The 144,179-nt window shown below is 38.0% G+C and overlaps 2 protein-coding genes across 16 annotated transcripts; one reads left to right on the plus strand and one right to left on the minus strand.

Moving 5' to 3' along the window:
• Positions 1-13,254: 13,254 nt before the first annotated feature.
• On the minus strand, positions 13,255-52,732 carry FBXO8 (F-box protein 8). Its single transcript, XM_027548969.1, has 6 exons — positions 52,487-52,732; positions 36,242-36,578; positions 34,578-34,704; positions 17,377-17,495; positions 15,150-15,346; positions 13,255-13,888 (listed from the first exon to the last, which is right to left on the minus strand). Exons 2-6 carry the CDS (start codon positions 36,568-36,570, stop codon positions 13,701-13,703), a joined length of 960 nt encoding a protein of 319 aa, XP_027404770.1. The 5' UTR covers positions 36,571-36,578; positions 52,487-52,732; the 3' UTR covers positions 13,255-13,700.
• A 4-nt stretch (positions 52,733-52,736) lies between these two features.
• On the plus strand, positions 52,737-90,359 carry CEP44 (centrosomal protein 44). Of its 15 annotated transcripts, none has more exons than XM_027548959.1 (15): positions 52,737-53,191; positions 54,387-54,495; positions 55,930-55,977; positions 59,625-59,681; positions 60,189-60,302; positions 61,200-61,338; positions 64,398-64,545; positions 67,555-67,701; positions 68,301-68,423; positions 71,538-71,699; positions 72,381-72,587; positions 73,038-73,113; positions 75,651-75,775; positions 76,028-76,065; positions 89,918-90,359. In XM_027548959.1, the coding sequence occupies exons 6-15, from the start codon at positions 61,250-61,252 to the stop codon at positions 90,126-90,128; spliced, it is 1,326 nt and encodes a 441-aa protein (XP_027404760.1). In that variant the 5' UTR covers positions 52,737-53,191; positions 54,387-54,495; positions 55,930-55,977; positions 59,625-59,681; positions 60,189-60,302; positions 61,200-61,249; the 3' UTR covers positions 90,129-90,359. The 15 variants fall into 15 exon arrangements, with proteins under 15 accessions (XP_027404760.1, XP_027404755.1, XP_027404756.1 ...); XM_027548954.1 differs by having other exon boundaries at positions 60,189-60,269; XM_027548955.1 differs by lacking the exon at positions 59,625-59,681 and having other exon boundaries at positions 60,189-60,269.
• Positions 90,360-144,179: the final 53,820 nt, after the last annotated feature.

Here is a 144,179-nt window from a genome sequence, read left to right on the forward strand (position 1 = left end):
GTGTGTGGGGTATAGACATCTGTCTAAGGATATGAATATCTGGCTTTGCATAGGTCCTCAGGAAGGCTTGGGTCGATTTTATTCAAATGTACATAGAGAAATTCAGTCATTAGACTTCAATTTGCTAATTTGAGGAGATATTGTCCAAAAACACTAAGATCTTAGAGTAACATTCATGCTGTGGAGTAGCCAAACACATTTGCTAATATATACATTCGTACAATCATGCATACATTTTGTATTCAGAGGTCCCTTGCTGCTGCTGCTGCTGCTGCTAAGTCGCTTCAGTCATGTCCGACTCTGTGCGACCCCATAGAGGGCAGCTCACCAGGCTCCCCCGACCCTGGGATTCTCCAGGCAAGAACACTGGAGTGGGCTGCCATTTCCTTCTCCAACACATGAAAGTGAAAAGTGAAAGTGAAGTCGCTCAGTCGTGTCCGACTCTTAGCAACCCCATGGACTGCAGCCCACCAGGCTCCTCCGTCCATGGGATTTTCCAGGCAAGAGTACTGGAGTCGGGTGCCATTGCCTTCTCCACAGAGGTCCCTTAAATAAGATCTTATACTTACATCGAACAAAGTGAAAAAGTGTTAGTTGCTCAGTTCTGTCTAACTCTGTGCCACCTCATTGACTATAGTCCACCACGTTCCTCTGTCCACGGAATTCAACAGGCAAGAATACTGGAGTGGGTAGCCATTCCCTTCTCCAGGGGATCTTCTCAATCCAGAAATCAAACCCTGGTCTCCCACATTGCAGACAGATTCTTTACTGTCTGAGCCACCAGGGAAACATCAAAGAAACAAAATTACTTAATTTAATCAGATCTCTCTGGGACAGAATGAAGATATCAGTCCCAAATAAAATTGGGATCTGCATTTGTTTTTAGATCTAGTAAAGACATTTTAAAAGAATCTTCCTTTCCCAGGAAAAAATGGTTTACACATGATGTAAGAATACTTGTGGAGGGGTTTAAATGAAGCATTTGAGATTTTTCTCTGCTTGGGTACTGTGTGAATCTTTGTTTCTGGAGGAGTGTTCTTTCAACCTAAAAATGAAATGTTACAGAGAAACATTTCTATATGGAAAGATGCTCTCGTCAACCAATTTGTGTATTCTTTTCCCAAGGACAGAATTAGTAGAACACTCACGTTTTAGTAAGTGTTGTTGAAAATTTTTCTCCTTGCATTTTCACTTTGGCTTTGGTCGTTCATATATTTGAAAAGCATGGATCACAGTAGAGTTTATCAGTTTGGTCATAGGATTAGATAATAGCTGTGAATAAGAAAGGAAGGATGATTTTATACAGAAACTGGAAATGTGGGTAAGTTTTCTTGCAAATGTGGCTCTTCTTGAGTTTGTGGAGTTTTAGGGCCACTGTTGTTTGGTAGAAAGTGAAAATATGTATATGAAGAAGGCACTGATTTATACCTGCCCTGTTTTGCTGGGGGCCCCACAGTAAGCTGAATTGTAACAACTTCATTACTGATAATGAGGATGATTTCATGCAGAAATCATTTGTATAAAATCCATTTGTAGGGGCTTCCCTCCGGAGAAGGCAATGGCACCCCACTCCAGTACTCTTGCCTGGAAAATCCCATGGATGTAGGAGCCTGGTAGGCTGCAGTCCATGGGGTCGCTAAGAGTCAGACACGACTGAAAGACTTTCCTTTCACTTTTCACTTTCATGCATTGGAGAAGGAAATGGCAACCCACTCCAGTGGTCTTGCCTGGAGAACCCCAAGGATGGAGGAGCCTGGTAGGCTGGCGTCTACAGGGTCGCACAGAGTCGGACACAACTGAAGCAACTTAGCAGCAGCAGCAGCAGGGGCTTCCCTCATGGTCCTGTGGTGGAAGAAGTTCTCATGTGCGGTATGGCCAAAAAAAAAAGTCCATTTGTAACTCTCAGTGTAGCAAAGCTAAAGGTGTGGTGTGAGTAATCTATTCTTAACATGCTTCTAAGAGTAACAGGATTTACCTCTGAAGAAAAGAGAGCTAAAGTGAAAATTGCTCAGTTGTGTCTGACTCTTTGCAACCCCATGAACTGTACAGTCCATGGAATTCCTCCAGGCCAGAATACTGGAGTGGGTAGCCTTTTCCTTCTTCAGGGGGTCTTCCCAATCCAGGAATCAAACCCAGGTCTCTCGCATTGCAGGCAGATTCTTTACCAGCTGAGCCACTAGGGAAGCCCAGAAGAAAAGAAGGGATCATTAAAAGGTGCTCAAGTATATGAAGTGCTTCTCTCTGAAGCTGGCAGTGCATTGTACTCCATTCCCACCAACACCAAAACAAGAAAAAGTGAAATATAGGGAAACTGGGGACTTAATGTTAGAAAACCATCATCAGGGGTTCTTCCATCCATCCATTCATTCGTTCACACATTCCTTAAATATTTACTGACTTTTTCTTATGTTTCAGTGACATTTTTAGGTGCTTGGAATAGAAGAGTGAATAAAGCAGTGTCTTCCTGAGATTTCCCTGGTGGTTCAGAGGTTAAGACTCTGCTGTTTCAATGCAGGGGGCACAGGTTCTAACCCTGGTCAGGGAACTAAGATCCACATCCTGCATGGCTAAATTAAAAAACAAAACAAAATAAAAGTGTTTCCTTCCTGAGGCTTTCATTCTATGGTACATGAACCAGCCCATGCACCATTGACTGTTTTTGCCTCAGAGTCTTTGTATTTGCTGTTTTCTCTGCTCTGGCATGGGCTTCCCAAGTGGTGCTAAAGAACCCATCTGCCAATGCAGGAGACATAAGAGACATGGGTTTGATCCCTGGGTTGAGGAGATCCCCTGGAGAAGGACATGGCAACTCACTTCAGTATTCTTGCCTGGAGAATCCCATGGACAGAGGAGCCAGGCAGGCTACAGTCCATGGGGCCACAAAGAGTTGGACACTATCGAAGTGACTTAGCATGCACGCATGGTGCTTTGGCAGACTCTTCTCCAGATCTGCTCAAGGGTGGATGGAATATTTAGACAGATACGGATACACAAATATGTCCGTGTATACAGGACTCACAAGCCTATGACCTGTAAGTTAAGTTACATTTATGTTCTCTGTGTGCACTTGTGAATATTAAATAAGAGAAACATTATCTGTAATTTTTATTTTATTATCATCATTCCCAATTAAATACCCCCATAATCTTTCCAGAGGTTTCTGAGACTCAATTCCTTAGGATATTGACCAAACTACAAAACAAGCTCCTCTCCAGAGATTCTAAATTACCAAATGTGTTTCCAACAAGCTGAAACATTACTTCCTTCTGGAGCTCGAGCTCTGCTGTGCTGCCTGGTGCAAATAACCCTGGCTTAACGGCGTGGTTTTTTATCATGGATGCTGATTGAAAAATAATTTAGAGATGTTTCTGATTGGAAACAAATTTGGACCCATCGGTGTGTTACATTCAAAATGTTCCCCCTGCAAAGTGTTTAAACTTTTATTATCATGTTTATCACATTGTATTATAGTCACAGGTAGGGCGACCACACTTCCTAGTTGACGCACGTTGGCTTGAAGTACCATCTGGTTTAGCATTTTAGCACTCTCAGAAGTATCCTGGTGTGGACAATAAAGTCTATAGACCCCCAGGTTATGAGGCAGGTGCCTGGCTGGAGAGGCTGAGGAGCACTGGGGTGGTCCTCAGCCGTGGGTGGGTCTGTTGGAGAAATTGGTAAGGCTGGTGACCCAGGGATGTCTGGCCGATTTGCACATAGAGCAGGGCTTTGAGGGGAAAATGAAACTCTGGAGGCTAAAGGCAGTCAGTGGAGGAGAGTCAAGAGGGCCTCAGAGATTGTGCTATAAGCCCTGTGAGGAGTTTGCCTTCCATTTCTGCTAGGAACACACCATATCCTACGACAAGGAGACTGCAGAGAAGAGCATCATTTTGGCTCTTTTAGAGCTTAGTTACCCGTGGATCAGGAACAGCGTCCTGGTGAAGGAAGTGAGGGCAATAAGACATAACCCAAAGATACTTTGAACCTCAGCATGCCATGAAGGCAACTCAACTTGAGTTTCCAAGGACTCAGAAATAGTCAGGTTGGGTGTCTTGGGTGTGGGGATGGGAGTAGTGGGTTGCATGGATCTTAATCATCAGTGCAAGATTTTATTTGGATTATTATCATTTTTAGCTTTGAGTATTCCAACGGTAGGGTCAATTGGAGTTTCTCCATTTATTTAAAAAAAAAAAAAGGCTATTTGATAAATAGAGCCCTTGGGCTTCGCTGGTGGTTCAGATGGTAAAGAATCTGCCTGCAATGCAGGAGACCTGGCCTTGATCCCTAGGTTGGAAAGATCCCCTGGAGGAGGGCATGGCAACCCACTCCAGCATTCTTGCTTGGGAAATCCCATGGAGAGAGGAGCCTGGTGGGCTAAAGTCCATGAGCTACAGTACATTCATATCCTGGCAAAGACATGGATGGTCAAGAGGAAACACTTTTCTGAACAGATCAACCTCAGTTATTTAGTTTTTAAATTGGGTTGTGAAAGGTTCTTTCAAATGTAACAGGGTGCTTTTTTCCCTCTCTAAGGCATGTTATTAAAATACTTTGAGATTTTTGAATATTTGAGAACACTCATCAATATCAACTTGCTCATTTAACCCCCATTACTGTACAAAATGATCTTGACAACCTTAACATATGTATCTATTCTTTTCTATCATATTTGTGCAGAGGACTCTCTTAAAATGTAATCTTAGCTTTTATCTCCAATCCTTGCATTAGATTACATTTCAAACTAACTGCTGAATTCTTTCACATAAGTGTCCTCTTTGCACTTAAGGAAATGGCAACCCACTCCAGTATTCTGCCTGGGAGATCCCATGGAGAGAGAAGTCTGGTGGACTACAGTACATGGGGTTGCAAAGCATGTGACACAACTGAGTAGCTAACATACACACACACAAAGAGAACTCATCCTCTCTCTCTCCTCACTGCCTTACTTCCAGCCCAAATAAACTTGTTGGTCACCTGGGTTTTCTCTGTTTATAGCAGCAACACCTTCTTCAGATCATGCAGAATCATTTTTAACTCTTTCATCTTTATGGCCAACGTTCAGTCTTGTGCCAGGAGGATTTACTTCTGAAATATCTCTCAAATCTTTCCTCTGTCATTTCCATTCCAATAGCCATGCCAAAGTTCAGATTTGCACCAAATTTCACTGCCAGAATTCCAGAAGCATTTTCACTAGTTTCCTTATAAAACATTCTAGTGTGTTTTTGTTTAACATTTTAGATTGGCTTTAAAGAGCTTCGTAAATCATAGATCAGAAATGACATCTGTGTTCATGAATATCTCCAATTGCCTAGAAAAAGTCCCAACTCTCCCTTGTAGCATTCTCTTCATCCAATCTGTATTTTCCAGCCTTTTCTTTCACTAAATCATTGCCGAGAACTTGCCCTCCAATTCCAGCAAATTGTTCACTGTTCCATGACCTCAGACACTTGTATGTTTCCAAGCTTTTGGTCTGGCTGTTGCCCATCCAGCAGTATACCTGCTGATATCACAGTTCAGTCCAGTTCAGTCACTCAGTCATGTCCGACTCTTTGCGACCCCATAAATCGCAGCACGCCAGGCCTCCCTGTCCATCACCAACTCCCAGAGTTCACTCAGACTCACGTCCATTGAGTGAGAGATGCCATCCAGCCATCTTGTCCTCTGTCGTCCCCTTCTCCTCCTGTCCCCAATCCCTCCCAGCATCAGAGTCTTTTCCAATGAGTCAGCTCTTCACATGAGGTGGCCAAAGTACTGGAGTTTCAGCTTTAGCATCATTCCTTCCAATGAACACTCAGGACTGATCTCCTTCAGAATGGACTGGTTGGATCTCCTTGCAGTCCAAGGGTCTCTCAAGAGTCTTCTCCAACACCACAGTTCAAAAGCATCAATTCTTCAGCACTCAGCTTTCTTCACAGTCCAACTCTCACATCCATACATGACCACTGGAAAAACCATAGCCTTGACTAGATGGACCTTTCCGGCACACATAGCGCGGCCGAGAGGAGCTACTCCATGTCCGAGGTCAGGGGCAGAAGCCGGGAGGACCAGATGCCTGAGGGGCAGTGGCCAAGAGGAGTTATCCCACGTTTGAGGTCAGGGGCAGTGCCCAGGAGGAGCAACCCCACGTCCAAGGAGCGGTGGCTGCGCAGGTGCAGGAGGGCCTAGAGGAGCTATTCCATGTTCAAGGTCAGGAGGGGCGGCTGCGCTTTGCTGGAGCAGCCGTAAAGAGATACCCCACATCCAAGGTAAGAGAAACCCAAGTAAGACCATAGGTGTTGCAAGAGGGCATCAGAGGGCAGACACAATGAAACCATACTCACAGAAAACTAGTCAATCTAATCACACTAGGACCACAACCTTGTCTAATTCAGTGAAACTAAGCCATGCCCATGGGGCCACCCAAGACAGGCAGGTCATGGTGGAGAGGTCTGACAGAATGTGGTCCACTGGAGAAGGGAATGGCAAACCACTTCAGTATTCTTGCCTTGAGAACCCCATGAACAGTATGAAAAGGCTGATATCACATTCCTTCCTTAATACTTGTCTGTACATTTAGTCTGATTTCTGACTCCTGCGATCCCATAGACTGTAGACTGCCAGGCTCCTCTGTCCCTGGGATTCTCCAGGCAAGAATAGTAGAGTGGGTTGCCATTTCCTTCTCCAGGGGATCTTCCCAACCCAGGAAACGAACCCGGGTCTCCTGCATTGCAGGCAAATTCTTTACTCACTGAGCTATGAGGTGAGCCAATACTAATCGCTCACTCTTCTTTTTATAAAATCATAGGGCCTTTTCTCCCCCCATAAAATTGAGGGGGGAAAAAAAGACATAGTGTTTTTATTAACTAACTCCATAACAAACTTCTGTTACTTTTTCCCCCTATATTTAAAAAAAATTTTTATTGTTGGATAATTATTACTGTATGATGTTGTTACTTTCTGCTGTAAAACAACTTGAATCAGGTATAAGTATACATATATCCCCTCCTTCTTCAGCCTCCCTCATACCCCCATCATCTCACCCCTCTAGATCATCACAGAGCACCAAGCTGAGCTTCCTGTGCTATACAGTATGTCCCCACCAGCTATCTATTTTACACATAGTAAGGATGGCACCCTACTCCAGTACTCTTGCTTGGAAAATACCATGGGCGGAGGAGCCTGGTGGGCTGCAGTCCAAGGGGTCGCGAAGAGTCAGACACGACCGAGCGACTTCACTTTCACTTTTCACTTTCATGCATTGGAGAAGGAGATGGCAACCCACTCCAGTGTTCTTGCCTGGAGAATCCCAGGGACGGGGGAGCCTGGTGGGCTGCCGTCTATGGGGTCGCAGAGTTGGACATGATTGAAGAGATTTAGCAGCAGCAGCAGCAGCAGCAGCAGCAGCAGTGTGTATATTCAATCCTAATCTCACCCCACCCTTCCCTCCCTGTGTCTACGTCTGTTCTCTGTGTCTGGGTCTCTGTTCCCACCCTGCAGATAGATTCATCTGAAGCCTTTTTCTAGAGCCCACATATATGCAATAACATTTGTTTTTTTCCCTTCCTGACTTACTTCACACTGTGTGACAGACTCTAGGTTCATCCACATCACTACAAATATCCAATTTGTTTCTTTTTATGGCCGACTGATACTCCATTGTATATATGTACCACATCTTCTTTATCCATTTGTCTATTGATGGGCATTTATGTTGCTTCCATTGTCCTGGCTATGGTAAATGGTGCTACTATGAACGCTGGGGTGTATGTGTTTTTCTGAATTATGATTTTCTCAGGGTATATGCTCAGGAGTGGGATTGCTGGGTCATATTGTTGTTTTATCTTTTTAAGGGGGGCTTTTTTTTTTTTTTAAAGAAAGCTTTTTTAACACATCTTCCAAAGTTTTTATGGTTAGTAAAATACCAAATGTACTCGGGGTCTGTCTCTCCTGATCCCTATAAATGGTCACATTAACCTCCAAAACTCACATAACATCTCCAGACCCCTGCAAAGTTGCAGTGGTAAATATAAAGTATTGTAGAATTGTATGTGATAATGGTTATCCTCCTCCCAGCAAAGCTCTCGAGGGCAGGGCATAGTTTTTTTTTGATTTTGCTTTTGCTTTCTTTTACAGCACCTGGTTAAATCCTTCCTTGCACAAAATGAGCCATATTTAAATGCTTACTTAAATATTTAAATGAAAATTTCACTGTCATGTAAAATGTACTGCTGTAAACTCATGTCATATTATACATACTGGGGAACTATAGTGATCCTGAATATGTGAGAAATGAAATTCTCCTTGAATAGAAAAACAAAAAAATGCATCAGAATAACTTTAGAAGAGCAAACCATGCCCAAGTGATTAGCTATAGTAAAGTTTTAAATAACTTGATGTAATAATCATGAAAGTATTAGAAACATTCTGAGTCAATAAAAAGAGAAACTGCTGAGAAGGGAAAATTATTGTTCCACTTAGCATAACAGAAAGAAAACAAGCAGCAAATACTGAAAATATCTGGTAGAAAGTGACTTCAGTTAACAAAACTTATTTATGTATTAATATTTATGGGATATCCCTGGTGGTCCAGTGGCTAAGATCCCATGCTCCCAAATAGGGGGCCTGGGTTTGATCCCTGGTCAGGGAACTAAGATCACACATACTGCTTTTTACTGTTCTCTTTGTAAGAACAGCAGTCTTGATCAACTGCTCAAGGCATTTCCACTTCTCTGTACTTTCCTCAGCTTTCCTACCATGGGAATGAAGCCGACAGTCACGGGAAGCCTGGCTCTGGTTGAGAATTTTTTCCCTCAGATTGTCTACAGGCACACAGTTCAGAAGAGATCACCATCTTGATATTGTGAATAGGAAAGCACTCTTTGCTAATTTTTTGCTCTGATAAAAATTGGCAAGTAGACATTATGTTATTTCTAAAGAAGAGAGACCAACATTAGCATTGTTTCCTTATGTGGTTAATTAAACAACAAAGCAAAAACACATATTGCATTTACCCCCAATAACTAGCCACATTCAGCAACTCTGTTTTAGCAAGTCATATCCCTGACTATTTAAAAATAAAAGTACTCAAGTAAAAGAGGAGTGTACTATGTCAGATCATAAATTTATAGCTTATTGCAAAAACTTGATGCTAAAATTTGGTCATGCTAATGGTTAAAAAGCATTTTCAAAAGTGAAAAATCATTTCACTTTTTTTTTTTTTAAAGCTCCACCTTAATTCTTTAAGTTAAAAAAAAAAAAAAAATGATCCCAAGATCGTAGGATTCCTTGTTTGTTGAATTTTTAAAATGATTTAGGGAAAAGGGATATATTAGTAAAGATTTTGTCTTTAAATAGTTTCCTTTGGAAAACATCAACACTTAAATATTTAAAAAGCGATTAACCACTTGCAAGAGACTGAAAACATCCCAGGTATGTGTGTTCCTAAAACATACATTTTCCAATTGAGACTTTTAAACTGTCAATGCCCGAGAGACGATGCCATTGATGTGTGCCTGGCACTAGTTCTGCCAGTTAATTTTCTCCCCAGAGAGTGGTTTTGGGCGACAGAGTGGCGTCCTGCTTCCCAGGTTGTTGCATTGACAAACTGCAGTGGGGTAAAGTCAAGAAGCCTGACAAAATCTCATTAATCATTTTAAATTAAATCCAACCCTCCTGTCCGACCAGGCCAAGAAGAAAGTCATTTTTTTTTTTTTTAAACAAATGAAAATTTCCTCTGTAAAGATTTGGTATCTTTCTCTTGTTGGTCTTTAATTTGATGAGACAAAAATAAAACAAAACAATCCACTTTTCTAAGCTTGAAAACAAAACATTTATCCAGATATGATTTAACAGATCAACCAAGTGTCTTTTAAAAATAAAACAAGCTTTGAATAAAAATGCATGGAAACATTATGAAGGGAAACTCTACCAGCTAAATTAGGAACACTCTATCATTTTCTGAATACTTCAAAGAATTTATTTTGTTCTGTCTAAAATACATGACCCTTGAGAATATTTGAAAGAAGAAATTTTAAAAATTTCATTATCCATACTATTTTGGTATATTGTGTGCCAATCTGTTCTTTCCAGTCATAGGCTTTTGCTTTGTATTACATAGTGATTGTAATGTGTGTGTATATATGTAATTCAATATCCTTTTAAATATTTACCATAATTTACAACTGCTAACACATTATTAACATCATGGCATCATAGTCATGAGGATGTGTTCTGGTCTACTTGATCAGTCCTTAGTTTCTGGTGTCAAGTATAAACTCAAATATTTATTATTTGTTAGAACAGCCCAAGTTTGGGGCATTCCAATTGTTTCTTTTTCTTTTTTATTAAAACAATGATGTGACGAAGACTGTACCTACTGCCCTTCCTCTGTTTTGGTTTATTTCCTTAGGATGGTTTCCTAAAGTAGACATATTCGCTTACAATTCTTGGAAAGAAACCATAGTCAGTTAGTTGCATTATTAATACTAACATTTAAGAAAATGTTCACTAGAATAATATATAGGTTGAATCTGCATTATTTTGAGTTAACTCTAATACATCCTGATTTGTAAAATGGGTACACCTGAAAGGTCTGGATGTATTTTTCTGAAATGCAAATAGTAAAGCCATCTTTCTGTATACTTAGAAACTAAACCAGGGCTAGAATAATACAATTGTGGGTTTATTGAGAAACTACTTCTGGGCCAAGGTCTATGTTAGTTAGGTATTGAGGGAGATCTAAGAATACAGTTCCCACCTGCAAGAATTGAGAAAGCTGCCCTGGAGGCAAAAGAGTCTGAGGGGACTTTGAAGGGCAAATAACATCTCAACAGGTAAATAGGGATTATAAGCTTTCCAGAGAGAAAGTAGAACAGATGAGATTAGAGAGTGTTAGTTTGGACAGAATAATAATGTTAGAAAAAAACCCCATTGATGATAAATTTGGAGGCTCTAAAAGTTTTCAAGCACATTCTCCCTTTGCTTTTCTTAATAGAACTTGTACTGTATGTTAAAGTATAAGTGGTGATGGTGTATAGGAAGGAGGACTAGCAGCACGCAGTTGGTATGGTGTATTCTGGGCTTGAAACAGCAGAGCCCTTACTGGGAAGGAAAGTGTAGACGGGTCTGAGTTGCAGAGGACCATAAGCACTCTTAGGGGTTTCAGCAGAGTTCGGATTTACACACTGAACAAGGAGGTGTTTGGCCAGAGACAATACAAAAGGCATTAGCACTACCATTGTTTTCTAGCCTCAAAGAACTCAAAAAAGGCCTGAGTGTAAATGGAAAAACAAATCTACTGGGCTGCAACACATGCAAAGCTCAGCATCCTTCTTGAATCCCTAGCTCTTGGGATTCCATTATTCCCTGGTCCTTCTACAGTTTTTACAAACCTTTGTTTTCGGACTTCATGCTTCATCTCGTATAGCATACTCCAAATTCTAATCACCCTCAAACTTACGTATCTAGTCTTATTCTTTAGCTTCAATGTTCTATTGATACTTTCAAATTCAAGACATCCCCAAATTAGAATCATTATCTTTTCCACTTCATTCCACTGGTTGGTTTTCCTACTAGTTACCTTTGATAATAGAATAAGCAGATCCTCATATTAGAAACTTTTCTTCCAAATCACTAAATCCTATCAATTTTCAGTTGTGTGTTTTTAAAAACTTTTTCTTTCTCACTAACTCCTCCACCACTTGCCTAGTTCAAGCCTTAGAATAGAATCTAATAGAATAGACAGACTAACAGTAATCCTTGACCTTAGTAAGACTACAGTTTGATAAAGAAGTTGGACATGTAGAAAATTAATTAACACCAGTGGTATATACTGTATAATAGAGACAGTCTTTGATAGCTGTGACCAAGAAATTATATTTGAAGTGGATCTTATGATAGTAGGGGGACCTTAGATACAAAAAAGAGTTAAGGATATCAGAAAGAATAGCTTGTAAAAAGAAATATGGGTTTGGTTTACATAGGTGAGGCATTTATAAAGACATTTATTAGAATTATTTTGTCGTGGAATTCAAACTTATGTACGTGTGAAACATAATTAGATATTTGCTTTGGAATCTTAGAAATTGTGTGTGTGTGCTGTGTGCTCAGTTGTGCTCGACTCTTGTGATTCCATGGACTGTAACCCCCCTGGCTCCTCTGTCCATGGGATTTTCCAGGCAAGACTACTGGAGTGGGCTGCCATTCCCTTCCCCATGGGATCAAACCCAAGTCTCCTGCACTGGCAGGTTCTTAACCATCGTGCTACCTGGGAAGACCCTAGAAAGTGTTTACTACCAGCCTAAAAGTCCCTTTGACTCTCAAAAAAGCTGTTTTGATTATCTTGTTTTTGAAAATTCTGTAGTCCATTGTTCAGTTGTAATAATAGGGCAAGATCTGTAAGCCAGGATCCTACACTTCCAGCAAGGGGCTCCCCCTCCCCCATTTCACTCCCCCTAAACATAGCAGCTGTATCATGCCAAAGCTGATACTTTTCATCTAGAGACATTTCCAGGGCATTTGTGACTTACCATATACATGCATTGTTCTTTATCACTCCAATGCTAAGTGTTTTAATGATTAAATAACTGTTAATTAAGATGTTAATTAAGATCTACTTCATACATTTGCTTTCCATTAAGCAGTAGTTCTACAGGAGGAAATGGCAACCCACTCCGGTATTTTTGCCTGGAGAATCCCATGGACAGAGGAGCATGGTGGGCTACAGTCTGTGGGGTCATAGAGAGTCAGACACGACTGAAGTGACTTAGCACCAATCAGTAGTTTTTCTCTCATGACCCAATCTCATAACATCTGTGAAGGCAGAGTCCCTTCCAGGTACCAAGAATACTTGGCACAATATTAGCACATGGAAGGCCCTTGATAAATATTTACTGAATAAGTGAATAAAGACAGTTCACTATCATTCACAAGATTTCTTTCCCAGCTGATTCAGAGCTGAAATCATCACAATTAAAATAGTAAGGTCTGACTAATTACTTTGGATATAAGTTCTAATAGCATTTTGTTCTTATGTGTGGAAACCTTAGATTTTAATGTGTTTTGCTATGGTTTCAAGGACTTCAGACTTAACTAAGGCAGAAATTTTAAAAATCAAGTCAGGTGATGAATTTATGTTTTAAAAATAAGTGCCTGTTTTGCATAGAGACAAATATACTCTTCAAAGATTGGAAAGAGAAGCTGGTATGGTTTCTATCCAGGTTAGATGCAACTTTTATGAAGACAGTTGTAATTTCTTATCAAATAAATCTCAGAACTCAGTTTGAGAGAAAAAGGAAAGGCTTTAGTCAAAATCTTTACAATAAAATAATTATGATTATAAATTTTTAGTTAAATATGTACATATTACATGGTATTTTAAAAAAGAATGGAAATGAATAAAGTTTTCAGGCAAAATCTAATGCACAAATATACCATCTTTTTTAGAATATAACGTCAGTTTAACATTCTTAAACAGCTGTGTCAGACAATGGCTCTGCTTTGTGCAAAACATGATAAGCAAAATTAAGAAAAATTCTGCAAAATTCTTTAGTTCCCCAAAGAAGTCACTAAAAAAGAAAAGAGTAAAAGAAAAAAAGTTGTACACTCAAGCTTGATTGTATACAGAGGCTAGAATGACCAGCACTAATGTCACCCCATATCTGCTAAATAGGTCCTTGGGTAGCTTCAGTTTGCAGTTAAAAGCTGAAGTCCCAGCAGTTGTGCTTTTATGCAGCCACATGGCCAATAAGGTAGATGTTGTCATAAAGGTGCCCCACGAAATCTTCACTAATGTTTTGAGCAGCACGCCGGGTATTTCGAATAAATTCCCTTTTTGACATTTTATTCTTCACATGAGGGCTAGTGAGGTCAATGGAAAGTAGAATCAAAGAGTAGCACAGTACATAGACAGCATCTGGAAGGAAAAAGAAACACCTCCAATTATTAGCTGGTTATTAAACAGTGGTCCCAAAAGAAAAGTGTTCGTAATTCCAAAAGATTAGATTAAAATTAAAGAGAACTGCCTGGGCCTTTTCCAATTTGGTGATGAAAGTCTTGTGTCCTAGAAAACTCATCTCCTGGGCAAACAGGGATGTCAATTATCCAAACACCAATTCATTGAGCATTTTCTTCAAGTAATTTAGGAGTTTTTAGTGAAAAGTCATTCTAAATTTAAAAATTTCAGAATTGGTTTTATTTTCCTCTTGCTCTCGAATGTGATATTCCCATTCAACTATCCATAAAATATATTTGTACTCTCAGTATATCCTATTAAAACAAAGTAAGATATTTATTTACATACGCTTTTACAGAAGCCTAATTTAATTTGGAAGCATTTTACACAACAAGAAAATGTATTAACTTGGTACTAGAAAATAAAATGTAAACATCTCATAAAATTATTCTTCTTATTTAAGATATGTATAAAAGGTCTACAAAAATTCTATTGAATTTACATATTAATCTCAAAAGTACATCTTTAGATTGCTATACATGAGCCCATGCAGCAAAATATTTTCTTCTCTATATATTTTCAGGGCAATAGTTGATGCTTATTGTTATCCTCATGATACTTGCTACAACTGCTTACTACTACTACTATGGTGTTTATTTTTCAGAATCTTGCAGTCTTAATAAAGACTGTCTTACACAAGCATGTTCAACAAATTTCGTATGCTAGGAAAAGGTTTGGTAATCTCTGTAATAAGATAAGAACAACATTCTTGACAGGAAGAAAGAAATAAAGCTGCATTACATGAAAAAATACATAGATGACTCAGGCTACATCATGCACACATATATATACACACAAAGAGTGAAAACTAGTTATACCAAAAATACACTTTAGTAGAAAAATTCTAGCTGTTACCTATGTAATATGTGTATTACTAAAAGCTTTAAAAATAATTTCTCAAGATTTTGATTAGACTAGTAAAAAATTTCCAATGTTTAAGTAAGAATTTACATATCTAAGTGTAACTTTCCTCCTAAAACAGTATATTTACTACATGTAAATAATAGCTCTGACAAACTAGTCACTGCTAGAAGCAATGAAACAAGTATTTCTAATTATGGGAAGCATTTTTCCCCAGAGTGAGGAAAATGTCTCATTTACTACTATTTTTACCCAGAGATGGGAATGGGAGAAGGAAAGAATTCACTATATATATTCTTACCAGGACTAAGGCCAAGTTCTCTCATTAAATCAGGGTTACAAGCACAGAATCTATGTGAGAACTTTGTTATAAGTGTTTCAAGATACTCCCCACGCTCTTCAGGGGCATGGATGTGACGAAAAAATTCTCTCAGTGCATTGGGTAAGAATTGATTTCTAAAGTTATGCAGTGTTACAAGGTCATCCAAGACATCTCTCCTAGTAGAAAAAGAAAAAGGTACAGCTTTAGTTAACTTTTCTCTATTAAAAAGAGATGGGAAAAATCATAGATTATTTACTTTTTGGATAAAAATACTTTACTATTTATTACCAGTCTTATAAAGCATATATGTCTTAAAAGTTTAAAAAAAATCAAAGTATGATTATCAAGTTAAACAATTTTAAAAAATCTTTCATGAATAGAACAAAAAACAAGGTGAACTAGAAATTTTAATTCTGAAATGAAAAAATGAATTTTTCAGAAAAATGTTAACTTATTTTCAAGAATCTTCTTGGCTAAATCCATATGATCAACAGAATTATTTACCTTTTTAATTCTGAAAATAAGGAGAATCTACATTTTCCATACCAATCCACATTGCCAGAGGTAACAACTGCTGATGTGAAGCTTTTTAAAGTGTCTATCTATACCCTATATTGTTCTAGAATCTGCTTTTGCTTATTTCCTAGTATAATATGAACAGCTTTCTGTGTTTTTATACATGGATCTAACTCATTCATTCTAATGGCTCCACAGTATCCCACCTTAAGGACATAATTCTAATGAAATACATTTAGGTTGTTTACAATTTGTGTACATATGTACATATATACTTATTATCAATAGCATTCCAATAATCATGCTTTGGGGTTCCCTGGTGGCTCAGATGATAAAGAATCTGCCTGCAATGCAGGAAACCTGGGTTCAATACCTGGATTGGGAAGATTCGTGCCTGGAGAATCCCCATGGACAGAGGAGCCTGGTGGGCTACAGTCCATGGGGTCACAAAGAGTCAGACATGACTGACTAAGCACAGCACAATCATGCTTTGTTACAGTATGCTTCAATCCTCACTAAACTCAACAATGTTTGTATGATCATAATCTTAATTTCTACCAGTTGCTTATGGCAGAGACAGGCAAACTACAGCTAGTGGGCCAAATACTACAGAGGCCCATGGGCTGTTGTTATAAATAAAGCTTTATTAGAACACAGCTTTTCTCATTTGTTTACTTATTGTCCATGTCTGCTTTGATGAGACAATGGCATAGTTATAAGTAGCTGCAACAGAGATCATATGTCCTTCAAAGTCTAAAATATTTACAGAAAAATCAGGTTTTTCCACAAAAAAACCCTGCCAATCCATAGGTACCTAGCATTTCAGAACAAAAAGAGTTAATGATACCATCTTTATGTAAGAAATTTTTTTCAGTGACCAATATGCTGAACTGTGCACCCCTCAAAGGTAGGGATTATGTTTTAATCAACTGCATACTACAAATTCTAGCAAAGTTCCTGGCATATAATAAATACAAATTGTTGGAAAATCATGAGAAATTTAAAAAAAAAAGAGAATCAAAATGAAAAGGTAAACCTATTTTTGAGACATTCTTTAGATTACTATGAGATCTATAATTTTTAAAACCATAGTTTATGGTGATGTCATATCAAAATATTTCCACAATATTTTTATGTCCTTGATACCCAGAATTCAAGAGTACAAATGAATAACTATCAAGTCAGGACAGCACATCAGACACTGTCTCTGGAGAGCACACTATTAAATCATACTTTTCGAATTTTCACACTTTTACATGACACTTTTTGTGTACTGTATCACAGATATACACATCTTATACCTCTAGGATTGTGTTTACGGGTACAATTTGTCTATTTGATTTTTATATGGGCAATTTCAAAATTCAGAACTTTTAGCTACCAAACCCTTAGATCTTAGGGCTAGTTATAAGGAAAAAAGGCTTCGACTTTCTCAAAAATGTTTGGTTTTGTGATCTTTGCTATCACAAAGATGTTGGACTTCCTGGGCTTTTTTTTTTTTTTAATGTTTACAACAGTAAACTCACACACAAGTTCAAGTTCACAAGAGTAATGATTTGCAAGGTACAGGAATCTTTTCCCTGTCTTCACTCAATTTTACAACTAGATGACTGTGATTTTTAAAGTAAAACTTAACTAATTAAAAGCATTCCTCAACTCTTTTCTCATGAAAAATTAAATTTTTTTTTACCTTTCATCAAGATAAATTCTCAGTTTTTTCCAATTTAGTGTCCTTGTACAGAAGATAAACTTTGCTATTTCCTTTGGTGAATCATCAAGGATGCCCTTGGACATAAAGTAGTTCACTCCCTAAGACAGAAAGACAAGTCTACATAAATAAAATCAGTCTTCATTTATAAATTTAACAATTAGGCAATAGCAAAACAATAGCTATAGAGTCTTTTCAGCATCAACAGACTGTTTATAGCTTTCACATGCAAAATACAAGCTAGAACTTGAACTGACACTATTATTTATGGTTGATAGTTTACATGCAATGAAAAGTAGGAAATTCAAAGTTTAGACTTCTAAAGAAAGTCTGATTCAATTTTCTGACTCATGTCAATTAAAAAAAAGTATCCAGAAATATCACCTAAACTGGGTTATGCGTAGGGGTAACAAATAACTATTCCTTAGATCTTAAAAGTAAGCCTTATCACGAAAACTTCAACTGCCCAATGGAAAACATGAAAGTTCAGATACACATTCTAACACACTTTTCAAGGAAACAGATTCTTGAGAAAAAAGGATTCTGCAAATCACAGACTAGCATTTTTTTGGGGGGGGGTGGGGAAGAATAATAATTAAGTTATTTAACTTAATGTAAAATGGGCAGAATTCTAGACTGGTTTATGGGTTGTATACAGTTTGGTGTTAAGTATTGCTACGTTTTATAAGAATCTGGCTCCAATACATACTGAGGCAAAACATAGTAAGACAAAACAATTTCAATGTTTTTCATAGGGTTTATCTTTGAATTTCCTTTTCTCTGCATGCAAAGTCTTCCAGAGAAGCATTATCCATAAGGCTGTGCCCTACTTTAGATTTAAACCAACAACAACAAAACAGCAACAACAAAAAAACCAAACACTGAAACCAATGTTTTCTCATGTATGTGAAGGTCACATTCAAATAAATGTCTTATGTGCATTTGAATGTGCAGCTATTGAAATAAAAGGCAGATGTGTTTATTTCAACTCACAGTTATCCAGATACATGCATTCCCATGAATGCCCATGTCTGGATAATAGCACAATGTGTGCAGTTAATTGGTAGAGAAAATGACATATTATATACATGTAACATACTGTTTTCACACATAAATTCCTTCAGCATTTCTTCCCTTTACAAACAATGACACAGTACTCAGAAACACTGCATACATTGGGAATTCAAAGAGTTGGAAAAATTTTTATAAAATCTCCCATAAAAATTTTATATTACATTTTTAGAGCAGTTTGGTACCATGAGGTTATGCTTTTGAAAGGTTATAATTATCTATAGAATGTAATTCAAAAAGATAAGATTTTTATACAAAATTAATTTTATGAGCCATCAAGATAATAGGATATTAGCAATGTTATCAAATTTTCATGAGAATTTTAAAAGTGTAAAAGCAATCCTAAAAGCATTGATTTTAAAAAGCACCGACTTTAAAAAGAACAAAATGTGAGAATATGTGACTCTGTCAACTCAGTGCGAAGCCATCTTTCAGACTGCACTGCACCCGGATAGGAGGCTAGAGCATGTAATATGGTCAAGATGGAAAGGAAAGCCAAGGAACTTGTTTGCAGTAAGGCTCTCAGAAAGAGCCTGAGGGGGTAGGAACCAGGGAAATAGGAATGAGTTTTCCATCCTTCCCTCCATTAGTTTGAACAATCGAGAGTTGACTGTATAATTTATCTACTTAGCAAGATTAAGTCAGGTTTGATTTCTTTTCCAAAATTCATCCATTTAAAAAGTGTAACAAAATATTAGAAGTATTTCCAGTGCTTAATTTTAATCCAAGTGATTCAAAGACAAAGGAATGTCAGTTAAGCAGTAATGAACAGGTTCTTTATTCACGCTTACTTGTAAATCAGTATTTAAGAGATACAAAACTAACTCTAATTTACTTTCTAAAAATTTACAAAATATAAAAAAAAAACTAATGTGGTCTATTAAATAGTACATAATTCTCTAATTATATGATATACGCCATTTTTAATATTGCTTGATGCTCCTCACTTATAAATGAACACTGGCATTTGCCTTATGCAAGCATCATAAAATTGTTGGTCATTTCCTTTTTTCTATGTTTGAAAATTTAACATATAATCTCACTTAAGTTCTCCGAAATCAATTAAATGCAGAGGAGGAAACAGATGGTTTTAAACACAATCTTGAAAACCAGCAACACAAACTTGAAATCAGCTAGCACTGTTGGTTTTGAGGAAAGACGGCCTCAGTTTCAATCCTGGGATTCCTCTGGAAAGGAAGATTACTTCAGAAGGGCTATTGGAGTGAAGGGTTAAGAGACGACACAACATAAAGAGGCATAGGACCAGATTGCAATCGTCTTCAATAAGCAAGCTGGCAACCATCCAAAACTATCTTGTTTTGTAAGCAATAAATATAAAAGAAACTATAGCATGAACTCTGTTGAATAACTATATATTTGTTTAATACATGTATAAGTATTGTTGATTTTTAAATAAAGTTTTAGAAGAATGTTACAGAGGAATCCCTAGACCCTATTGGAGGTGTTGTTTAGTCACTAAGTTGTGACCCCATGAACTGCAGCACGCCAGGCTTCCCTGTCCTTCACTATCTCCCAGAGTTTGCTCAGACTCATGTCTATTGAGTTGTTGATTGCTATCCAATCATCTCACTGTCGCCCCCTTTTCCTCTTGCTCTCAATCTTTTCCAGCACCAGAATCTTTTCCAGTGAGTCAGCTCTTTGCATCAGGTGGCCAAAGAATTGGAGCTTCAGCTTCAGAATAGTGCCGAAATCAATCAAAAGGGTTGATTTCCTTTAGGATTGACCGGTTTGATCTCTCTGCTGTCCAAAGGACTCTACCACCAAGAGTCTTCTCCAGCACCACAGTTCAAAAGCATTAATTCTTTGGTACTCAGCTGTCTTTATAGTCCACCTCCCACAACCGTACATGACTACTGCAAAAACCATAGCTTTGACTAGACAGACCTTTATCGGCAAAGTGATGTCTCTGCTTTTCAATACCCTGTCTAGGTTTGTCATAGCTCTTCTTCCAAGGAGCAAGAGTCTTTTAATTTTGTGGCTGCAGTCACCATCCACAGAGATTTTGGAGCCCAAGAAAATGAAATCTGACACTGTTTCCACATTTTCCCCATCTATTTGCCATGAAGTTATGGGACTGGATACCATGATCTTCATTTTTTGAATGCTGAGTTCTAAGCCAGCTTTTTCATTCTTCTCTTTCACCTTCATCAAGAGGCTCTTTAGTTCCTCTTAGCTTTCTGCCATAAGAGTGGTGTCATCTGTGTATCTGAGGTTATTGATATTTCTCCTGGCACTCTTGATTCCAGCTTGTGCTTCATCCAGCCTGGCATTTAACATGATGTAATCTGCATATAAGTTAAATAAGCAGGGTGACAATATACAGCCTTGACGTACTCCTTTCCCAATTTTGAACCAGTCTGTTTTTCCATGTCAGCAACCAATCTGTTGCTTCCTGAACACAGGTTTCTCAGATGGCAGGTAATGTGGAGAATTCCATGGACAGAGGAATATGCTAGACCCTATAGCATTAATAATAGTTATTAATCAGGACTGGAACTCTCAGCAGTACAGATATGTGCTTCTGTGAGTCTGTATCTTATAGGTAGCAAGGAAATCATGACTAGTCTAAATTAACATAGTTTCCAGAAAAAGGAAGGGTGTAGCTCATTATCATCTACATGGTATAGTAAAATGAGTGTCCAGTTCTGGATGTTGCATTTTATGGGACATATTGACAAACTAGAACCATCTGAATAAAGGAAACCAGGGTCTGAATGAGTTGTTGCAAGGTCAGACTTTATGTTATATAAGGAAGAACCAAGGGAGATAGAGATATTAGGTCTAAAGATGAAGCTATTTAGGAAAGAAGAAAAGATTAAGACATTGAGACATCTGAAGAGGTTAAGACTTGTGACATCTGTGTCACAAAGAAACACTGTATGTGGTTTGAGTGAAGACTTTAAACTGATGAAACTTAGAACTTCTTGCTCCCCAAAATACATACTGCTGGGTTTTCAGTGATAGAGAGTAACAAGTATCAGAGTTTTGCTCTAAGCATATATAAAAATAGTGACTTTCAAGGGGTCCCTTTTCACATAGTAATGCGAAAAGTAGAAAACTAAGGCACGAGCAAGGTGAGAAAATTGAATAAAAATCTATTGACTTAATGTATTAGTACGTGTGTGTGTGTGTGTGTGTGTGTATGTGTGTTAGTCGCTCAGTCATATCCAATCCTTTGTGACCCCATGGATTGTAGGCCATCAGCTCCTCTGTCCATGGAATTCTTCAGATAAAAATATTGGAATGGGTTGCCATAGGAGAAAAAAAAATGGCAAAATTAATGGCAAAAAAGTAAGAGGACATAATTGGAGCTGCAAGTAGAGGAGAAAGGTGGAAAGGATCGAAAATACAGGTGGGGTCTAAGACACTTTCTCAGCCTGGAGGACAGGATGGCTCTACTGGTTCAGAAACAGGTGTTTGGAGAAAGCATTAAAAGACAAAAACAGAGTGCATGTTGGTTTTCTTTTTAGGGAAGATAAGCCATCCAGAAGGAGTTGGACAAGAGCAAACTCTTAGCTCCTTGAGCAAAATGGTAAAGATTTCTATCAACAGTGGTGGAGGGTATAACAGGAAATCCATTAGGAATAAACAAAAGGAATGGTAAGCAGCGATGAAAACCCAAGAGAAGTTAAGGTGAATTCATCTTATCTCATGTTAAAGCTTTAAATAGAATACATGCTTTCAGTGATTCAAAGATAAAAAAATATATATATATCAAGAAATTCTGTAAAGCATCCTCCATGGAGTACATCACTAAAATTTATTATGCAAATGACAACACCAAGACTTAAACAATATAATTAGAGTGGTAAGTTGTTTAGACAAAAGGTTTATTTAGGTGGCAAAAACAAATAAGTTAAGAAAACATATGCAAATAGCTAAAACCAATATTAAGAAGGAATTCAGATTGAAGAACGATGTGTTGAATGAAGCTCAGTCCTCTACACAATGCATCTTCCCATTTTCTTATTACTATAAGAATGGCTCTTTCACACAGCAATTTGTTTTAAGATATACATCCTTTGTTTTTCTTCTATTGTATTAAACTCATGTTTTTCTCTCCTATTTTTAAAAATCAAATCATTATTACCCATAGTATACTTCAAAGGCAAAAATCTACTATATATATATGTTCAGAACCAAAAAATATATATTTGGGGACAAAGTGAATTCTAGGAAACAAGGCATGTAAAATATTGACTTTTGCTGTGAACCTAAAACTGCTTTAAATGATAAAGTCTTAATATTTTTTTTTTAAGTGCTGAATACTAGTACTGAAAGTACTGGCAATTGGCCCAGACACTTGGCAGAAACTTTGTGTAACAGTTGGTATCAACAGAAAAAATTACTAATAAAACAAAACTGACATACTAGGGAGTATCTTTAATGTGTTTTCCTAAAGAACAACTTAGGAAAGAAATTTAGTGAAAAAATTTGCTTTAACTAGTTTTGTTTAAACTTGCTGTTGTATAAAATGTAAAAACCAAGTATTACAGCTACTACTTTTCAGGTAATAAATCTGTCCTCTGAGCATTACACAACAGAAAGCAAGCTGGACACTGCATTTAATTTCCTTTTTAAAAGGACATTTGAAAACTTTTAGAATAACGATCCTTAAATTTTAACAATAAATATTTATAAAATGAAATACTTCAATCTAGATTTCTAATTTTTGTTTCAATATGGAACTGATCTATTAATAGTCAAGTGTACATTTTAACCACAGGGAAATGAGCAATTGAAATGTAACATTTTCATACTAAAAAAACATAAAAATAAGATATTATATTGTAAAAGCTTTAATTTTAAAATTTTAATTATTTTTTCAAAGGGGAAGTCCTTCGCCCGGTCAGAGTATTCCCACTGTCTTATTTGAAAATAGCAGCAGCAGTGGCTAAGATGACAGCTCTGATACTATTTCTCCTTTTTCTAGTGCTATCATAATTGCTAATAAAAATGTAAAATCTATTAATATTAGCCAGCCCAGAATTTCTCGTTCTTCCTATTTATTTAGAGAACATGGGCACTATAGTTAACGGAAAAAACACATCTAGAAATTCTTCTAGGGATATAATACTCTGCAAATTAAAATATCAACACTTTGTTTTTTAGCTAAAGTAAAGATTATTTTACTTAAAGGGCAAGTTTTAAAACTAGGTATCCTTGTTTTTATGCTGTCATTTCATTTCATTCTACCCACTACGTTTAGCTATGCCACTCTCTGGTGTATAAAACTGTCCTTCAGCATGTAACTTCAGAAATGTCACACTTTTACTCATGGCAATTTTATTCATGGTAATTTAATGATGGTTAATCTAATCAATAGACTGAAAAGACTAAAGGAAAAGCTCTGACCAAATTTTTAAAGTTCTCTAACTGGAATTGGTCAGAACCCCATATTCTGTCTGGAGGATGATGAAAAGTCATGAGTATGGAATATGGACTGAAGTCAGCTTACTCATGGACCTGTTTGAGTTGGCAAGGATTTCAGTCTCCAAAAACAATTTATGGACGGCTTTTGGTACATGAAAGTACACAATGCTGAGGAACTGCTAAGAACAGTCACACTTACACCCTAAATTATTTGTAGCTATTAGAAAATGTCAACACGAAACTCAAAAAAAGCAGGGATAGTTCAAAGAAAATAAAAAGAAAAATGGAAAATCATCTCTAATGGAGTCCAGGAAAAATGGAGGCGAGGTGGAGGACAGATCTTTCTGTTTCTTTTTCATAGGAGAGAAAGCAATGCCATCAGACAAAAATAACATGAACTTCATTGTTTAAGGTTTCAAATAACACTGCTGCTGCTGCTAAGTCGCTTCAGTCGTGTCCGACTCTGTGCGACCCCATGGACTGCAGCCTACCAGGCTTCTCCATCCATGGGATTCTCCAGGCAAGAACACTGGAGTGGGTTGCCATTTCCTTCTCCAGTGCATGAAAGTGGAAAGTGAAAGTGAAGTCGCTCAGTTGTGTCTGACTCTTAGTGACCCCACGGACTGCAACATACCAGGCTCCTCCATCCATGGGATTTTCCGGGCAAGAGTACTGGAGTGGGGTGCCATTGCCTTCTCCCTCAAATAACACTACAAAGTTCCTATTCATTTATTCTAACAGCCTCAAACAGAAAGCAAGCTGTATCTGTGAGTTCTAAGAGTCACCAGGAGTCACACCCATCACTGGGACAGACCACTGCATGCAAATGACGTTACTTCCAAAGTGATAAACTACTCAGTTCACTTTAGTTCAGTTGCTCAGTCATGTCCAATTCTTTGTGACCCCATGGACTGCAGCATGCCAGGCCTCCCTGTCCATCACCAACTCCCGGAGTTTACTCAAACTGATGTCCATTGAGTCGGTGATGCCATCCAACCATCTCATCCTCTGTTGTCCCCGTCTCCTCCTGCCTTTAATCTTTCCCAGCATCAGGGTCTTTTCAAATGAGTCAGTTCTTCACATCAGATGGCCAAAGTATTAGAGTTTCAGCTTCAACATCAGTCCTTCCAATGAATATTCAGGACTGATTTCCTTTAGGGTGGACTGGCTGGATCCCCTAGCTGTCCAAGGGACTCTCAAGAGTCTTCTCCAACACCACAATTCAAAAGCATCAATTCTTTGGCGCTCAGCTTTCTTTATAGTCCAACTCTCACATCCATACATGACTACTCGAAAAACCATAGCCTTGACTAGCCAGGCTTTTGTTGGCAAAGTCATGTCTCTGCTTTTTAATATGCTGTCTAGGTTGGTCATAACTTTTCTTCCAAGGACTGTCTTTTAATTTCATGGCTGCAGTCACCATCCGCAGTGATTTTGGAGCCCCCAAAAATAAAGTCTGTCACTGTTTTCCACTGTTTCCCCATCTATTTCCCATGAAGTAATGGGACCAGATGTCATGATCTTAGTTTTTTGAATGTTGAGCTTTAAGCCAACTTTTTCACTCTCCTCTTTTATTTTCATCTAGAGGCTCTTTAGTTCTTCTTCACTTTCTGCCATAAGAGGAGACAAATTACTACTAAAAGTTAAATACAGCAATCATTATTGTAATTATATTGACAAAATTGCTGGTAGGCTATGTAAGCTTCTAGAAAAAGTACTATCTCTAATCTGTCTGTAAATTAGAAAAAAATAGCATTAATCAAAATATGGAGATAAATCTCTATTAGGTTAAGGTATGGGTACTAACACTTCAAACTAATGACAAAGTGACACATTTAAGCACTAATATTATGTCTAGAATTCCTGCTTTATAAAAATCACACACAAACATTTTACTTGCAATATGTGCAATTATAGAAATACACATACACACATACATATGTAGCTATTTAAATGACAGACTTTGATAAATAAAACTTACAATTTTATATTATCTGGAATATACATTTATAAATATATTTTAACAGCTCTGAAGCAATTTTCAAATAAACAAGACCTTTTAAATGTTTTCCTGACTGAGAATACTTTTAAAAGGACGTTAAAATAACAAAAAAAAAGATTTTTCAAAAACCCAAATCTTATTAATAGAGAAGCTGGGGTTTAAATGGTAGTTTTGCTGTCATCACATGTGCATACTTTTTCATGTAATTGAAGTCTCTGTTCATCCTACCACTATTTCAGTCCAAACATGTTTAAATTTGAGCATAATGTTGTATGTACCTCGATTTATTGCTTAAAATGTCTTTTAAAAGATTAAACTAAGCACTACCACTGAACCAAAAAGTTACTGGTTAATAACATTAACTATTATTAAAATATGCAAAAACTGCTCATCACATGTCAGAAAACAAAATAAAAGGCAAAGTTTATCACTATCTAAAGCTAGAAGATGCTGGTGTTTCTGGTACATACTTGATGAAGGACCATTGCTCAGGTGTCAAATATTTATCTACTACAATCCAAAAGTTCCAGGAGACAAAGAACCCCTAACCTAGAGCAGTGTCTGCTGCTGATACTATGGTGTGCGCAGTTGTGCTTCTAGTATAAAATAAAGCTACAGTTTGGTGAGCACTAAGCATTTAACACATACTATTTCATTAAATCTTCATGACACCACCATGATATACATACTATTATTATCTCCATTTTGGAGTTGGGGAAATTGAAGCATAGAAGGTGTAAATAATTTGCACAAGGCCAAAGTCATATGCCTAGGAAGTGGAGAGATACTTAATAAATATTTGTTGAATGAATGCTCAACTCTTTCTGTATAAAGCTTCCAGATGACTTTCAAGAGAAGCTGTAAACTTGTAAGGATTATATAATTCAAACGGGGGGGGGGGGGGGGGAAGACAATCGTAACATAAAAAAGAAAAAAAAAGTATCTAAAACCTATGAATTAGATAGGTGCACCATAAACACCTCAAATTATAAACTCATAAAGGTTGAAATCACTATTCCAAAAATAAAAAGTGACATGTCATTCTAATGATATATTTAACTGCTAATAAGTGGTTCAGAAAGATCTTAAGACTTTTATTATATAGAAGGTATCTTTAAAAATCTTATGAAAGGGAAAAATGTTACATAATCTTATGGCTAAATGTACACCACAACTAGCTGGTTGAAAATGCATAGTGTTTCTTTAATACTTCCATATTTCAAAGCTGCAATTAAATTGATAGATGGTGTGCAACTGATGACATCCAATAATTGAGGAAATACTATCTTTTCAATTTCTGATAAAGCAGTCATATTTGAGTGACATCTACTGTGACATTGGTAGCAACAATTTCAAATTCAGGAAAGACATTCAGGGGAGACAACTACTTCTGATGGTAAAGCTGAGAACTTAAATCTAGAAAGCGATGTCAAGTTTCAGTGAAACTGGTTACATCAGATAAAGAACACTGGAGAGGTGTCAAGGTGGTCGGATAGGGTATAATAAGGAAATAAAAGGCAAACAGAATTTTCTTGGAAATGTATTTAAAATATAAATACAATACTGCAAAGTTTCTAGGAACATTTATCTAAATTGGTAACAAAATTCATACAAAGAAAAAATCTCCCTCATTTTTAGCATTTCCTATTTTAAAATATGAAGTATTAGTGCTGTGGTGTCAAAAATATTATAATTAAAATATACTAATTTTATTCTTTCCTCTAGTTCTTAGTTCTCAGTACACTGTGCATTAATTTCAGTATGCTTTTACTCCAGTAGCAAATTAGTGTTTCCTATAACATACAGAGGAAAACAAAAGCAAAGCCCATCAGGTGGTTTGGGTGATGAATAAACTGTGGAATACTCTAGTCCTGAATCTTTTTCAATTAGATACAGACTAGAAAGGGTCCTGGAAAACTAATTTTCTCTGAAGCTTCTGAAAGGTTTATGCCAAGTCTATAAGTGTCCTTCTACAGACTGATTCTAAACCACGTGAGGGAATGACCTGGAGACAGGGGAGGGTATGGGAGGATGGTCAAAGATACAGTATGGTCAGGGCGAAGTGTAAAATAAAGTTGATCTAGTAGACACCAGACAAAACCAACACATAATAGATCAGATTGAAACAGAAACATACATACATATGCACATACTGACATATACATCATGTTGACCTTAAGAGAGTTTTAATGTTTAGTATGACTAAATGTTTAGTTATGTGTGAATAAGTTTAGTATGACTTGACTAGCTGTACCAGGTAGAAGGTTATTAAGTTATCCAGACAGAGGTTAATTAATATTCAGTGTCTGAGAGGCAGAGTTTTTTTGTACTTTGACTCTAACAATGATCAAGGTAAAGGGATTTTGCTAATGAATGAGAGAATTTTAGGTCTTTTGAGTATACATATTTTATAGAGAAGGTATATTTGGTAAGGGATTCCTCTCATTGTCAACAAGTTCTTTTTGCTCTAAATAAATTCTCATCAGCAAACTGGAGATAAAATTAATTTGCTAATGAGAACCAGCAATGTCTATTTTTATGAAAAACTTGGTTCAGAATTACATGTCAAACTCCTATGAGTTTGGGTGATAATGATTATGTAGCATTAGTATGTTTTAACTACAAAGAGCAGGAACCTCAATTAAAAAAATGTCCAGTGATTTATTGCCTTGTATAAGAAGTCCCAAATTACTAAGGCTCTAGGATTTTTAGGCTCACACACGGAACACAGACCCAATTCTTTCTTTCCAGTGTGTCTGTCTGGGTGTGTTAACAACTTACATGGCTGCAAGGAGGTCAGAGGTATTTCTATCACTACATTGCTACACACCCATGCCCAGAAGTACATACGTGCACATACAGCACACAGTATTCTTTCTTCCAGTCTCATAGATTGGCACTGGACTACATGGATGTCATGGAAGCCAAAGGGAATGAAAGCAACATGATTAGCTTGGGATAATCTATACTCAACTCCTGAGGAATGGAGCTGGGCTCTCGGCTGTTGAGGGTCTTTATCTAGTGAGGTATCTAAGTGATGGGATTTAAATCCTACCCATATAGGACTACAGGGATTTTTAAAAAAATAACTTTCACAATAGAATACAGTGGAACTGGAAGGAACTCTAGACATCTCCTGAGTTCCGCTTATATTCTTTTGTTTTTCCACACTGTGTAGCAGTAACTACTGCCTTCTGGTAATTAAGTATAGTCACTTCAACCGCAGAATAATTACCTACGCTTGTACCTTTTCTTCCTCCCTTTAGGTCTATTTGTTCAGTGGCAGGAGGACCTAAAACAGCGAGAGGGTGGTCTCTGCCAGCAATCTGCATTGTTGTGCCTCTGGTGTCAATACTCTTGCCTTGACTATTAATGTCTCTAAACCAGCAGAGCCCCAGGAACAAGAGAAGTAGAATCACACATTTTTCGAGTGGCTCACTAGTGAAAACAGTGCTGCAGACTCTTGGAAGCCTGCTCAAAGGCCGTTTTGCTCTTTCACTGCTTCTAGCATGTCAGCCACAGTTGCTAAGTCATGTTAAGTCTAAGCCAATAGCATAACCCTTTCTCTTCTGTTCTCCACTGGTCTAGAGGCGTTCATGTGATTCAGTTTGGGTCATAAGAAATGAGCAGAAGCATACTGAAGGCTCCAGAAAAGAATTTTTTCTCCTTAATCAGCATAAGGAATATGAGGAGTTTGCCGCTGATCTTTGTGCTGAGGGTACTTTCATATGAGAATGTGATGCCTTGAGTAGTGGTAACCAGTCAACACATTGAGCTCCCACTGTATCACTGAAACAACTTTGGGATACCCATTCTGGGTGTCTTCTGAAGCAAATAAATTTATCCGGCTTAAACCATTATTAGGTTCTTTGTTCTTTCAAGCCAAAAACACCTAGATGAACCATACAGGGAAAGTGGGTACTACAGGTACATTATAAAATGTGGTACTGAGTAGAGCAGGACAGTGAAGGGGAGTGAGGACCCAATCATTCCTAGACATATTTTAGTTTGTGACATTAGCTAAGAGCTTAAGCATTCTCTCTCTGTGCTATGAGGCACTGTTTAAAGTACACCCATCTGACTGTCAAACTGGCTCAGGTTCTACTATATGGCTTAAGTTTATTCCTGAGAGACTGATCTAACTTCAGTGGAAAGATAAAGTCAAACTTCAAGGCCTGCAGAGCTGGGATAAAACCCCCCAAAGCGGTACATTTGCCAAACTAAAAAGCATCTTTTGTGGCCTGTCAATCTTCCCTGGGAATACCCCTGGTGCAGGAGATTTAATAGAGTTAGTGTAGAGAATGAGACACCAAGGATATGTTGATGAATGATCTGTTCCAAGTTAGTGATACAAATACTTAATCAGTGTCTACAGGTTGTTATTTGAATACAATATTGCTATCAGGTTTGATGTCCTACCCTTATTTTCCAAACTTAACATGTTTGACTACAATCAAAATATAGAACATGAATAAAGCTCTTGGTTGTCTAGACTCAACTCTGTTTTATTATTTTTTTTTTTGTAATTAATGCTATCAGACCAAAGGAAAGAGAACAAAAAATTATAGATCCATAGACTTTTAAATAGGAAAGGAGATTATAGGTAAAATAAACATCATATAGCTGTCAGTGAATAAGGGTATTTCCACTATTTAATCCAGCTTTATTTAATTCATTTAGAAACACATTCACACAGAGTAAGACTACAGATAATCTACCCTAGCATACCTCAGAATGTGTTCCCCAGAATGTTACTTTATAGCCCTCCACCCCACCTCGCCAAAAAGAGACTATGACAAATAAACTCACTCACAACACTTTCTTCTTAGATATTCACAATGGGAATCAATATATTATAAAGGCTTTGAAAAGTTATTCTTTAAATAAGCCAACTAACTGTAACTTATCATGATCAAATTTATTAGACTTGGGAAATCTTTTGACTATGTCCATTATCTTATGGAATAATTATTCCAAAAAATACATTTGGGAAATGTGCACTTTCTGATGATATCAGAGTTTTCTACCTCCAGGAAAATAGTTACTGTTCATCATTGCTTCTATGGTATGAAGTCATGGCAGTGAACATTTTGGTGCTGAATATTGGACCAAAAAAGTAAGATTTTATATATGAGACAATGTAAAAATTGAATACAAACACCCAAGTCCTTTTCTATAATGGAGAACTCCTCCAAATTTCCTGTTTGTATTTTAGCTGGTCCAACAACAAAAAGATGATCCCTTGAAAATAATTTGCTTTACACATTTACATCTAAATATATGCTTAGGTAAAATTTAAAATGTTTCTCATAATAGATTTTATCCCAGATCTGTCTTATAAAATACACACAATTGTATGCATGTGGCTCTTTCTACATGAACACAGGAAAAATGTGTTTATACAGTGTTTAAAAAATCTTCTTTACCTGACCCCAGTGAGGATACTGGTGCTTCCCTGATGGCTCAGACGGTAAAGCGTCTGCCTGCAACTGTTGGGCTGCCATCTACGGGGTCGCACAGAGTCGGACACGACTGACGCGACTTAGCAGCAGCAGCAACGCAGGAGACCCGGGTTTGATCCCTGGGTCAGGAAGGTCCCCTGGAGAAGGAAATGGCAATCCACTCCAGTACTCTTGCCTGGAAAATTCCATGGACAGAGAAGCCTGGTGGGCTACAGTCCATGGGGTCGCAAAGAGTTGGACACAACTGAGCGACTTCACTTTACTGAGGGTATTATTTTAAAAATTTATAAACATATATAGAAACAAAAATAAGCCTATAAAGTTAAACCATGTTCACTACCAATTTCATCCTTTAAATTTACAAATAACTGTCAAGAAAACATTTATTACTCAATGGAATAAGTTACTGGTTGATACGTAAAATTACTTTATTATAATAATGCTGGGGAATAAAATCACACACATAACTTGTACATGCAGGGGAAATATGGCCTAATGTAAACAGATGGTTTTTAGCACATTCCTTTACTAGAATGTGGTCACCTGCCACAAGGTACACAAGCTCATGCACAAGATCAAGACTTTCAAACAGCTGAGATCACAACATCATGCATATAACAGCAGCGTGCTAGACAATCGTACCACAGACTGTGCAGAAGTTCTCCCCCACCCCATGAGCCACTGCCAGCAGCTGCTGTGGAGTTTGGTTACCCATATCCGTGACATGAACGATGTCCTTTGGAGAATCTTGCTCCCTGTGGCTGTAAGTATTCTTATTTTTATAATATTTTAATGATGCTTGCTATCAAAATGTTAAGTACAGAACTAGAAATTATGGAAAAGTAGATTTATTACAATATTGAACAATTATATACATCTTATCTCAGGTACTTAAAATAAACACCGCTTACATTTAAACATAACATCAAACGTAATTAGTTTACTTCTCAGGCTTAAATAAACCCAAATAACACATCTGATGACAGTGCTCCAGTGAGGGGGAAAAATAATCAACCTCCATAGGTACTTTCTGATTGCTAGCACTAAAAAATCATGGCAAGAGTCATTCTAAGACCTGGATGAAATATGACTCATGTAGGTGAGTTCTGTATAAAAACATCTACTAGGATGATCTTTTGATTATATTTTGGTTGGTTAAGCAACCAAACTGACATTGATTATTTATCAGTCAATGAAAGCAAGTGTGGAATATTAATTAAAATACTTCTCTTCATTTCCCTGCACCTACAAGTGTACTTCAGTGTCCTTCCATGCCTACTTATGTCCTAAGGGTACTCTGGTAAAGAGAGAATTCTATTTTGTTATTAGGCCACAGCTGCTTGCTGAGAGCCTGGGTGATGTTCATAAAAGCACAGAAGCAGAATTCTGGAACCAAAGTCACTTTGAATGGTTTAGTTCCACGCTGCCTGACAACAGTAAGTGCCCCTTTCAGAACAGTGAATTCAATACTTCTGGAATGCTCCAGGATATCTTTGAATCAGGCCAGGGAGTAAAAGAAAGAAAATACAGCCAACTCTCAATAACAATGGGAGGTAGGATGGATAAGTAAAAATCTGAAGATCTAAAAATCTTATTTTTAATTAGTAACTTGAATCCCCTCTTTAGGCAAACATTTGACTTTTATAGTTTATTGTCAGATAAAGAGGACTTTAATCTTACCTCTTTTCTCTGCCCCCCTCCCCCCGCCCCCGCAAATATTCTAGAGGAGGTACAAAAGAACTCTATAGTCTGATATATGTAGCTGCAAAGATGGAAACATATTTTGACATCTAACTTTTCCAATTCAGATATTTAAAACTACCCATATAATATTCTAGTATATAAGGGCCTATCTATATTTTCATTTTTGCATAAAAAGGATGCTTTATAATTTATTTTAAAAATGGTACTCTTTTAGCAGGGAATGACTACTTACCATAATCAATATGAGCAGTTATATCCAACTTTTCTGACTTTGCAAAGGTACAACTCAGTACTTACCGAGTTACACTTTCCTTATAATGTAATATTCGCAACTGATATGAATTGGGGATGACAGTTTTGCTCAATATTGGCATAATTCATGACTGGAGCCAGTATGACTTGATAAATTAGTCCTAATAAGACAGGCCTGTAATAGCTAGCTGCCTTTCCTGATTCCCACGTATCTAGAGTAAAACACCATACCCCTCTGCCTCAATTTTCTAGTAATCATCATTCAATTAACTCAAGATACTAATGCAAAATATTTCTTATTGTAACACTAGTCATATGACCTGTTTAAACTGGCAACATCAATATTATACTGGTTTTAAATGTATACTTTGAACTTTAACTTCTAATAAATCATTCTACTTTCATTAAAAGTATGTCTTCTATTCATTGAAAATAAAAGTGGTGAAAGAAGAGAACAAATATAACATATCTGTTCTTTATAACGTATTTGCTTTATAACATATATACTTTACTGTATTTGTGGGGCTAAGACTTAAATGATCCACCCAAAAGTCATAGTTCTGAGTGTTATGTAATTTCTATTAGATTTATAAGAATAAGAAACATTTCTAAAAATCTGAACCTTTCCAGAATATATTGAAATAAGAATAGGTGAGAAGGGGAGCCAGTGACAGAACTATCTTCACATTTTGATCACTCATATGTTAAGAAAGGATTAAATAATTAATTCATTTCAAGCAGTGCTTTTTGATTCTCCCACTCTCCCTCTTCTTTATTTGTGTTTGCTTACTGTCTTAAGAAAAAAAAGAATCAGATAATTAATGCAAAATTATGCAATTTTATAACAATCTATAAGTTGTTTCTATGTTATCATGGGATTAAGATTTTTAAAGGCATTATTTAAAGACATTTTGATGTGTCACGAACTAGAAAAATATCCTTTGTATCCTCTGATAATCATAACTAAGTGGAAGTAAGGAAATGAAGAAAATGCTGCAGGTAAAGTCTGATGAATATATTTTGTGCTCTCAACTGATAATGTAGTGGTATCTCAACCAAATGTAGGTGATGGCTGCATGCGCATCATGGAAGCTGCCATACAAAGTGAACAGATTGCAAGATTAGTACTTGACATAGTAAGGAAGAAAGAAATGACTAAGTCATATAGCAATAACTCCAAACACTGGGCTTCACAGTGATTCAAAAGTCATGTTAAGAGACTTATAATTTTACTTGCAAATTTATTATGTTGGAGCAATTAAGTTCAACAGTTACAAATGTTCAAATTCTTCACTTACCTCATCTGGGTTGGCATTAAAGGTGAGACTGCCTTCATCCAGCTGCATGTACAATTTTCTGAAAGAAAATCCTAGAGGTGGGTTCTTGTTGTAAATGGAACAGTGACCCCAAGTGGATTTACACAGCCTGTAAGTATGATAAAAATCAGATGAGAAAACATGACCAGATTGAATCTTCTAAGTTAAAGATGTATGTACATGATAAAATAGTGATATGAAATGATATAAAATTGGATTTTACAGCTCTGAAGTATAAACTGCTTAATTTTATGCTTGCTTTATTTATTTACTAGAGTAAAACAGACAAACGCCTTCAATTTAGCAATTCTGACAACACTTAATAAATGTGAATTACAAAGATTGGTAATATTCGAGTCCCACTGAAGTTAAACATAAATGATGACAATGATAACAGCTAACATTTACCAAGTGCTTAACAGATGCCAGGCACTATTTAAAGCATTTTAATAGTATTAATTTGCTTAATCTTTACAACCATCCTATGATTTGGCACTACAGATAAAGAAACACAGACACCATAAAAAAGCTGCCCATGGTCACACAGCTAATTTGTGTAGAGGCAGGATCTGAATCAAAGGAACTTACTCTCGAGCTTGCAGTACTAACCAAGAGTCTAAACAGAATTAAACAACTATGTGCTCCATTGTGAAATATAATTGAGTGGGGGGTGGGGGAACTGCTGGGCAGAGGGAGAAACTGTAATGCTGTAACTTTAATACTTCAATGAAAAGCTGCAACACTAAGATTAGTATATGTTAGGATATTGCTTTAAAACACTGGTTCTTTACTATCAGAGCTAAACATGACTTTTTACAAAATCTGTAATACTTAAAATACCTCAAAACACACTGTTTCTATTAATACACATTGGGACACTTGTTTCCAATTTTGTTCAGAGGCATTAGCTACTGGTTATTATTTGAAAGCTAACCTTTCATCTTGTTACAATTCCGAAAAAATTCTGGATGGATACCATAGTTTCACTTTCTGGTATTATTAATTTTTGACTCAAACTTCCAAATTTCCTTCTTTTCTCTCTCTTTTACACGCACACGCACAGAGAGAGAGCGAGCTTGCAGGAAAACAAGAAAGTTACTGTCTCAGCCTATAACATCAAAATTTCTGAGGAAAGTGGGTAGAATATTCACTTTTACATGGGAATATCTTCTTCATAGTTAATTTATATCATTGCATTTTTTTTTCCCAGCCAAATGAGATGATTCTGTAACAGGGAGTTTAGTAACTTGTTTAGAAAATTATCATTTTAGCAGCCTCTTTACTCTAGTCCCATAGCTTTTGACTTTTATTACTAAGCTATGTAAAAGCAACAGAACCTCCCCTAAATTAAAATACAAAAACTAATCCAGTCTTTAATTTATCAAGGAAAAAAAAATCCAAGAGTCAGAGATATAGGCATAAAGGAAGCATTTTTCTTAGAAATGAACAATCCAGATTTAAATCCTGTTCTAATAAGCATAGAAATAAACTTTTTTTTACAAAGTTTAAATATAGGACCATAAATTAAGTTTGATGGGAATATTAAAATGGAAAAAAGCAGCACTCCACCCTCCAAAAAAAAAAAAAGCATTTAGGCAAGGTTATACTTGGTGATATCTGGGTCAAATATGGTAAGTTGAACTTACCCTTGCCAGAGAAGTTCATCATTGGCCAGGTCCTGCCAAACGCAGGAAGCTAAGCAGAGGTCAGTGGCATTCAGGTAGGACAAGATGGTAAAGCTTAGTTCGGGAGGCAGCATTTCCAAATTAATGAATCCTTCCTGTTCTTTAGACTTTCTTGTCTTCAGAAGATGATATATGTCGATGCCCCCCTGGACGTGTTTGCGATGACTGGTGTGAGACATGTTGCTGGCAGCCACCCTCCTGCTCTGCTCTCTGCTGAGGTAGCCTTGCTCACCGTAGCCTTCCTGCTGTAGCTGCTGGTTTCTGGCCACTCTCCACAGCCCCTGACCCATCTGCAAGCCTGGGAGAAAAGCCAGAATGGAGTAAGGCTCTATTAAGAAAGTAATCCACCTTTCCCTGCAGTACTACAGGTCTACATGAAGCATTCATTTATCAGAATTAACATGTTTTAACATTAAAAACATATTAAATAGAATAGCAAATTACAAAGAACAGTCAGAACATTGTAAGTATGAAACTTGGATTTGGAGAACTATTTGGTTTGATTATCACCTTTATCTCAGTTTGCTAACTGCTTTTAAAATCCACAGGTGACATAATCATTTTTCACAAGGTAAGATTTAAAAGTTACTGACGTCCTAAAGACTCTTACAAAATTATAATTATGTGGACTTATGGGCCAGTATTAAATACAACTCTGATCAGAGCACAGGACTTCATTTAAAAGGTCCCTACACACTGCTTTTTATCACAACCCAGGCTAAGCTAAGCTAGCCCCTTTTAACCAAATTCCCAGATGCATAACAGCTGTGAAACAGGCTTTTCGTTTAATTCTTGCCAGTCTGCTCTTAAGTTGTAGGCTGTAATAAAATGTAACATAGGCCCTGAAGTCTAATTCAGAAATCTTATAAATTAGACACCTAGAACTCCACGATAAAGAGCTCAGTGATGACTATTTGGTTCTGTTGCTGCTTTAAATACAAATCTTGAAATCAATTTTCCAGTTCTTCTCCATATGGTCCTATGGACTCCTCAGAGGTCCCTGGGAAAAGGCAGGAGAAAGGGAGGGGTGGTCCAGTCTCTCTTGCCTCCACTCCACCTCCCACCAGAGCAGTTCTACCTTTATCTGTTACAAATACCAGACTTCCTTATATGCAAATATTTAGAAGGCTACTGGTCTAGCATTTCCATTTCATTTGGTTTTGCAAATAAGTAACTTTCCCAGGGCAAATAAATTCATTGAGAAAAATGAAACCAGGAAGTGTTTTTAACTAACATAAATTATTTCCAAGATCTCTTTTACAAATAAAATATTCCTGTTTTAAAAACCCAATTTTTCTACTAATGTGTATGAGTTTTAAAAATTTGGAGGAAGAAACCGGTTTTTGTTCAAAATCATTAAATTTCATTGCATGACCTAACCTTAAAATATGGCTTTGTTTTAATTGGCTGTTTACAATAAAGAGTAGTAATCAAAATAAAAAAAGCAACCCCTCCGCCAGACTATTGGTGACCAGAAATTCTGAAAATTATCAGGAATAATTTTTGAAAATTGAAATATTTCAAATAAATTTGAAAACTGAATGGAATTTGAAAGAATATCAAAGGCTATTTTTTCAATATTTAAAAAAGCATGTATATTTACTGAATTGTTGGTTATTTTTTGGATAATGACTACTTGTTGATTAAAACAGGAAAAACAGTCCAGGATAATTTTTCACTCTTCGTCCTTGGAAATCCAAAAGCTTAAGCTATAAAGAGATTGGGTGAGGTGGGGGGTGGGGGGGGAAGGGGGAGGTATAGAGAGAAGGAACATATTAATAATTTTTAAATGTAGGAAAATTTGTTTTTTCAAAGAAACCACAAAAGGTAGTAACTTTTCCTCTTTATAACACATATTACCATTATGGTAGCAGTTCCTAAAGTAGTACTTAAGCTATAATAATTAAATTCTTATTTTCTATTAGAATGATTGAGATACCAAACTGATAACACCAAATATTGGAAAGATGTGGAAACTCAAAACAATACAGTCACTTTGGAAGACAGTTTGACAGTTTCTTACAAAAATAAACATGCTTTTACCATATGCTTCAGCATTCATGCTCCTTGGTATCTACCCAAATAAGTGGAGAACTCATGTCCATACAAAAACCTGCACGTGGACCTGTAGCTTTAGTCATAATTACCGAAACTTGTAAGCAACCAAATTGTCCTTGAATAGGTGAATGGATAAATTTACTGTGATATATCCAGACAAAGGAATGTTTAGTGCTAGAAAGAAATGAGGTATGAGAAGACACAGAAGAAACTTAAATATATATTACTAAGTAAGAGCAGCTGATCTGAAAAGGCTACATCGTGTGTGTGATTTCAATTATAAGACATTCTGAAGAAGCAAAACCACAGACAATAAATTAACAATGAAAAAAGCACAGAATATCAACAAAAAATTTGGAAGGAACTTTAAGTTTCCTTAAGGTTTAAATATGCTATCATATTACAACATAAGTACAGCTTAATTTTGACATGACTCATAAACATTTAAAAAATTTTATCATAGCCATTTCTCTGCTGATCTTAGCAAGAACATATCTAGAAATTGAACTGACTGCTAAGCTCATCACAGTATATCTGTTGTCATTTTAGATAATTATATTTATTCTTCTCTTTTGCACTTGTACTACCAAAGGTAAATAATCAAATATGATGACTATGATGTCTGAAGTCTCAAGATTTAAGGCATCTAATGTCAATTTGTATGTACTTCCCTACCTCTTTATGGTGGCATATGGTTAGGCAGCTGTTATTCTTCTCAGGGATGTTGCTAGGGAACGCAGAATCAGGGTGATTTCCCTAGGCTCTGGACTTAAATGGGATCATTTAAATAGAGCACTGGATAAAGGAACTCAGAAAGCATCCAGCAGGTAGAAAAGAGGGAAAGCCAGCAGATGGTTCTTAGGATTAAAAAAAAAAAAAGTTAATGGGGAGGGTGGAGGTTTGAGGCACATATACACATGATTCAGACAAAGAAAACTGCATTTTCTATCCTTCTACTGCTAAATAATATTGCAAATTACCATTGTGGGATGTCTTTTTCCCTTTAAAGCAGTTCTGGATTCTGGGGAAGAACGCAGCATGATAAATCACTTGAGAAGGATCAATATCATAAATTTCTCCTTTGGAGAAAGGAAAGGGTGTCCACAGTGCTCCATCCTACTCACAGTCTTCCTTAGGGTAACAGGTGTGTGGCATGTGGATGGAACTGTCAGAAAAGTGATTAAACTAAAAAAGACATGAGATCCATTGCAGAAGTTGTGAAGCAAGTCACAGAGGGAGCATGGTATTGAGGACTCTGATGCTGAACAGACACTTGAGTTCAAGTCCTGACTCCACTGGTCAGCACTTACAGGACTCTGGGGAATTTACTTCCCCTATGGCTCAGACAGTAAAGAGCCTGCCCACAATGCAGGAGACTTGGGTTTGATCCCTGGGTTGGGAAGATCCCCTGGAGAAGGAAATGGTAACCCACTCCACTTCAATCCACTCCAGAAGGAAATTCCATGGGGTCGCAAAGAGTCGGACATGACTGAGCGACTAACACACACATGCAGTCTAAGCTCTGGTTCTGTCATATTAAAGGTGATAATGTACATATAATATAATAGTAATACACACAGTTCAAAGGGCTGGTGTATTAAATATTACATACAGAGTTCACTTCACAGATAATTTTAAAATGTTAGCTCATTTGTTTAGACAAAATCATATTTTTACAGAGCGAAAATGATGAGCCTTTTGGTAATACATAGCTCTCTATATAATAAACAATAATAAATAGCTCCCTGATAGCTCAGTTGGTAAAGAATCTGCATGCAGTGCAGGAGACCCTGGTTCAATTCCTGGGTCAGGAAGATCTGCTGGAGAAGGGACAGGCTACCCACTCCAGTATTCTTGGACTTCCCTTGTGGCTCAGCTGGTAAAGAATCCGCCTACAATATGGGAGACCTGAGACTTGGGTTCAATCCCTGGGTTGGGAAGATCCCTTGGAGAAGTGGCTACCCACTCCAGTATTTTGGCCTGTAGAATTCCATGGACTGCATAGTCCATGGGATCGCAAAGAGTCTGAAACTACTGAACGACTTTCACTTTAGTAATAAAACTTATAGAATGATACTCCAATTATCACATAAAGAAGAATCCATGAGTGAGTCTGCATTGATGATCAATAAACACATAAAGAAGAGAGGAAAGCTCTTCCTTATAGTAAAATTCTGAATAACAAGGAGTTAGAAAAATTATCATTTTACTATAATCATAGAAAAAATAATTCAGGCAAGAATTATCAATGAGTGCTGAATCTGGAGTTTGATAAAGAATGGAAAGTTTACAGAGTCTCAAAGTATCTGCCCCTACAAATTACTCATTAATTACAAAAAGAAATTAAGAAATCAGATAGTATTTAACCAAGTGTTCAAACTTAACTTTTATCAATAAGAGACAAACAGACATATTGCCTCTGAACATATGTGCCTCTGGACCCTGAGAAGGACATAACAATTATACAGTATTTTGGCCAAAAATGTATAACCTTTATCTAATCATGAGGAATATCAGAGAAACCCGAGTCTACAATCTTTTTTTTTCTTTCTTTCAAAATTGCCAATGCCATGAAGCTGAAGAAAGGAATAATTCCAGACTAAAGGAGACTGAAAAACATGACATCTAAATTCAATGTGTGGACTGGATCATATACGGGAAAAAAGTGCTATAAAGGACATTATTGGAATAACTAAAAAACTAGATATACAGCCTAAGATTGGGTAAAAATACTTACATCAATGTTAACTTTAATGAATTTGATAACTGTGTAGTGGCTTTGCCAGAATATTGGGTTGGCCAAAAAGCTTGTAATGTTAGATGTTAAAGAAAAACCCAAATGAATTTTTAATATATTCTTGTTCTTAGGAAAAATACTGAATTGTTAAGGCATAACATATACAACCTAGTCTCAAATGGTTCAGAAAAACAGGAATGTCAATCTCCACACAGAGAGAATGTTAAAGCATGTTGCAAAATGTTTAAAATTTGTGAATCTGAGTAAAAGGTGAAAAGTGTTAGTCTGGCAGTCCTGTCTGACTCTTTGTGACCACATGGTCTGTAGCCCGCCATGCTCCTCTGTTCATGGAATTCTCCAGGCAAGAATACTGGAGTTGGTTGCCATTCCTTCTCCAGGTGACCTTTCTGACCCAGGGATCGAACTCAGGTCTCCTGCATTGCAGGCAGGTTCTTTACTGTCTGAGCTACCAGGATAAAAGGTATGCACCAATTATTTTTATTAATCTCACAACCTTTCTGTAAACAGAAATCTTCTGATTAAGGAATCCAAGCATGTGAAATTGGAAAATAACCGAGTTTGATATGCACTAAGTTTAAGCCTCTTGAGAAACCTATATGCAGGTCAGGAAGCAACAGTTAGAACTGGACATGGAACAACAGACTGGTTCCAAAAAGGAAAAGGAGTATGTTAAGGCTGTATATTGTCACCCTGCTTATTTAATTTCTATGCAGAGTACATCATGAGAAACGCTGGGCTGGAATCAACATTGCCGGGAGAAATATCAATAACTTCAGATGTGCAGATGACACCATCCTTATGGCAGAAAGTGAAGAGGAACTAAAAAGCCTCTTGATGGAAGTGAAAGAGGAGAGTGAAAAAGTTGGTTTAAAGCTCAACATTCAGAAAACGAAAATCATGACATCTGGTCCCATCACTTCATGGCAAATAGATGGGGAAACAGTGGAAACAGTGTCAGACTTTATTTATTTTGGGGGGTTCCAAAATCACTGCAGATGGTGACTGCAGCCATGAAATTAAAAGACCTTTACTCCTTGGAAGGAAAGTTATGACCGACCTAGATAGTATATTGAAAAACAGAGATATTACTTTGCAACAAAGGTTCGTCTAGTCAAGGCTATGGTTTTTTCAGTGGTCATGTATGGATGTGAGAGTTGGACTGTGAAGAAAGCTGAGCACCGAAGAATTGATGCTTTTTGAACTGTGGTGTTGGAGAAGACTTGTGAGAGTCCCTTGGACTGCAAGGAGATCCAACCAGTCCATCCTAAAGGAGATCAGTTCTGGGTGTTCATTGGAAGGACTGATGCTGAAGCTGAGACTCCAGTACTTTGGCCACCTCATGCAAAGAGTTGACTCATTGGAAAAGACCCTGATGCTGGGAGGGATTGGGGGCAGGAGGAGAAGGGGACGACACAGGATGAGATGGCTGGATGGCATCACCGACTCGATGGACATGAGTTTGAGTGAACTCCGGGAGTTGGTGATGGACAGGCAGGCCTGGCATGCTGCGATTCATAAGGTCTCAAAGAGTCGGACACGACTGAGAGACTGAACTGAACTGAAGTTTATGAAGTACTGTTCTTTGAGCTTAGTGTCATACAGACTGAAAACCATCACTAAGGAGATAAAAGTTCAGCATCACGGTTTAAGAGTAGTAAGTGACCCTTGTCAAGGCAAACATTAAAACAGTAAGAATTATTTTTGCCATTTGTGATAAAAATTTTTTATTTAAAGGGAGAAGAAATGTTTCTTAATGAAAGTAGAAGGGAAAACCCTTTAATTTTGTGTGAGCAGATTTAAGGCTTGGGATTACTGGCTGTGTTCCCTCCTTTTGTGTGTAATACTATGTACACAATATTTTAAATATATTTAAATACAAATATTAAACAATAATATTGTTTTTGTACTATAAACCACAATTTTTAATACTTACTCTGTGCCAAGCACTGTGGAAGCTTTAATTGCATTATGCCATTTCTGTCCTCAAAACAACCTTAACAGGTAGATATTAGATATTATTCTACCTATTTTACAGCTGAGGAAATAGTGACTCAGAGATGTTAAGCAACTTTGACCAAAATCTCAGAGCTGACAAGTGGTAAACTAAAGATTCAAACTCAGGTCTGAGTCCAAAGCTTTTATTCCTAACCGCTGAGCCCTATGTGCAGAACTGGCAAAGACAATTTACCGTGTTTCTTCATCACTAACTCTCATCTCTTTTACCTCTGCAGCTGCTTATTACCTCCACCGTTGCTTCCAGCTGCAGTTTCTCTTTCAAGCTACTGTTCTTGTGGAAAGCACATAGGCTTTGATGTGAAAAAAGATCTACTTCAAACGCCTACACAGAATCTGATTAGACTATAGTCTGTGGTCCTTATTTTCCTCATCAGGAAAACAGTGAATAACTCTTACTCCAAAGAACTTAGAGGGGTTAAGAGAACCTAATATATAGGTAATTTACCATCACAGGTAGTTTTGTAGTCACCATTCAACCCCCTTTAAAAGAAACTCTTATTTTGGTTCTTCCATTTCAGAGTATACCTGATTATTCTAGACATAATGATCTGAACAGTTACAATCCTGGTTCTAAATTTCATGAACTTAGGATCTGTGAATTTGGAGATGCCATTTACTTTTGCTAGGAGAAAGAAAACTAACATCTAGTAAATATATAAAGTTAGAAGAAACTAACTTTGCTTAGATTGACACAGTTTGACAAATAAAGTCAAGTATATAGTCATCAGTCAGTGATAAGAGAGAGACCATTTTGGCAGTTCAGTATCAGTACTATCATCATCTTTAATCACTACAGATATATTTCTAGAAATGGAAACTTTATGACTTCATGGGAAGATTCAATATATCAAAAGTCCTTTTTGCAGTATCACAAACTAAATTAATTAACAGGAAATTTCTACTATAGATCTTTATGACATTTTCACATTCCTAGGAACCTGAATTATAAACAGCTTTATGTATAGAATGCTAATTTCTTAGATCTCTGAAATCAATTTACAACTGTTGAGATCTGTATTTTTAAGCATATTTCTTGATTATAAAATATGAATTACTCAAACATATGTTCCTTAAGACAACAATAATTTTGGAACTCACCTATCATATTGTGCTTTATTACTGTAAGAAATAAAAATTAAAATATATATACAGGTAGTTCTTATACAGGACCATGCTAACTACTGAATAACAGTTCTATGGGACTTTGCATAGCAAGGCCATGGTTCTAAAAAGCACACATTTCAGTTTACATGGTACCATGTAGAGTAAGAACTGCCTGTAAGTACTAAGACGGGGGAATGATTCAACCCAATAGGCTACGAGGAAAAATCCAGTACCAAACACAGTGCCTCAGACCTACAAAGCACTCAGCAATATTTGTTGACTGAATGAATCTTTAAATGGTAAACAACAAGCAAAACTGAATTAGATCAACCTTATCTAAATTTCACATCTTTCAAAAAATCATCAGACTAGATCATAGACTTAAAATGCAAAACATGAAAGAATACAACTTTTAATGACTGTGGCTTCGTAGTAGAGCCTGAAGTCAGGCAGGTTGATTCCTCCAGTTCCATCCTTCTTTCTCAAGATTGCTCTGGCTATTCGAGGTTTTTTGTATTTCCATACAAATTGTGAAATTATTTGTTCTAGCTCTGTGAAGAATACCATTGGTAGCTTGATAGGGATTGCATTGAATCTATAAATTGCTTTGGGTAGTATACTCATTTTCACTATATTGATTCTTCCAATCCATGAACATGGTATATTTCTCCATCTATTAGTGTCCTCTTTGATTTCTTTCACCAGTGTTTTACAGTTTTCTATATACAGATCTTTAGTTTCTTTAGGTAGATATATTCCTAAGTATTTTATTCTTTTCATTGCAATGGTGAATGGAATTGTTTCCTTAATATCTCTTTCTGTTTTCTCATTATTAGTGTATAGGAATGCAAGGGATTTCTGTGTGTCGATTTTATATCCTGCAACTTTACTATATTCATTGATTAGTTCTAGTAATTTTCTGGTGGAGTCTTTAGGGTTTTCTATGTAGAGGATCATGTTATCTGCAAACAGTGAGTTTTACTTCTTCTTTTCCAATTTGGATTCCTTTTATTTCTTTTTCTGCTCTGATTGCTGTGAAACATGTATAATATCATATATGAAATGAGTCGCCAATCCAGGTTCGATGCACAATACTGGATGCTTGGGACTGGTGCACTGGGATGACCCAGAGGGATGGTATGGGGAGGGAGGAGGGAGGAGGGTTCAGGATGGGGAACATGTGTATACCTGTGGCGGATTCACGTTGATATATAGCAAAACTAATACAATATTGTAAAGTTAAAAAATAAAATAAAAGAATACAACTTTTAGAAAAACATAGAGAAGGAGATCTTAGGGGTCTACATCTAGGCAAAGAGTTCATCAAAAGTACAAACTATAAAAGTAAAAGTTGGTAAAGTCAACCTCATCGATATTAAAAACATTTGCTCTTTGAAAAGTCCATATGAAGAAAACAAAAACACAAGCTACAGATGGAGAGAAAATATCTCAAACACAACAGCAAAAAAAAAAATCAAACAATTCAATTAAAAAAGGACATAAGACATGAACAGATACTTTGCCAAAGAGGATATACAAATTGTACATAATTACATGATAGACATTCAGCATCACTATCCAGAAGGGAAGTGGCTGTAGTTTTAAATGGCAGCACCAGGGATCCGTCCCAGTGGTGTTTGAACTGTTCAGTGTCTTGACTGTGGTACTGGATATGTGAATCTGCTCAGAATCTCATACATGCACATACACATGTGAGCAAAAATAAACTGCAGAATTCTGAATAAGATAGGTGAGATATGTTGATTTCAATATCCTGGTTATGACAGTATATTATGATTTTATAATATGTCACACTACCCAGGGAAACTAAGCAAAGTGTACAAGAGATCTCTTGCTATATTTCTCACAACTGCATGTGTATCTACAATTCACTAAAAAAGGTGGGAGGCAGAGTACTGTACACTTAAAACAAGTGAATTTTATAATATCTAAATGATGCCACAATAAAGTTCTTTAAATAACTAGACACTCTAATAAACACTCTAAAGAGGGTGACCAAGGACACAGCAAGTCTAGTGACATTTGACAAATAGTAACTATTTTAGATTTAAGGAAATCCAACTAATTATTAAAACTCTATGACCTCTGAATCACCTCTGACTTTGTGGAACACACTATACAGATCAAAAGAAGAGAGAATCAAGGAATACAAATCTTTAAGCATACAAATTATATTAATGTGTAGGCTATTTACTTAGGATACATCAATAATCGAGTGGAGGTATAAATACAAAAGAATTGATGTGTGCCTCTTCCTGGGTCTAATAAACAGCATAAATGCAAACTACATTAAAAGTGGTTTACTCATTAAAAATCAAAGTACAGGAAATAATGTGATTTAATTTTGATTGCTGGAGATAATTTTATAATATTAATAATGTTAAAAGTTACAATATAATAATTTTATAATATTTCAAATTTGTGAGAATAATGATATAATTTCTTTAAAATATTTTAAAAATATTTTTAAAAACCATCAGTTGTTTAATCTCCTAACTACTATCCTTATTTCTATTAAAATAACAGTGACAATAACAATAGTACTTTTTTTTTACACATTGACCAAATAATTTAGAAGAGCTCTTTCTTTTTTTAATCTAATTATTTAGGCCTTCTGGTTTTTAAAATTAATGTCTAGTTTTATTATGCTGAGACTAGAGAATGTGGCCTATATGAGGTCTGCATGAGAGAACTGTGCAGGTTTTCTTGACACAGCTATTTTGGAGAGTGAATTTAAAGTTGGAGTTCCAATTACACAATATGCTGTGTGACCTCAGATATTTCAAACAAGGTTTCTGATCTTTGGTTTCCTATAAAATGCAGGAAATCACTCCTATCTGTATTACAGGATTGCTATCAGTCTTAACTGAGATAATATATTGAATATATAAAGGCATCTTTTAATTGTCAAGCAGTATGTATATCCTGACTCATTCCCTTTTCTCTAATGCAAAAATCTGAGAAACTTTTCTGACATATTTTAGATATAATTTTCATTTTTAAAAAAAAAGAGATACAGTGGCAGTCTAAACGTAACTGTTGTAACAGCACAAAGGCACTTCCACTTAGAAGGCAGCATAGATTATATTAATTACCAAAAGCTCTATCAAGTTAATTATTAACATTTCTGAGAACAATACTTTTCTGTTATTGTAATATCTTGTTCTCTTTTCAAAAAAGTAGAACTTTTCCACAAAAGAATGCTAAAGATTGCTTTTAATACCTACTGGTACATCTAATATAAAATTATCTATAAAGTATATTAATCATCTTTAATCAAAACATCCCTATGTAACAAGTTAAACATCAAATAAAGTATTATTCTAAAGGAACACACTGCTCTACTGCTTTCAGTAATTCTATGGCACTAAGGATTCAAACAGCACATGCTGTGGAAACAATATATGTGATAAAGAATGGTTCATACACCATTTAGATGGATGGATGACACGCAGGGGAAGATGGGAAGAACACAAAGGAGTCTGGAGGTCTCAAAAAAGCATTCTGCTTTAAACATTTTCATTTGAAGCAAAGGAGATTCTATAAAGTGTCTTCCTGAGTAAGCAGTGTTAAATCACCAGTCTGTGTTGAGCGACATGAATGAGCTACTTTAAATACTCATTATAAATCATTACTTTTCAATATTTCTTAAATGTCTAAATAGTTGGATTTACAAATAAGAAATTTCCTATTTCACATAAAGATCTAAAACTCTGTGTACCAAATGAGGAAATTCACTCCTTTATATTGCCTTGGAAATTTTCAAAATTTTTTTCCAACTAGGAAGTAACCAGATTTTTAGTTACTTTCTAAGTGTTATCATGTGATTGCATAAGAACATGGGAGATTCTGTGAGAAAATATTTTCCACATTTATAACCAAATTGGCAGCCCCAGCATTTATTTCTCTTTTTCCAAAAGAACAGACCACCAAGGTAGTTTAAAACAGACTGAGGAGAGGGGGGAAAAAGAAAAGAAAAAAAAAAACCTGATAACCAAGCACACTTCTAAATTTGAAAGGCAACAACTGTAGAGAAATGAAGGAGGGTAAGTCCACAAGGAGGTCCTTCTAAGGAGAAAAGGGAAATAGCTAAGTACTAAGAGGTCACAGGGTACATTAAACACATAAAAAAAAAAAAAAAAACCCACTCATTAAATTTAAAGATCTGGTCCTGCAAGAGCAGTTTTTTGTTAGTAAAAGGCATACCATTTGTAGTTTTTTTTAAATCAAAAAAGATTTACAATATCACTGTTTTCTGAAGGTTTTTTATCCTGTTGTTTAATTTGATTCTATAATGAATGTTACCAAATGGTATCTAAACAAGTGTAAAAATTAAGATATGTCACTTAAAATGTAACCAAAAAGCAGAGAATTGGGGGCTTATTCAATTTCACTTATTTCTTCAGCTTCTTTTGCAGAGAGATGTTCCACTGTCTGTTTTAATTTTTGAGTAAAATAAATTTATTGAATTTCTCACCAGCATTATTTTTTAGTTGCACTGGCTGCACTCTTTACTCGACCCAATTGTATCAGCAGTGGTCATGGCAGCACATTCCCAACCCTCAGGGCACAGCACACTCCATGCCCACTGACCACAAGGCCACTCTTATCAGAGTTGTGGAATTAAAAAGACAAAACAAAAACTGTCATTGTTACTGACATACTTTTAAAGAAATAAAGACAAAGTATCAAACAAAATAAATATATTTTTAATTTTATTTTTGGCCATGCCCTGCAGCATGTGGGATCTTAGTTCCCCAACCAGGGATCCAACCTGTGACCCCTGCATTGGGTGCATAAAGTCTTAACCACTGGAGGGCCAGGGAAGTCCCTAAAATAAAATAAATACTGACAGCAGCCAATAGAAAAGTCAGAAGTGAGATGAGAAAACATCTAACAGTGAAAACAGACTAACACAAAATGTGTGCATTATTCAGGCTCCTTCAACTTGTGACTACAAGGCACAATACTCGAAGTTTCACTTTCCTCACCTATAAAGAGAGTTTTGAACTTGATGATCTCTAAGTTCTCTTTTAGCTATAAAATTCTGTGATCCTCTAAAGATGAGAATATCCGAAAAATTAAAACAAAATGAAGAGGTGATAGAGATGGACGTGTGTGTGCATGTACGTGTGTATTTAGCATCTATCCTTTCTGTGTCTTTTCCCTATGTTCGTGACTCCTACAAATTACTGCTCAGCATAAGCAAACAGGGGTTCTTCAAGCATGGCTCACCTGCTGAAATCATGTTCCTTCTTTCAAATAGCTTATGAAATCCTCTGCAACCTGTTCTTGCAGAATACACAAATTGCTGATCATAGACCTAAACCAAACCTGCTGCCTAAACTTGAAACCAAATGTCTTTTCTCATCTCTCCATCATAAAAACATTTACCCTAAATAGAATATAAACTCATTCAAGTTTTACCATAGAATCTATGTCAATAAATATCAGAAAAACAAAACCATGAGGAAAAAAAAATAAATTGGGAACATAAATTTCTAGAAGTGGATGTATTCACTAAAGTTGTTTTAAAATATTAAGTAAAATAATCAATGAAAATGCAACATGAGGTAGACAAATAATCCACAGACTTCATATTAATGATTTTGACACATTATTATATCAGCCAATGGATTACCCTCAATTTTCAAATCTGAATCAAAATGTAGGGGGAAAAAACAGACTTGTATATAGCCATTGGTTAAGTAATGAACGATAAATTTGTGAATTTGAATGACTAACTTCAATGCTCTGTGATCAAAGTAAAGATAATTTCTTGGTAATTCATTGCTTGGACACGACTGAGCGACTTCACTTTCACTTTTCACTTTCGTGCATTGGAGAAGGAAATGGCAACCCACTCCAGTGTTCTTGCCTGGAGAATCCCAGGGACGGGGGTGCCTAGTGGGCTGCCGTCTATGGGGTCGCACAGAGTCGGACACGACTGAAGTGACTTAGCAGCATACTTGAAGTAAGGAAAATAATTATTTTTAACCTATTCAAAAGCACAAAACATTCCCTATTAAACTGATCAGAGGTATAATAAATTATGATGCATGGCTTAGCTTATCTAGTTATTACCATAAAATATTTTTTATGAATGAAGTATTTCAACTGTGTTATTTTTGCAAGCACCTGTTTAAAATTTGGCAGACATCTAAGGGCCTACAAGTACATTAGTTAATTGGCTATATTCTACTACAAACGAAGTATGTTAACCTGATAGGGAGCAACATTTTAAAAGCCAAATCTACAATTTGAAAATTTACACTGGCTAGTGTTAAGCACCTGAAGTTTAAAAGATAAACTTGAACAATGCTTTACTAAGGATTGACAACATCTTTCAAAATTGGAAGAAGCATAGGCAATTTTACAGTGGGTCAAAGCCAAAATAATAAACCCTGAAGCCTATACCTTTCACGTCTAATAAGCTTATTTGGTTCACTGACAAAATCTGTTCTGGTGATATGCATCCAGTAGTGCTGAAAGAATGTAACCTGACATCTAATAATGCTTAAAAACAAACACACAAACGTGGGTCTGTTCTCAGACACACCTCTCCTATCCCTATTTGCTCTCATACCAACATAGACATGCCACATTCTTTCTACACTAGAAAGGCTCACCTCTAGCTTTTCCTAACTTCTTTCCACCTTAAAAACTATCTTTGCCCATGTTTATTTTGAAATCATTTCAACCATGAAAAATAGCAATCGGTAAGGAATACATAATCTCCAGTTATGAGGTACTCTGCTCATGTATATCCTTAAAAGACAAACCTTCCTCTCACACATGCCATTTCTCAGGCAGTTTTCCAAGAAAAACAATAAGCCTTTCTTTATGTAATCAGTAGGAAAAAAGACCCCCTACACAACTCTCCCCACCTCCAAAAAAAAAAAAAAAACCCTTTTCAAGAAGGAAAATTCTTGTCTAAGTTGGCCTGTTTCATTATAACCAGGCATTTCTCTTGGATATAATTTTGCTCAGTTATTCCTATTAACTCCTAAAAGTTATCAGCCAGGGTAACTGTGTTAAGCTGCCTCTAAGATGGCTCCTAAAGACCCTTGCTCCCTGGGATTTATGCCCTTGTGTAATTCTTTCCACAATGACTGAGTTGGATTTACTGACTCACTTCTAACAAAAGAATATGGCAGTTGGCAGCAGTGATGAAAGGAGGCAACTTCCGATACTAGGTTATAAAAAACTAGAGAGAGTTTTGGGTGCTCACTCTCTTAGACTGCTCACTTGAGGGAAAGCCCAGTGCCACAGTGTGTACAATACCTCAGACAAACTGTCAAGTTATTTGGATAAAAATTGCAAGCTTCCTACTCAACCTGAAAATAGAATAAAACTTATTTCTCATTCTGATATCTTCTCAATTTTGGAAACCATTTTCTTAGGTGGTAAAAATCCCCTCTATCCCAGAAATATGGTCACCAACTCCAAACTTAAAAAAAAACAAGGAAAGCTGAAATGGAAAACTAAATTAGCTTCACTTTACAGTAATAAAGTTCATGATCTATTGATATGGAGAGAAACATCTGGGATCCCTGAAAATAAAAACTCCAGTTGTTAGAAGAAGTAGATTCAAAGATTAAATTGTTAAATATACACAAAACCTAAAGTAAAACCCTTAATTGACTGAGGATTGGGATCCATTTGTGATTTCATCCACTTTTAATAATATTTAATTGAGCAGCCATGTAAGAAACTAGAGCCCAGTCACAGAGAAAAACGAGACGACAAATTAAGAATTTGCCAAGTTTATAACCAAAGTTTAACAGCTAAAGCAGCTAGCAATCCATCGTGACATTAACTGTATGTTAGTGTTTTCCATTCATGTTACTAGAAAGTATGTAAGAAATCGAAAACTGTGCTTATGAACCCCCCCAAACCCACTCTACTTAAAAGCTACATCTGGGCTAGAAGAGTAACCTCTGCTTTTTCCCGGCTTTATTTCAGAGTGAAGCCGGACCCTACCTGGGGTCCCAAGTTGACCTACACCCCAGTGACCTAGGAACACAAGAACACACCTACTCCCGCCTCCTGACACGGATTCCTTATTTTAATTAGCCAGCACCGCTGTCACTCAAGATGTTTTGCTCTGTCATTGGCCCCAAAGTCTTACAGGTTGGCAAGTTTCTGCCAACTGGTAAGCATCGGTTGTCATTATTTCCGAGGAGAAAAGTAGGGGTGTACAGGGAAGAGACTCAAGAGCTATGAAATACGTAGGGTAACGCCCTTACCTGGGCGACCTGCGATACCACCGCCGCCGCGACGAATCGGCCTCCGGGCGGGGGCTTTCAGCCAAAAAGAAAACGATTCAGCCGGGAACGGGCGCCCAGGCCATGGAGAAGCCGGTTCAAACTTCACTCGTTCACGCCGGTGGAAGTGAGGTAGGGGAGAATCCCAGAAACAGGACCGGATCCTTCCGAACTCAGAGAGCTTCAAGCTGCAGCCCCCTCAGCGGCCGAGTTTTGACGTTTCCTATTGTTGCCGGAAGTGACGTCAGGGTTCAGAGGCTTCAGAAAGTATTTTCATCTCCATGGTCTACGATTCGCCACCGCGTCTCGGCTTCTCACTTTCCAGTTCGAGGCCCTCTGAGCCTCAGAACTGGGCAGACTTCCAATCTGCACCTTGGGATCTGACTGAATGTAGAAAAACCTCTCGGCAGGACTAGTCTTCCAAGGGCTCTAGATAGACATCCTGTGGAATCTGCGGCGGAGAATCCAGGGACGTGGAGGAACCGAGAGCTTTGAAGATCCTGCAGCGGTGCTCGGAATACAAACGGTCGGCGCGAGAAGCGCGCCCCGGCAGCGGCGTCGGGCCGCAGGGACTCGTTGCTGGAGGCTGGGCTCCCGGGGTTCTTGGGTTGCATATGCTACCACCTCCTTTGCCCGTTGTGCGGGGCCAGAGGCCTTCGGAGCCCTTTCTTTGCTGGGCCGTTCTGGGTGAGCGCGGGGGAGCCGACGGGGCTGCGCCCGGGATTTGGCGGGGGTCGCCTCTCTTCGCTGCCCTAACCGAAGGCCTGGGAGAGGTGGAAGTAAACAGCTCTGTCTTATCCTTTTAAATTAAGTGGGAGGAGGAGAGCCCTAGATGTGCCTTGCCCATGAACCCGACTCGGGTATCCTTTTGATAACGTCCAAGTGGGAAGAGCTCATCCTCTCAGATAGGTTATGACTTAGGGTCCTGGACGGACCGATTCCTCTTTTTGGAGCCTCTGAGCTGAGCAATCCGGCTCCTCGGAAATACTGATGAGAGGGAAGAGCTGAGGATAGTTGATGTTTTCCTTGTTTTACCTTTCCCGAGTATTTCAGGGGGAAAGAAAAAGTACTTCACTTTCATACAGGACTGGATTTTTTCGTTACTAGGAGAAAAAACTGAAATTCGGATTCTGGAATCAGGGCTGTAGTAGACTTTTTCTAAAATTATCCACAGACCTTTACACGGTTTTATATATGAACACAGCTATCCCGCAGTTATATACTTGACCCTTACTCCCCCTTTCTCCCAATTTTCTCCTCTATTACTTTTAATAGATAATATCAATAGCTGTCACAAACCCTTAGTCATCAACCATAGTCCTTACAACAATGGTTTAATTGCTTCATTCTGAACAAAAATCACTGAGTTCATTGGCATTCCATTGGGAGGTATCATTTAATGACCTTTAGTGGCAGTGAGACTGAATTAGATTAATTGTCTTAAACTGCTGTTTTATACCATTTCCACGATGCCTCCTGTAATACAGTGGGGCAGATCTAACTTGTAGCAGAGAATTCTGGAGGAAGCTAGGAAGCAATATTGAGACCATTTTAGTGGTTGAATCTGCTACAAGCTGAGTGGTATATGCCTTTGTCTTTTAATTTCTTTTTATAAGTGTTATAAAGTGAAAATGTTAAGTGACTTCCTAAAAAGTTATTTTTCATGTCTGAAACTACTGTGTTAAAATGTGCACAATTCCTAGATTGGCTTTTTGTTAATGTCTTAATTTTTAGTGTTTTTCAGTTTTATAATAAACTTTCCATGTAGAGCTTTCCATGTAAATGTAGAGCAGTGGCTGTAATTTTTTTCTGTAATACTCAATTTTCTTAATCCTTTAATTTTTTTCTTTCCTATTTTATCACTTATCTTCCTCACCTACAGATCCCAGCTGTACTTTTATCATACTCTTCTTCAGAATATTTATTCTGCTGATGCAGAAGAGGATGTGTTCCAGGGACATACTTTGTTGTCAGAAATTCCATTACCAGAGGTAGAAATAATGAGACATTAATATATGTTACAGGACTTAAGAGAAAGGAAAGATACCATAAAGTGTTAAATAAAACAAAATTTCATGTATCACAGAGACAGAATATACCTCAAAAAGGGTTAAAAGAAGTCTGTGGAAAGAGATAAAATTTATACTAAAGTTAATAGAAATGTCTTAGGAGAAAAGGTGCCCCTAGAAGAATTGATTAAGGTACATGGGTCTGGAGGCTTCCCAGGTGGCATGAGCAGTAAAGAACCCACCTGCCAGTAAAGGAGAAGGTAAGAGACTCAGATTCTATTCCTGGGTGGGGAGGATTCCCTGGAGGAAGGCATGGCAACTCACTCCAGTATTCTTGCCTGGAGAATCCCAGGGATAGAGGAGCCTGGCAGACTACACCCCATGGAGTTGCAAAGAGTCGGAGGCGACTGAAGCAACTTAGCACATGCACCTGGGTCTGGAACTTACCAAACTTAGACTTACTATATTGGCCAGTGACAACACCCAAAACTATATATATTTTTTGCAGTCAACAGCCAGATTAATTCCCACTTCATCTTTTCCAAGAAAATTAAGGCTGGTCTTGGGAAGTCATCCTTAACTGCTTCCCTATATACATATATTCCGCCAGTTATCCTGAAAGATGTTAAATAAGGTTGATCTTTCTTGGCCAATATATTGTTGAAAGTGATTTTTAGAATGACTTCCTTTTTTTTCTAGTTTTTTTTGCATTTGACACACTTGAAATTTCCTCTGCTTAAAAATGTAAATACTTAGTTGAAGTGGTTGATTGGCTGGAAAATATTGACTAAAACTCACATATGGGCATTTAAAAGTATGTTCAATAATGTGTTCTTTACCGTGTGGATAAAGGAGGGGAGACTTGGAACAGGAAGTGAGAGTTGCACTGGACTCTTTGTGACCCCATGGACTTATACAGTCAATGGAATTCTCCAGGCCAGAATACTGGAGTGGGTAGCCTTTCTCTTCTCCAGGGGATCTTCCCAACCCAGGGATCAATCCCAGGTTTCCTGCATTACAGGCAGCTTATTTACCAACTGAGTCACAAGGGAAGCCCAAGAATACTTCAGTGGGTAACCTATCCCTTCTCCAGGGGATCTTCCCAATCCAGGAATCTAACCTGGGTATTCTGCATTAGAGACGATTCTTTACCAGCTGAGCTATAAGGAAAAAGATACTGTGTTTAAGAGAAGGAAAGGGTACAGAATTACAGTAGTGGCTTAATATAGAAAGTTTACTAAATTTAGGATTTTGCACATTTGTACCCCATCTCAGGTTATATATAGATACAGAAAAGGTGTGTGAGAAGGTGATTTGTGCCCTAGGCAACTGCTGAGATGTTGACCAGGGGGACATGATCATGCTGACTCTAGTTCCCCTGATTTATGGATTGTTGTGTTTTGTTTTTAATGTCAGTGACTTCATTTGAGAGGAGCAGCATTCCCAGAGGATTCAGTACTCAAGGTATTGTTATATATTTGGACAGTTATAAATACTAGATATTTTGAAGTGTGTTACTGAGCTTTGCCTCATTGGTTACAGTTTAGAAGCCCTTTGTCTTTTTCTTGCAAAAGTTTTTAACCATTTGTTTACCTGTTTAGTTTAGGTACCTCCCTTGGGAATAACCTCCTTTAGTCTAGAGAAAGCCCTGCCCCATGCCATAAAATGAGTCATTTAAAAATGTAATTCCATGGTATTATTTTCTTTGAGATTAAAAAAAATGAACCATTTAAAATCTCAAATATTGTTCTTATCTTTTTGTGCACATAAAAGTACACACATATTCTGTTATTTGTATCCATTGGCCTCATACTCCTGTTTCATGGACCCTGAGTATGTTACTAGATATCACTAATAAGTTTCCCACCCCACTCCAGTACTTTTGCCTGGAGAATCCCATGGACGGAGGAGCCTGGTGGGCTGCAGTCCATGGGATTGCTGAGTTGGACACGACTGAGCAACTTCCCTTTCACTTTTCACTTTCATGCATTGGAGAAGGAAATGGCACCCCACTCCAGTGTTTTTGCCTGGAGCATCCTGGGGACGGGGAAGCCTGGTGGGCTGCCGTCTATGGGGTTGCACAGAGTCGGACATGACTGAAGCGACTTAACAGCAGCAGCAGCAGCAATAAGTTTCCCAAATCATTGTACAAATTTATACTTTGACAGCATTGTGCTCTGTTTCAGATGCTTTGCAACCTTGCCTTTGGGTTTACTTTGTAATTTCCTAATGATTATTAAGGTTGCATATCTTTTCACATTTTTGTTGTTTTCACGTTTACGTTACTGTTCAGATCTCTTTCCTGTTTTTCTATTGAGTTGTCTGTCTTATTACTTTGTAGGATTTTTTTTAAAATCTTTTTGTTGGTTATGTATATTGACAGTATCAACTTCCCCTCAATGACTTATCTTTCCATTCTTCTAATGGTATCTTTCAATGAACAGAAGATAGAAAGTTTATTGTGACTCATTTTATCAGTCTTAAGACCGGAAATCTTTTTCTACCTGAAGAATCATGTATTCTATAATCTCCAAGAAACCTATCTGTCTTATATTTCACATTTAGATCTTTGACAAACCTGTAATTGATTGTAAAGGATATAAAGTTCCCTTTACATCAAGGAGGTCAAGATTTATTTATCCCATCTGGGTATTCAGTTGACACAGTACAATTTATTGAAAAAGACTATCCATTTTCCAGGGCTATTCTCCATCAACTTTCTTGCCTGGAAAATCCCATGGACGGAGGAGCCTGGCAGGCTGCAGTCCATGGGATTTTCCAGGCAAGAAGTCCATGGGGTCGCTAAGAGTCAGACACGACTGAGCGACTTCACTTTCCCTTTTCACCTTCATGCATCAGAGAAGGAAATGGCAACCCACTCCAGTGTTCTTGCTGGAGAATACCAGGGATGGGGGAGCCTGGTGGGCTGCCGTCTCTGGGGTCGCACAGAGTCGGACATGGCTGAAGTGACTTAGTAGCAGCAGCAGCAGTGTTGATATATGCATGGTCTATTTCTGTGCATTATTCCATTCCATTGTTGTGTTGGTAGATATTTTCAATAATTCTAAATTTAACTTTATAATGACTCTCTATATCCAATGGTTGAATTTTCCAATTTTGATCATTTTCACCATGGTGTTATTTTCTGTTTATCTTTTGCATATCTATGCAAATTTTAGAATCAGCTTGTGAATTTCCACCTTTAAAAAACTACAGTGTGTTTTGGTGGGGCATGGGATGGAGGGAATACATTGAATTATGGGATCAACTTATTGAGTCTTTAAATCCTTGATCTGAATGTAGACCTCTTATTTAGGGCTTTGTATCAATAAAGTTTTCTGTTTTTTTGTTTTGTTTTGTTTGAGGTCTTACAGATCTGTTTTGAATTTATTCACACATTTACGATATTTGAGGCTAGTGAATTATTTATATGTATATTTTTAAACATATTTTCTAAATTATTTGAGAAATACAGAGAAATACAATCAATATTTGTATATTAACCTTCAGTCCAGCAACCTTGCTAAATTCATTTTATTTCTTTTGAATTTTTTCAAATACAGTCTGTGAGTAGTAACATTTTTATTTTCTTCCTTTTTAGTTTTTTTTTTTTTCTTGTATTTTTGTACTAAGACCCGTAGTACAATATTGAATAGAAGTGGTAAGAGTGAATAAACTTGCCTTTTCCCCATCTCAGGAAGAAAGCTTTCAATATTTCACCTTTACATATGATGTTTACAGTAATTTTTTGGTAAATATCCTGTAGATGATGGGAAGCAGTTCCCTTCTGTTCCTAATATTGTAAATGTTGAATTCTATCACATGCTTATTTTACATATGTTGAAATCATTATAAGACTTTTTTTCTTTATTTGTTCACATTGAGTTATACTGATTTTTGTTGTTGTTGTTCAGATAGTTTCAGCTTTGATCTCTGGAAGCTGTTTCATTCCTTATGCCATACTCCTATCAAGTATGGGATTGGTTTCTTTGTTTTGTGTGTACTTTTTTACTTTCTAGAATGATATAATGATAAAATGAGCCTCAGGCTCATCTTGTATATTTCCTCCCTCAGTCTGAGAATTGGCCATTTCTCCAGGGAGCCAGCATTGCACGTATTTCTGTATCTATACTAAGGTAAACATGAGTTCATACTGATATGTTGAACTAATCCACAAGGCAGGGCTGATTCCAGTCGCCTTCCTTTGCTTCTCTGTAAACTCCCATCCAGCAGTGAGAATCATACCTTCTACTATTCAGCCATCTGTTTACCGAGTTGTTCAATTGCAGCGTATATGTGTGGAAGCATCATAACTCACATGTACATGGGAAATGACTCTATAACTGGAGTACAGTGTTTATGTGCAGTTCATTCTTCCTTTAGTCTTACAGGTGCCTCTCATTTCCAGAGTCAACTTAGCTTTTGGCTTTTTCACCCTCCCCTTCTGTGAGGTTGCTTTGCACATTAACTCTTTGTGATCTTTCTTCTTACTTCTGAATCCTTGCAGCCATGATCTCTAGTTTTATTGTCTTTACAGTTTTGCCTTTTCCAGAATGTCATAAAATGGAAAACAAACAATACGTAGTCTTTTCAAACTTGTTTCTTTTACTTAGCAAGATGCATTAAGGTTCATTTCTGTCTTGGTTGCCTTTCTTTGTTGTTGAATAATACACTGTTGTATAGATGTATTAGTTTTTTTTTTTTTAATTCATTTGCCTATTGAAGGACATCCTAATATCTTTTGGTTTTGGATGATTAAGAGGAAAGCTACTATAAACATTTCCATGCAGAATCTTGTATGTACATTTAAAATTTTAAATCAGTTGGGTAAATACTTACTAGCACAACTGCTGATTGTGTGACATTTAGCTTTGTAAGAGTCTGCCAGACCATCTTCCAAAATGACTATGCAGTTGGCATTCCCACCGACCAAAAATGAGAGTTCCTGTTGCTGTTCTCAGAGGCATTTGGTACTGTCAGTTTTTTGGATTCTAACCATTATAATAAGATATGCGGTGGTGTCATTTTTTAATTTATAATTGCATAATGACATTTGATGTTGAGCATCCTACATGCTTATTTGCATCTATATCTTCTTTGGGGCTTTCCAGGTGACTCAGTGGTAAAAAATCTGCCTGCCAAGTAGGAAACGGGAGTTCGATACCTAGGTAAGGAAGATCCACTGCAGGAGGAAATGGCAACCTACTCCAGTATTCTTGCCTGGGAAATCCCGTGGACAGAGGAGCTTGGCAGGCTACAGACCATGAGTTTGCAAAGAGTCAGACACACTTAAACCACCACCACCACATCTTTAATGAGACTTTCAGATACTAGGCCCATTTTTAAATAGGGTTGTTTTCTTACTCTAGAGTTCTTTGTGTACTTTGGAAATAAGTCTTTTATCCAGTAGTATTTTATAAATATTCTGTCTGTGACCTATCTGTTCATTCTCTAACAGTTTATTTTGTAGAAGTTTTAAATTTTAATGAATTCCAACTCAGTTTTGTGGGTTGTGCTGATTATTCTAAAAACTCATTGATAAACCTGGGGATCAGAGGTAGTTGCCTATCAGAGCAGGTTATATATGGAGGGAGGGAGTGGAAGCAGAGAAACAGTAAGTCTCTAGGGTTTAGTCGCTTCTTATGTCAACCTTCAAATAATCATTCTTATTTCAGGCCCCTGGCTGTACCCCTCAGGATAATCAAGGACCCTCATTTCTGAACCTGTCTTGGTGTTGTCGGTTTCCTGCTAAATAGGTGAATGGGATTGATCTAACTTTGCTCTGCTAGGTTGGTTGTTAACTCATCCATCTGTTTTCCATCTTCCAAAATTTTGTCATGCGGAGTCCCCTCTGGTTTTCTTTTTCCTGATGAATATATATGGTTTCTAGTCATTTACTTTCATTTTACTGGAGTTTAGAAAAGGGAATAAAGGTAACATACATTTTAATCTGCCATATGTAATTAGCCGAATCCTGAATTTTTTTAAACTCATCTATTTTTATTTTTTAAGCAAGCCATCTGATTTACAGCTATGTAAGTTCAGAGCCCTGGGAATACTGACTAAACCTGTGCTTAATTTCTTTGTCTCCATTTCCTACTGATTTTATTGTGTACCCTTTATAAGTAGCCAAAATAGTCATTGATGGAGATTATTTTAGGGGGATATGTCTTCCCAAATGGTACTTTGGTGTACCATAATTTAAATATTTGCGAGAGTGTCGTGTAATATCAGTGGTAAAGAATCTGCGTGCCAGTGCAGGAGGCACAAGAGATGTGGGTTCAGTCCCTGAGTTGGGAAGCTCCCCTGGAGGAGGAAATGGCAACATACTCCAGTATTCTTGCCTGGAAAATGCTATGGACAGAGGAGCCTCGAGGGCTACAGTCCATGGGATCATAAAGAGTCAGACATGACTGAGAACGCACACAGGTAATATCAGACTCATTGTAAGAAGGTGAACATCTGGCAAACTTACTTTTTTTTTTTAATGAAAAAATATTGAAGGGAAAAGTGCACCTGACATTCAGGAATATATAGAGGATACCAGACCAATAGGGAAGACAAATTGGGGAGAAATAGCTAAAATGAATACAATAAGTGTGTGTGAGCTATGAACAAAAGAGATTAAATAAGCTTCAGAAATACAAAGAGTTAAACAATGTCTCATGGATTTCTTTTCTTTTTAGGTGAAAAATTAGATAATTTTCAAAGCTGGAGTTGAATCAAACGTTAAATAATGGCAACAGGTGACTTAAAAAGAAGCTTACGGAACTTAGAACAAGTGCTTCGCTCGCTAAATTATCCTAGAGAGGTGGATTGTGTAGGGTAAGCTGCAATATTGAACTTCTTTGTATTATTTTCACTAATGATGTGAGGTAACATTTGACATGGGAGGAGTATCTAAATAAAAATACAGATTTTATATAGGTCCTTTAATTTTTTTCATCCAAGTGACTGAGATATTTTAGAACACAGTTAGGAGTTTGTTTCTCAGTAGGAATTAATGAAAAATTCCAACTCAGGAGATTTGAAACAGCTTTTAGAAGTAGAAGCACGACATTGTAAGTATAAGGTATGGTCTCTGTACAACTTTTAATCTCATGCAAGTATAATGGATTTCATTAATTCTGTAGTTTACTAGCCTCCCACATTTAGTTGGGTGGTATTCCTTTTTGATTTGGAGGATTCTAGTTAACAGATTTCTTATGACAACTTATATCATACTTGAAGATTGTTATTAAGCTGTCTCACTTAATAGCCCTGCTTTGAACCATTTGCTTTAGTTTCCACTGTCCAAATATGACTGACTTGCCTTTGTAAAATATAGCAACATACATTTCTTCTCTAATTCTGCTAGTCTAATATACACTCCTATTATTCTTTAGCCTTTGATACCTCTTTTCCTTCCTATGTGGGATTGCTGAGTGATTAAATATTTCTCCCAGTAGAATGCAGCTTAACATCTGGTGCTTTTATTCAATTCACTGCAGTCTCCCCCTTTCTAGAACTGCATGGAACATCTTAGAAGCTAATTAGACGTTTATTCTATGTATGCATTGAGGGACAAGTTCATATTAGGTATGTGTTCAAGTAGTGAGTGAATCTGAGTTAAACCAACTACTCAATAGCATCCTAGATATTCTATTTTTTAAATATTTTTTTTATTATCTTTAAATTTATTTATTTTAATTGGAGGCTAATTACAATATTGTATTGGTTTTGCCATACATCAACATGAATCCGCCACAGGTGCATACGTGTTCCCCATCCTGAACCCCACCTCCCACCTCCCTCCCATACCATCCCTCTGGGTCATCCCAGTGCACCAGCCCCAAGCTTCCTGTGTCATGCATCGAACCTGGACTGGCGATTCACATATGATATACGTGTTTCAGTGCCATTCTCCCAAATCATCTCACCCTCGCCCTCTCCCACAGAGTCCAAAAAACTGTTCTAGACATCTGTGTCTCTTTTGCTGTCTCGCATACAGGGTTATCGTTACCATCTTTCTAAATTCCATATATATGTGTTAGTATACTGTATTGGTGTTTTTCTTTCTGGCTTACTTCAGTCTGTATAATCAGCTCCAGTTTCATCCACCTCATTAGAACTGATTGTGAACCAGGGAAAACTAAGAGAAGGCTGCCGTCGAAAGGGTAGTGAAGAGACTAGGGAAAGTTTAGCTCAGATGACTGTTATGACCATCATTTGTGAGAAGCAGGTTATTCCCTAATCTGCTCCCATACTATGTACTGGTCATATATTGGTTTCTCAAAACAGGGACATCTCTATTGTCCAGACTTGCAGGGACTAATCAGTTTGAGTAACCACATTTTCTTCTTCCCACTTTTAAGCATTAACATATTAAAAGGCATTTTGGATAGAAATAATTCTGAAATATACTGATTATTCTCCTGTATTCTGAATATAGCATTCAAACATTTGATTTTTCTTATTGACCTATGCTTATCATTAAGAACAAGTTTAGATTATTTTATAATGTAGTAATGTCTGCAGGGTTTATTGACATGGGGTTGGGGGAGGTAACACTATCTTGCTGCTTCAGATTGCTTTCCTTGGCCTCACACACACGCACACACACGCACCCTCCCTCCACGTATTTTGGGTTCTTTATACTTTTTTCCCTTTTTAAAGTTTTATCCTGACATCTGTTGTTTTTTGTGTTGGCTTGCCAATTTATAGTATCTGTTTTTCTGTTTTTCTTACTATTTCTAGTCTTAAGTCCATGGAAACTGGATAACCAAGATTTTTGAGATTGTTTAGCAAAAGAGGTATTCATTATAGACTGGCTGTTTTCTATTATAATGTTCATAAAATAGACAGATTTTTCTGTAAAAAAAGTACCTTTTCATGTTCTGTTTTGAACTGTCTTACAGAGAGACAGAGTTGCCAGAGCAGTTTTCTCATTGAATAAATTATAATTGTAGCCATAAAGATAAAAGAGAAACAATTTATATTTGTCCTGAAAAAACAAAATGTAATGTTATCATATTTGTTCTCTTCCTTATTTTAAAATTTGGGGCAGGATGGGGAGATTTATGTACATGTTTGAATTTTGTGGAAAACAATCATTTGAAGTAAGTACATTGTTACATCAGTTGAACAAATACGTGCTGTGCTTTGTTGAGAGAGAATCAGTGAAGGCACTTCTTGGTGAGAAAGATTCATGTGTGGAGACAGTTAGACAACAGTACCAGACAAGGGCATGAGGCATCTAATCCTGAACACCTGGGGAGTTGTTCTAGAGAGATCCTTGTGGGTCAGAAAGATGGCTTCATGGAAGGCTTGAGATTGGATGGATTATTCATATAGAATGAATGACACATAACTGAAGAGAAAGACATACTATTCTAGGCTAGAAGAATTAGCATAATCTAACAAGGTAGATTCCAAATGAGCCTGCTGTCAGGGGAAGATCGTAAACTGGTCAACCTTGTTAGCAGTGGTGCCTTTTCCAGCCCTGATATCTTCATCTGTAACTTAGAATTCATAGTATTTTTCTCTTGGAGGTTTATGATAGAGAGTAAGTGAGCTAATATGAGAATGTTTGCAAAACCGTAAAGCCTACTTGTGTACTGTAAGGAGGTACATTTGCTGTATTGGTAGGAGAAAATAGACTGATCAAGTAAGGCTAGTCTTTGGAAAATCAATAAGTATTGTGATAAACAGACTGTTGGTATTGATGCTGAAGAGTTTTTGTTTCATAGTAATTTGGCTGCACTGGTTTAGAGTAGGGGGTAGAATCTGAAGGGTCTCGTGCATCCCCTAATTATTATGGCTGTTATGTTAAATTATGAGTTTTTAACAGCTTTTCATTGTGGAATTAAGCATATTAAAAATCTTTCTTCTTTTTTTCCATACAGTTTGGTAAAGGGAGATACAGCAGCCTCTCTGCCCATCATCAGCTATTCCCTTACCTCATACTCACCCTATGTAGCAGAACTTCTGGTCGACTCCAACATTGAGCTCCTAGCAAAGAATGACTTGCGCTTCATAGATACTGTCTATAAGGTATTTTGAGTTTATGAAATAATAATTCTTTTAGAAGTCATCAAATGGTTTTTTTAGATCCATATTTTTATAACTCCTTACATATATAGTTTCTTTTTTTTTCCTTTTTTTTAAAAAATTTTATTTTATTTTTAAACTTTACAATATTGTATTAGTTTTGCCAAATATCGAAATGAACCCGCTACAGGTATACATGTGTTCCCCATCCCGAACCCTCCTCCCTCCTCCCTCCCCATACCACCCCTCTGGGTCGTCCCAGCGCACCAGCCCCAAGCATCCAGTATCGTGCATCGAACCTGGACTGGCGACTCGTTTCTTACATGATATTATACATGTTTCAATGCCATACTCCCAAATCTTCCCACCCTCTCCCTCTCCCACAGAGTCCGTAAGACTGTTCTATACCTCAGTGTCTCTTTTGCTGTCTCGTACACAGGGTTATTGTTAGCATCTTTCTAAATTCCATATATATGCGTTAGTATACTATATTGGTGTTTTTCTTTCTGGCTTACTTCACTCTTTATAATAGGCTCCAGTTTCATCCACCTCATTAGAACTGATTCAAATGTATTCTTTTTAATGGCTGAGTAATACTCCATTGTGTATATGTACCACAGCTTTCTTATCCATTCATCTGCTGATGGACATCTAGGTTGCTTCCATGTCCTGGCTATTATAAACAGTGCTGCGATGAACATTGGGGTACACGTGTCTCTTTCCCTTCTGGTTTCCTCAGTGTGTATGCCCAGCAGTGGGATTGCTGGATCATAAGGCAGTTCTATTTCCAGTTTTTTAAGGAATCTCCACACTGTTCTCCATAGTGGCTGTACTAGTTTGCATTCCACCAACAGTGTAAGAGGGTTCCCTTTTCTCCACACCCTCTCCAGCATTTATTGCTTATAGACTTTTGGATCGCAGCCATTCTGACTGGTGTGAAATGGTACCTCATAGTGGTTTTGATTTGCATTTCTCTGATAATGAGTGATGTTGAGCATCTTTTCATGTGTTTGTTAGCCATCTGTATGTCTTCTTTGGAGAAATGTCTATTTAGTTCTTTGGCCTATTTTTTGATTGGGTCATTTATTTTTCTGGATATATCTACCTAAAGAAACTAAGGACCTATATATAGAAAACTATAAAGCACTGGTGAAAGAAATCAAAGAGGACACTAATAGATGGAGAAATATACCATGTCCATGGATTGGAAGAATCAATATAGTGAAAATGAGTATACTACCCAAAGCAATTTATAGATTCAATGTAATCCCTATCAAGCTACCAACGGTATTCTTCACAGAGCTAGAACAAATAATTTCACAATTTGTATGGAAATACAAAAAACCTCGAATAGCCAAAGCTATCTTGAGAAAGAAGAATGGAACTGGAGGAATCAACCTGCCTGACTTCAGGCTCTACTACAAAGCCACAGTTATCAAGACAGTATGGTACTGGCACAAAGACAGAAATATTGATCAATGGAACAAAATAGAAAGCCCAGAGATAAATCCACGCACATATGGACACCTTATCTTTGACAAAGGAGGCAAGAATATACAATGGATTAAAGACAATCTCTTTAACAAGTGGTGCTGGGAAAACTGGTCAACCACTTGTAAAAGAATGAAACTAGAACACTTTCTAACACCATACACAAAAATAAACTCAAAATGAATTAAAGATCTCAACGTAAGACCAGAAACTATAAAACTCCTAGAGGAGAACATAGGCAAAACACTCCCCGACATACATCACAGCAGGATCCTCTATGACCCACCTCCCAGAATATTGGAAATAAAAGCAAAAATAAACAAATGGGACCTAATTAAACTTAAAAGCTTCCGCACAACAAAGGAAACTATTAGCAAGGTGAAAAGGCAGCCTTCAGAATGGGAGAAAATAATAGCAAATGAAGCAATTGACAAACAACTAATCTCAAAAATATACATATATAGTTGACAGTATTTTCATATGTATTTATCTTATGTAAATGCAGTCTCTGTTACAATCAAGATGCAATTTGTTTGCTTCTATGTTTCATACTCTAATAAATATGACTGGTAAACATTTATCATTGATTATCATTTGTCTATTTTATATCTGTTTTTAGTAAAATTTGGTATATTGGCAGAAGTTAGAGTGAATGTAGTTTTATTAAGTAAAATTTGTGGTTCATAGAATTGTGCGTTAATTCATTAATTTAGTTGTTTGTAAGAAGGAACTGCAACTTATGTTAGAACAACTTGTGTTCCTTGAGATCTGAAACTATGTCTTATTATCTACTTTGGCATCTACACTTGTACTACATGTATCCTGAACTTAATCTGTTTGATTTTTCAAAGCCCTACTTTGTATGATTAATTTTATTTACATAGTGTGGTTTATGTAACCTTAGAAAAATAGTAAAAGCCAATTTATCAAATCAAATCTGCTTTTTTTTTCTTTTTTAAGAGTTTGATGAGATGGTAGCTTTTATATGTAGTCTCGGTTTAATCTTCCCTTTCTTTGCCTCTTACCTCAGAAAGCATCCATGGAAGTCTGAAAGGACTTCTAGGAAATCTGAGGTTACACAGAAGAGATTTTGGAAATTACTGTTTTAATCTGTTTCTTTCGTTTTACACATGAGAAATTGAAACTGAGTAGCCTACTGACTTGTCTAAAAATTGTCATAATTTCTATAAACAAAGAGAACTATGGTTTTCTGATACCTGGTATTAGCAAGCAAAGGAGTTTTTCTAGTTCCTATGAGAATATTTAAAACTTTTGATGATTATCTTTTCCATCTTTCTGGATAGCTATCTGGTACATTCCTAGCTACCTGTTTTCTACCTATTTCCTGCTTGATCAGATCTCATAGCACCCCTACAAATCTCTTTAGTGCCCTTTCTATAGTGGCTTAATCCTCCCCCATCTCTTAAAAATGGTAGTCACATCCCTGGTCACTTACCATTTTAGATTTTTGAAAGAAATTGTTCCCAACCTTTATGCTGGTCTGTTATTTCCTCTTTACAGCTTCTTCGTGATCAATTTAATTATAAACCAATCTTGACAAAAAAGCAGTTTATCCAGTGTGGATTTGCAGAATGGAAAATCCAAATTATATGTGATATTTTGAATTGTGTGATGAAGAAACACAAGGAGTTAAGTAGTCTTGAGAAGGTAATTTTATTAATAGATTATAACTTATGTTAAGTGGCTATATTTTAATATATAAAGTCATTACCTAGTCAGCAAATTAATGCACAGTCCAATTACTGTGCTACTCACAGATCTGAGTGGCCTTACAGTGCCTGATGTTTGCTTTAAATACAAGTCACTTGTTTTGACACATTTGTGACTTGGAGCTACTAGTCCTAAACTATAACAAACTAACATAACACATTTTCATCACTTTGTAGATTTCAAAAAGCATGTGGTCTCATTAGACTTGCAGTATTTGGCAGTCACATTTCATGAATATTTAAATGACAGAGGAATTTAATATATACATGCTACCTTCCCACATAGTTTAGAAAGAAAGTGAAGTCGCTCAGTCATGTCCGACTCTTTGCGACCCCATGGACTGTAGCCTACCAGGCTCCTCCCTCCATGGGATTCTCCAGGCAAGAGTACTGAAGTGGGTTGCCATTTTCTTCTCCAAGGGATCTTCCCGACCCAAGGATCAAACCTGGGTCTCCCGCATTCCAGGCAGATGCTTTAACCTCTGAGCCACCAGGGAAGCACATAGTTTATGAAGTCTTAATACCTTTTCTTTTTAGACTCCATCACAACAAAGAAAAAAGACCAGTTCTGCTAAGTCAGAACCTTGTTCAAGTACTGAGAAGACATCTACTGAACCTGTGGGCATTGATGTCACCGGCAGATTTGTGACTTCAGGAAAGGTGGGACAGTACAAAGACAGTATGTCGCATTAGTGTTAAGAATTACCTGCCTAATTGATCCAACACACAAGGTTCACTTTTCTGTCTAACATCTAGAAAAACATTCTGCTCAGACATTAGAGTGTAAGGATTTTTCGCAATACATATTATGTATCATCTGGGAACATTCCTAAATTTAGAAGAGGGTAGAAATGTACAGTTGAACACTGTATATTTCTAATCCCTAATTCTGCCTCTTGTGATTGTGAAAATTTACTCTTAATTATGTATCTAATCTTCCTAAAGGCCTCTGCTTTAGTTCTAGGTCTTGATTTATATACATTCATATTTCTGTACCAGGAATGTAGGTTAGCCAATGGTTGATAGTCCTTAAATGTATAATCGGGTTTGGGGATAGTGTCTTGAATATTTTCTGTTTGTTGGTCGATACTTGCCCTGCCCTTGTCTGCTTCAAGAAGCTGTGGCTGAATGAGTTCAATGCATTTAGGGATAGTTTTTCTATCTCCAAGGGAAAATGCTGCTACTGCTGCTGCTAAGTCACTCCAGTCGTGTCCGACTCTGTGCAACCCCATAGACGGCAGCCCACCAGGCTCCCCTGTTCCTGGGATTCTCCAGGCAAGAACACTGGAGTGGGTTGCCATTTCCTTCTCCAATGCATGAAAGTGAAAAGTGAAATTGAAGTCACTCAGTCGTGTCCGACTCCCAGCGACGCCATGGACTGCAGCCTACCAGACTCCTCCATTCATGGGATTTTCTAGATAAGAATACTGGAGTGGGTTGCCATTGCCTTCTCCGAAGGGAAAATGAAGCCATAATATTATTTTATAATGGTAAATATGCTTTCAGCTGTCTTCCACATGGGGTAAACCCATCGAGACTGAAGGATAGACTACCAGACAAATAATCAGTGTGTCATTACATACAGGATTTGAGTATATTTTAGCTGAAGTAAGATTCAGGGAATTATTTTTCCCCAATTCATAATATGAGTTATATAAACAAGCTGTGAATTTATTTATACTTTACTCCATTGTAAAATGTAGTGACACTTAACTATAAGAAAAAGGCTCCTATGTCAGTAACTTAAAAAGAAAACTGTGCCTGTTCTGTCTCAGGTAATGAGGGCACTGTGAAAACAAATGAAACTGTCCTGAATCCATTCCCAACTAGAATTTATCTAACCAAGGAATTTCTTATTCTGGAATTTTTCAAATCTTCATTGTGCTTTTTTAGCACAGTATTAGGTACACTGTAAGGACTTAATGAATCTCAGTTGATATGCTGTGCTATGCTAAGTCACTTCAGTCGTGTCCGACTCTGTGTGACCCCATAGACAGCAGCCCACCAGGCTCCCCCGTCCCTGGGATTCTCCAGGCTAGAACACCAGAGTAGGTTGCCATTTCCTTCTCCAATGCATGAAAGTGAAAAGAGAAAGTGAAGTCAGTCGTGTCCGACTCTTAGCGACCCCATGGACTGCAGCCTACCAGGCTCCTCCGTCCATGGGATTTTCCAGGCAAGAGTACTGGAGTGGGGTGCCACTGCCTTCTCCTCTCAGTTGATATAACTGAATACATTTTTCAATCTTCTATTTCAGTGTGGGGCTGAGGAATGATCTAAATTGTCTTAACAGAAAAAGATAAAATTTTAAGACATTAGACTTGTTTTTAATTTTCTTAAAATTTCTTTTTGTTATCCATCAAAGTTTTATCAATTATATCAAAATTATCAGAAATTTGGGTAGGAATTAAAATTCTTCCAATCTAGAGAAGTTGGAGTCAGTAAGTACACTGGTTTACATGAGAAGCTGAGTCAGTGCTAAAGCAAATTGTCTCCTCCCATGCTTTTCTGGAGTGCTAGTTGTGACTTCTGTGTCACGTATGCTGAGTTTTCATTGTACATATGCAGATTGTAGGAAAGGAAGTAGGCAGAAGAGTCCTGCATAAATGCAGTTTCACCTAAAGCCTTCCTCTCAAAACTTTACCTTTGTAATTGTTATCGAGGGTCTGATGTTTTGTGGTTTAGTTAATAGAAAAAAACATTGCAATGAGTCCTACTCATAAAGCCAGCTCAATTATCTGTATACATGAATAGTGTGTTAACCTTTTAAAAACAGCTTCCTCTTATCAGATCAGATCAGATCAGTCACTCAGTCGTGTCCGACTCTTTGTGACCCCATGAATTGTAGCACGCCAGGCCTCCCTGTCCATCACTAACTCCCGGAGTTCACTGAGACTCACGTCCATCGAGTCAGTGATGCCATCCAGCCATCTTATCCTCTGTCGTCCCCTTCTCCTCCTGCCCCCAATCCCTCCCAGCATCAGAGTCTTTTCCAATGAGTCAACTCTTTGCATGAGGTGGCCAAAGTACTGGAGTTTCAGCTTTAGCATCATTCCTTCCAAAGAAATCCCAGGGCTGATCTCCTTCAGAATGGACTGGTTGGATCTCCTTGCAGTCCAAGGGACTCTCAAGAGTCTTCTCCAACACCACAGTTCAAAAGCATCAGTTCTTCGGCGCTCAGCCTTCTTCACAGTCCAACTCTCACATCCATACATGACCACAGGAAAAACCATAGCCTTGACTAGACGAACCTTTGTTGGCAAAGTAATGTCTCTGCTTTTGAATATGCTATCTAGGTTGGTCATAACTTTCCTTCCAAAGAGTAAGCGTCTTTTAATTTCATGGCTGCAGTCACCATCTGTAGTGATTTTGGAGCCCACGGACCGTCTCAAACACTTACCAAAGTATCCATTCAGAGTTTCAGCAATTTGTCAACTCTTTGCTAATCTTCTTTTATCTTAATTGTAATCACTTTTCTCAACATCTTTTCCCCCAAATTGAAACCTTTTGAAACAAGTCACAGACGTCACTGAATAGATTATTTCAATATTTTGTAAAGTATAAAAATGCTTTTTAAAAATCATGACCACACTTCATCATCACATATAAAATATTAATAAATTTGTAATATTTGGTGTATGCATATATGTTAATTTATACTTCTATAAATCTTAAATGGAAAATAGGATGTTTGTTTTGAAAAATTACTATGTGTGTGTTTAACATAATTGTGGAAGAGAGCATGAAAGCATCTCTGATGTGTTTTTCTCTATGCAGAAGAAAGCTGTGGTGATCCGACACCTGTACAATGAAGATGGTGCTAACATTCCTGAAGATACAGTTACAGATGTTAACGAAGCATTTGATGTTTGTGACATAAAGGCTGCTGAAATAACAATTCCTGAATTACAGGTTCCTGACATTAACTGTGAGCAAGAAGTAAGAATTTGGAGCTTCTTGAACAGATGGATGTCTTGCTTTGATGTATATAATTATTTAAGCGTCTAACCTTTGTAACATTTCTAGTCTTTTAAACTATTGATCATGGCATGTTACCATTAAGAATCACTAAGTCTTACTGAATATAATTAAAAAGATATTATTTGCTCCTCATGTTTAGGGTACTAGGAGAGATGATGCAAAGATGAATAAGACATAGGACTTCTTCAAGCTTTACAATCTAGTGAGAGACTCAGACTGCTTTGTAGGGAAGGTTCTTTTCCACCTCCTGCCTATATTGATGAATGGAAAAACGTGATGCACTACAGCCCTTTCATTTTCCTCTTGGGACCCTTGCTGTCCTCTGTGCCCTCTTTCCCTCTCTCTCCATGAGTATTATTTGTATTACTTTGTAGTCGCAGACCCCTGTTACAGTGTCTGGTCATTACTGCTTCTGTTAAACTTCTTTTTCTGTCTTTTATGCCTTGTGACTTACATCTTGGTATATAGTTGACATGTAAAAGCCACCAGATATCCATTAGGCTTATTTCCTGTTTACAGCAAAGGGAACAATCTCAGTGTACTTTCATTTGTTGGTCATTTCCTCTTAGTTTTCCTAATTATAAGAAGCTAGTTAGTTACAGTTTTATTTTCCTAACTGATACTGTTCTATCATTTTAGGATATAACAGTCAATCCTGAGGTTACTGCATTACAGTCTATGCTTGCTGAATGCCAAGAAAAGCTTAAGAAACTGACTTGCATAGAGAGTAGATTAGAATCTTTGGAAGAAAAAATGAAAGGGAAAGTGCTGGTGAATGAAAAAACCTGGGCTAATCTTCTGAGTCGTGTCACTCTACTTGAAACAGAAATGCTTTTATCTAAAAAGGTATTTTCTTTCCTTTGCTTTTACAGAGTATCTCAGATAATAAAGTACTTTTATTCATTATTATGTGTGTGTTCTTTGGGATGCTAAGTAAGAGACTATTTTGGGTCTTGGGAAGTGTTTAGTTGGAATGAAGTCCTAGTTGGACACAGCCCGTTTGGTGGTGCCTGTTGTGACTACCGCTTTTCCCTTCATCCAGTAAGATAATCTGATGAACTTGTATCAATTTCTGGTCCTAGTCTATCTTTCCTTCTTAAAAAGTAGATTCAAGGTTTCTATCTCCTTCCACATTTGAAAGATCAATTTTATATGTAGAGATATTTATGTTTTGCTTGTAAATAAAAGTATCTAAGCATTTTTATGTCATCTGTATATGTTATGCTTAGCAGTAAGAATATAAATTGAGAATATATCTTTTCATTTTATTCTAAATGCTAAATTGTGTTATTTTAGAATGATGAATATATACAGTTTAATGAGATGAGTGAAGACTATTCTTCCAGTAGCGACATGGACAGTCTCAATCCAGGTGAGCTCTTGGTGTATTGGAATTGGTGATATGATTAGGAGATTTTACAAAAATGTTTTTATAGTATTCGATTATTTTAATCCCTGGAACCTTATTTTTTTAGAAATTGCAAAACTCCTAAGAAGAAAGAAAATACTGAACTTATAGATAAGTTAAGAGTTGCTAGAAAAGCCAACTTACATATCGCAGTGGAATAAATTCCAATGTACAAAATTGCAAACTTGTAGAGGCATTTTATTCTTTTATTTGCAAAGTGCTTTAGAATAATAAATGGACCTCTGTAGTTTCTCATTTAAACTTAAGCAGTAACTTTCACCAGGAATGGCTTCCCTGGTGGCTCAGATGGTAAAGAATCAGCCTGCAATGCAGGAGACCTGGGTGTTTAATCCCGGGTTCAGAAGATCCCCTGGACAAGGGCATAGCAACCCACTGTAGTATTCTTGCCTGGAAAATCCCATGGACAGAGGAGCCTGGCAGCTACAGTCCATGGGATCACAAAGAGTTGGACACAGCTGAGTGCCTAACACATCATAACTTTCACATATGTGAATAATATATGTAAAACAAAACAAAAAAAAACACATTTTTCAGTAACCTGTAATGTGTTACAAACCTCTTATATTTCAACAGTTCACTGATGATGATAGAATGTGAAGGACCTAAAATTAGGGCAAATCTCCATGTCCCTTCTTTGGCTACTGGCATTTCCATTGTGACTGAACAGCAGGGATAAGGTTTCTAAGCTGCTTTTCAGTGATAGCTTTTTTTTTTTTTTTTTGATTCTTAAACTTTTTGAAAAGACAAAGGTCTAAATTTTGCTCATGTTATAATTAAATCATATTTGCAGAAGAGATATTTTTCCAACTGAGAATTCATAATGAAGCTGTAGTAATAAAAATTTAATTTTCAGGACAATACAAGTGCTTTATTATCCATATTTTACAGATGAGGAAGAGAGATTAAATATTTAACTGCCAAAAGCCACATAGCTACTGAATGATTGGATGTGTTTGAATGGAGGCAAATTAGCTCTGACATTTTCTTATCAGCACTGCATACTTAAGTGTACATGCCAGTTTCATTTCACAGAGAACAATTTCAATATTTAGGTTATTAGGTACAGTTATTAGAGATGCTGTTTCTGGCACTAAATTTATTGTAGACTACAAGTTTCAGATTTGGTAAAAGTTGACTTTTTTTCTCTTTATCATTCATTACTCAACAAATTTCTAAGCTCAGTTCCAAGACCCTTGAGAGCAAGAACTTTATCTTATGGTCTGTCCAGCATAATGTCTGTATTTTTGTCCCCAGTAAATATTTGTGGTAGAAATCAAGTTTTCATGCATTGCAAGAATACTGAATGCCTGCTATTTGCAAACATTGTCTTTGCCAAGTTCGATGTTGCCTGTTTGGGCTTAAACTTTTTAAATAACATATTGCAGCACATGCTATTAACCCCTTAGTTAAACACATAACCAAGTTTAAGACCTGCGCTAGGACTCAGAGTGATGAGCAGACAGACTACTGTCTGACATGGATTATAGATTAGGAATGAGGTGAATACTTGTCTCAAAAAATTTTTAGTCTGACCCTGATCAATTAAGAGTCAAATTTATGAAGTTTATGCATTATATCTTATCTATACATGCTGCCTGGAAGAAGAGGGTTTGACTTGTTTTGATGCTGAGAGCAGCAGTTCACCAATCTGGTCTTAGAATCATGTTGGGTTGGGGGTGGTTTCTGTGAAGTTCATGCTGATGAGTGAGTAGAGGAACGGAGCCAACAGGCAAGAGACTGTGGCTTGATGAGAGACTAAGGTTCTCATGTGGTAATACTCTGTTCCACAATACAAAGACTGTCTGTGTAGGCTTATGGTAAACTGTGTACAATAGTTTAAGTGGGTACCTGATTTTTTTTTTTTTTTTTGCCTTGTTTTTGCAAATGTACCATGACTAAAAATGCAGGGCTTATGGGGTTGATTGGACAGAAACTTGTCTTTTCTGTGATGTTCTGTAATTGATTCAGTTGTAGGAAAGACTTGCCATCATTTTGCTGAATGAATAATATCAGGATACTGGAAAAGGAAAGTTATTCAGTTATAGAGAGAAATAAATCTGTGAACCCTGAATTTTAAGCAGTTTTTCCCATACATATCAACTAAGGGTAGAATGTTTCTTGATTTTTAGGAAGTATATACAGTCAGTTTTAGTAATAATTGCCACTGTTTTAAGAAAAGAAAATTCATGGGTCAGTAGCCTATATTTAAAAATACATTAACCTGTATATTCAGTTGATTGCTATCATGATAAAGATAATTATAAAGATATTGCTTTCCTTGATTTTTATTGGCCAATTTTTAACATCTAGATCTTCATGTGCAGGTCATTATCCTAAAAGAATATTAAGGACTCATCTAGACCTATACCAGTAGCCATTTTATATTGAGATGTTTATTTTCCTTCCCTCTATACATAATATTTTAGATATTTGACTCTCCATGAAAGGAAAAGGTAATCTAAAAATTAATTTCTCCACAGATAGAAAAAGCAAAGAGGAAAGGCATGCAAATATTCCTTTGTCTTCTGGTTATAGTACAGTGTCATCAGATTCAACTCCCAGAACCTCAACTGTTAATTACTGTGGTTTGAAAGAGATCTCAGAGGTAAGAAGAATCTGGCAACCACTTACATGATTTCCTTTGTGATGTCAGAAAAAGTAAGCATTAGATTTAGTTGTAGATGCCATTGGCAAGAAAAATAGTGAAACTATAAATCTTAATCTCATAAAAATTCTTTGTGATAAATAAACAGTACTTAGTGCAGTGTTTTAGACTGTGTTTTATATGTTCACGGTCCATCTTGGATTATGATTTGCTTTGAGAAATCGCCTAAATTTGTTGCTTTTTAAATTAAAGGAAACAACAATGCAGAAAATGGAAAGGATGAAAAAAATGTAAGTAACCAAAAAAAGGGCAACAGAGATTCATTTCTCTATAGGGAATTGTGTTGGATTACAGTATATAAAGAATGTACATGTGTGTTTCAAACCTTGAAGGTCTCTCAATCAGGTGTGGAATTTCCTTCAAGACTCCAGTGAATAATAAATCCATCTACAGTTATGTGTTTGTGAGATGAGTCACTGTTTTTGTTTCCAACAAGCGATGTAAAACATTGTTAATGAAATTAATTGCAGATTAAAGAGTGCGATGATATTTTTGGTTAATATTAATAGTTAATCAAGAAATTATCAATTTTTGATAACTACTTTGTCAAACTATTAAGTTATGTATGTAGATGAATGGTTTGGGGACATAAAAGTATTGTTAAAGTGTTGCTAGTCTTTTTCAGAAAGTTATTGGTATGATAATACTGAATATGATACTTTCATCTAATACAAATATAAATTATGTGTATTTTTTAAAGAGAAGTTGAAATAAAATATGAAATTGTGTAAGATTATCATGCAGCCTACTACTTTAAAAAACTATAATTTTTTTTTTTTGAAATTTGAAATGTGCTGAAATAACTTATGCTCCACGATTTAAAGACTTAAAATTGACTCTAGTTGTTTTACTTTACCTCCTGGCCACAGTGTACTTATTAGCAGTACTTGTACCCATAAATAGGCACTGAAGTTTATATAAGGCTCAACACCATAATTTCAGCAACCTAAATCCTACACCTCGCTATGGATTAGTTATTTACTTAATATATTATTTATGTATTATATTTCAGGTTTGAAGAAACTGCAGAGTTACTGAAATGTCCAAATCACTAATTATAGAATTGTCTGCATGAACTTCTCTAGGACTTTGGCTACTGTACATGCTGTATATTTTAAAGAGTTCTCTATGCAATTTTAATACACTGGAATGTTCTTATTAGAATTTGAATTCCATTTGGTATATTTGCTTTTTGGTTCCATATTGAATAAATACTTAAATATTTTTGTGCTTTGATTATACTGCTTTACTGTTTTGCTATTCTTAGGACAGCTGAGGTGCCAGTACACTTCTTTTAGAGCGTGAAGTCATTCCAGCACTGTATTTTTGTGTCGACATTTGTTGACAGTGTGCTAAATAATATGTTTTTTAAAGTACAGGCTTGAGGACCATGGTTTACATCCTGTTGGAAACGCTCCACCTGGGACTTGCATGTTGTCCCCAGGAGGCTCTCGTACATACCATCTTGCCATCTGTACTAACGAATATGTTGTAATGAAAAGTTGAAAATACTCATTGAAATTTAAATAAAACAAAAATACAACTGTTTCATGCGCAGTCAAAAGGCAGCAACACATTTTCAATTAATGTTGAGGAAGTCATGGCATGATTCTCCTTTTGTGTTTGGAAGCAAGTTGGACAGTTGTGAAAATGTGTTGAGTGTTTTAGTACTCTATTCTGTAACACATTTTAAGACCAGCAGCTCAGACACAGATGGTGGCTGTCTGTATTACAAGATACCCAATGAGTATTTTTGTTTGTTTGTTTTTTTAAATGATGGGAAGTTATGTTCTTTTTGAGAGAGAAAATAATCTTAGATGAACTTAGAGAAAAGTGGAATTTATTTTAAATAACTAGATGAATTATTTTATTTACTCATATATTTATATAATGTAATTTGATATTTTCCACATGTGAAACATTAATAGTAAGTTAAAATTCTAAGTATAAGTAACCTAAAAAATACTTTTATTATTCTAATACAGGGACATGTGTAGTCATCATACTTTAAAATTATGAACTTTTGAAGTTAGCATACAACTTTGAGTTTAGTAGTTTCAGTAAATGTTTCTAGAATTAATGAATCCATTTAGCTTTATTTTTTTCAGTTGCAAAAAGTTATAAACCAAGAGATTATGAAAAACCACTTTATCAATGAAACTTCTAAAAATTTAGTATCTGTAGGTGTGGAATTGTAGCACCACCTTGTGGTTTATATGCTGGTACTTTACCTTTTATTAAGATACGTGGTTTCCCGTGAAACACAGGATCTTATTTTCCCTTTGAAAAACCAGATTCCAGTTTTTAAAAGAAAGGTTTTTGGAATCTTCTTTTCTGCACAAAGAGAAGTTATCTTCTTTTCTCATGCTCTCTTTTTCCCCTCTCTCTCCTTTATGTAGTATACACATATACCAATTGTTGTTGTTTAGGCTCTTAAGTTGTGTCCACTCTGCGACCTCATGGACTGTAGCTCGCCAAGCTCCTCTGTCCATGGAATTCCCAGGCAAGAATATCGTAGTGGGTTGCCATTTTCTTCTCCAGGGGATCTTCCTGACAGGGATAGAACACGCATCTCCTGCATTGGCAGGCATATTCTTTACCACTGAGCCACCAGGGAAGCCCTGAATACCAATTAAAAGATTTTAAACATTTTAAATTTCCTGATATACATTAAGTGTGCCAAATATAAATTTCTATTGAAAATATAATAAAAGATGTCATATTATCTAGTAGAATTTGGAATCCAAATTTTTTCATGCTTTTATCTAACACACTTACACAGGACTTAATGAAAACAACTCACAAGAACACCATGCGTTTACACTTACAAAGAATCTTACTACTTTGAGAATGTAATTTTTGGGGGAAAAGAAAGCAAATTTGACTTCATTGAAGTTATTTATTATTCTTCTAACTCTCCTGGAAATAGTAGAAAACTTTTTCCTCTTAGGTAATTTGGTGAGTAGCTTGAAACCATAAACCAGCCACTTGAAGTTCTTAAGAAAGTAAGGAGGGGCTCCTGGTGAGATTATTTGGAGCTACATAATTAAACCCGCAGTTAACTAGAATTTTCACGAACTCCATCCCCTTAATTCTCCCCTAAGTGGGATGAAAGGTATTTATTATACTGCCCACAAAGGCATCAGCAGCTGGTGTGGCCCTACCTATACTGTGCTCTGAATACATCTGGAAAGAGATCAGATAGAAACACTGAGAATTCATAAGGTGAAGTAAGAAGTAATGTCAACTCTATGAAAATTGTAGGCATAACTCAGGACTACTAAGTTGGAAAAAATGGCTCTACATTTGTTTGTTTGTTTCAGTCTAACACTTTGTAATGTCATGTTTTAACATGTAATACATTCCCTGAAAAATAAAACTTCAAGACTTTGGAGGCTGCATTTCATGCTACTCATTCCTACAGCTTTACATCGTTGACAGGCACTTGGGGAGGCATTAAAAAGTAAATGAACCTTGTCAATTTTACAAACTACAACACTTTCTGAGATCCAATAACATTATAGGTTTAATTTTTACTTTTTAACAATTCCCAAGTTCATCTAGTGAAAATGTCAGGTTTCTTACCCTACTCACTCCAAGAGTGATAAAAGACAGCAGTAGTGACACAGAGAACATGCAGATTTATTGGGGTGGGAGGGGATCTTTCAAAACCCATACTCATTTGATTATGGTTTTTATATCTAATACTTGTAGGAATGGGGACTGTATAGTATGTATGTCTTATTTGTCTCTGAAGTTCACAAATCACAAAAATTATTTGATTAAAAAAATTTTAATATGAAATATTCAACTCAACATTTTAAGATTAAGAATAGAGCACTTGGATTTCCCTGATGGCTCAGTGGTAAAGAATCCACCTGCCATTGCAGGAGACATGGCTTCCATCCCTGCTGGGAAGATCCCACATGCTGCGGAGCAACTAAAGCCTATACACCACAGCTGCTGAGCCTATGCTCTAGAGCCTGGCAGCCACAACTACTGAAATCACATGCCTCAACTACTGAAGTCTGAGCCCCTAGAGCCTGTCCTCTGCAATAAGCCACTGCAATGAGAAGCTGTCACACCACAGCTAGAGAGTAGCCTCTGCTTACCTCAACTAGAGAAGAGCCCATGGCAGCAACAAAGACCCAGTATAGCCAAAAAAAAAAAAAGCATTTATTCAATAAGTATCCCAAATGTATAAATTATTTGAATTATATATTATGGATGGGTATTAAGATAAAGGAGGGCGTCATAATTACTGATTTCTGAATCTGACATCTTAATTTCAATTTAACATCAGTCATTTAAATGTTATATCATCTTGCTGTATCTGGTAATGTATTTAAATGTGGAAAATAATATGTAGCATGAATTTATAAGTTGATAATTTTTAACATAGTTTCCCATACTTAAAGCACTAATATTTCTGAGCCTTAATGCAGTAAGTTTCTCCCAGTAAAAAAGGTGAGCAATTTTTAGAAACTACCATATTTTTAAAAGCTTGCACAAAACTAGGTAGGTCTAATATAAAGCACTAAAAGCCAGAGAATTTTTACTAAGAAAAAAAGTGAGATTTCTGTTTGCAGCAATATGACAAGATATTGAAAGAATTTTTTTAAACTCCTGCAAGAAACCATCAGACATTCTGGAGGAAATGCGCTAAATATTTATCACAAGAAATAGAAAGAAATTCTTAAGGCCCTAAAGAAGAGGAAGCAAAAATTCAGAGGGCTTGCAGCTGACTTGGGGTAGTTTGTTGACAGTAGGAACCTAAGGCCTTGAGGGTTTTTCCTTCTTGTTTTCTCATCAGCCTGATTGTGGAATAATTTACATATAATAAAACTTACTTGGTGGTCCAAAGGTTGAGAATCCGCCTGCCAATGCAGGGGACAAGGGTTCCATTCCTGGTCCGGAAGTTCAGGGCAGCAAAGTCAGAGTACCACAACTACTGAAGCTCAAGCCCTGGAGTCCATGCTCTGCAATAAAGAAGCTGCCGCTGCAATGAGAAGCCATCACAATGAAAAGCCCATGCATTGAAACTAGAGAAAGCCCGTGCTCAGCAAAGAAGACCCAGCACAGCCAAAAATAAATAAAATTTTTTTTTAATTACATACAAATGTTTTAAATTAATTCACCAGTTAACAGAATTCAGTGAGTTTTTATGTTCATGCAATTACCTCCCTAATCAAGATCTAGAACATGCTGCTCTGTACCCAGTCCTCCACCTCCACCCTTGTCTTAACAACCGCTGGTTTGCATTCAGTCATTTTAATGTTGCCATTTCTAAAATTTCACATAAATGTAATCATACAGTATTTTCCTTTTGAGGTTCATTCATGTACTCTTGCCTGGAAAATCCCATGGATGGAGGAGCCTGGTAGGCAGCAGTCCATGGGGTCGCTAAGAGTCGGATACGACTGAGCGAATTCACTTTCACTTTTCACTTTCATGCATTGGAGAAGGAAATGGCAGCCCACTCCAGTGTTCTTGCCTGGAGAATCCCAGGGACCGGGGAGCCTGGTGGGCTGCCGTCTATGGGGTCACACAGAGTCGGACACGACTGAAGTGACTTAGCAGCAGCAGCAGCATGTTGTATTAGTTCTTTCCCTCATATCACTGAGCCATATTTCATTGTGTGGAAATACCACAGTTTCTAGATGACTTATCAGTTGATGGACATTGGGTTATTTCTGGTTTGGGAATGTTATGAAGAAAGCTGCTGTGGACATTAGGATGCAAGTCTATTTAAAAATACACTTTTGCTTCTCTTGGGTAAATACCTAGCAATGGAATGGCTGGGTCATGTGATAAGTTATGTTTAACTTTTATGAGAAACTGCCACACTGTTTTCCAAAGTGGCTGTGCCCTGTTACTTTTCCCACCAGCAGTCTGAGAGTTCTACTTGCTCTACATCCTCACCAACACTTGGTTTTGTCAGTTCTTTGGTGGGTGTGTGACCCTGGCTGGTCACTTAACAAGCGCAACCCCACTTGGCCTGCAGCATTCTCTTCCCACAGGTGGTGAGCACACCTAACTGAGAAACTGTTAAGCGACCTCACCTGTCCTAAGATTAGGCATCTCCATCACCCTAAGGTAGGACGCTCCTCCTCACCAGTGATTAGTAAACAGGAGGTGACAATGTGGTACCTCATGGTGTTTTTTTTTTTTTTTAAACAGTTTAGGCTTTTCTCTAGTTGTGGTGAGTGAAAGCTACTCTCTAGTTGCAGTGTGCAGGCTTCTCACTGTGGTGATTTGTCTTGTTGCAGAGCATGGGTTATGGGGCAAGTGAGCTTAGTAGCTGCGGCTCCCAGGCTCTAGCTGCTGCTAAGTCACTTCAGTCGTGTCCAACTCTGTGCGACCCCATAGATGGCAGCCCACCAGGCTCCCCCATGCCTGGGATTGTCCAGGCAAGAACACTGGAGTGGGTTGCCATTTCCCTCTCCAATGCATGAAAGTGAAAGTGAAGTCGCTCAGTCGTGTCCGACTCTTAGCGACCCCATGGACTGCAGCCCACCAGGCTCCCTTGTCCATGGGATTTTCCAGGCAAGAGTACTGGAGTGGGGTGCCATCGCCTTCTCTGCCCTGGCTCTAGAGCACAGGCTTAATAGCTGTGGCGCACGGGCTTGGTTGCTCCGTGGCACGTGGGATCTTCCCATATTAGGGACTGAACATGTCTCTTGAATTGGCAGGCAGATTCTCCAGCACTGAGCCACCAGGGAAGTCCCTCTCATTGTGGTTTTAGTGTGCATTCCTCTAAGATGTTGAGTATCATGTCTTTATTTGCTATCTGTGTATATTCTTTGGTGAAAGTTTCTTCAATTTGTCCCTATTTTTTTCTATATTGGGTGGTTTGTCTTCCTACTGAGTTGTGGGAGTCCCTTGTTGAATACCTGTTTTGCAAAGATTTTTCTCCTACTCTCTGACTTCTCAAATTCATTTCCCTTAACTAGGTACTTTAAAGAGCAGAAGTTTTAAATTTTAATGACATTCAGTTGATCAATGTATTAGTTGTTGTAACAGGAGTGTTGAAATCTCCAATTATAACTGTAGTTGAAGGCTGCAGAAGATTCTCATTTCTTTCATTTCTGTCCTGTATTTTGAATCTGTTGTTACATAGATTCATAAACGCTTAGGGCTGTTATTTCTTCATGATAAATTTATTCCTTTATCACTATGAAATGGCCCTCTTTATCTTGAGTAATATTCTCTCATCTGGAAATCTACTTTGTCTAATTTAATATATCCACTCCAACTTTCTTTTAGAAAGTATTATTATGGTATTACTCCCCATATTTTTACTTTTAATGTATCTGCATCTCTATTTGAAGTGGTATTCCTGAAGAGAATATGTACGCTGTCCTTGCTCTTGCATGCAATCTGTAAATCTCTGGAGTGTTTAGATGGTTTACATTTAACTTGATTATGGACATGGTTAGGTTTAAATATACCACCTTATTTGTTTTCTTATTTCCCATTTGTTCTTAGTTCTTTTCTTAACCTCTTTTTATGCATTATTTTGCATTAGTTGAGTATTTTTTAATATTTCTATTTTATCTCTTGACTTATTAATTATATTTTATATTTATAATGTGTGTAGTTGCTACAGGTTTGCAGGATACATCTTTAACTTACCACAGGCTAACTTCAAGTAATATTATACCACGCCAAGTATAGTATATGAACATTATAACTACATGTACATTCACCCCTCAAGCCTTTTTTGTTATGCATTTTACTTCTACATGTTTTAATTCCACAAAACATTGTCATTATTTTGGCTTTAAACATTTATTTATTTTTTAAAGAGGTTTCCTAAAAGGTATTTGAAATTATTATAAAACTGTTGTAATTATAACAGTAACTATGATTGCTAAGTAGTTATGGTATTGCAGGGCAGAAAAATAGGCTATTGCAATGAGCAGAGTACAGAGCTTCCTACCAGACTCTACACAGAATAAAGATTATGACAAACTGCATTACTGACTAGTGGGAAAAGGATGGACTATTCAGTGAATATGGGCTTCCCTGGTGGCTCAGTGGTAAAGAATCTGCCTGCCAATGCAGGAAATGGGTTTGATCCCTTGGTTGGAAAGATCCTCTGGAGAAGGAAATGGCAACCCATTCCAGTATTCTTGCCTGGAGAATCCTATGGACAGAGGAGCCTGGGGAGGGCTACAGTCCATGAGGTCTCAGAGTCATACACGACTGAGCATGTGTTAGACTACATTCAGTGAATAGTTTTAGGAAGGCCAGTCTGTCAAGGGGTGCGGGAGATTAAATTAGAGCCTCATTTTATACCATTCAGTCATTTAAAGGTAGATGAAAGACATAAATATGGAAATAGAAATTAAAGTGAGGTCTATGAACAGCAGCACCAGCATCACGTGCGAACTAAATCTGCATTTAAAAATATGCATATGAACGTTAGGGAAGCACTGGAAAAAATGATCTTTGTGGAAATAGTTCTTAACTCAAATTGCACAGGTCATAAAAGAAAATATAAACTTGACATACGGGAGTTGAATTACTGACTAGAAAGATGGTGGCTTCCTGGAGGGTTGGTTGTTCATGCAGAAGGTAGCTCTCCCTGCAGATGTGTTGGCTGGAAGGTACTTGCTGAGCACCCCCAGCGTCCTACACCTCCTGCACAAATGGCTTGGCTTAAACTAGCCAAAACAGGAAACAATGTGATGGGTAAAGGGAACCATAGACATGGCAGAGCCCAGAAATCTCACCGAGAAGGAGGAAACAGCTCTGCAGGCATTCCAATCTGGAAGGGAATGAGAATCAGGCACTGGGGCTCGGGCCAGTGTGGGCAGCCATGGTGTGTGTGCAGGAGAGGTGGTTAGGGCTCATGACTGCCCTGCTATCCCATCTCCCCACCCCCTGCCATCCCACAGGATGTCTGCCCACAAAGCCCAGGTATGAATGCTGAGGGGCAACTGTCTAGACCTGTCTGTGGAAATGCTGTCAATGTTAAAGGGCTTTAACAGTTCCGAAACCAGCACCCTTTGTGCCTCTCAAGATGATATAGATGTTCATATGGACGAAACACAGGATGAGTTCAAAGAGGCATGAGTTAGTGCTGGTGGCTCTGGCTTGACTGTCAAGCCCAGTCTCCCATCTCCAGAAGGCTTGTTCAGCTGCTTTGTACCAACTGGAGATGCACCTGCAACCTGGAGCGCCCCTTCCACCTCAATGGCAAGAGACCAAACTGCGGGTCATGGAGAATGGCCAGATCATTGCACATCTGTATTTTCTACTTTCTCCTTTTCCACCTCACCCACTCTCTGAGCCCTGATCTTCCCCAACAGAGTGTGAGAAGACAGTGGTTCCAGCACTCACATTTCTTCTTTGATATCACATAATATGTCCACAGTGGAGCCAATTGAGATTGCAGAGGTGAGCTGGCCACACAGATGCCATGGGTGCAAGGTCACTCTGGAGCAGCACTGGCTGAAGCCCTCAGTTTGCACACACCTGGAAGCCAAACGAGGAGTGACCATGCTGGAGGAGGGCCATCCTCTGAGACCAAGGCCACTATGCAGGCATATTTCCCCATCCTTTCCTTCCTGATAGCCGTGGTGGAGGAAGCCACCACCAGGGTTCTTGGGGCAAATAGCTCAACCTCTGAGCTTGGTTTCTTCTCCTGTGAAGGGAAGTTTGCGCTAGGGTACTGGTTCTCAAACTGGGCACTGTGGAACCCATGGAGGTTCCAGAAGTTCCTGGAGGACTTTGGTAGGAAGCACAGAAACCCTGAGAGGAGCACCAGGAACTCTGAGCACTCGTCCCCCATGACTCCCAGCCGATACCTCCCTCTCCATTTGTAAATTTTATTCTTATATGACTTATTCCCATGTGATTTTTACCACTGAAATAAAAATTTGAGAATCCCTTAAAAATATTTCAGTCTATCAGAAGATGTGAGATGACAAAGCAGAATTTTTTTCAGTAGGAATAACCAACAAGTTGGTATTCAGCATGTAAAAAGAACATCCCTAAATAAATATTCCAATAGAATACAAAAGATGAGTTACTGAGAAAAGACATCCTGGATGAGCAATATACAATAAAAACAGTCAATGTGCAAAATTTTAAGTCATTACTAAGTTTTATTAGGGTTGTGGTCAACAAAGTCTTAAATAACTCTGAAGTGTAGTCAGTACAATGACTTTGCAGATGGTTTGGCAAAAAACTTGGAAGATGTGCATGTCCTATGAAGTAGCAATGCCGCACCACAGCATATACCTTAGATAAATTCCCTCATAAGTATTGACAGAATTTATAAGGATATTCATAGTATTTATAGTAGCATTTCATCAAATTGCCAACAAAAATAGTAACCACTGGTGACAACTGAGGCTGAAGAGGTAGAATCTTGTATATTATCCTAAGGAGCTTTACCTTGTGAAACAATGGGAAGCCACGAGGTCTAGAATATTGTTTTAGGAAGATGTCCCTGGTGGTGTTGGAGGAGGAACAAGAAGAAGACAAAGCTGGAGGCTGGGGGACTAGTTAGAGAATGCTTACAGGATCCAGGAGAGAAAGAGGCTGAAGGTAAAGAAGGAGCATTGGAGATGAAGAGGGGACAGAAAAGAGAAATACTGACTGGATAAGGAAGGAAGGGTGTTTCTGCCTTGGATGGGTGATAATCACCCGAGAGCATTGACAGCAGTCCCATGGAGTCACTTTAAAGAGCCCTATCTCCAATGAGTCCAACAGGATAAATAACATCCAACAGATCATTTCAGATAAATATTTTGATTTGTTGGCTGTGCTCTTTTATACTGGTTGATATCAATTTAGTATAATGTCTACCTCAAACAATGATTTAGTTGCTTCATAGTAGCAATCAGTTTTCTGGCAGTAGTTTTACAAAGTTCTCCTAAAAGACTCAACTACAGCCCTTTTTCTTAGGACTACTTAAGGATGGTCTCTGCTATGTCCTGGGACTGGCCCTGTTTCCTCTGTTCTCCCAGTGCTATCAAAAGGCAACTTTTGTGCATGGATTTGTCAACTGGGGCCTATCTTCAAGTCAAAAACAGATGACGTTCATTTTGGTTTTGGAATTAAAGACCATAGAATTGGTTGGGGGGTTTGTTGTTGTTGTTTGTTTGTCTTTTCATTTTGTTTGTTTTCCCTGAAAAGTGAAGAAGTATAATTATTAATGTGCAATAATCTACTAAATGGTGATGGGGATTGTAGACACATTGGCTGTCTGCTCTCACGCTTAACTTTCTTTGGGGGATTTACCCAAATTTCCTAGTGGGTAACAATGCTTTCCCTTTCTGAGCTATGTGTTGTTGTGTTGTTTACTTGCTAAGTCATGTTTGACTCTTGCGACCCAATGGACTGTAACTTGCCAGGCTTCTCTATACATGGGATTTTCCAGGCAAGAATACTGGAGTGGGTTGCCATTGCCTTCTCCAGGGGATCTTCCTGACCTGCATCTCTTGTGTCTCCTGCATTAGCAGGGGATTCTTTACCACAGAACCACCAGGGAAGCCCTAAGACAACTATAAGCCTCAAGCAAAATGACTTCAGGTATAAGCCCACTTGCCTTATAACTCATTCTACTGATTCCCAGACACTGATTGACAGATGAGCAGGCCACCCAACTGTAGGCAAAGAGCTTGGTCTTCTGGGGAAGACGAGTTTCCTTCCCTTGCCTCCATAGCTATCAGAAAAGACCCTTAGCTCTGTACAGTGTGATGTGAGGGTGTGGCTCTGGAGTTGATATACTTGCTTGCACCTGAGTGAAAAGCTGCCATGTGGAACCCACAGAGGAAGGTACGGGGTCACAGCATTTAAGATGCTGAAGGAAGCTTCTTGCAAAGCCAAGTCTCCTTGTGGACTTTCACTGCCATGAAACAGTACACTGCTATTATTAGAGACCTTATGGGTGTAATGACGTACCCAGAAAATTATGTGTAACTTTTGGGAAAAATCAACCTTATTTCTTTAATTATTTTCTCATGACAAGAACTATTTGATATATATGATTTCTTAACCCTAATACTTTGACACATGTAAAAGATATAAGTATACAACTCAAGCAAATTAGCTTCAACATAGAAGGTATCAATTGTTCTTAACTTTTCAGGTCCAAACTATCATTTAACAACAATAACAACAGTGAGCCTTTAACGTTTAAGATTAGGATGTAAAGAATTATTACAACTATGTTGTTGTTTAGTCACTAAGTCATGTCTCTTTGCAGCCCCATGGACTGTAACCTGCCTGGCTCCTCTGTCCATGGGATTTCCTAGGAAAGAATACTGGAGTGGGTTGCCATTTTCTTCTCCAGGGGATCTTCCCAATCCAGGGCTTGAACCTGCGTCTCCTCGATTTCAGGCAGATTCTTTACCACTGAGTCACTGGGGAAACCCTGTGACAACTATACTTTCCCATTTTATCAGGAAAGTGAATCAGGAGGAGTAGGAAAATACACAGGAAAGCACTTTGCTCAAACACACAAAAAAATTACATTTTAAAAAGAGCTGGTCATAAGAATGTTCAGATAAGTTGCCACCTCTTCCCCTCTTAGTCCAGTTTTATTTGATTTTAAGTTGTAAAAGCTAAAGTTAAAGGAGACATGTGTTTTTAAATTGTTTTCAGTGTATCTTCAAAGTTATAAAGTAGTCAGTGTTAAAATATATCTGGTAGTTTAACAATAACATTTTGCTTCCAGGATAATGTTCTCACACTTTATAGCTTTAAGAATGTACTGTACTCATGGGAAAATGAAGCCTGTTATGAGAAACTGAAGGGAAAAGTTCAAAAGGTAGTCCATGACTTTTTGCCTTTTTTTTTTTTTTTTTTTAAGTTTAGAGAAAGGATAAGACTGTTTGGATTATGTTGTTCTCTGACTTAGTAAAAAAAATGCTAATGAATATATGTTAACCTTCAGGTTATCAACATTCTTGCTCAAGATAGATTTATAGTAAAAATAGACTACTGAACTGTCTTGTTAAATTTTAAAAGATGAGTTTGGATGAGTTACAAATAACATCCTCTACCCTGAGGTCAAAAAGAATACGCAAACTCAAATTTTTTAGATAAGAAAACTTATTATAGTTTCAACTTTCATGCTTCTTATTAAAATGATTAAGAAATACAGTCTTTTATGGTTTTATTTTACTACATAGCACTCTCTGTTTTTAACATTTTCAAAGTACCACATGTTCATTTTATTCTCATTTTGAAAATTTTTTAAAGTACAAAGAGCACCTTAAACTTTGTTAATATTTTGGTGTTATCTTTTTTATTTTTCTATGTGCACATTCATGTGAATTGTGTGGGTTATTAAAATGGAGATTATATTTTAGATATAATTTTAATTTTTTCATGGGACTAGTGATCATTTTCCATGTCATTATGTTTCTAAATATAAAATATGGATTTTTCACACTATTCTGTCCTAGAAGTTTAACAGTCATTTGACCTTCTTCAATGTGCTGGGCATAATACCATGATCTTTTAAATAATTTCTCTATTGTGCATTTTACTGGTTTATAAAGTTCCTAAATAGAAAAAGTGCCCATGATAAGCCTTCCTACATGTAAATCTTTGATGGTACATATTTCCTTGGGATAAGTTTTTAAGATATGCAATGATTAAGGTAATTGGTATCTATTTCTGACTTTATGTCCACAAAAGTTATATCTTCTACAAGACTTTTGAAGTATACACTTGCCATAATTGAATATATTCACTTTGTAGATCTCTACTAATTAGTATCAATACCTATATTATTACATTATGATGTCATCATTGTATTTACTATATATATTTTTATTAGATTAAGATGATTGCTGAGGCTTCTTATCCCTACAGCTCTTCACCTGAGCCCCACTCCCCAGAGGAAAAAATCTTGACCATTTTAAGTCTTTCTCTAGTGTTTTAACTGTATTTGTAAATAATCTGGTTAGTTTTTGCTCATTTGGTCTACTTCTGACCTTATCTCTAGACCACCTATTATGGAATAGGAAGAACTAGCACTCTAAGTGCTATGTACCCATCCTGCTAATCTGTTTATACACTATTTTAATCTCTTGTGTTGTGTTTTCTGTTTCCTAGAACCTTCCCACATGGAGTGTCCCATCCTCTTGTTCCCACCCCAGCCGGCTGCGTTCTAGGCCTCCTCCAGCCAGCTCGTCCTGGACTCTCCCTGGTCCCTCTCCCAGGTTGCCTCTTCATTTCTGGGACCCCATGTCTCCCTTCCCTTGCTGCACTTGGATGTTTTAGGGGAGCTCCTCCACTAAACCTGGAGCCCCTTCTTCAGCAGTAAGTCTCTCAGTAGGTGGACCTTCACCCTCCGCTTTTCCTTTCTGCAGCATCGCTCTTGTCCATCTGATTTCCATTTTCCACCAGCTCATGAAAACCCCAGCTGATGGCCCCTCACCCATATTCCTCATGTGCGTTTATAACTTACCTATACCTTTGTCGTGGTAAACGGGGTGGAGGGCCCCATGGGCAGGGAAATACATGCTTGCTTCGAATAGAAAACGTGCTTCATTCACTCAAATATTTTCATTGACTTTACAATACAAAAATACAAAATTAGGGCAAGATTGCTAGAAAAATATTCAGATATGACAAACACCCGTCCTTACTTTCCTCCCATCCTCAACTAAGTCCACACAAATGTAAAGGACTGTGTAACCAGAATAGTGAAAGGGACAAACGGGCTGAAGAGGTAGGAATTAAAATGTAGTTCAACAATGAAAACTAGGAAAAAGCTGGGCAGGGCAAATAAGATAGTTTTCTAGGGTTGGTAAGGATTCCCAGGTGGTTCAGTGGTAAAGAACCTGCCTGCCAATGCAGGAGACAGAGGTTCAACCCGCAGGTTGAGAAGATCCCCTGGAGGAGGAAATGGCAACCCACTCCAGTATTCTTGCCTGGGAAATCCCATGGACAGAGGACCCTGGTGGCTACAGTCCATGGGGTTACAAAGAGTCGGATAAGACTGAGCCACTGAGCACACACACAGGGTTGGTAGCGTTCACAGGAGCTAGGGCAACAAGGAGAAAGCAGATTGAGTCCTTGTATCTAAGATTGCTCCTCCTGGAGTGGTAATATATTCTAAGCTATACCATGGCATTCATTTCAGTGGAGTAGGAGAAAGCAGTGGCAAAGGAAAAAAGGGGAATATAATGGGGATACCATTTGCTTAGCCTGAGAGCCTGCAGCATTGGCAGTGCTAGATCCATTCTATTAATTGCATCACTCACATCTTGTAAACACATTTCCTTAGACCACATGTAAGAGGCCTTGGCTCCATTCAGCCCGTTTATTGACTCCTCAAATACCTAACATATAATTTTTTTTCATATCATTCTCATCAAATAAAATTCACTTTCATTTTTATGACCATATTTAAAACAGAGAATATCTCCCCAAGTGGTCTTGGGTCTCAAAGTGGCAGAGATTTTATGTGCTTCATGTTTGAACTGCCAAAGATCTCCGGCAATGTGTGCATTAACCACAACCACTTAGAGTTCTGGTTCGTATGTTTGCTCAAAGCATAGGGCTACCACCAGAAAGGGTCTCAGCCTAAAAAGAAAATTACTCTAGTTACGCAGATCCATAAATTCCGGCTCAAGCAATGTATTTTGGGGGTAATAAACACAATTTTGTTCTTAATTGGGGAGAAATAATACTTAGGCTTGAACCTGTCGCCTTCCTGGAATTGAAGTCTATCCCACATGGAGACATTCCTCTGTAACGAACACTTTTGCTAGTAAAACCAGTCCACCAGGATATCCAGCCAACACTTCTTGCAGAGGGCAGAATTCTCTGGAATTTACTGAAAATGGAAAATTGATTACATTGGCCACAGAGGACATTTATATTTATACAAACACTTTAGATAAGGCTTTTAAAAGCTAGAAATCACTTTTAGCAAGATTTCAGAAAAATGTTGTAGTCTTTTTTATTTTTAATAGGTGTTAGAAGGGTTATTATATTGATATTGACAGCAATTAGGTGATTAATTGAAGAATTTGACTTGAAAGGATGAACTGCTCCAACGTTGGTTTGTAATTTTCTTTACTATATGCAGTTCAATTTTGTGGTCTGGCAAATGACCAACAGCCGTTCATCTAGTACACATACCTTTCTACAGCTGGATTTTCAAATATGATTATAAAGTTCATATGACAGAAGTGTCCTGAAAATAAATATGTCAGCACGCTTTTCTTTATTTTATGCATTTATTCTGGATGTAACATAACTTGATACAAACACAGATGACATTCTAAGACATTTTGCCAGACCTGTTCAAGTACAGCTTCGTTTGAGATGGTGGAAGGTGATTTAGAAACACCTGGGTTGAGTATTTCTATCCATGCCTTAAATCCTAAAAGCCTTGCAGTTTTTATAGTCCTTTCGGGGAAAGACAGGAACTACATTAACACTTGTTAGTATAACAGTTAATGTACTTCTGAGAAAGACTTTGTAAAAATTTGAAAATTATGCAAAAAAATTAAAGGGAAGATTTAAAAAGAATTAGTGTTTGATCAGCCTCTATTGTGGCTTCCCTGGTGGCTCAGTCAGTAAAGAATACGCCAGCAATGCAGGAGACTGCCTGCAGTGCTGGAGACTGCCCGCAATGCAGGAGACCAGGGTTTGATCCCTGAGTTAGGAAGAACTCCTGGAGAAGGAAATGGCAACCCACTCCAATATCCTTCCCTGGGAAATCCCATGGACAGAGGAGCCTGGTGGGCTGCAGTCCATACAGTCACAAAGAGTCAGGCATGACTGAAGCTCCTTAGCATGCGTGCATAAGCTGATAGATTAATAGGGAGAAGAACTGCAAAGTTTCTTCCTCTCTTAACCAGCAACATATTTGCATTCAACAGCCATCTTTTGGAGAAATGCCTCCACTTTCCTTGTCAGGAAGAGTAATTTTCAGCCAGTGTTATAGAAGGGCTACACCATAGCTCATAATGATATTTTTTCTCAAAGTGGGAAGCTTCATAGGCTATAACATTAGTCACCTGAAGTGCCAAGACTTTTGAAAAAGCTCCCTCCCACACAAGATAAAGATGATGATAATAGCAATAACTCTTATCATGGCTAACATAGTTGAGTACTCTGACTGAGCAGAGAGGATTACATGTATGATCTCATTTAAATTTCCCAAGAATATGCCAATTAAAAAGAAAAAGAAAAAATCTAACTCCCAAGAATAATGACTAATAAGGACCTACTGTACAGCACAGTATTTCTGCTTTATTGACTATGCCAAAGCCTTTGACTGTGTGGATCACAATAAACTGTGGAAAATTCTGAAAGAGATGGGAATACCAGACCACCTGACCTACCTCTTCAGAAACCTGAATACAGGTCAGGAAGCAACAGTTAGAACTGGACATGGAACAACAGACTGGTTCCCAATAGGAAAAGGAGTACGTCAAGGCTGTATGTTATCACCCTACTTATTTAACTTATATGCAGAGTACATAATGAGAAACACTGGGCTGGAGGAAGCAGAAGCTGGAATCAAGATTGCTGGGAGAAATATTAATAACCTCAGATATGCAGATGACACCACCCTTATGGCGGAAAGTGAAGAAGAACTAAAGAGCCTCATGATGAAAGTGAAAGAGGAGAGTGAAAAAGTTGGCTTAAAGTTCAACATTCAGAAAACTAAGATCATGGCATCCAGTCCCATCACTTCATGGCAAATAGATGGGGGAACAGTGGCTGACTTTATTTTTCTGGGCTCCGAAATCACTGCAGATGGTGACTGCAGCCATGAAATTAAAAGACGCTTACTCCTTGGAAGGAAAGTTATGACCAACCTAGATAGCATATTAAAAATCAGAGACATTACTTTGTCAACAAAAGTCCTTGTAGTCAAGGCTGTGGTTTTTCCAGTGGTCATGTATGGATGTGAGAGTTGGACTATGAAGAAAGCTGAGTGCCGAAGAATTGATGCTTTTGAACTGTGGTGTTGGAGAAGACTCTTGAGAGTCCCCTGGGCTGCTAGGAGATCCAACCAGTCCATTCTAAAGGAGATCATCCCTGGGTGTTCTTCGGAAGGAATGATGCTAGAGCTGAAACTCCAGTACTTGGGCCACCTCATGCAAAGAGCTGACTCATTGGAAAAGACTCTGATGCTGGGAGGGATTGGGGGCAGGAGGAAAAGGGGACGACAGAGGATGAGATGGCTGGATGGCATCACTGACTCGATGAATGTGAGTTTGAGTGAACTCCAGGAGTTGGTGATGGACAGGGAGGCCTGGCATGCTGTGATTCATGGGGTCGCAAAGAGTCAGGCACGACTGAGCGACTGAACTGAACTGATATTTTTTGCAGCCAAAGATGGAGCTCAATACAGTCAGAAAAAAACAAGACCGGGAGCTGACTGTGGCTCAGATCATGAACTCCTTATTGCCAAATTCAGACTTATATTGAAGAAAGTAGGGAAAACCACTAGACCATTCAGGTATGACCTAAATCAAATCCCTTATGATTATACAGTGGAAGTGAGAAATAGATTTAAGGGACTACATCTGATAGAGTGACTGATGAACTATGGACTGAGATTCATGACATTTTACAGGAGACAGGAATCAAGACCATCCCCATGGAAAAGAAATGCAAAAAAGTAAAATGGCTGTCTAGGGAGGCCTTACAAATAGCTGTGAAAAGAAGAGAAGCAAAAAGCAAAGGAGAAAAGGAAAGATACAAGCATCTGAATGCAGAGTTCCAAAGAATAGCAAGAAGAGATAAGAAAGGCTTCCTCAGTGATTAGTGCAAAGAAATAGAGGAAAACAACAGAATGGGAAAGACTAGAGATCTCTTCAAGAAAATTAGAGATACGAAGGGAACATTTCATGCAAAGATGGGCTCGATAAAGGACAGAAATGGTATGGACCTAACAGAAGCAGAAGATATTAAGAAGAGGTAGCAAAAAAATACACAGAAGAACTATACAAAAAAGATCTTCATGACGCAGATAATCACCATGGTGTGATCACTCACCTAGAGCCAGACATCCTGGAATATGAAGTCAAGTGGGCCTTAGTAATCATGACTACGAACAAAGCTAGTGGAGGTGAAGGAATTCCAGTTGAGCTATTTCGAATCCTGAAAGATGATGCTGTGAAAGTGCTGCACTCAATATGCCAGCAAATTTGGAAAACTCAGCAGTGGCCACAGGACTGGAAAAAGTCAGTTTTCATTGCAATCCCAAAGAAAGGCAATCCCAAAGAATGCTCAAGCTACTGCACAATTGCACTCATCTCACATGCTAGTAAAGTAATGCTCAAAATTCTCCAAGCCAGGCTTCAGCAATATGTGAACCGTGAGCTTCCAGATGTTAAAGCTGGTTTTAGAAAAGGCAGAGGAACCAGAGATCAAATTGCCAACATATGCTGGATCATGGAAAAAGCAAGAGAGTTCCAGAAAAAACATCTATTTCTGCTTTATTGACTATGCCAAAGCCTTTGACTGTGTGGATCTCAATAAACTGTGGAAATTCTGAAATAGTTGGGAATACCAGACCACCTGACCTGCCTCTTGAGAAACCTGTATGCAGGTCAGGAAGCAACAGTTAGAACTGGACATGGAATAACAGACTGGTTCCAAATAGGAAAAGGAGTATGTCAAGGCTGTATGTTGTCACCCTGCTTATTTAACTTCTATGCAGAGTACATCATGAGAAACGCTGGGCTGGAAGAAGCACAAGCTGGAATCAAGATTGTTGGGAGAAATATCAATAACCTCAGATATGCATATGACACCAGCCTTATGGCAGAAAGTGAAGAGGAACTAAAAACCCTCTTGATGAAAGTGCAAGAAGAGAGTGAAAAAGTTGGCTTAAAGCTCAACATTCAGAAAACAAAGATCATGGCATCCAGTCCCATCACTTCATGGGAAATAGATGGGGAAACAGTGGAAACAGTGTCAGACTTTATTTTTTGGGGCTCCAAAATCACTGCAGATGGTGATTGCAGCCATGAAATTAAAAGACGCTTACTCCTTGGAAGGAAAGTTATGACCAATCTAGATAGCATATTAAAAAGCAGAGACATTACTCTGCCAACAAAAGTCTGTCTAATCAAGGCTATGGTTTTTCCTGTGGTCATGTATGGATGTGAGAGTTGGACTGTGAAGAAAGCTGAGCGCCGAAGAATTGATGCTTTTGAACTGTGGTGTTGGAGAAGACTCTTGAGAGTCCCTTGGACTGCAAGGAGATCCAACCAGTCCATCCTAAAGGAAATCAGTCCGGGGTGTTCATTGGAAGCACTAATGCTGAAGTTGAAGCTCCAATACTGTGGCCACCTCATGCGAAGGGTTCACTCATTGGAAAAGACTGATGCTGGGAGGGATTGAGGGCAGGAGAAGGGGACAACAGAGGATGAGATGGCTAGATGGCATCACCAACTCGATGGACGTGAGTTTGGGTAAACTCAGGGAGTTGTTGATGGACAGGGAAGCCTGGCATGCTGCGATTCACGGGGTCACAAAGAGTCGGACATGAGTGAGCGACTGAACTGAACTAAACTGATAGATTCAACTGTTCAACTGCTTTTATATATATCTAAGCTACTAAAAATCCTTCCTAAATGAATAGCAGATGAACAACTGAATATAAATGAAAACAGATGCTTCGAAGAAGAGGATCCAGAATTGTCATCAACTCTTCACAGTCACTACATGTTTTCCCTAACAAGCTCATATGCCCACAGCACATTGCCAAACCTTACTGACTTCTTCCAGCATTTCTTTATGAAGTTATGATTGTGACCTCATAGCACTCAGGACTATTGGCTAAAGAGCATGCCTCCCCAGGATGTTCTCCTTTTCCAAAGAAGCTCTTACCCCCTGGAGTGGGGGGAAGGGAGATGCACACACATATTGGAGGATGTCCCCCATGTAAACCCTGCTGTCTGACCTCAGAATCTCCGAAGTTTGACTTCTTTCAAATCTGACAATCTCGAGGCACTCCAGATCTAGAGACACAAGGCAAGCAGAAAAGGAAAGCCACTGACCCCGTATTTGGCATCCACATTCTTGTGACTTTCAAGTATACATTTTCAAAGTTAACCTATCTAAATGTCATTATCCTTCTGAATATACACGTGTATTTTCACAGTACATACATTCACGATATAAAAGAAAAGATGGGTTCTTACACATAAAATACAACATAACATAAAACAATGGTTTCCACTGTAGTGGTTAGACTCAATGTCTATTTAAATGTATGCATAAAGTATGTTTAAGACGTGCTAAGAGGTTAGATGGTCGATAACTGAATGTGGAAGCTTGAACTAAGGCATATTGCTGAGTTTTTAATCCCTGTTGGAAAAATCCTGGAAGACAGAAAATTCACTTTATACCTCATTTCTGTACACAATCAGATTTAACTGCTGAAAAAGTCTCATGGGTGTATAACCATGATTCCATCTATCTCTTTTTATTTCTTTCCTGACTTTTTCTAACAAAAACTGTTGATTTTCAAAGACAGATTAAGAGAGGGAAGACGTATTCAGACGTGTGCACACACAGATCGTGGGGTGAGAGGGGCATGGGCTTGTGAGAAACATTCGTCATATATATATTTTTGCATAGCAACAGATACACAAGTGTTAAAATATATTCTTATTATAACACCTGCTAAAATTATGGTTCATTTTGACAGAAAGATATCTAGCTCAAAATCTAATTTCAGGCAACTATTCAGCAAGCAGAATTGTAGGAACAATCTTTTCTGTGCTTCTTATGTGTATATTTTTCTGACGGGTTGTGCTAGTTATAGTAAGCCTATCCTAGCACTCTACAGAATGTATCACAATGTGTGACTTAAATAAAAGCAAGTCATTAATATTTGAAACTTTAGAGCCCTCATCCCTTTGTTTACAATGATTTCTGGTTTCATCTTATTTATGTTGTTGGTTCTAGAATCAAGTACTCCACCAGATTTACAATAAAGTTATCCAAGTTTGTGTATTATGTAAGAATATATTAACATTGCATAAAATCTTAAAGCACTAGATTTCTTGGAAAAATGCCCATGAATTTAAAGCACTAGTTTTAAAATTATGTATATTTGGATATATCCTTAATTCTAAAAGAATGCACAACATAAGCTGCTAGATTTTTTTTAAAGGATTAAAATTTCCTCTTGTTTTTGTCTCAGTTTAAAATATAATAAATAGTTCTACCTCCCAAAGACACCCTCTCTTAATACAAGTTCGTTTCTAGGCTCTTTTTTTTTTTTTTTTTTTGGATACACTTTTATGTAACTGGGACCATACTCCCTATAGTTTCTATCCTGCATTTTAAACTTAAGCATGTTTTCTTATGATATTATCACAATTTCAGACATATAAATACAACAAGTAACTGTGCCATAATTACTTTAGTTGAATTCATAATAAAGTGAAAGTTTTAGTTTCTAGGTCATGTCCAACTCTTTGGGACTGCAAGGACTGTAGCTGCCCTCCAGACTCCTCTGTCCATGAAATTCTCCAAGCAAGAATACTGGAGAGGATAGCCATTCCCTTCTCCAGGGGATCTTACGGACCCAGGGATCAAACCTAGGGTCTCCTGCATTGCAGACAAATTCTTTACCCTCTGAGCCATTGGGCACCTTTAAGTTTGCTATTATAGAAAAGCTCTCATGGTAACCTTAGTATGTGAAAGTTTCACACATTTCAGATTATTTCTTTTATAGTATCAGTCAGGACTTACCCTATGAAGCAGAAGCAGTAGGACATGTTTGCCAAGGGATTTATTGTAAGGATCTGGCTCACCCCGTGGAGGCCAGCCAGCCAAGTATGGAACTGCAGGTGAGAAATGGAAAATTTCCTGCCATACCAGTAAACAAAGGATGTCACATTCATCAGCAATTATTAGCCACTATGGATGGTGAGCTGGTGAGCCTTGAGAAAACTCAGGGTGTGAAAACACAAAGAAACTGGCACCAGAGAGTTGAGGTTCATATCATAGGAATGATTTCAGTAAGCCCAAACTCTTGCATGTTCCCATACATGGAAAAGTATTAAATTCCGTAACCTGGGTTTTCTTTAGTTAACAATAACCTGCCCTTTGTTGCAAAACTTCTATTATTATATAACCTGGCTCCTCCCCTCACCTCCTTGGAGAAATTCTCTCAGGGTTACTTGAGATGCTGTCTTTGGGCTCAAAGTCCTAAGTGAAGTGAAGTGAAAGTCACTCAGTGGTGTCCGACTCTTTGCGACCCCATGGATTGTAGTCTACCACACTCCTCCGTCCATGGGATTTTCCAGGCAAGGGTACTGGAGTGGGTTGCAGTTTCCTTCTCCAGAGGATCTTCCTGACCCAGGGATCGAACCCAGGTCTCCCGCATTGTAGATAGACGCTTTACCATCTGAGCCGACATGGAAGTCCTAAAAATCCCACCAAATAAAATGTGAAGTGTTTGTCATTCAGTCGTGCTCTACTCTTTGTGACCCCATGGACAAAGATGATCTCTTTTACTTATAGTCAATTGATTTTTTTACTTTAATCACATCTTTAAAAAAAAAAAAAACCTTCATGGCAACATTTGGATAAGTGTTTATGAATAACTGAGGACTGCAGCTTAGCAGGAGAAGGCAGTGGCAACCCACTCTTGCCTGAAAAAATCCCATGGACAGAGGAGCCTGGTGGGCTGCAGTCCATGGGGTCACTAAGGGTTGGACACGACTGAGCGACTTCACTTTCACTTTTCACTTTCATACATTGGAGAAGGAAATGGCCACCCACTCCAGTATTCTTGCCTGGAGAATCGCAGGGACGGGGGAGCCTGGTGGGCTGCCATCTATAGGGTCACACAGAGTTGGACACAACTGAAGTGACTTAGCAGCAGCAGCAGCTTAGCAAAGTTGACTCATTAAAAGACCGTCAAGAACAACAACAACAACAAAGACCATCAGGGCTAAAGTTTTTAGAAGTAGAATTACTGAGTTAAAGGAAATGGATCTTAAAAATAAATTCTGATGTGTGTCCTACTCTTTACAACCCCATGGACTGTAGCCTACCAGGCTCCTCTGTCCATGGGATTTCCCAGGCAAGAATACTGCAGTGGATTTCCATTTCCTTCTCCAGGGGATCTTCCTGACCCAGGGATTGAACTTACGTCTCTTGTATCTCATGCATTGGCAGGTGGGTTCTTTACCACTACACCACCTGGGAAGCACCCCCAAATCTGATACATATATTTAAGTCCCTTTTCTAAAGGATTGTCACAATTTTCTATGCTTTGCCACTCTATCCCTGAATTTTCTTGGGATAAATACCAGACCACCTACCCCAAGAAGGTAATGGGGTACCTACACCACAATGCATGCATGCATGCATGCTAAGTTGCTTCAGTCCTGTCTGACTCTTTGTGACCCTATGAGCTATAGCCTGCCAGGCTTCTCTGTCCACGGAATTCTCCAGGCAAGAATACTGAAGTGGGTTGCCATGCCTTCCTCCAGGGGATCTTCCTGATGTGGGATCAAACTTGTCTCTTATGTCTCCTGTGGGGTCTTTACCACTAGCGCCACCTGTGAATCAACAGCATAGTTGAGAAGCCTCCTAAAATAAAAAAGCACTAGTGTAAAGATAAGCACAAGGTTTTCTGGCAGTGAGTATTTAAAGCTTTGCTTTCCCAAGATAGTTATTGTACCTCCACCCTGAGCCCTGTATGAGCCTCACTGAGCAATTGCCCAGATCTATTTACAGGTAGGAATATAAATTACTGTTTATTATTTACTATTTAGAGGGGATGTGTTAGGCATTTTTGAGGGGAGTGTTAACCCTGTCCTCAAAAAGTCTCAAGACTAATTTTCAAAAAAATATTGGATGTTATTATATCCATGTTAAAGTTCTTTTTCCTAAATTCCTCTGGGAAACAGGACTAATGTCTTTAAACTCTGCTGCTGCTGCTAAGTCGCTTCAGTCGTGTCTGACTCTGTGCGACCCCATAGACGGCAGCCCACCAGGCTCCGCCATCCCTGGGATTCTCCAGGCAAGAACACTGGAGTGGGTTGCCATTTCCTTCTCCAATGCATGAAAGTGAAAAAATAAAGTGAAGTTGCTCAGTCGTGTACGACTCCTAGCGAACCCATGGACTGCAGCCCACCAGGCCCTTCCGTCCATGGGATTTTCCAGGCAAGAGTACTGGAGTTGGGGTGCTGTTGCCTTCTCCACTTTAAACTCTACGTAACTATAAATAAAAGGCAGGTCATTCTGAAGTCCCTTGCTGTTTCAGTAGATCTACATAATATAAAGAACCACATTATTTTATCTTCAGAAAACTTATCATTAGGCATAGGTTAGTGAAGTGATTAATTAGATGGATTTTGGGATGAAGTTTTTTTGCTTGAATTCTTCTACTTTGAACTATTTTTTTAAACCTGGACAAATAATTTAATATCCTTAAGCTTCAGTTTTCTCACTTATAAAATGGAGATAATACTGTCTCATGTGGTTGTAGGAGGTTTAAATGAGCCAATATATGTAAAACGTGTGGTATATATGCTGGCATATGATGTGTGTGTGTAAATGCATATTATCCCTTTGTATTTTCTGCTTTTAAACAATTTAGAGGCAGGGCAGAAAGTGCAACTGGCTTGCAAATCATTCTTTGGTATCTTCAAAGGCTCAAACCTTCAGGGAAGTTAGGTTTAGGAGGAAGCAGGAAGTGAGGTGGGGGTGGGGTATAATTTGAAAAGAGAATGCCTAGGAAGAACATCAAGGAACACATTCTCCTCCAGAGGACACAGAGGGTCCCCAAGCTGAGGGAGAGGAGGATGGGGCTGTGGGTCCTAAGAGCAGAAAGGTCTGCATGCTTAGGGGTGGAGCCTGAAGAAAAGGAACTAAACAAAGAAGGCCTCACTGCCTCCACTTCAGGGTTTGGAGGCTGTTTGGTGGCCTCTTTCCCTAAAATATAACTCTCTCCCTGTTCTCAGATTTGATTTCTTAAGATGAACATTTGAGGGGAAAAAAAGGCAATTTTACTCCCAGTGTGAAAACACATTAATTTTCAAAAAATAGGAGCTGCAATTCACTATTTGCAGGCAAGCCAGGAGATAGCTTTGCCAATACCATTGATTCACTGCAAATGTCTCTGTGTTCTCAAAGCTTGATGTTAAGCTCTTCAGTCAATGACTGTTTTCAAAGCACCTAATATTATTCAGTAGCTTAAAAACCTAATGCGGTTTCAGCTGGTAATTGAACTTTCACAGAGAGAATCATGTGCCTTGTTTCCGAGAAATGAACTTAAAGAGTTAAATCCAAATAGATGACATCCATTATCAATAAAGTAGGTTGGAACCTTTTTGTGATGAGTATGTAGCAAAACAAAATAAACTAATAATTCTTGAGTGATTCTTTTATATCATCATTGGATATTAGACAGTCTTGATCACTTCCACAGATTCATTTTATAGGCAATGTCGGAAAGTACATCTGCAAAGCAAGAAGCAGAATGATTCCTTAAATGTCATCCTCATTCTCATTGAAGATGACAGATTTTTGACAAAACTCAGTGTTTGCTCTGAACTATTAGAGCAGTTTATTTTCCAACAGCAGGTCATTCCAAACTGACATAATGGTTAATGTGGACGTTTAGTTCACGAGCTAAAATCTTCAAACCCCTGACTCTTCACATTGGGGAAACCTCTGGGTCACCTGCCGTGGTTTCTTACAGAAAAGAAATAGAACTCTGTTGCAATACTTTGAACTCTAGATAAGGGAGAGATGTAAAAGTGATGTGTTTCTGGTGTTCCATTTCAAGATAATAATGCATCTATTCTTAAAGAAACACATAAAAACTGAAGTTATTGGAGTCATAGCATCTGTGAAGAGGGTGCCTTTGGAGACAGGTGGAAGTGCTGACATGTTAAACCATGTGTCTGGACCTGACGGGGTGGCCCCTGAGGCCGATAGCACAGCACTTATTTCCCTGCAGACTCTGAAGCATCCTCATCCTTCTGTCAAAGGCAGACAGAACCTCATCCCACAGGGGCCTCTTCACTTGCATTCTTTGCCTCCCGCAATGGCCAGTGGTTGTTAACTGAGCTTTCCTAAATGTGGCTTCTCTGAGCAGAGCCAAATGTTTGCCTCAAATTTTGCCTATTATGCTGATGCATCTAATATGATTATTTTGGTGCAGGACAAGAATCAGCATCATTCTAAACCTTAAAAAATAGAGGTAAGGGCTGGGCTAAGATTTCATGGGGAGGAAGGAGAGCACAGCTTCTCCTCTCCTGGAGAAACCTTGGCTCCTGGTTGTCTTTCCCAGCCTTGGAAAGGGTTCATCACACTCAGCAATGAACAACATCAGCTCAGAATCCTGCCCTGATTTGTTTTCTCCCAGTCATGCTTTGGGAAGGCGCGTTACGCAGACAAGGGCACACCCTAGGGAGAAGGCAGTAGTGCTCAGAGGATGCTGAACTTGGCCACCTGTGCTGTGAAGTGGGAGTGAACGTTCTAATCAATAGCTTTGTCATTTTCTTCAATCACTCTGCCTCCCTTGCAATTTAGCCCAGAAAATCAGTTGAGGGTTGTCAGGAAGCATTTAGCAGGAGGCTTCCTGTGTGCTGTTTTGGATCTGTCAGGAATTCTCTGTTCCTTATTAATTCCTGAATATTCAGGAATTAAGAGGAGAGGCAAGCCTCTCCCAGGGGCTGAGGAATCCAGGCATTTCCTTCATTAGTTTTTCTATACGGTGATACGTACCCTCTTCCTTTGTATGAACCGTATGGTAAAAGTGATTATTTACAACTCTCTGTCTCTTTAATATGGATCACCTATGTTTTGTAAGTCTGGAATTTTAATCTTTATCTTTGCTGAGAATAACTACAGTAAATGTGCCCACACCATGTTGATTAAAACACCTTTGCTCCATCAGAGCTCTGGTCCCCGTGTCTTTCTTTTTCTTTCTCTCGCTCTTTTTCAGGCTGATCCCCTGGAGTGCAGAGGCTTTCTGTGTTCACTTTGCTGCCCAGGCTTCTAAAACCCTCCCGAGAAGGCGCTCTGCGCCTTCACCCCATCAAGAGGGCGCCTGAGGCCTTCGTGAATAGAGCAAGCCCCGTGCAGGGGCTTTATTGGCTTTCTGCATAAACCAAGGAATATCAGCCTCTTTCTCTCTCCTTTACTTTCTTATTGGTCGACTCTGGACCACCAGGTTCCAGTCCATTAAAGGACCTCAACAAAGGGTAAGAGAGCTCCTTGTGATCCTATAATCATTGGGGTGGCCCAGGTGTTGTTCGGTGCTCTGCAGAAGGTAGAGAAAGTACACGTCCTCCTCTGATGAACAACCTTCCCATGAGGGAGACTTACTGGCAAGTGTTCACTGATGAGAAACCTGGAGTCAAAATCAAAGAAACTGGCAACAATTAAACATGATAAGCTAAGGGACTTCCTTGGTGGTCCAGTGGTTAAGACTCTAGCACTTCCACTGCAGGGGCTCTTCCTGGTTGGGGAACTAAGATCCTTCAGGCCCAGTCATGCAGGTTAAAAAAAAAAAAATTAAAAAAGCAGAGTGGGGGGGACCTCAGGTAGATAATGTGGGCCTTTGTTTTAGAAAAAGTCACTGAGAGAAGTATCCATTCCTCTCCTGCACATCAGGTCAAAGATGGGGGTTAATTCTGACTGACAAATTCTTACCACTGTTTCAGGGAGGATAAGGCCGATGGTTTAAATAAAGGGGAAAGTATGTGTATTTTTAGGACTTAACCCCCTTGTGCTTTAACTTGTTGATTTATTAATTTAATACATTTCAGTTACTCATCAGCTATGCTCCAGGTACTCTGGCTTGCAGCACGGATGCTCTTTCTAGAAAACCTGAGCATGATTTTGATAATCATAATGAAGAACTTGGCAGCTCACTTTACTTCTCTGAGCTACACATTCATCAAGGAAATTGTGAAAATAAATTACTCTAACCCAACCAACACAGTTTTTGTGGCTCTGGGAGCATATAACAGAATATTAGAGAAAAACCAAATAATGAGAGTTCACATCCCTTGTGGGTAAGTGGATAACACTTAATGAAACATGAATGAAACATTGTGAGATAGAATTCCTCCTCCATTTGGAGCAAGATGTTAATAACCCCAATTCAAGATTGACTCATTTTGATTCAATCCACTATTTTGGTTGAATATCAAGCCTCTAGAGGAAAATTGAGGAACTTCTTTTAGTAATTTCAATAAAATTGCATTGATACTTATTGCCTTATTCCAAAAATAGTTTTTGAAAAACAATTGTGCTAGAAGATTACAGTTTAGTAGAGGAAGACGTCTGAACCAACCAGTGCACTATGATGTATAAATTCTGGAATAGAAAGTTTGAAGGCTATGTATAGGATGAGGGCTTAATAGACATAATGAAAATCAAAAATTGTTCTAGTTAACTAGTGATATAATATTTCTAACATTCCCTCAGCACTCCTTTCTTTCCCCTTTCTCAGAAAAAAAGAAAGATAAAGAAGAAAAAAGAAATGAAATAACATCAGAAACCACCATGAATGGTTAGATATTTATAACTCATATCTGAAACCTGATTTTCTTTCCTTTCTTTTTTTAATCCCGTTTAACTGCATAGTTTTATTTGACTCATATCTTTTTTTTTTTTTGGCTTCATCTAGCAGCATGCAGAATCATAGTTCCCTGACCAGGGATAGAACCTATGCCCCTGAAATGGAAGCATGGAGTCCTAAACACTGGACTGTCAAGGAATTCTCTTGACTGATATCGTAGATAGAAAGAAGGGCTTAATGAGACACAAGGCTCCAGATAGAAGAGTTAAAGTAAATAACCTTGGGAAAAAAGAACTCCTGGGAAAGGTCAAAACAACAATAAGGGGAAAATGAGATTGGCTGATTTATATGTGTCAAACTGCATTTCATAGCATTTTGCTAAAGTTTAATCCCGAGTGATGATGCTTCCAAATACTTCTGCTCAAATATTTGTTCATCTTGTTTAAATCCTGGTTCCAGACAGTTCCAGAGCCATCTTGAGGAAATTTCCTAGCTTTTTATTGCTTTAGAGCTGTCATCTATAAAGTGAGCATAAAGACACTTCACTGTTTTGTGAAGGGGATCAGGACACACCACCCCAAATTTGCTACTTTGACATATTCATTTTTTTAACTGAAAGCAACTGAGACACAGCACATCCAAGAAAAGTCCTTTGCCCTCACCCTTCTACCTAAAAGCAGAGTATAAACTTCCTCCGAGGTGCGCTAGTGGTAAAGAACTTGCCTGACAGTATAGAAGACCCAAGAGACGTGGGTTTGATCCCTGGGTCAGAAAGATATCCTGGAGGAGGAAGTGGCAACCCGCTTACCACAGTGATTTCCCAGGATTCCTGCCTGGGAAATCCCATGGATAGAGGAGCCTGGAGGGCTACAGGCTGTAGGGCTGCAAAGAGTTGGACATGACTGAGCATATACGCACAAACTACTCCCTCCCAAAAACACTGTACCAAGATGAGGATAGCAATTCTTATCACCAGAGTTGGAGAGCTGGCACCAAGGTGAGTCCATATAAAGAAAAACCTTACTAAAATAACATTTTACTTCCATTAATTCTGAAACTGAATAGAACCTTATGGGGCTCCTGGGGCTTGAAATTCTTTCTGTGTCCCCTGTTTCTTGAACTTTCTTGAGTTCCAAAGGGCAGTTTCAAACAGTTGCTACTCAGGGAGGGTATGCAGAGACAAGGGAGGAGCAGTGGAGAAACAATTGCCCAACCTTGGGGCAAGGTCCTGGTTCCCCTTCAAGGGATTTTTTGTTCAGTCACTCAGTCGTGTCCGACTCTTTGTAACCTCATGGATTATAGCATGCCAGGCTTCCCTGTCCTTCACCATCTCCTGGAGCTTGCTCAAACTCATGTCCATTGAGTCTGTGATGCCATCCAACTATCTCATCCTCTGTTGTCCCCTTCTCCTCCTGCTGCCTTCACAGCATCAAGGTCTTTTCTAATAAATCAGCTTTTCACATCAGGTGGTCAAAATATTGGAGCTTCAGCTTCAGCATCAGTCCTTCCAGTGAATATTCAGGATTGATTTCCTTTAGGATTGGCTGGTTTGATCTCTCTGCAGTCCAAGGAACTCTCAAGAGTCTTCTCCAACACCACAGTTCAAAAGCATCAGTTCTCCTGTGCTCAGCTTTCTTTATGGTCCAACTCTCACATCCATACATGACTACTAGAAAACCATAGCTTTGACTAGACAGACCTTTGTTGGCAAAGTAATGTCTCTATTTTTTAATACACTGTCTAGGTTTGTCATAGCTTTTCCTGAAGGGATATGTATAACAATATCTTTGAGCTCAACTGCAGAAATAAAACCATCAACAAATGGAAGATGTTAACTACTTGAGGAAGCATTCTTCATCCCAGAGAGAAGGTCAAAGTTTGAGAACCTTAGGAACCACAGCTCATCAGGAGACCACCTAAAGCCAGATTAAAGGAATCCAGTCCCTATGTGCACGCTGATCCTTATCAATAAACCTGCCCTTGAACCATTCCTATGAAACACCTCACCAAATCCCTCCAGGTTGGGACAGACAATTTTTGAGGGCACCAGTCCACTGTGTCCCCCTTTGCCTGGCAAAGCAATGAAGCTATTCTTTTCTACCTCACTCAAAACTCTGTCTCTGAGATTTGGTTTGGCACTGGTGCACAGAGGTCAAGTTTGTAGCATCAGTTTCTCTCATATATATTTTTTCCTCACATAATTTATCAGCCTTAGAAGACCCAAATCCCTCTTCTTTTCTCTACCTACTTCAGAATTTATTGTGCATGTGCACACTCAGTTGTGTCCGACTCCTTTGCAACCCCAGGAACTGTAACCCATGAGGCTCCTCTGTCTATGGAATTATCCAGACAAGAATACTGGAGTGGGTTGCCATTCCCTCCTCCAGGGGATTGTCTTGAGCCAAGGATCAAACCCACATCTTGCATTGGCAGATGGATTCTTTACCAACTGTGACACCCCTACAATTTATTGGCCCTTGTTAAAATGTTCCATAGGCCCCTTAATTTGACCACTTCTTGAGGTTTTTCTCATTTCTGTGATGCCTCTGTGCATGTAAAAATATTAACATCAATATAAATTTTACATTTCTTTTTCTACTTAATGTGTCTCTTGCCTGTTTAATTCTCAAGTTCTTCATACTGAGCCCAAAAGGATAGAGGAAAAGTTTCTCCATCCCTATACTTGTAAGGATTAAATGAGATTAACTGTTGAGAAGTCATTTGCTCCAGTCTAATGATTTTCAGCATCATCACACCAGATTTCTTTCATTCAAATGCAGACATAACATAATATGGTTAGAAAATATCAGCCTAACATTTGGGCCAGAATTCTTCTCTATGAGCTGTTTCTGCTTAGAAAACAAGTTTATAAACGCTGGGGAAGTTTCGGCTGGTGACTTCAGAGGACAGGGGATACTATGGGTGAGGTGAGAGCAGGAATGTATTGTTTTTTACCAGGAAGCCAGGGGAGGAGAGAGAGATAAGTTTTAGGAGAAGAGCGACATAAGCCAGCCAAACAGAAGAACAGGTACTTCAGAGAAAAAGCCAGGAGAGAAACTTCTGGTCTTGAGTGGTAAAATGGACCAGAGAACAGGGCATATAATAAGTGATGTGGGGACTTCCCTGGTGGTCCAGTGGTTGAGACTTCCCCTTCCAATGCAGGGGTTATAGGTTTGATTCCTGGTCAGAGAGCTAAGACCCCACATTCCTCATGGCCTAAAAACCAAAACATAAAATACAAGCACTAACACATTTAGACTTAAAAAAATGGCCCACGTGAAAAAAATCCTTAAAAAAGCAATGTGTTTTTGTTCCCACCTTTCCAATTATCAGTAAAATCACACATACTAACAAATGCTTTAGTTCTAATTCATCGTCTGAGAATGATGATACAGGAACTGTGTGTATAACCAGATCGATGAGAGGTGGCACCTAGTCAGTCTATGTGGAGCCCAGGAAGTAGAGGAAGCTGTGTGATAGTAAACTGTCTAGGTATTCACCAAGGGTCCTAGAATGGCTTTGAATTTCAGCAGCAAGTGGAAGCATGGGGTTCAGTCCAAGTTTACCTTGCTCACCAAGGATCAGATGAGCTCCCACATGACACATGACTTAGACCAATTTATAAAGACACCAGAAAAGAGTTCACACTGTTTCAAAGTTGGCTCCATGACTAGGCATTTATTTTTAACATAGAATGAGATTCTTTAGGTTAAATCCTTCTGTTCACGTCAATCATATTCCATATCCTCTTTGTTCACCTGTGCTACCTTAGTCTTGACTTTTCCTAAGCCAAATACATCCCTGTGCATCTACGACTCTTGCTTACATGGTCATCAGAAGAGAAAAGTAAAATTGCTCTACCGAAGATCATAATGATAAAATGTGCTTTTAGTTTTGTTTCATTTTATTTTTTTTAATTGAAGCATTTTTTTTACAATGTTGTGTTAGTTTCTGCTGTACAATGAAGTGTATCAGCTATAAGCATATATATAACCCTCCACCCTTTTGCACCTTCCTCCTACCCTCACCATCCCATGTTTCTAGTTCATCACAGAACACTGAACTGAACTCTCTGTGCTGTACAGCAGCTTCCCACTAGCTAGCTATTTTACACATGGTAGTGTATATATATATAAATATATATATATGTGTGTGTGTGTGTGTGTGTGTGTGTGCGTGTGTGTATGTTCAGTTGTTCAGCTGTGTCTGACTCTTTGCAACCCCATGGACTGTAGCCTTCCAGGCTCCTCTGTCCATGGAATTTTCCAGGCAAGAATACTGGAGCGAGTTGCCATTTCCTCCTCCAGGGGATCTTCCTGACCCAGGGATCAAACCTGCATCTCTTGCATCTCCTGCATTGGCAGGAGGATTTTTTACCACAGCACCACCTGAGGATCCAGTGTATGTATGTCAATCCTAATCTCCCAGTTTGTCCCACCCCCATACTCCCTCCTCCCATGTGCCCATATCCATTCTTTACATCTGTGTCTCCATTCCTTCCCTGCAAATAGATTTATTTGAACCATTTTTCTAGGTTTCACATAGATGTGTTACTATACAATACTTGTTTTCTCTTTCTGACTTACTTCACTCTGTGTGACTGTAGGTCCATTTACATCTCTACAAAATAACCCTATTTCATTGCTTTTAGTAGCTGAATAATATTCCATTGTGTATATGTAGCACCATCTTCTTTATCCATACTCTTTAAATGGAGATAGATTATGAAACTATTTATGTACTGTTATTCTCACAGAGGTATGTTTAAAGTTATACTTCATAGGTCTCTTCTTTGCAACTTCAACTACAAAGTCAAGTGTTGTCAATTTTTAATTTTTTCTTCAGAGAAAATTTTCCTCCGCCATCCAGTGACGTTATATCTTTATTTGGGCCATTTCCTCCCTTCTCCTCAGAGATCTCCACATTGAATTTTGCTCCAATTTCCTGTTCCTTCTCTGACAGTCTTTGTAATTAGAATTGGAGGTGTGGGAGAAACTCACATTCAGAGAAATTCCAGATGGAGCCAGGAGCAAGAACGTAAGTCTTACTGACCCATGGAAATTTACCTGTGGACAGCCCTGGGCTCTGTGTATGCTTAGTCACCCAGTCGTGTCTGACTCTTTGCGACGCCATGGACTGTAGCCCACCAGGTTCCTCTCTCCATGGGATTCTGCAGGCAAGAATACTGGAGTGGGTTGCCATGCCCTCTTCCAGGGGATCTTCCCAACCCAGGGATCAAACCCAGGTCTCCGTCATTGCAGGCAGATTCTTTACCATCTGAACCACCAGGGAGACCCTGGGATGCTATTGAAATAAAACACCCACAGTCCCTCAGTTGAAACTAGTCTTTTCTCTTGCTTTCTGAGCCCTCTTCAAAATAACCAAAACAAACAGTACCCCTTCACCTCACAGGGTAACAAGCTATCTTGGTCTCAATTCCTACATCGCTTCTTGCTCTGAGTTGCTTAGGATCGCACTTCCTTGGGTTTATGAACTACATTTAGGTGCAAGAAAACAGAGAGACAGGCTGTTGCAAATCAAAAGCAGCAGACACGTGGGCATTTCTGGTGACCAAAGCGTTTCAGGATGGTTCAGGGTTTGCACTGCATCAGCAAGTGAATTCTCTTTCCTGCTCCCATTGGCAGAAATGGTTCAGCTTTAGTGAGCCATTCAGATCTTGGCTACATTACTGGGACTCTTATCTTTCCTGAAAAGACATGGACATGATTCTGAAAATAAATATATGAATGACTAAATAAATAACAGTGCTAAGATTTTCTGTCTTCAAAATGTTAAATATTCAACAAAATAATCCATAGGGAAAAGTATAATGCTGTTACGATTTTTCAACAACAAAAATAATAGACTAGGATGGAGAGAGTGATGTTCTAAAATCAAGAGGAGACTTTGATTTCCAAGTTGCATCTACTTATTTATCACATGAATATGAATAACTTTACTTTTTCAGTCTAAACTTGCTAAGCCCCTCGTGGTTTTGTTCCGGCAACTGCTCCCCTGCTCAAGCTGTGGCTTTGCTTATAGTGAGCTCAGTTAACTTTTCTGAGTCATCATGCTTCTCTGGGCAAGGGAGGTATTTTCTGTCACTAAGGTGAGCTGAATCAACAAGATGTCGCTCTGTATTTGCTGAAAATTGGTGCCTTGTCAGGAGGCAGTGGTAATGTAGGCAGTGATCTGGCATATTCTAGAATGTTAACAGGTTCCAGGATCTTGCAAACAAGCAGCCTGTGATACTTTTCTTTCAAAATAATGCTATTAAATATTAAACGCATACATATTCAGTTGCTTCAATCATGTCTGACTCTTTGTGACCCTGTATGGACTGAAGCCCATCAGGCTTCTCTGTCCATGGGATTCTCCAGGCAAGAATCCTGGAGTGGGTTGCCATGCCCTCCTCCAGAGGATCTTCTGAACTCAGGGATTGAATTGGTGTATCCTGCATTGCAGATGGATTCCTTACCACTGAACCACTGCAGAAGCCCAAATATTAAATACTTCATAATATTATTCTTTAAATATAATATTATTATATTATAGTAATATAATATAAATATTTAAATATAAAGAATAATATTATGAAGTAGATCATTATCTTCATGAGAAATAAATAACTGTGATGCTTGAATGCACCATAAGGAATTTTGTTTGTTGATGGTTAATTCTCAGGTATGCTAATTGTTGACCAGAGTCTGCTATTCTTCTGTAGCTGAAGATTTCCTTAATCTCTGCTTCTTTCTCTTAGGATTGCTGAGAAACTTGATTTGCATGAGTTTTTGTGGAGCTGGCTCTGTCTTTAAAAGTTAGGTCAATAGAGTTGTTGGAGTTGAAATTGTCCAGCCCTTTAACCACTTTTGGGCTTGATGGATACTGAACCTGGTTAGTCTCATAAGCCTCTGGGAGCCACTTTCCTCCTTTTTATATTTTGAATGGCCTACTTTTGCTTGTGGACTGTAACATGCAATCTTGCATAACAACTGCTTTTATAGCTTTTTAACTCTAGTAGCCAACACAGGACTTTCTGTACACATCAGGGCTCCAGAAACATTTGATGTTATTGATAACAGTCAATGATGATAATCAGTATTTTAAATTTTAGGAGTAGTCTTTATTAAAAGATTAACCAACCATGGAGTACATCATGAGAAACGCTGGGCTGGAAGAAGCACAAGCTGGAATCAAGATTGCCAGGAGAAATATCAATAACCTCAGATATGCAGATGACACCACCCTTATGGCAGAAAGTGAAGAGGAACTTAAAAGCCTCTTGATGAAGTTGAAAGAGGAGAGTGAAAAAGTTGGCTTAAAACTCAACATTCAGAAAACGAAGATCATGGCATCTGGTCCCATCACTTCATGGGAAATAGATGGGGAAACAGTGGAAACAGTGTCAGACTTTATTTTTGGGGGGCTCCCAAATCACTGCAGATGGTGATTGCAGCCATGAAATTAAAAGACGCTTACTCCTTGGAAGAGAAGTTATGACCAACCTAGATAGCATATTCAAAAGCAGAGATACTACTTTGCCAACAAAGGTTCGTCTAGTCAAGGCTATGGTTTTTCCAGTGGTCATGTATGGATGTGAGAGTTGGACTGTGAAGAAAGCTGAGTGCTGAAGAATTGATGCTTTTGAACTGTGGTGTTGGAGAAGACTCTTGAGAGTCTCTTGGACTGCAAGGAGATCCAACCAGTCCATTCTGAAGGAGATCAGCCCTGGGATTTCTTTGGAAGGAATGATGCTAAAGTTGAAACTGCAGTATTTGGGCCACCTCATGCGAAGAGTTGACTCACTGGAAAAGACTCTGATGCTGGGAGGGATTGGGGGCAAGAGGAGAAGGGGATGACAGAGGATGAGATGGCTGGATGGCATCACTGACTGGATGGACGTGAGTCTCAGTGAACTCTGGGAGTTGGTGATGGACAGGGAGGCCTGGCGTGCTGTGATTCATGGGGTCGCAAAGAGTAGGACACGACTGAGTGACTGATCTGATCTGATCTGATGTGTGTGTGTGTATGTATATATATATATATATATATATGTGTGTGTGTGTGTGTGTGTGTGTGTGTGTGTGTGTATTGGAGAAGGCAATGGCACCCCACTCCAGTACTCTTGCCTGGAAAACCCCATGGACGGAGGAGCCTGGTAGGCTGTAGTCCATGGGGTCGCGAAGAGTCAGACACGACTGAACGACTTCCCTTTCACTTTTCACTTTCATGCATCGGAGAAGGAAATGGCAACCCACCCCAGTGTTCTTGCCCGGAGAATCCCAGGGACAGGGGAGCCTGATGGGCTGCCATCTATGGGGTCGCACAGAGTTGGACACGACTGAAGCGACTTAGCAGCAGCAGCATGTGTGTACAAATGTATAAAATCACTTTAATATACACTTGAAACTAACTCAACATTGTAAATCAACTATATTACAATAAAAAAATAAAAACTTTTGCTCCATGAAAGTTCCTGTTAATAATAGAATAAAAAGACAAGCTATATCCTGGTAGACAATGTTTTCAAGCTGCTTATCTAACAAAAGAGTTATATTTAGAATATAGAGAACTGTCAAAAGTCAACAGCAAAAAAAAAAAAAAAATAGAAAATGGGCAAAAGGTACAAACAAGTATTTCCCAAAGAGAAGAGATAGACAGCATGTAAGCACATGAAAAGAAATTTAGCATCTTTAGCCATTAGGGAAATAAACCTGAAAGCTGCAAAAAGACATCACTATATATGTGTCAGTATGTACAATAAGAAACAGTAATAAGACCAAATGCTATCAAGGATGCTGAGAACCTAAATTTCTCACACAATTATAATGTGAATCTAAAATGGTACAACTACTCTGAAAAGAGTTTGGCACTTTTTCCATGGGCGTCTATATGCTATTTTTTAGCTTCATGTGAATCTCTGTTTTATAATAAGAAGTTAAAGAAATCACATGTCCAACATGGTAAGATGGGAATGGGCCATCACTTCATTCATGATCTTATTGTAATGATAAAAATGGTGTTATCAATAATAATGTACATATAATAGACATGCACAGTTTCTTTGAAAAAATTTTTATATCTAGTTGTTTCAGATTAAAATATCTAAAACATTCTAGCCATTTAAGAGAGAGAATCCTTTTAAAATCTGGTCATGGTTTGCTGCACCAGAGGTTTTATTTGAAAAAATTCAGAGGCACCACTGGATGGCAGTAGAGGTTTGCTTTTTTGTTTGCCTGGCACATGGGGAGGAGAGCGGGGCAGGGGAAGGCTGAGAAAATAAGGGACACATTTGGTTCTGCTTTCAGAACCAAATAAAAAATAAATATTTGTAATGATAAATATTATTGGAAATTAGCAAGGTTTAAGCTGCAAATGCTATCATTAAAAAATAATCAGTATGGTGTAAGTTAAATAAACTTGTGAAAAATAACAAACTGAAAGATCACAGGCAGAGTAAGCTTTGTAAAATAAATCTTGAGATAACAGTCTGGATGAAAATGAACAACTTCAGAGAACAAACATTTGGCATTGAGCTCTGTGATGGCAAGTGAGATTTTATAGTTCAAAATCTTAATGTCTTTCAGAAATTTTAAGCTATTTTTTTTATTTCTGACTCCTCCCACTAATGATTATTCAAAGTTCAGCTGCTGCTTGTCATTTCTTTTGAATTTAACTTAATTTATTTTTAAATTTTGTATTGGAGTATAGCTGATTTACAATGTTGTATTAATTTCAGGTATACAGCAAACTTATCCAATTATGAAAAAGAAAAAATGAAGTGAAAGTGTTAGTCCCTCAGTAGTGTCTGACTCTGTGATCCTATAGAGACTGGAGCCCACCAGGCTCCTCTCTGTCCATGAAATTTTCCAGGCTAGAATACTAGAGTGGGTAGTCATTCTGTTCTCCAGGAAATCTTCCTGACCCAGAGACTGAACCCAGGTTTCCTGCATTGCAGGCAGATTCTTTACCATCTGAGCCACTATATCTATTATTATTCAGATTTCTTTTTCCTATTTAGGTTATTACAGAATACTGAGTAGAGTTCCCTGTGCTATACAGTAGGTCCTTGCTTATTATCTATTTTATATATAGTAATGTATATATATTAAGACCAGACTCTTAATTTATCCTCTATCTCCACTCCATCATTTCATAACTGGGAAAAAGTCTTCCTCTTTTAGATTACAGATTAAGGCCATATGAAGCAGAGGAAAAAAATTCTGCTGTTTTTGTGTTATCACATTTCAAAATACTCAGTATCTTTTCATCTTGAAAAATCTCTATATCACTTGCTGGATTTTCTGTGAAATTTATTTGCTAGGGAAAATTGAAGCATTGACTTAATATTAAGGTTTGAGAGATGGGGGTTGCAATGGGGAAGTGAGGAAGTGGAGGTTGACAGACCCATGAGGCTTCCATCCTAGTCTTTAATGAAACACTTTCTAGGTTAAAGAGAGAGAGAGAAATCCTATGCTTTTCTTCCTATAGGTTAATTGATAATGTTAACCCATTCATGCTTCTCACTCTAATTATATACTGTCATCAGGAATATTTCTGAGGCATTTATTTGCATATGTTATTATTCCTCTGTGTCATCCTAATGTCAGAAGAAATGAAACAATGAGTATTATGTCTGGGGCTCTCTGTGTAGGAGAGACACATTGAAAATCTCAGTGGAAAATTCACAGAATTGTGAAAGCAAATTTCCACATGTGTCAGGCATCAGAACAATTTTTACAACAAATGGTCCAACTTTTGGTCTGCCTTCTACAATGCCATCTAAACCTTATGGATGCTAGATGTTGAAGGAGGAGTGAAATTACCATGAGACTTCAATGGTGAGGCTGGGATGGTAACACAGAACAGCACCATCCTGGAGTTTGAGGGTGAAAGTGCCAGGAAAGAAAGAGCTGGCATTTGGACTTCTGTGGTGGTCCAGTAGTTAAGAATCACCTTATTAATGCAGGGGACCAGGGTTTGATCCCTGGTCAGGAACTAAGAACCCACATGCCTTGGAGCAACTAAGCCCACATACTGACAACTGGAGAAGCCTGTGCACCACAAGGAAGATTCAGCATAACCAAATTAAAAAAAAAAAAAAAAAAAAGGTGGGGCTGGCATTGTTCCTACCCCAGAGCAGGTGATCAGTAAATCCTATTGTCTGTGAACCTGGTTGAAATAAGAAGATGCTAATTCATGGTATTTTCTTGGAACAACAGACTTTAAAAATAAACAAGTATTCTTAATGCTTTAGTAGAAAGAAATATTGGAAAAGGCAATGGCATCCCACTCTACTACTCTTGCCTGGAAAATCCCATAGATGGAGGAGCCTGGTAGGCTGCAGACCATGGGGTCGCTAAGAGTCGGAAATAACTGAGTGACTTCACTTTCACTTTTCACTTTCATGCACTGGGGAAAGAAATGGCAACCCACTCCAGTGTTCTTGCCTGGAGAATCCCAGGGATGGGGGAGCCTGGTGGGCTGCCGTCTATGGGGTCGCACAGAGTTGGACACGACTAAGCGACTTAGCAGCAGCAGCAGCAGAGAAAAATATCTGATATTCTCTCATTTACTTTATACACATCAGCAAACCTTAAGAAATCTGACTTTCATGACATAGTAGTACTTCTGTATATCCACTTTTGGTATAAATAGCAAAACAAGCTTTTCAAGGAATGTGGGTGTCTTTGTCTATTTTTTTTTTTACTGTTATCTCAAATTTAAACTTTTTATTTCATATTGAACAATTAATAATATGGTTGTTTCAGGTGGACAGCAAAGGGACTCAGCCGTACATATCCATGTATCCATTCCCCTCCAAACTCCCCTCGCATCCAGGCTGCCACATAACATTGAGCAGAGTTCTATGTGCTATACAATAGGTCCTTATTGGTTATCCACTTTAAGTATAGCAGTGTGTACATGTCCATCCCAAACTCCCTAACTCTTTCCCCCAGCATGTAAGGTCTATTTTTTAGTAGAAGAATAAGATTGTTTATTTTCTCTGTATTTCTGTAAGTGAGTAATAAAGATAGTTAATTCTTCTATACTATAATTTTACTATAACTGATAATGAGATGAAGCAATTAAAATATTTTTCACTACTTCAATATTTGTCAGAAAGCATTTAACAGGAGGCTTCCTGTGTGCTGTTTTGGATCTGTCAGGAATTCTCTGTTCCTTATTAATTCCTGAATATTCAGGAACTAAGAGGAGAGGCAAGCCTTTCCCAGGTGCTGAGGAATCCAGGCATTTCCTTCATTAGTTTTTCTATGTGGTGATACGTACCCTCTTCCTTTTTATGAACCATATGATAAAATTGATTATTTACAACCCTCTCTCTTTCATATGGATGACCTCATGTTTCCTTGTAAGTTTTGATTTTATCTCTGCTGAAAATAGCTATCTTATAAGACAGTATAAATACCTACACAATGTTTAATAAAATACCTTTGCTCCATCAGAGCTTTGGTCCCTGTGTCTTGCTTTCTCTCTTTCTCTCTCTCTCTCTCTCTCTCTCTCTCTCTCTTTCAGGCTGATCCCCTGGAGCACAGAGGCTCTCTGAGTTCACTTTCCTGCTCGGGCTTCTAAGACCCTCTAGAGAAGGCTCTCTGCGCCATCACCCCACTGAGAGGGTGCCTGAGGCCTCAGTGAACAGAGCAAGCCCCATGCCAGGGGCTTTATTGGCTTTCTGCATAAACCACGGAATATTAGCCTCTTTCTCTCTCCTTTACTTTCTTATTGGTCGACTCCAGACCACCAGGTTCCGGTCCATTAAAAGACCTCAACAAGTGGCACCCAAACAGGGACTTGTTACACGTAGGGAGACTTGGACGGAGCGACCCCAGGGCCTATTGAGGCCAGTAAGTATTAAGACATGGGTAAAACGGCTGGAAAGCCCCATCACTTTTCTAATTTACTTCATCACTTATTTAAAGTTCAGGGATCTAATGAAATGTATGCTGATTTTCTAGCTAGGTTAGAAACTTCTATTTACCATACTGTAATTGGAGAAAAAGCCAAAAGGCAACTAGAGAAATTACTTGCTTATAAAAATACAAATCAGGAATGTAAAGAAGCTGTAGCTCCAATTCGTGAGACAGGGACTATTATTGATTATTTGAAGGCTTGTCGCAATCTAGGATTAGAAACTCAAAAGATGCAAATTGTAGCTGAAACAATGGTTGCTGCCTTAAGAAAGGGGAATGAAGGATGCTTTACATGTGGAAATAAGAACCATTTAAAAAGGGACTGCCCTAAGAAAGCTAAAAAAAAAAAATAAAAATAAAAATAAAAAATCTCCAAATATCTGCCTTCACTGCCATAGAGGAATACATTGGGCCAAAGATTGTAAATCTAAAATTCACATTAAAGGGAAACCTATTCCGAGAAACTCCAAACAGGGGACCCCCCTCCCAGGTCCCCTTCAACAAAAACCTGGGGCAAATTCCATCTTTTCCCTCAAATCTTCAACATCCGGCAGTGCTGCCATCGGTATACCAGCTTTGTTTTTACATAATATGAAGTTAATGAGCTCTATTTAAATTCAAATTCACATGAACTGAAAAATATTAAATACAATGTTTATTTAAATATAAATATAATTTAAATTGTTTGCTAATCTAATTAAGACATGTCTTAAGTCATCAACATTATATAATACTTTTATTATGCCTAGGTTTAAGGTAAACTAAATTTGTCAACAAAAGGTAACTCTTTATATATATATAAATATATAAATGAGATAAAAACTTTTAGATAAACTATATTTAAAATAATTATATTTTTGATAGAATATTATTACAATCTAAAATAATCTCTTAGGATTAAAGTGAAGTCGCTCAGTCATGTCCGACTCTTTGTGACCCCGTGGACTGTATCCCACCAAGCTCCTCTGTCCATGGGATTTTCCAGGCAAGAGTACTGGAGTGGGTTGCCATTTCCTTCTCCAGAGGATCTTCCCAACCCAGGGATCAAACCCAGGTCTCCCGCATTATAAGCAAGATGCTTTACCGTCTGAGCCACCAGGGAAGTCTTGGGATAACTTAAATTTCTAGAGCTGTACTAAACTAAATAATAAAAGTTTATTAAATAGCTAGGTCATTTCCAAATAAAATAAGATTTTAAAACATTAATTACTAAACATTAACTTCCTCTTACAAAAAGTTTTTCTTACAGAAAAACTAAAGAGATTTTAAACTATTAACAAATATATTGTATAGTGTATAATATATTGATATATATATATATTTATATATGATCAATATATATATTATAATATGATATAATAAATATTCAGACACTTCATAGTTGCTAAGGAAAAGTTAGATATATGCTTTTAATAAAAAGATATAAGATATGACAAACTCAGATATACATTCCACATTTTTCCTGGGGGCCACTGCTCATTTAACAAACAATACAATTATTAAAATAACTTGGAAGTATGACAAGCCTATTTGGGCAGAGCAGTGGCCCCTCACGAAAGAGAAATTACAGGTGGCTAAGGAACTTATAGATACACAACTAAAAGCATATTGAGGAATCTTGTTCTCCTTGAAACTCTCTTATTTTTGTCATAAAAAAGAAATCTAACAAATGGCATCTCCTAACAGACCTTAGAGAAGTTAATACATCTATGAAACCTATGGGTGTATTGTAACCAAAAATCCCATCACCTACCACTATTCCTCAAAATTGGTATATTATTATTATTGATTTACAAAATTGCTCTTTTAATATACCTTTACACCCTTTAGACCAAGAGAGATTCGCTTTCTCTCTCCCTTATCCTAATCATATTGGACCTCATAAACAGTACCAATGGACTGTACTGCCACAAGGGATGATGAATTCTCCCACCATGTGTCAGTACTACGTAGCCAAAGCCCCGGAGCCTGTGAAAAAGCAATTTCCTAACTTTCTTGTTATTCACTATATGGATGATATATTGTTTTCGGCTCCATCTATCTCAGAAACTCAACACATGTTTGATATAGCTTAACTATGCTTAAAAAACTCTGGATTAATCATCGCCCCTGAAAAAATTCAAACCTCTACACCTTGCCATTACTTTGGGTTTGCTGTTAATAGACAACGTATTACTCCCCTCTCTTCATTCTTTCACAAGTCTTCTTGCCCAACTAAAACACCCAGTAATGTGGATCTATACCCATTTTAAGAAAATAAAGTCACTTACAACCTACCTTGATTTAATTGCTCTAATAATTCTCAATAAAAAAAAATAGGACTAAAACTCTAATTGGCTTTGAAATTATTAGTAATTGCTCTACTTGTAGACCTCTACCCATCACACAAGGTATTAATCCTTGTGGTTTACAACCTAATGAACTATGACAAATGGATGGAACTTATTGCCCTGAACTTTCTCCATTTTCTTTCCTACATTTTCTTTCTGTATAGACACAAATTCCTCTTTTATCTGGGCCACACCTCTTTGCGGTGAAGCTACACAACATGCTATACCCTGACTATATTTCTAGACACTTGAAACAATTTTTACAATCTTTTTCTATTAAACAATTACAGGTATTCCTTATAATCCACAGGCACAAGACATAGTCAAACAAACACATCACACACTAAAGTTACAAATAAAAAAATTAAAGGGGGAATACACAGGTACACTACTGTCTTCCTTATCTAAGGCAGACTTTACTAGATTCCAACATAAGATATTTTCTAAACCTATAACTATTGTTAATACAGCTTTATTTGTTTAAATTTTTTTTTAACCTCTTCTGGAAGATTTGACCCAAGGAGGCCCCCGGCATTCAAAATGGAGATTAAACACCAAGAACTCCAGGAAGAAGAAATTCCAATATGGGCTATGTCCACTCTAAAGATCTCCAGAAAGCACCGGCCTCGGCGACATCAACCTTATGATCTCCCTACTTGGGGACAAATAAAAACCCTTGCTAATCGAGCTGAAAATTTGGTCTTTCAACAGGGACTGCCTCAGAGTCCTGAATACATTTTCCTGGCAATGCCCAGCCGCCGCGCATGGCCTCCTCCCATTCGAGCTCTAACTTACCCAACCCCCTCTATTGCAGGTCATAGAATGGACAGAGAAAACACCGATCCTATCAACCAATGATTCCACCCATATACCCCCTCCCAGGAACGTGAAAGGGCCTTCACACCCTGGGGAGGAAAGAAAACTAATTAACATTTCTTTAGGCTATGAAGTCCTTCCCTTGTGCATGGACCCAGCAAAATTGTGCATAAATGTCAGCTGACAAACTTGGGCTTTTGCCCTGCCTCCCAAAAAGGATTTTCAGACATTGCTTAGACTATTTACTGCCCTTTCTTTGTCTGTGAACCATGTTTATAATTCTGAGACTTTAGGGAAAGAGTTAGGAAAAGAACAAAGAACATTATGTAAGGGGTTTACTTATAAAAACTTTACTTATACTCCTGTTCATTGGGACAAATGTCAAACCAAATCAAGAAAATCAATGTTTGTGGCTAATCATACAGTTGTTGATTGGGGGCCCCATAGTATGTGGTTATCTGACTGCTCAGATGATATTAACAACACTGTGTGTGATGGAAGGTCACTGACACTAAGATGGAACATTAGTATGACAAAGGACTTCTTGGGTGGCTTGACAGCGGGTTAGCCCCATCTCGTCCTAGGATCGTCCTGGGTAAACAGAGTGGGCCGGAACAATGGGACATTTGGAAACTTGCTGCAAGCACCAGAGCACCAAAGAACTTGGAACTTGGACCAGGCATTTCTGAGGGACCAGTCATGGTCATAGTAACTATTTCTTGCACTATAATCAGTTATATTTTATACAAGCCTGTGTCCCAATTCCTTTTGTTATAGCCATAGAAAATTTACAATTTAATGTGGCAGCGGCTGAAAGGAGCAACCCGACATCCAAGGAGTGGTGGTTGCGAGGGCGCCGGAGGGCCAAGAGGAGATACTCCACATTCAAGGTCAAGAGGGGCGGCTGTGAGGAGATACCCCTCATCCAAGGTAAGGAGCAGTGGCTGCACTTTGCTGGAGGAGACATGAAGAGATACCCCACGTCCAAGGTAAGAGAAACCCAAGTAAGACGGTAGGTGTTGCAGGAGGCATCAGACGGCAGACACACAAACCATAATCACAGAAAACTAGTCAACCTAATCACAGAAATCACAGCCTTGTCTAACTCAATGAAACTAAGCCATGCCATATGGGGCCACCCAAGATGGGTGGGTCATGGTGGAGAGGTCGGACAGAATGTGGTCCACTGGAGAAGGGAATGGCAAACCACTTCAGTATTCTTGCCTTGAGAACCCCATGAACAGTATGAAAAGGCAAAATGATAGGATAGTGAAAGAGGAACTCCACAGGTCGGTAGGTGCCCAATATGCTACTGGAAATCAGTGGAGAAATAACTCCAGAAAGAATGAAGGGATGGAGCCAAAGCAAAATCAATACCCAGCTGTGGATGTGACTGGTGATAGAAGCAAGGTCCAATGTTATAAACAGCAATATTGCATAGGAACCTGGAATGTTAGGTCCATGAATCAAGGCAAATTGGAAGTAGTCAAACAGGAGATGGCAAGAGTGAACGTCGACATTCTAGGAATCAGTGAACTGAAATGGACTGGAATGGGTGAATTTAACTCAGATGACCATTATATCTACTACTGAGGGCAGGAATCCCTTAGAAGAAATGGAGTGGCCATCATGATCAACAAGAGTCCGAAATGCAGTACTTGGATGCAATCTCAAAAATGACAGAATGATCTCTGTTCGTTTCCAAGGCAAACCATTCAATATCACAGTAATCTAAGTCTATACCCCAACCAGTAATGCTGAAGAAGCTGAAGTTGGACGGTTCTATGAAGACCTACAAGGCCTTTTAGAACTAACACCCAAAAAAGATGTCCTTTTCATTATAGGGGACTGGAACGCAAAAGTAGGAAGTTAAGAAACACCTGGGGTAACAGGTAAATTTGGCCTTGGAATATGGAATGAAGCAGGGCAAAGGCTAATAGAGTTTTGCCAAGAGAATGCACTGGTCATAGCAAATACCCTCTTCCAACAACACAAGAGAAGACTCTATACATGGACATCACCAGATGGTCAACACTGAAATCAATTTGATTATATTCTTTGCAGCCAAAGATAGAGAAGCTCTGTCAGCAAAAATAAGACTGGGAGCTGACTGTGGCTCAGATCACGAACAACGTATTGCCAAATTCAGACTTAAATTGAAGAAAGTAGGGAAAACCACTAGACCATTCAGGTATGACCTAAATCAAATCCCTTATGATTATACAGTGTAAGTGGGAAATAGATTTAAGGGACTAGATCTGATAGAGTGCCTGATGAATTATGGATGGAGGTATGTGATATTGTACAGGAGACAGGGATCAAGACCATCCCCATGGAAAAGAAATGCAAAAAAGCAAAATGGCTGTCTGGGGAGGCCTTACAAATAGCTTTGAAAAGAAGAGAAGCAAAAAGCAAAGGAGAAAAGGAAAGATACAAGCATCTGAATACAGAGTTCCAAAGAATAGCAAGGAGAGAAAAAAGAGCCTTCCTCAGCAATCAATGCAAAGAAATAGAGGAAAACAACAGAATGGGAAAGAATAGAGATCTCTTCAAGAAAATTAGAGATACCAAGGGAACATTTCATGCAAAGATGGGCTCAATACAGGACAGAAATGGTATGGACCTAACAGAAGCAGAAGATATTAAGAAGAGGTGGCAAGAATACACAGGAGAACTGTACAAAAAAATCTTCATGACCAAGATAATCAAGATCGTGTGATCACTCACCTAGAGCCAGACATCCTGGAATATGAAGTCAAGTGGGCCTTAGGAATCATCACTATGAACAAAGCTAGTGGAGGTGATGGAATTCCAGTTGAGCTATTCCAAATCCTGAAAGATGATGCTGTGAAAGTGCTACACTCAATATGCCAGCAAATTTGGAAAACTCAGCAGTGGCCACAGGACTGGAAAAAGTCAGTTTTCATTCCAATCCCAAAGAAAGGCAATCCCCAAAAATGCTCAAACTACCGCACAATTGCACTTATCTCACACGCTAGTAAAGTAATGCTCAAAATTCTCCAAGCCAGGCTTCAGCAATACATGAACCGTGAACTTCCAGATGTTCAAGCTGGTTTTAGAAAGGGCAGAGGAACAAGAGATCAAATTGCCAACATCCACTGGATCGTGGAAAAAACAAGACAGTTTCAGAAAAACATCTATTTTTGCTTTATTGACTATGCCAAAGCCTTTAACTGTGTGGATCACAATAAACTGTGGAAAATTCTGAAAGAGATGGAAATACTAGACCACCTGATCTGGCTCTTGAGAAACCTATATGCAAGTCAGGAAGCATCAGTTAGAACTGGACATGGAACAACAGACTGGTTCCAAATAGGAAAAGGAGTACGTCAAGGCTGTGTATTGTCACCCTGCTTATTTAACTTCTATGCAGAGTACATCATGAGAAACGCTGGGCTGGAAGAAGCACAAGCTGGAATCAAGATTGCCGGGAGAAATATCAATAACCTCAGATATGCAGATGACACCACCCTTATGGCAGAAAGTGAAGAGAAACTAAAAAGCCTCTTGATGAAAGTGAAAGAGGGGAGTGAAAAAGTTGGCTTAAAGCTCAACATTCAGAAAACGAAGATCATGCCATCTGGTCCCATCACTTTATGGCAAATAGATGGGAAAACAGTGAAAACAGTGTCAGAATTTATTTTTTGGGGCTCCCAAATCACTGCAGATGGTGATTGCAGCCATGAAATTAAAAGATGCTTGCTCCTTGGAAGGAAAGTTATGACCAACCTAGATAGCATATTGAAAAGCAGAGACATTACTTTGCCAACAATGGTCCATCTAGTCAAGGCTATGGCTTTTCCTGTGGTCATGTATGGATGTGAGAGTTGGACTGTGAAGAAAGCTGAGCACCGAAGAATTGATGCCTTTGAACTGTGGTGTTGGAGAAGACTCTTGAGAGTCCCTTGGGCTGCAAGGAGATCCAACCAGTCCATTCTAAAAGAGACCAGTCCTGGGTGTTCTTTGGACGGACTGATGTTAAAGCTGAAACTGCAATACTTTGGCCACCTCATGTGAAGGGTTGACTCATTGGAAAAGACTCTGATGCTGGGAGGGACTGGGGGCAGGAGGAGAAGGGGACAACAGAGGATGATATGCTGGATGGCATCACCGACTCGATGGACATGAGTTTGGGTAAGCCCTGGGAGTTGGTGATGGACAGGGAGGCCTGGCGTGCTGCATTTCATGGGGTGGCAAAGAGTAGGACACAACTGAGCGACTGAACTGAACTGAATAAGACTTTTACGTTCTGTAACTTGTATGAATTGCAGACTATATACCTCTCTGAACTGCTCTATTTCTTTAAGCTACTCAATTTTGTGTTACTCCTGTTCAATTCAATCATAGTGCCTACAACTGGGAACAAATCAAGTTTTATTTACAAAATATGCATGACAATGCCTCTCTGAATATACAATTACAGCAAAAGGAAATCTTTAAAACTTTTTCTAAAAATCTTCCCTTTTCCCCTAATTTGGAAACTTATGCTGAAAAAATTATCCGGGCTAGACCCATGAGGATGGTTTCAAAGTATTACACACAGTATCGGGTCTGGAACTGTAACTTTGGTGATTGTTTTGATAATTATATTTGTTGTTTACCATTGACTTTCTGTAAGGTTGATTAATACTAACCAAACTCATTTGGTCAGGACCTTTTTTTTAATGAATATAATAAAATAGGGGGAATTGTCAGGAAGCATTTAACAGGAGGCTTCCTGTGTGCTGTTTTGGATCTGTCAGGAATTCTCTGTTCTTTATTAATTCCTGAATTTCAGGACTTAAGAGGAGAGGCAAGCCTCTCCCCCTCTTCCGGGGGCTTAGGAATCCAGGCATTTCCTTTGTTAGTTTTTCTATATGGTGATAAGTACCCTCTTCCTTTTTATGAACCATATGGTAAAAGTGATTATTTACAACCCTCTCTCTTTCATATGGATGACCTCATGTTTCCTTGTAAGTTTTGATTTTATCTCTGCTGAAAATAGCTATCTTGTAAGATACTATAAATATCTACACAATGTTGAATAAAACACCTTTGCTCCATCAAGCTTTGGTCCCCGTGTCTTGCTTTCTCTCTCTCTCTCTTTTTCAGGCTGATTCCCTGGAGCGCAGAGGCTCTCTGAGTTCACTTTCCTGCCTGGGCTTCTAAGACCCTCTCGAGAAGGCTCCCTGCTCCTTCACCCCATCGAGAGGGCGCCTGAGGCCTTCGTGAACAGAACAAGCCCCGTGCAGGGGCTTTATTGGTTTTCTGCGTAAACCAAGCAATGTCAGCCTCTTTCTCTCTCCTTTACTTTCTTGTCGGTCGACTCCAGACCACCAGGTTCTGGTCCATTAAAGGACCTCAACAAATATTTATCAGTTTTTTACTTTGCTTTAGCTTTGATAATAAACAGGATCTTGGACTTTCAAATTAGACAGTTTCCTAAAGAAAATTCTCTGGGGCTTCTGAGGCTAACACAGAAATCAATAATTAAAAGTGATTCCCTCAAATCCTCTCAGCTTTATACTTTTGATCTTGTTTCCCCTCAGTTTCATTTTTCTTTAAAACCTGGCACAGGCTCAGACACCTGATAATCTTGCATAACATGTATTTTTGTCTCTTCACTCCACTGTCTTCAATCCTTTCAACACCTGCATTTTTCTGTTTTTTCTTTGCTGATGATGTTTCTCCTTGAGAAATCTATCCTTGATCCAAATGAATCTTTTGGAGAATATATGTAATATAGATAGCTACAGACAGGCATTCAGAGAATATGGCTCTGGGCCTCAGAATCCAGGTGTTATGTTTTAAGATGAATATATATCAAAACTGTCCTGTCGGATTAAATACTGTCATATTCTGATAAAGCTTTGACCTTACCTATTTTGTTTCTTGAAGTTGGTCTCTAGAACCTCCTAGAAACAGTTTTTAAGAGGCTTATTTCTAGTAATTTCAGGAAAAGCACTGGGGAACAGATGAATGTTTTACTGTAAGAGTTAATTTGATTCCTGTGCTCAGCATTGGCTCCCAATAATTCACATTCCTGAAAAAATTGCCTGAATCTTTGTAGGAAAGAAATTGTCCACTGAGTCATAAAGAAGAGACTTTTTGGAATAAATCTCACTGAAAATTTCAATACTTCATGCTTTAAAATCGTAATAAATAAGTCAGAGATTTTCCTCCAAGCTTGCCCACAGCTGACCTGATTGGCATCCTTTGTCCTTTACATGGAAACTCTTTTTAAATGCTCAGATCGCATCTTAAGCAGCATCACATGCAACCTCATCTCTGCCTTCTTAGCAAGGTAGCAAGAGGCAGTTACTCCATTTTTATTAGTGCCAAGGTTAAAGCAGAGAGTAAGAAGACACTGGAGAAGATGGTTTCCAACACTTGAGAAGCACTTGGCGGTACCTATGAAAATGCAGTTTACTTCTGTGAGCAGGCTATTAATCTGTGCTATCAAATTCACAACTGAGTGGAAATCAGGGCAGGTAGAAAAAAAAATCCAAAATTGTTTTAACACCTTGTATGTGATGGGTGTTGTGCCACACACTATAAAACTGCTCTTTATCACCAAATCTTTACAGCCCTAGGATGAAAATTTCTTTTTACATACAAGGAAACTAGAATTCAGAGAGGTGAGATGACTTTTGATCACATAGCTTGAAAAAGGTAGAACACGGTTCTTACTGTTTTTTTAGATTTTTTTTTTCATTTTTTTTTAACACCAAAAACATTTTGTGTTGGGTATAGCTGATTAACAATGTTATGATAATTTTAAGTATGATTGTTTAAGACAGCAAAGGCAATCAGTCATACATATACATATATCCATTCTCCCCTAAAATCCCCTCCCATCCAGGCTGCCACATAACATTAACCAGAGTTCCCTGTGTTATACAGTAGGGCCTCATTGGTTATCCATTTTAAATATAGCAGTGTGTACACGTCGATCCCAAACTCCCTAACTGTCCCTCCCCACCAACCTTCCCCCTTGGCAAAAATGTCTATAAATTCACAGATCATGGTTTTAAGCCCTGATTTGTCTACCTCAAGACCTAGTCCTTTTTGGCACACTTGTACACTGTTGGTGGCATTGTAAATTGGTATAGCCGTTATGGGAAGCAGTGTGGAAATACTTCAGAAAGCCAAAAATAGAACTAACCATGTAATCCAGCAATCCTCCTTTGGAGTACATACCCAGAGGAATTTAAAGAAGTGTCTCAAAGCAGTATCTGCACTTCCAAGTTCACTGTAGCATTATTCACACAGCCAGTATATGAAAACAACTTCGATATCTGTTAACAGATGAATGAATAAATATAGTGTGATGTGAGAAAAGATATCTGAAGTACTTAGAATAGAACTCATCATGAAGCAAATCACTGCCTTTTCCATAGGGCACTTGTTTTGAAGGATTTGTTTGCTATTGCTATTCAGTCACTAAGTCATATTTGAGTCTTTGTGACCCCATGGGCTGCAGCACACCAGGCTTCCCTGTCCTCCACTATCTCCCAGAGTTTGTTCAAATTCATATCCATTGAGTTGGAGATGCCATCTAACTATTTCATCCTCTGCCACTCCTTCTCCTTTTGCCTTCAGTATTTACTAGCATCAGGCTCTTTTCCAATGAGTAAGCACTTCGCATCGGGTGGCCAAAGTATTGGAGCTTCAGCTTCAGCATCAGTCTTTCCAATGAATATTCAGGGTTATAGGATTGACTAGTTTGATCTCCTTGCTGTCCAAAGGACTCTCAAGAGTCTTCACAAGAACCACGTTTGAAAGCATCAGTTCTTTAGTGCTCTTCCCTTTTTATGGTCTAGCTCTCACATCCATACATGACTACTGGAAAAACCATGGCTTTGAATCTATAGACCTTTGTCGGCAAAGTGATGTCTCTGCAAAACCCAGCTGAGCAAATTTGAAGATCTAATTAGCTTTATTTAATGATTTATGAATCAGGGAGCATCCCATTTAGCAGGCAGAAAGGGGTTCTGAGAAGCTGTCAAAATGGAAGGGTTTTCTAGGCAGAAAGGGGTGGAAAATGGAAGTTTCTAACAAAGAGTGGGTTGTTTCCAGCAAGGTCGTATTTTGGGAGATGGGTGGGGTTCTATCCTGCAGGTGACCTCATTAGTACTGATCAGGTAATTCCAGATTAACTGGTTAAAGGTCACATTTCTGGGAGAGGCGGAAACTGTAATTAGGTTAGATATTAAATCTTGATTTGCTGTTATGTGAAGCAAGTGACCCCATTCTGGGCTTCTCTTCTCTCTTTTTTTTTTTAAACAATTCTCCCCTTTTGATTAGACACTCAGCTTCATTGAAAAATGTAATCAAATTGCAAGGCATGAGGGCCATTTCCAGCTCCCATTCTGAAGTTCTTGCAGGTTTTGTTGATCCTTGTGTGATAGTCATTGGTCATAATGTTTTTATGACCTTAATTTCTCTGATATTCACATGCCACAACTTTAGGTTCACAATATTTAAGTCAGTGTTTCTCTTTGTTCCTTTTTTTGATGTTTCAGTCTCAGGAAGATGATGTGCTTGGTGGTGAGTGGCTGTGGACAGGCGTTGAAAACCTTGAGAGTACAGAGCATGCCAGGGAGACTCTGTAACTACTATACACAGGATAATTCCCAGTGTCTGGCGTTCATGTCAGAACCGTAGTCTCCAAGACCCAAACCAGTCAAAATCAAATAAATCGAAGAAAGACTCCATTGATGGAGCCACCTTGTTAAGCCCACTGCTTACTCAGTGATCTTATGTGACTAAGTTTCAACTTCCCTAGAGGTGTTAATCTGGGTGAAGCAGGTAGCCTTGGCCAGTGAAGTAAGACCTGACCAGAGGAAGTGAGTACTGACTCACGAATGGCTCCTGGGAATTTGTATCTGAATCAGGATGAAAAAAGTGACAGCCATGGATTCCAGTCTAATTTTAAGTGTCTGTAGACAACACAAGAAGTTTTATTCTAGTTACCCTTATCTCATGTTCCTTTTCTTTTTTACAGAGCCTGGAAGCAAAGTTCACTAATTTTGGGGTGTTAGCCAGAGACAGGAAAACAGACCAAACAAAAAAATGAGGAACAAGGAAAGGATTCATACCCACAGGGTCCTGATTGGTTTCAATACCCCCTTTCTTCGATAGTCATCAGTCATGAGAAGAATAAGTGTTGGATGAGAAGGGGGATAATGGGTAGATAATTTAATCATAAACTCAGAAGAGGAGCTCAGTTTTAGGGGGACTCAGTTTCACAGTGGGTCTGGATTTGGAAAGGAGGGAACAATGGAAAATTTAATTTTCTGTCTGGACTGGATGCTGTAGGCAGACAGACACCTGAAGGAGGACAGAGGGGAGCAGTAAAAGTTATGTCACTCAATCTTTTGATTTAGGCACCTCAGTCTTTAATTTTTCACTAACCTTTTTCAATATATATATTTTAAAATTGGTATATAGTTGCCTTACAATGTTGTATTAGTTTCTACTGTACAACAAAAAGCATCAGCTATATGTATACATGTACCCGCTCCATCTTGGACCCCCTAGATTATTAGCCATACAAAGGAACAAATTTTGATCATTCACAGATGAACCTAGAGACTGTCATACAAAGTGATGTAAGTCAGAAAGTGAAAAGCAAATACCACATATTAATGCATAAAATGGTACGGCTGAACCTATTTGCAAGGCAGGAATAGAAACACAGACATAGAGAATGGATTTCTGGACATGGGGCAAGGAAGGGAGGTGCAATGAATTGGGAGATTGGGGTTGCCATTTATACATTACCATGTGCAACAAATTTTTACACAAAGCTATTTTTCAATTTTTAAGCCTTTGGAGGCTTCTGCATGCCAATTAAAATAGATATTCAGTATGTTTGATTTGGGAGTCCTTGCTTTTGAGTTCACTTCTTAAGTAAATAGTCCAATTGGAATGTTTCTCATAATGGCCTGGGTTGTTTTTAGAAAGATTTTGTCATCTTTGTAGATATCTACAATTTCTGGGACCACAGTTCTTAGACATAAAGTAAACAGGTGTGTCAGAAGGTGGTATGCTTCACTTTGTAGGATGTAAGGTTCTATGCAAAACAAAAATGAAAGTATGCACCTTAGCCCACCAGCAGTTACCAGGAGATGTTACTGCAGATTGTCCAAGAGAAGGTCCTGTGTGCACCATCCACAGGAGCATGGGACTAGGGAAAGGGCTGAGCCAGAAATTAGGACTGAAGGCTGCTCTGGATTTCTGAAAGAACTGGAGACCGGAAAGTCAATGAGGTAGGGAGCCCAACACAAAGAGACCATCCTCGCTAGCCAGTGTGAAGCTCTGATGAGAACTCTTGTAAAATTAAAAATATATTTCCATGAGTTCAGAAATCCTGTGAATCTGATGGTCATCAATTGAAACAGTTGATTGAATTCTTGAAGCATCTTGGTTTACATTAAGTTTGCTCTTATAATAAGCTCAAGGGACCCATCAGTTGACAACAGAGGATTCAGTTTACATCCTATTTTTTAATCTGCACTAAAATACTAGAATTTCAATCACTTATGTGAAGCTTGGGTTCCATGAATGACTCAACAGTGAAGAATCCACCCGCAATGCAGGAGATGCAGAAGACTCAAATTCCATCCCTGGGTCTGGACGATCCTCTGCAGGAGGAAATGGCAACCCACTCCAGTATTCTTGCCTGGAAAATCCTACAGACAGAAGAGTCTGGCAGGCTACAGTTCATGGGGTCTCAAAAGAGTTGGACTTGACTGAGTGACTAAGCACAGCAAACAAAGTGAAATTTGTTAATTAATGCTTATTTTTCGAGATAGCATAATCAGACAGACATGTGGATGACTTTCATTTCCTAGTCCAAGATATAATACAGCTAAAAACTTGAGCTTCCCTCAAAGATGTGATTTCTTGGATTGATTGTTCTGTGTGTGATAGCCCAGTCATTTGTCATAAAAGTGCTGATTTAATCACTTTATCAAGAGGTGAGAAGTACATAAACAAGTTCTGTAAGGTCTTCCAACATAAGTAGGACTTTGTTTCATATTGCTTTGAAGCATAAAGTTTTTTATTTGTCTTTTTAAACCTTTAATACTACAAAGATAAGGAAGCCCATTTGCTAACCTGAGAAAAGGAATGCTTTTGGTGGGCTGAGGAAGTCTGGGGAAGTTTTTGAGCCCATGTTGGTTTATTGGTTGATTTATGTGTTGGCATTTACTTTTTTTCTGAGAAGCCAATTTGCAGGTTTTGTATTTTTAATTTTTATTCTTTTAATTTTATTATTATTATTTTGGCCACTACATATGGCATAAAGGATCTTAATTCCCTAACTTGGGATCAAACCTGTGTCCCCTGCAGTGGAAGGTGAATTCTTAACCACTGGACCACTAGGGAAGTCCCAGCATTTACTTTTGATCGTGTGGATGTTCAGATCAGATCAGTCGCTCAGTCGTGTCCGACTCTTTGTGACCCCATGAATCGCAGCATGCCAGGCCTCCCTGTCCATCACCAACTCCCGGAGTTCACCCAGACTCACGTCCATCGAGTCAGTGATGCCATCCAGCCATCTCATCCTCTGTCGTCCCCTTCTCCTCTTGCCCTCAACCCCTCCCAGCATCAGAGTCTTTTCCAGTGAGTCAACTCTTCGCATGAGGTGGCCAAAGTACTGGAGTTTCAGCTTTAGCATCATTCCTTCCAAAGAAATCCCAGGGCTGATCTCCTTCAGAATGGACTGGTTGGATCTCCTTGCAGTCCAAGGGACTCTCAAGAGTCTTCTCCAACACCACAGTTCAAAAGCATCAATTCTTTGGCGCTCGGCCTTCTTCACAGTCCAACTCTCACATCCATACATGACCACAGGAAAAACCATAGCCTTGACTAGATGGACCTTTGTTGGCAAAGTAATGTCTCTGCTTTTGAATATGCTATCTAGGTTGGTCATAACTTTCCTTCCAAGGAGTAAGTGTCTTTTAATTTCATGGCTGCAATCACCATCCGCAGTGATTTTGGAGCCCAGAAAAATAAAGTCTGACACTGTTTCCACAGTTTCCCCATCTATTTCCCATGAAGTGATGGGACGGGATGCCATGATCTTCGTTTTCTGAATGTTGAGCTTTAAGCCAACTTTTTCACTCTCCACTTTCACTTTCATCAAGAGGCTTTTGAGTTCCTCTTCACTTTCTGCCATAAGGCTGGTGTCATCTGCATATCTGCAGTTATTGATATTTCTCCCAGCAATCTTGATTCCAGCTTGTGTTTCTTCCAGCCCAGCGTTTCTCATGATGTACTCTGCATATAAGTTAAATAAGCAGGGTGAAAATATGCAGCCTTGACGAACTCCTTTTCCTATTTGGAACCAGTCTGTTGTTCCATGTCCAGTTCTAACTGTTGCTTCCTGACCTGCATACAATATAGCTATATTTTGTTTATAGCAAAGCATAAGGCCATGCTGAAGAATGTTCTTTTTCAGTGCCTATGTATTCTACCTGGATGCTCTGCCATCACACCATGAAAGGAGATATCCTTTCACCATCCTACAGTGTATGTGCTATCCTTATCCGCACTTTTCAGATGAGCAAACCATAGCCTAATGGTAATTACCATGTGAACCTGTGATTAAATGTCTTCCCTGATAGAGGGTGCATAAGCCAAACATTTAAATAGATCCAAGGAAGGTTCATATAGTTTAATTATTTGTTTTTTACCAAGTCTGAAGAGGATAGTAAGATAACCTGATATGGGGAGGAATATTTTTTTTTCATATTTTATTCTCTCATGCAAGAGAATATCTTGCATGAGATTATATCTTTAGATATCAAGGACAGAACATTTTGTCCTAATTAGTATGGCACTGAAAAATCTTAAAGAACCCCATTCTTATTTAATTTAAATCCTGAATATGCAATGTGATTTTTTCGTCTTTATTTTGATACACTTAAAAAAATTTTTTTTATCTTTGATTATCTTACTTAAAGGTAACTTACTTGCTATCTGTGTAAACCTGGGTGGCCTACTTACAGGCTTTGAGCCTTAATTTCCTCATCTATAAAACTGGGGAAAATAATAATGTATACTTCTCAGGATTGTTTTAATAAGTAATGGATTAATTTTTTAAAAGTGACTACAATGCGACTTGGAACATAGTGAAGGCTAGGGCTTTACTAAAAATTAAAGTGGAATAATATATTCCACCTTAGAGAAATATACCTATTTTTTGTTTCAGAGAAATAAACCTATTTTTTCCTAGATAATGTCTAATGGACATTCTTATATTAGGAGAAATCAAAATATAAAATAGTGGCCTCTGAGTAGAAGAATCAGCATCTCCTTTTTCTGAAGTACTTTCAAGGGTTGATGTGTGCTCTCCACTTGGCTTCCCTGGTGATTCAGTGGTAAAGAACTTGCCTGTCAATGCAGGAGACTCGGGTTCAATCCCTGGCTTAGGAAGATCTGCCCCCCGGAGAGAACGAAATGACAATCCACTCCAGTGGGTTGCCTCAAAAATTCCATGGACAGGGGAGCCTGGTGAGCTATAGTCCATGGGATCGCAACGAGTTGGATGCAAGTTAGCAACTAAAAAACAACAACTAAGGCTCCTAGTTCATTCTCTCTGGTCTGTAAACAAAGTACAATTATTCAAGGGTGGCAGGGATATCTTACTCATTTTTACTGTTAAGCACAACAAAAAGTCTTCCATAACGTTGGTGTCCATAAAATATTGGTTGAATTAATGAACATTTAACGCGTTCTTTTTTGGTGATTTTCCTGGAATTCCCAGCTTAGTCAAAGGCTCCCTCTTCCAGACATGCCTTGTTAGACTGTGTCACATCAACCACAAAGTTGCTGTGGTGGGAAAATTCTGACACAACCAGGGGTGTCTGGAAGAGGCAGAATTTGTACAGAAGCTGAGGCTGATAACTTCCAGAAACCTTACTGTCAAGTTCAGTATCCTCCTGTTAAATACTTTAAAACAGGTTTTGAAAAGAAGGCCAGGATTTAGTCCTTTAGTTTGCATCACTGTGGGGAAGCATATAGTCAGAGTATCTCATGCAAAAATAAAAAAAATTTTTTTGATTATGCCTGAAATTTTAAACCATGCTGTGTGATGAAGAGAATAGTTTTTAGAAAAGATAGCTTTAGGGAAACTCAATACCTTAAAAAAAAAATCGTTTAGCAAAATATTTATTGAACAATCAGGAAAATAAATAATCTTTTGTCTGTATTTAAACTATTTTCTAGAAGTTGTAGAAATGCCTTTAAATATTATCATTGTTGTTTACATACTTATTGATGTCTTGAGTTCTCATGGAGAGAGCATGTGAGTGCATCAGTTTTAGTCTTCATCATCATTATTGTTGAATTTAACATCTTTTTTTTTTTTTTTTTTTTGAGGCACTGGCTGTCTTTGTGGCATCTGGGCTTAGTTGCCCCTCGGGATGTGGGATTTTAGTTCCCCCACCAGGGATCCAACCTGTGTCACCTGAATTGGAAGACAGATTCTTAACCACCTGACTACCAAGGAAGTCTAAATTTAACATCTCTAATACCCTTCATTTCTCTCCCCCTTCCTACAATTCCCACCACTATCCACTTCCTTGTTGTTGTTCAGTCGCTAAGTCACGTCCGACTCTTTGCAACCCCATGAACTGCAGCATGCCAGGCTTCCCTGTCCTTCACTATCTCCCGGACTTGGCTCAAACCCATGTCTATTGAGTTTGTGATGCCATCCAGCCATCTCATCCTCTGTTGTCCACTTTTCCTCTTTTCTTCTATCTTTCCTAGCATCAGGGTCTTTTCCAATGCTCTTCCAGTGGCCAAAGTACTGGAGCTTCAGCTTTAGCATTACTCCTTCCAATGAATATTCAGGTTTGATTTCCTTTAGGATTGATTAGCTTGATCTCCTTGCTGTTCAAGGGATTCTCAAGAGTCTTCCCCAGCACCACAATTCAAAAGCATCAATTCTTCGGCACTCAGCTTCCTTCCTGAACTTGATTATCACCCAGGAGGTAGGTTAAAAGCAGAGATAAAACTTTGGTTTGACATTTAGCTAGCTGTCTCATCTAAGCAATCTGAATTACCTAGAAACTGTTTGCATGGGCATGCACCAAAATTTCCCCATCATTTGACTTTTCAGATTAATTTTTTTCCTTTGTTATCTATCAGGATGAGAGTTTTTAAGATCAGAGCAGTTAATAGAAAACAAAAAAGAGGGTTTTTTTTTCCTTCTGTTTTTGCACATCTGAATGGAGCATGAGTAAATTTTCAACTTCATATCAAGGTTAAGAATCTATTTTAAAAAAAGGAAGCCAGCTGAAATTGTTTTAAAGTACGGTTGAGGGAAGGGGCATAATTGATGTTTTGGGTTTCAAAAATTCATTTCAGCCAATGTGAGTGCCTGAATGCTTAGAGTCTTTTCAGAGACTATTATAGTACTGAACATAAAACCTGATTGAAAAAGAAATCAGATGCCAATAAATCAAAGACTTTTGGAGACACTACTTTGGGAAATATCCCTGATGTTCACCTTAGTTACTGCAAGTAATAAATCCTTTCTTCTCCAGATCTTTGACATGGTTGTGTCTCTTGGCTCAACACCCACCAAGTAACAAACCTAGTTTTCAACTGTGAACCCAGTTTTTGTATAACATAATATTCATTTCTGTGAAAGACTAATATGTTGGTATAATTTTTTTCCTTAAAATTAATGTAATTAAATAGGATCAAGCCATTACATTGTGTTGTGTGTAATCTTTGTTATTTCTTTGTTTTATTCATGTGTTTGACACGTACAAAGTTGAATAAATTAAAAATATACTGTAAAAAAATAAAATATTTTTATTGTAATCCCTACAATATTTATCAGAGAAGGAAATGGCAATCCACTCCAGTATTCTTGCCTGGAAAATCCCATGGACAGAGGAACCTGTCAGTTACAGTCCATGGGGTCCCAAAGTAGTCAGACACAACTGAGTGACTAAACAATTGGGTTTATATCTAGAGATTTTACCATTATCATGAGGTGCCAAGGTGATTGGGCTACCAATAAAATAATGTTAGAAGAAAGGTAAACCCTTTTTCCCATAAATGCCAAGTCATTTTGACATCAAACCACTATTTCCAAGATGAAAATAGTTTTATTATTTTTCCTGGTTACAAAATAATGCATATTTTTTACTACAAAAACTTGAACTTTGGATGTCAAGCCACTATTTTATTGTCTCTTCTCAGAGAATTACCTATTCCAAGAAATTGAAAAAATTGTGTCAATAACAGTAAATAGTTTACCACATGCATCAGACTGTATCATTGTCTAAGATCATGGACTTAAGGAAGTGAAAATCCATCAAAATAACTGTATACCTTTTGAGATTAGTTGTTTGTCAGTTGCTTCATTTGCTATTATTTTCTCCCATTCTGAAGGCTGTCTTTTCACCTTGCTAATAGTTTCCTTTGATGTGCAGAAGCTTTTAAGTTTAATTAGGTCCCATTTGTTTATTTTTGCTTTTATTTCCAATATTCTGGGAAGTGGGTCATAGAGGATCCTGCTGTGATGTATGTCAGAGAGTGTTTTGCCTATGTTCTCCTCTAGGAGTTTTATAGTTTCTGGTCTTACGTTGAGATCTTTAATCCATTTTGAGTTTATTTTTGTATATGGTGTTAGAAAGTGTTCTAGTTTCATTCTTTTACAAGTGTTGACCAGATTTCCCAGCACCACTTGTTAAAGAGATTGTCTTTAATCCATTGTATATTCTTGCCTCCTTTGTCAAAGATAAGGTGTCCATATGTGCGTGGATTTATCTCTGGGCTTTCTATTTTGTTCCATTGATCAATATTTCTGTCTTTGTGCCAGTACCATACTGTCTTGATAACTGTGGCTTTGTAGTAGAGCCTGAAGTCAGGTAGGTTGATTCCTCCAGTTCCATTTTTCTTTCTCAAGATCGCTTTGGCTATTCGAGGTTTTTTGTATTTCCATACAAATTGTGAAATTATTTGTTCTAGCTCTGTGAAGAATACTGTTGGTAGCTTGATAGGGATTGCATTGAATCTATAAATTGCTTTGGGTAGTATACTCATTTTCACTATATTGATTCTTCCAATCCATGAACATGGTATATTTCTCCATCTATTAGTGTCCTCTTTGATTTCTTTCACCAGTGTTTTATAGTTTTCTATATTTAGGTCTTTAGTTTCTTTAGGTAGATATATTCCTAAGTATTTTATTCTTTCCGTTGCAATGGTGAATGGAATTGTTTCCTTAATTTCTCTTTCTGTTTTCTCATTATTAGTGTATAGGAATGCAAGGGATTTCTGTGTGTTGATTTTATATCCTGCAACTTTACTATAATCATTGATTAGTTCTAGTAATTTTCTGGTGGAGTCTTTAATCTAATCTCAAAAATATAATATATTTATATTTAAATATATATATTTAAATATATATATATTTATATATATATATTTATAAATATATATAAATAATATATATATAATATATAATATATATCTTTTATATATATATAAATATATATTATATATAATATATATAAAATATAAATATATATAATATATATATTTATATATAAATATATATAAATATAAATATAATATATAAATATATATTATATATATATTTAAATATATATATTTATATTTAAAATATAAAAAATCTAATCTAATCTAATCTCAAAAATATACAAGCAACTCCTACAGCTCAACTCCAGAAAAATAAATGACCCAATCAAAAAATGGGCCAAAGATCTAAATAGACTTTTCTCCAAAGAAGACATACAGATGGCTAACAAACACATGAAAAGATGCTCAACATCACTCATTATCAGAGAAATGCAAATCAAAACCACTATGAGATATCATTTCACACCAGTCAGAATGGCTGCGACCCAAAAGTCTACAAATAATAAATGCTGGAGAGGGTGTGGAGAAAAGGGAACCCTCTTACACTGTTGGTGGGAATGCAAACTAGTACAGCCACTATGGAGAACAGTGTGGAGATTCCTTAAAAAACTGGAAATAGAACTGCCTTATGATCCAGCAATCCCACTGCTGGGCATACACACTGAGGAAACCAGAAGGGAAAGAGACACATGTACCCCAATGTTCATCGCAGCACTGTTTATAATAGCCAGGACATGGAAGCAACCTAGATGTCCATCAGCAGATGAATGGATAAGAAAGCAGTGGTACATATACACAATGGAGTATTACTCAGCCATTAAAAAGAATACATTTGAATCAGTTCTAATGAGGTGGATGAAACTGGAGCCTATTATACAGAGTGAAGTAAGCCAGAAGGAAAAACACCAATACAGTATACTAACGCATGTATATGGAATTTAGAAAGATGGTAACGATAACCCTGTATACGAGACAGCAAAAGAGACACTGATGTATAGAACAGTCTTATGGACTCTGTGGGAGAGGGAGAGGGTGGGAAGATTTGGGAGAATGGCATTGAAACATGTGAAATGTCATGTATGAAACGAGATGCCAGTCCAGGTTCAATGCACGATGCTGGATGCTTGGGGCTGGTGCACTGGGACGACCCAGAGGGATGGTATGGGGAGGGAGGAGGGAGGAGGGTTCAGGATGGGGAACACATGTAAAAAAATAAATAAATAAATAAATAAAAAAGAAGCTGACTAGAAAAATGGGCAGGAGGAGGCAGCTGACAGATGAGCAAATTCAAAAAAAAATAAATAAATAACTGTATACCAAGACATGTATAAACATTTTTCCTTAGGCTAGAAGCCCCACTTTGTCTCAGGCTTGCTCAAATGTCCAATCCCACTGCTCACAACTGAGGCAGCTTATGAAGTTCTTTGGATTCACCTTTTCTGGATGGTGGGTAATTTGCAGTGATAAGGAGATTGGTCCTTGAATTAATTAGTAGCTGATATGACTAATCCTTCTGAGTACTTCCTTCCTGACTCTGTCTTGTAAATCTTACCTTGGAAAAAGGCTGACATAAAGATTTTTCTTATAATTTTGCTCTTAGTTACCAGTAAGCATTCTGTCATGTGTTTATTGCAGAAAGAAAATTGAGGTTGTAACAATTTTGAAGTGCTTATCCACCTTTAAGAAACAAAACTCGATTTTGGCTTGAATCCATCATTCCATATTTTAAGTGGATTGAAATCCACTGGATTTCTTCTCTTTCTTTTTTTTTTAAATTACGCTTGTCATATGTGAGTGAGATAATCAAAATTTCCAATTTTTTCCTTCTTATAATTCAAATGTTGCAAACATAGCTATACCTTTGTACATGTCATTAATATTTCTTTCAGATTAGTTGGGATACTTTAACAAATCCAATTGTTTTCACAGATTTGCTCCTGTTGCCATTTTCCTGATCATGGAAAAGAGTGTGTGCATGCTAAGTCACTTCATTGAGTCCCCATGGATTGTAATCTGCCAGGCTCATCTGTCCATGGGATTTCCCAGGCAAGAATACTGTAGTGGGTTTCCATTTCCTTCTCCAGGGCATCTTTCCAACCCAGGGATTGAATATGTTGGCTCCTGTGTCTCTTGCATTGGCAGGTGGATTCTTTACCACTGAGCCACCTGGTAAGCTAGTATGCATCTTCAAACCCCCAACAGGACTAATTAGGTGTGCACAACCAGCTCTATGATGCAGTTCCATTTAGGAGGAGAGCCTGCTAAGAGCCAATGAATCACTGAATCATAATATGTCTCATTAAATCATAATATGTCTAAATCAGCTGGAAAAGTAATAGGAAAGCTCAACTTGTGGACATTTATTGGGAAAAGAGATGATCATTTATGTACAAAAATAACTTTAAATTCTGTATGTCGCAGTGAACTGTGATTAATTTTTTGGTGAGATCCTCAGTTGAATAACCATGAAGCAATCAGTTATCAGCTTGTTCCTGGAGGCTAACAGTAAAATCCAAGGCAGATGCACTATTGACTGAAATCCTGGAGAAAAATGTGATGGAGACCAGGATTGCAGAGCTCCTGTTCCTGCATCCCCTTTCCTAGGTGAAGAAAAGGGACTGAGAGGGAGAGAAAGAGGAGAGGGATGGGGTGGGGGCAGGGGGAGTGGTGAGAGAAAGATAAGAAGATTGCTTTAGTTCTGAAAGTGCTCAAGTGGAGAATTTCTGGTTATTTCATTTTCTGGCTATGTGTCCTTGACTCTTAGAGAATCAGTTGGAGGAAACAATTTAGAAAGTCAGCCCACTACGCCATGAGCATTTAAAGCCCGTCAGAGGGCAGAAGTGGTTCACTAGCAATTATAAGTGGACAGTGAAGAACTAAGATGCACGTGTCCAGATTTGACTCTGATTACAAGTCAGAAAAATAGAGAAAATGAACAGTCTAATTTAAATGCAAAAGAGGTTTTAGCCAGCTTCTGTTGCCAAAAATCTTCTCTGGTTTAAAACTACAGTAATGATTTTTGCTACTGCTACTGCTAAGTCGCTTCAATCGTGTCCAACTCTGTGCAACCCCATAGACGGCAGCCCACCAGGCTTCCCCATCCCTGGGATTCTCCAGGCAAGAACACTGGAGTGGGTTGCCATTTCCTTCTCCAATGCATGAAAGTGAAAAGTGAAAGTGAAGTCGCTCAGTCGTGTCCGACTCTAGCGACCCCATGGACTGCAGCCTACCAGGCTCCTCCATCCATGGGATTTTCTAGGCAAAAGTACTGGAGTGGGGTGCCATTGCCTTCTCCGAATGATTTTTAAGGCAAGTCAAAATGTTGACATTTACAATTTTCATTCATTTAGTTAAAAGATACATTATGAAAAATATACAAATATATATATATATATATATTTCAGTTTCTATATTTAATGTAGAGAAAATTAATAATATGAACTGAAATATTCCAAACATATATACAAAACAATATAGTAAATATTCACATCCAGATCATCCAACTTAAGGAAACAATACTTATCACTGTTGTGGCTGTGTTTCTTCTCCATCTGCATTGGGAAATAGATCAGATCAGATCGGATCAGTCACTCAGTCATGTCCGACTCTTTGCGACCCCATGAATTGCAGCACACCAGGCCTCCCTGTCCATCACCAACTCCCGGAGTTCACCCAGATAAGTATTGCTAAAAATACGTAACAATTTTGCATGTTTATATCAATACAATTGTACTCTATTTTTCTTCATTTTGGTATTATGTTTGTGAGACTCAACCATACTAATACCTGTAGGACTAGCTCATTTGCTTTACTGTTGAATGGGATCACATTCACCAAAATAAAATATATGCATCCATTCATCTATCAGTGGATATAGTTCCAACTCCTTGTTTCCAATTCCTTGCCATTACACCTACTGCCAATAGAAGCTTTCTTTGAATCATTGAATTCTTTTTAACATTGGCCATTCTCCAACAGTAAAAAATCTGCCTGCAACGCAGGAAATCCAGGTTCAATCCCTGGGTCGAGAAGATCCCCTGGAGAAGGGAATGGTGAACGACTCTAGTATTCTTGTCTGGAGAATTTCATGGACAAATGAGACTGGCAGGCTACCATTTAAGCCATCGCAAAGAGTAGGACACGACTGGACAACTTTCACTCACTCATTGTAATGAATGTGAAATCATACAATAGTTTTAATTTGTACTTTTGATTTCTAAGTTAACATACCTTTTTTTTTTTTTTTTAAGACTTTTGTTTTAGGACTGAGCAAGTAGTGCAGAGATTTCCCATATATCCTTTACCTACACACATGTATAGCCTCCATTTGTTACAGCTGATGAACCACACTGACAAAAAATAATCACCCAAAGCCCATAGTTTACATTAAAGTCCATTCTTGGTGTTGTGCAGTCTATGAGTTTAGACAAATGAAATCACCAATATCACTGCCCTAAAAACCTTCTATACTCCAACCACTTATATTCTTGTGGGATATACGCTGCCCAATCAGGGATTGAACCTATGCCCTCAGCAGTGAGAGCACAGAGCCCAAACCACTGGACTACCAAGGAAGTCCCTGTACATGATATGTTAAACTTTAGCATCGGTATATCCACATTAATATTCTTCTATACAGTATATCTGATTAGAATTTACTAAAGCATTGGTTCCAAATGGGTGTTTTGATGGGGAAGGGTCTCTGGGAGCCAGATGATGCACACCACACCCCTGCCCCAGGATGATTCTTCAGGACACCCTCTCTGAACAAACCAGCTATTATACAAAAGTGTAATTATCACAGTACATCACTAACCTCCAAAGTGAGAGTGGGATTTCTCTACCAAATCTCAGATGTCCAGGCCTTGGGAGTTGTTTCTTGATTTTGATTATATATCACCCCAGAAAATAAAGATATTAATGCTCAAAGCACAGAGAGGTTCTGGATGGTGAGGAATTGTTGAAGTTCCAGATAGAGATATTTGGTTTACAGCACAGAAAATAATTACTCAATACAAATTACAGAATGTTCCTTTATGCTGAGGTTGGCAAGCCATGGCCTGTGGGTCAAATCTAACTGCCGCCTGTTTTTGAATGGCCTTGGAGCTAAGAATTGTTTATATATATATATATTTTTTTTTTCCAGATAAAATATTATAAGCTTATTTAAAACTTCTCACCGTGAGTATGCAAAATACAAACTTCACAAAATGTTCATTTTTTTTACTTTGTAGTTTACAAATATACAAAATAAAAGTTATTAAGGCAAGGAATTATACAGAAAAAATAATTTGTTCTGCTTAAGGCATACTTGGAAATAAACCATTGTATAAATTACT

The sequence above is a fragment of the Bos indicus x Bos taurus genome, chromosome 8 (genome assembly GCF_003369695.1).
Source record: "Bos indicus x Bos taurus breed Angus x Brahman F1 hybrid chromosome 8, Bos_hybrid_MaternalHap_v2.0, whole genome shotgun sequence".
In the NCBI taxonomy this organism is placed as follows: domain Eukaryota; kingdom Metazoa; phylum Chordata; class Mammalia; order Artiodactyla; family Bovidae; genus Bos; species Bos indicus x Bos taurus.

Coding starts and splice junctions, on each gene's coding strand:
- CEP44 (XM_027548959.1), top strand. CDS start 61,250: ATGGCAACAGGTGACTTAAAAAGAAGCTTACGGAACTTAGAACAAGTG. Junction 64,546..67,554: donor TCATAGATACTGTCTATAAG/GTATTTTGAGTT, acceptor TCCTCTTTACAG/CTTCTTCGTGATCAATTTAA. Junction 75,776..76,027: donor GTTTGAAAGAGATCTCAGAG/GTAAGAAGAATC, acceptor TTTAAATTAAAG/GAAACAACAATGCAGAAAAT.
- FBXO8 (XM_027548969.1), bottom strand. CDS start 36,570: ATGGGTCAGGGGCTGTGGAGAGTGGCCAGAAACCAGCAGCTACAGCAG. Junction 17,496..34,577: donor TTAATGCCAACCCAGATGAG/GTAAGTGAAGAA, acceptor TTTCTGTCTTAG/GGAGTGAACTACTTTATGTC. Junction 13,889..15,149: donor AGAACTTGGCCTTAGTCCTG/GTAAGAATATAT, acceptor TTTTCCTTCCAG/ATGCTGTCTATGTACTGTGC.